This window comes from Vipera ursinii (genome assembly GCF_947247035.1).
Source record: "Vipera ursinii genome assembly, chromosome: 2".
Lineage (NCBI taxonomy): Eukaryota > Metazoa > Chordata > Lepidosauria > Squamata > Viperidae > Vipera > Vipera ursinii.
The window spans coordinates 173,557,762-173,689,382 of NC_139513.1; the positions used below are offsets into that span (position 1 = coordinate 173,557,762).

The window sequence follows — 131,621 nt, forward strand, 5'->3', positions numbered from 1 at the left end:
CATTTCCAGACTGGGCAAATAAAACACTTCCTGAAACACTAGAGAGCTGCTTTTAGTCATAATGAATTAGATAAATGAATGATCTACCATTGCAAGCTAGCTCCCTGTCTTCCTATAAATTGATCTGTCTTTCAGCAGTCAAAACATTTCTGAGACTTCACTCAGTTTATTGCTCATCATGGCAGATGGGTTTTACCTGTCCCTTGGTTGCCTTGAGGCTTGCATAAGTGAACGAAGGGGGAAGCTATCAGCCTGACCTTAGTGGCTCTTCTTCCCTGGGCAATTTCCCATTGGGTAATCTCCTGTGCCTTCTCCCAGTTCACAAGACCGAAGAAGAGATCCAAGAAGCCTTGGCCAGAAAAGAAGAAAAACTGAAGCTCAAGGCTCAACGGCGCCAAAAGCAAGAGGCAGATGTGGCCCACAAAAAAACACTGAAGCAAGCTCATCGGTAAGGGTTGGGAAGAAACGGGCACTCAAGCCAGGAAAGCTGCTCTTCCAGGCATTTGTTTCAGCACGGGGGGGGGGGTAAGTGGGAGTGGTGAACGTCCCTTTGGGTTGAGAAGATTGGCCCGGGGCACTCGTGGAAATTATCCTTGGCCACAGGAAGAAGAGTCTGGCAGGGATGAAGAGGAAGACGGAGCAAGCGGTAGGGGGAGACAGCGATGCTGAGGACCCTGGAATGCAGGAGCAGCAAAACGTAGACGAGCCCTCTGACGACGATGTGGAATATTACCGCCAGGAAGTTGGGGAGGAGCCAGATGAAGGTCAGTGCCTACTTAGTAGGCTTTTAAAGTAGAACAATTGGGTGGTGCAGGAGGGAGAATTTGGGGAGGAGCCAGATTTTCCAACAACCCCATAGGAGGGTTTCCTCTTTGTTCTCATAATGCTACAAGCTGTGTCTTTTCTGAAGCTGTTTTTCCTCTTTCTGGGTGGGCTGTGGCTTCCTACTTCCTACTTCTTTAAAAAAAAAAAGTGTTGAGAGTCTAAAAATGACACTTCTTCACTGCTGTGTCTACTGCGTTCCGCTCTTTCTAGATCTGTTCCCACAAAGCAGAAAGAGGAAACGGAGGCTCAGCCAATCCACCACACCCAAGAAAAAATGCAAATACGTGCATTCAGTGCAAGATCAGAGTCAAGAGCGTATGGGGGCCAAAGCAACAATGAAACACAAGAAGGCTTCCCGGCCTGGTCAGCAGAGGCAGCCACAGAGAGACACTCCTCAACACCGACAGGGGAAGAAGTTGAGCCAGCAGCAGAGGAATACAAGGCAGTACAGGAGGCCACGGAATGTAAAGCAGAAGCAGCCCCAGGCTGCAAGACAGCCAGGAGGCAAAAGACAGACAGGCATTAGGCCTCTGGGATCACGATGGCAGGGAAAATCTAGACTGGGGCAGAAGCAGGCCTTCAAAGGAAAAAGCACTTTCCGAAAAGCAGGGCATTCAAGGAAGCAAAAATCAGCATAACGTCCTGAGCCTCTTGCATGGTCTTTGTGATGTACTGGTGGTTTTATAAAATATATATATTGACTTCCCTAATCTGCCTCCTCTTCTTTTTTGGGTTGGACCTATATATGCTGTGGTGTGGGATGGGTTGGAAGTGTCTTTAACAGCTGGAAAGGGCAGTTGATCAAAGTTTTTTTTAAGAGGACTTGCGCTTCGGGAGGAGATGAAATAAGGAATAGATGGCCATTTCTTTTGAGGATTAAAATTTTTCTACTGCGATGCAGAAGGTTTCTGAAAAAAGTAAGTTTTTATTTGATAATGTAGAACAAAAATGGCAAAGAAGGATATACCTATGACTGCTGATTTTATCGGCAGGATTTTTTTTTCTTTAGCAATAATAATAACTCTCACCTTTTAAACTCTGGTTCTCCCGCAAAGGTTTCAAAAGATAGCAAATATATTTGGCTTCTTTGTGGGCAGCTGCAGCTCTTCAGAGGCTATAAAAAAAATAATTTGCTAAACTTACTCGTCCAAAATGTAGGGGCAGGTTTACGGAAATACATCCTAGTTGTATTCAAGGTTAAATCTGTGGAAGAAAATACAAGTAGTCCTTGACTTAACAGCCATTCGCCTGAAAAAAATGACTTGCAACCATTTTTCACACTTTTAACATGGTCACCTGATCAAAATTTGGATGCTTGGCAGCTGACTCACGAGCATTGCAGTGTCTTGGGGTCATGTGATCACATTTTGCAACCTGACAAAGTCTGGGGAAACTTGCAGCTGCTACTAACTTAATCACTGCGTGATTTATTTAACAACTCTGGCAAAGAAGGATTTAAAAGGGGGCAAATCTCAACAATGGTCTTGCAGCAGAAATTTTTGGCTCAATTGTCATAAATTGAACACTACCTATATAATGATATATTTATTTTTTGGTCAGTGTTTACTGATGATTGGACAATGTTCCTACAGTTTTCTTAGCAAGATTTGGAAGTGGTTTACTGTTTCCTCTTTCCTAGGCTGAGAGAGAGATTGGCTGGCTCAAAGCCATCCTGTTGGCTTTGTGCCTAACGTGGGACTAGAACTCACAATTGTCTAGTTTATAGCCTGGTGCTTGAAACCACTACACCAAATTTGCCCTCTAGCAATATAAAACTTTATGCAGTAGTTTAGATATGGCAATTTGACATCTTTTACATCACGGGTGTCAAACTCACCTTGTCACATGACGTTGCAATGTATCGTGACTTCACATTGCCGGAGCTGGGGTGGGCATGGCTTCTGCATAATGAAACCAACCCGCAGGCCCACAGTTTGACACCCCTGCTTTAAATTGTCAAATTGCCATAGATTGAATTTTAGTTTAACTTAGTAAATCAAGCCATGGTTAATAAAGATTGATAATAGCTATAGAATATACTTTTCTAGAACTAAACTCAAAAATCAAAGCTAATACATCAAATTGATGAAAAATAGGTGATGAATATTTTACTATTAGAAAAATTACAATTTCTGAGATGGAGGCAATTGTTCCATTGGTTTCAACATGTTTTAAAACAATGACATTTTAGTCATTGACCAATAAAAAATAGAATCAATAAAATGAACAACACAAAAGTATCCCCTACACATTTAGCAACTACTTGTGAGCAAAGCAATGTCATATAATTGTAAAAAAAAAATCCAGAGATTGCCGTGACTGAATTTTTAATCTTGGCATCCTTATCATAAACACAGATGTTTAAATCCCACTGGTTACAAATCTAGGCAGCACACGTACACATCAGGTTCTTTGAATTGATTATTTTATTTTATTGTGTGGACTCTAGCAAGACTAATCAACTTTAAAGTTGATTAGAATCCAGGGCCAAAACCAACTTTTTCCATTACTGTAATCGTTTTCACACTAAGTACCAAGTTCCTGATTTAACTGGTGATTGCTGTGGTCTATTCAAAAATGACATAGGATTGGTGGTGGAACTGGATCCAAATAATGCCTCCCTCTGCTTATCTCTGGTTCTTTGAGATGGGCTGCATTTGGGAGTTAGGTTAGCTAAAGCAGGGCTCTTCACATTTGGCCCTTTTATGACTCATGGACTTCAATTCCCAGAATTCCTCAGCCAGGCACGCTGTCTAAGGAATTCTGGGAGTTGAAGTCCATGAGTCATAAAAGGGCTGAGTTTGAAGACCCCTGAGCTAAAGCATTCTTTCAGAATTCTATCATTTCAAATAGCGTTTTAGTGGCCTTTTTTTTCCTAAGCCAAAAACTCCTCTCAGTCTCACTTGACTAAATGCAATAAACCTTTCTTTCTTCTCTAAATTATAAAAAAAACCCTGCTTTTTGTAGTTGTATTCAAAAGTGTGATATGGAATGACATTGAAGATCTTGGAGCTAAGATCTCAGCTGCTTCTTAATCACATTCATTTTTCTCAGTAGCATTATTCTATCTTATCTCACATTCTCCCAAGTTATCCTTGGAGTTTAAAATTATGTACAGGTAGGATTTCAGAAAAAGTCAAATCTTTTTTCAGCTCTGGGATTTATTCTTTGATGGACAGCCAGTCTTAGGATCCCTCCACCTCATGCTGTCTTGCATTCTTGCTCTATTTTCAGCATATTGTGATCACATGCAAAAGAGCTGTAAAAGTCCTTTTCATTGTGCAAGGGAGGTTCTTTTCAACTTTATTCAGTCATGATTCATCTACTTCCTCGTACAGTTTCAGAATTTACATAATAATTCACTACCTCATTTTGAATGTGCACTTCAAAACTTCTTTGCAGTAAGGGAAAATACGGCTGACTCACTTCTATATGGAATCGACTGGAAGCTGGATTAGGTATGTGTGCATTGGGATACTATTTAAATAGCTACTGCATTCTCTATCTTAGTGTTCTCCAGATGTATTTCTCTACATCCCCCACTATTTCCAACAATAGTGGTTGGAGATTATGAGAAGTGCAGTTTTATAGAACATGAGACATGTCGGAGAACACTGATGTAATGCTGCTTATTTCCTTTTCTCAGCTTTCATTTTGTCCCTTTCACTTTGTTTCACCTTGTTCCATATTTATGTCTGACTTTTAACTCTGCACCAAGTACCTGAGGTATGGAAGATGTATTTTATTAAACTCTATGAATGGATGAGTTGAGAGACCTGACAGCCAGAGTAGTGTAGGAAGTCTGTCTTCTACAGTTTAAGCTTTGTCCTAAGATAATATATCCTAGATACTATGACCAAATCAGAGTTTTCAGAGTTGGAAGGCACCCTGGAGGTCTCCTAGTCCAAACCCCTGCTTAAGCAGGAGACCATATACCATTTCAGACAGGTGTCTGTCCAGTCTCTTTTTGAAAGCCTTCAGTGATGGAGTGCCCACAACATCTAAAGGCAAGTTGCTCCACTGGTTGATTGTCAGGAAATTTCTCCTTAGTTCTAGGTGCTTCTCTCCTTGATTAGTTTCCATTCATTGCTTCTTGCCTTGCCTTCAGGTGCTTTGGAAAATTGGTTGATCCCCCTCTTCTTTGTGGCAGCCCTTCAAATATTGGAACACAGCTATCATATCTCCTTCTTTTTACTAGACTAGCCGTATCAAATTCCTGCAACTCTTCATCGTATGTTTTAGTCTCCTGAAACAGACCCCCTAATCATCTTTGTTGCTCTTCTCTGCACTTTTTCCAGAGTCTCAAAAAGCTTCTGAATTCTGTTAGTCAATGTGACATTTATCTCCTAATTTACCTTTCCTCCTTGCCAATGCTGCATGTGACTTGTTGAAGGTGGAATAGCTTAGGGTTTTTTTTGGGTGGGAAGAGGTGTCATTTGGGATATTTGTGAGTATGATGTGATGGAATGTGCAGTTGGAGAATAAGGGGGAGGGGAATCTTAGTTTTAGTTTAGTTTTAGTTTTATTTGATTTCTATACCGCCCTTCTCCCTAGGGACTCAGGGCGGTTCACAGGGCATATATAAATAACAATACAAAAGTTAAAAGGAAATTAAACCAGTGCCCAGTTAAAACAACAATAATAAATACTAAAAATCAATTTAAAAACCCATATTCCCCCATCAGGCCAGACCAGCTAATTCAAATAAGTGGGTCTTCAACCCGCAACGGAAGGATCGGAGGTCAGATGCCATCCGGAGCTCAACCAGCAGTTGGTTCCATAATGCTGGAGCGCCCACAGAGAAGGCCCTCCCCCTGGGGGCCACCAGTTGACATTCCCTGACCGGAGGCACCCTGAGGAGGCCCTCTCTGTGGGAACGCACAGGGCGGAGGGAAGTTGACGCCGGCAACTTGGCAATTGCAAGGTGGCTTCCCAGGGAGAAGACAACATATTTCCAAAAGAGGGCCCCACAATAAGAGATTGTGCAGTCCTGAACTAGATAAGGGGGGGAAGGGAGGAAAAGATTCAGGGTAGCATACCCTAGAACCGTGGTGGCGAACCTATGGCACGCATGCCACAGGTGGCACGCAGAGCCCTCTCTGTGGGCATGCGCGCCATCACTCCAGTCCTAGGCCTTCAGCTGAGTTTTATAAAACCTTTTCACTTTAGGCCTCCGCCACCATGTGCAAAAAAAGAAAGTTTCAATCAATCAATCAATTTCAACTTCTCACAGGAAAAAAAAAGATCTCGCAAAGTTGGAATTGATTGAACTTTTTAGTCCCACCCAGTCTGCCATTACCACCACAGCCATGCCCACCCAATGGGCCACGCCCACCCAATGGGCCACACCCACCCAGCAGCTGATGATACATAAGTGGATTTTGGGTTGCAGTTTGGGCACTTGGTCTCTAAAAGGTTCACCATCACTGCCCTAGAACTTTCCAGAGTATATTTAAAGTTAGAAGGTTGTAGCTTTAAGCTGGTAAGATTACGTCAGTTAGGTGTCAGAAAATAAAAAGAAACTGGACACAATTGGATTTCATTCACCTTCAAGCTTAGGCTCCACATATCCCATGTCATGAAGCTTATGGAACCAAACAACAATGGAAATTTTCCAGCTACAGTTTCAATAGAATACATTGTTTGCAAAAAGTTGCATCAGACAGAACTACTTGCATAAATTCAAGGGAAAGTAGAAAATAATTGAATACTTTGGTTCAATGGCAAAGACAAACTAAACGTAACATAATAAATCAAACTGAAGTGGTTTTAGTGAGCACAGGTCAAATTTAAACTAACTGCCACAGCACAAAAATTATAATGACTATATTAGATGCATTAATGTATTAAAACTATTAAATAAAAGGGCCTGATACACTTTTGGCTAAGCTACGATCCAGAACTTGCTCCTAACCAGGATAGAAATAAAAATTCTGTGCAATTAACAAAGAAAACAGCATAGTCTTTCATTATGCTAGAGTTCAAAAGGAATGCAGTAGATGGCTAAAACATCAGAATAGAAGATCAAATGTGAAAAAGATAAGCGAGGTAGTTTGATGAAACTAGTGTGTAGTGGGGTGCCCCAGGGCTCTGTTCTAGGCCCAGTGCTCTTCAACATCTTCATCAACGATTTGGACGAGGGGATAGCTGGGGAACTCATCAAATTTGCAGATGTCACTAAGCTGGCAGGAATAGCTAATAGCCAACACTCCAGAAGACAGGCTTAAGATGCAGGAGGATCAGGACAGACTTGAACACTGGGTGCTATCTAACAAAATGAAATTCAATGGTGAAAAAAGTAAGGTGCTACATTTAGGCAAGAAAAACCAAATGTACAGGTATGGTATAGGTGGTACCTTGCTCAATAATAGTAAATGTAAGAGTGATCTTGGAGTCCTAGTGGACAATCACTTAAATATGACCCAGCAGTGTGCTGCAGCTGCCAAAAAAGCCAACACAGTGCTAGGCTGCATTAACAGAGGAATATAATCAAGATCACGTGAAGTGTTAGTACTACTTTATAATGCCTTGGTAAGGCCACACTTGCATCCAGTTTTCATCACCACGATGTAAAAAAAGATGTTGAGAGTCTAGAAAGAGTACAGAGTAGAGCAACAAAGATAATTAAGGGAGTGGAGCCTAAATATATAAAGAACAGTTTCTGGAATTGGGTATGTCTAGTTTAATGAAGAGAAGGACTAGGGATGACATGATAGCAGTCTTCCAATATCTCAGGGGCTGCCACAAAGAAGAGGGAGTCAAGCTATTCTCCAAAGCACCTGAAAGCAGGACAAGAAGCAACGGATGGAAACTAGTCAAGGAGAGAAGCAACCTAGAACTAAGGAGAAATTTCCTGAGAGTTAGAACAGTTAACCAGTGGAACAGCCTGCCTCCAGAAGTGGTGAATGCTCCAACACTGGAGGTTTTTAAGAAGAGACTGGACAGCCATTTGTCTGAAAGGGGTGTCAAACTGCTGGCACACAAGCTGGACGTGTCATCCAGAAGCCGCACGCACCCCATTGCCGGCAATGGCAAAACCGTCCCGATAGGTTGCATGATGTCATGTGACATCGCAAGTTTGACATGTCTGGTATAGGGTTTCCTGCCTGAGCAGGGGGTTGGACTAGATGACCGCCAAGGTCTCTTCCAACTTTATTATTATTATTATTATTATTATTATTATTATTATTATTATTATTAGTAGTAGTAGTAGTAGTAGTAGTAGGCAGTATAATTGCTTGTGAATACGTACAGTATATGCAAGGGGAGAAGTTAAGACTTTATGAGCTATTATTAATAAATTGTTTGCAATCAGGGATGAATGACTGCAATTTTAAAACACACACCAGAAAATGTCTATATTGAACTATATTTAAATCATTGGAATAAGCCTTTAAACTTGAGCAAAGCAAGCATTAAGGAAAACAGTATTTTTCCTCTCAACAAGACAAATTTAAAAATGGAGTAATAACCTGTACGATAAGAAGGAGAGTGTCTTTTCAAAATTTCTAAATAGCTCTTTGTCAGGGATATTTGACAAAGCCCTTGTGGACCCCAAGTGGTGTATGAGTGCATATTTGAGATCTATTAACAATGAAATGTTGATTATTTTTTTTTGTTATTTGTAATAAATTGGTAGTAGTAGTAAAAGGCACCACGCTAGAAATGGGGAGATCATGACTTCTAATCCTGCCTTTGGCTCAAAGCGAGCTGGGCAACCTTGGGCCAGACACTCACTCACTGCCGTGGGAAGGAGGCAAGGGCAAACCGCTTCCTTTGTTCAGCATTTTTAGGCTAAAGGCCAAGAATCCAGTATGTGTTAGGATTTATTTATTTATTTATTTTTATTACATTTATATCCCACCCTTCTCCGAAGACTCAGGGCGGCTTACAAGCTTAGCAGTAGCCTTCATGCTACTACAACTAAAATATTTAGCATGTTCAGTGTGAAATAAAAAGCTATCATAATTATTTATAAATGATAAAATATACTAAATTATATTTTGAAAGTTTAGGGAGGCAACGAATAAGAATTGGAAGACTACTTTGGCTTGTATATATTTCCATAGATGCATACTGATTGCTTACGATTTACAATAAAAATATTATTTTGTGTCTCTTGGATAATGCATTTTTTTTCTGGAAGACACTGATCGGTTGATTGTTGGAAACACGGTGTCAGAGTGCAGAATTAGGCTTGACTTTTGTGTTATAACAGCTTACAGGTGGTCCTTGTTTAACGACCACTCATTCAGACTAGCAACAATACTGAACAGAATGGTACTTGTGACTGCTCCTCAAAGTTCCAGCTGGCGAAGCACCTCCATGGTCCTATGATCATGGTATCCGTGCTCAGCAAACCACTCAGATTTCCAATCTTTCAGCATCCATGGTCATGCAATTTTGATTTGCGATCTTCCCTGCATGGCTTCCCACAAAGTCAACAAAGAAGCCGGCAGGGAGCTGCAATCACGTGAAGTCCTCACTTGATATCCTGCATAGTCCTCCCTTAAGGCCAGTAACCAGGGACTTCCAGAACTGTCATTGCTAAGTGGCATGGTCATGTGACATCATAATTTACAATTGTGTCACTTAGTTACAGAAATTCTGGTCCAGATTATTGCTGTTAATTGAGATCTGTAACTGTACCTTGAGTCAAATGTTATTCCACTTGTTAAATAGTGGGTTCTTTGGCGCAGGAATGAAGACAAGGTAGCTGAGTACAGGGAAACTCATATTTTATTTCATGCAGAATCTGTACTGGGCAAATGGCTGCAACTAGCCGCAATATATAGTCTAGCCCCTAGGCGCAGCCAATAGGTTTGAAGCAACCATTGCCGCCTGTGGATAGCCAATTGTAGCGCTGGAGACTTGTAGTCTGGGTTGCTGGAGAGCCGTTAGCTGCTCCAGCAACCCACGTGGTATTACTATGAGCCCAGTACATAACACCCCTCCCCTCTTAGATCAAACAATATTAACACAAGTTAGTCTCAATGCAATTATCAAGACTCATTATCAAAACACACTAAAATAAAAGTAATAGAACAAAAAAACATATAGGTATCAACGTGATTAAACAAGGTCTGAATGAATAGGCTTCATGGATAGCACACTTAGACAGTTACAACATAGCACTAGTTTCTGTAGTATAGGGGCATGCAGCAATACAACAATATTATAGCTCTTTATTTTACAATGTAATCAGCAAGATATGAAGGGGGCTTGTGTGCCCTAGTGGAATGTCTTGGAGTCCCAACCACTTTGTGGTCTACCAGCTTACCCAGTGGGCTGGGTAGACTTGTGTCCCTTTGTGCTCCTGAGTCAGGGGGATTAGATGCTTTCTGGCTGGCCTCTCCAGGTTGGCCCAACCCAGAGTCAGACTGATCAGCAGAGTAGGCGCAGCAGTTGCTGAAGTTCGGATGGCTTGCTCCTTCAGGGGATCCACGTTGCATTCCAGGACTCCCCACTTCTTCCTCTGGTTCCACCTCAGTTATGAAGGAAAAGTCCTGAGAGTCCATATGAGGACTGGCTTGGCTGCAAGTTTGAGAACCTTGGGAGGGACTTATGATGCAGTCCTCACTTAGTGGCCATTCTGGAAACCATTTCCTGAGCTGATCAATGTGTTGTCTGACAACTTGCCCTCCCTCCAACCCCACTTCATAAGACAGGGGTCCGGATGCTTTGGTAATTTGAGCAGGAACCCACAGATTCCCATGACCATAGTTCCTGGCCCAAACCCAATCACCCATGTGCAGCCCCCTTGGGGGTTTTGGTCGAGAGGCTTCTGCTGCCACTCTATCTGGATGCAACCTGTCCAGTTTAGTGATCAAACGCCTCCCCCAACGTAGTTCTGCAGGACTTTTGCCTGTAGCAGTGCAGGGCGTGGAATGCTGGCAGAGTAGAAAATCTGCCAATCTGTGATACCAGTCACCTGTGACAATGCGCTTGAGTGATTCCTTCATTGTCCTCACCATGCATTCAGCTAGACCATTAGAAGACGGATGAAAAGGTGCAGATGTTGCATGTCTGATGAGATTAACTCTAAGGAAGGCCTGAAATTCAGCAGCAGTAAATTGGGCCCCATTGTCTGAAACTAAGACATCTGGCAACCCGTGTGTGGCAAAGAGTTTTCTCAGCACCTGGATGGTCCTAGCAGTAGTCATGTTAGGAACTGGAATTACTTCCAGCCATTTGGAGTGGCTATCCACTACTATAAGGAAGAGCTGTCCCTGAAAGGGCCCAGCGTAGTCTATGTGAATCCTAGACCAGGGAGTGTGCATTTCCTCCCACCTGTGAATTGGAGCCTGTGGCATTTCAGGCCTAGATTGCTGGCATGTATAACAACCATGGACTTGTGCCTCAATCTCCTTATCAAGGCCAGGCCACCAAAGGTAGCTTCTAGCTAAAGCTTTCATTCTGACAATGCCTGGATGGCCTTCATGTAATGACTGTAAAACCCTGTCTTTTAGGGAAGTGGGAATTATGACTCTGTTTCCCCATAAAATGCACCCCTTGTGGGCAAATAACTCATGCCTTCTGACAAAATAGTTCTGAAATTCAGAACCTGGGCTTTTATCCAACCAGCCCGTGTATACCCATGACAATACTCTACTAAGTATTTTATCTGTGGCAGTTTCAGCAGCAATGTCCCCCGCATGGAGGGGAAATTCAGGTATGTCCTGTATGGACAGTATTCTAGCAGCTGGAGCCAGATCTGGTTCCATTAGTGACAGTGGTAGTCTGCTGAGGCCATCAGCATGGCCCATTTCTTTGCCCGGTTTGTGAATCAATTTAAAAGTGTATGCAGATAGAAAAATAGACCATCTCAGCATTCTTGGAGAAAGTATGTGGTGGTTTTGTTTGTTGTGAAAAGTCCCAACAGAGGTTTGTGGTCTGTAAAGGCCATGAAGTCCCTGCCATATAAGTAGTCAGGGAATTTTTTAATTCCAGCAACGATGGCTAGGGCCTCTTTGTCAATCTGAGCATAGTTGCACTCAGCAGAGGACAATGTCCTAGAGTAAAATGCTATAGGAACCTGTGTTCCATTTTTTTTAATGTGGCTTAAAACTGCCCCCACCCCATAGGGAGATGCTGTTCTGAACCAGCCTGCTACCGGCCTTGCAATAAGGCAAACCCCTGTTCAAACAGTAGAGACTGGAGAGCGTCTGAGGCTGAAAAGCGTCTGCCAAGATTTATTACTCAAACAACAGAACAAGAAACAAAAACACTGGAACTTGAATCCTCAAACGGAAGGGTTGCTTTCAGCAACCAGCCCCTCCCCAAACACTCCTTTTATTTAGAGTTCAGGGCGTGGTCTCCCTGTGCCTCCACCCGAGGAGTCCCACAGCCTTTCTCTGCTTGGTCCTGCTCGACTGCCTCCTGCGTCGGGCGTCCTTGAACAGGGCCAGCTGTGGGTCATCATCCTCCGCACTATCGGGCTCACGCAGCTGAGAAGAGGGCCCCGGCTGGGGGCTCTGCGAAGCCTCCAAGCCATCATCAGCCAGTTCGTCTTCCACACCCTCCTCCTCCCCCTCATCTGAGTCATCCGAGACATCTGAGCCGGCTGCCGGACCCACAGGCTGGCCCTGAGTCACAACAGATGCATCACATGCAAGACATACTGGTTTAGACTCTTTGTAGTGAGTTACAGTGGACTTTTCTGACAATAGTGCTTTTAAGTCCTGGAAACCTTTTTCATGTAAGTTAGTCCATTTCCATGGAGCTTTCTTATCTAGAAGCCTGTGGAGGGGCTCTGCTAGTGCGGCCTTATGAGGTAGAAATGTGTGGTAGAAGTTTAGGAGGCCCAAAAATGCTTGTAGCTCTCCTTTGGATTTGGGCCTAGGAGCCATTTTAATGGCCTTCACTTTAGAATCAGCAGGGTGAATGCTGTTAGCATCAATTCGGAAACCCTGGAATTCTGTTGAAGGAACCCCAATACTATACTTGCTTTTTTTTAAATTTGAGGCCTGCTTCACAAAGCCTCTGCAAAACAACCCTGAGTCTACTAGCTAACACTTCTGGGGATTCCCCTGCAATGAGAACATCATCAAAATAAGGGCAGACGCCCTGAATACCCTTAATTGTATGCTCCATGATTCCCTGGAAAATGCCCGGTGCAACACTAACTCCAAACTGTAAGCGTTTAACTTTGAAAGCCCCCCCTGTGAGTCACGATCGTCTGAGCCGCCCCTGTGGCCTCATCAACCGGCAATTGCTGATAGGCCTGTGCTAAATCAAGTTTAGCAAAAATAGTACCCCCTTGCAAGGAGGCTAAAATGTGGTTGACTACTGGGACCGGGTAAGGGTGTTGCTTGAGGGCTTTATTTAGAGTGCATTTATAGTCAGCGCAAATGCGAATTTGTAAATGCATTTTTAAATTTACTCTGGAAACCAACTGAAAGGTACTAATAATGAATATTGCCTATCCCCCAAATGGATCCTATAAGGGATATCCACCATCCATTAATTCATTGTACAATGACTTACAAACTTGGTTTGTTGGGCCTAAAGAAAGATTCAACCTGTAGAAGTCCCAAATGGAGAACTATATCTATTTTTTATATGCTGAATTTCTCTTTTTTTTTCTAATGGTCAAAATACTGATTTACTGTATTTATTAATTTGCATAGCGGATCATGAATACATAGGTAAATCTAGTTCTGATTGTATATGAGAATTGTTTTGTGAGTTTTCTCTCTTTCCATTCTCCACATTTTTATATAGCCATCGTAATCATATTACACTTCCTGGAAATTCTGTTTATCAAATAAGCATCTATTCCAAGGGAGCCGGGGGAAAAAAGCTGAACAAAACAACTTTTTTTTAAGAGAGTTGCAGTTGAAGTGATAGGTGTCAGCATTTCTGATAATATGCTCCATGTTCTCTGTTTGTAGTCAACAGGTGGCCTTGGAAGCCTCTCACCTCATTCATCCTGCTTTGTCCAGTATGAAGACAGAGAACCTAAGCCCTGAAGAAGAACGTAACCGCTTCCAAGAAAAACTGTGGGTCATCATAGTTCTGCAGTTCTTTTTCGCTGTTTTGGGGAATGGCTTTACAATCTACCACTTTGTGGCTTGGGAACGCACCTGGCATTCCGGCATCATCTACTCCTTCAACCTGGCGCTCTCTGACCTGTTCTATGCCATCTCCTTGTTGCCCTTGGCTGTTTACTACTATCCCCCCAAGGACTGGAAGTACGGCTTCATTCTGTGCAAATTGGATCGTTTTGTCTTTTTTGTCAACATGTACGGCAGCACCTTTTTCATTGCTTGCATCAGCCTGAACCGCTACATCGCCATTGTCCATCCCTTCTTTGCCCGTGAGCGCATCGAACCCTTCCATGCCAAAGTTGCCAGCGGGATGGTGTGGTTTCTTGCGACAGCCATCTCAGCCCCTGTCCTTTATTTCTCCACAGTGGAAAGTAGAGGCAGCACAAAAATTTGCCTAGGAAGTGCTTCTTCATCAGAACTGCCTGCTTATCAGCGGTACAGCTGGTTCCTCCTGACTGCAGGCTGTGGACTGCCTTTTCTCCTGACTCTCTTTTCTTGTGTGGCCATTGTTTGCGCTGTTAGACGCAGTCACGGTATCACCAGGAAGGAAAAGCGCAAAGTGAAGATACTGATTTCTACAGTTGTGCTCCTTTATGCCCTCTTTTACTTGCCTTTTCACGTCTTTCGCAATTTGAATCTTTATTTTCGTATGGATAAATACAGCATGTCCATTTACATCGCCTATCAAATAACTAAAATCCTAGTTCACTTTCATGTTTGCATCCACCCATTCATCTATGCAGCTCTAGCTAAGAACATGCCCAAATGTTGTTGCAAAGGTTTACAGCGGCAGAAAGCGCTGCAAGCGAAAGAAAAGAATCTGGAATTGCAACCAGCACCTTCCTGTGACCACTGAAATCAGTGATAAAAATACAATTGGCTACTAGTTAGTTTTGCTATTCACTGACAAGCTGTCCACTGAGGTATATTTACTACTGAAGGTAAAGATTTCCCTGTCAGTCATGTCCAACTCTAGGACATTGTGTTCATCGCCATTTCTTGGCTAAGGGAGCCAGCGTTGTCTGAAGACCATTTCCATGGTCATGTGGCCAGCATGACTATACTTGCCCAGGCGTACGGAACACTGTTACTGTTCCACTGAAATGGTACCTATTTATCTACTAGTATTTGTGTTAAGTGGGCAGGAGCTGGGGCAAGTAATGGGAGCTCACCCCATTGAGCCGAGTTCAGGTTTCGAACTTGGGCTGTCAGCTCTCTAGCTGACAAGCTCAGCATATTTAACTGCTGAGCCATCATGCCTCACTGCTATTTTCTACTATTTTCTCATTATTTAATGGGACGTGCACTTTCACCCTTGCTTTTTGATATTTATGTGGAACCCCTGGCTTGTGCTGTTAGACTACATGGAGTAGTACATAGCTGAACATAAACCGGTTCTCTTTAAGATAATTGTTAGATGTTTTTGTGCCAGCCATGGCAGTTCCCCAAAAAGGTCATCAGATGGGAGCAAAGAGGCATCTGCAGCCCCATTGGAGAGAGTTAATGGCCCTCCAGCCCCCTCACTCTCATTGGTAAGGGAGGGGCTGGGGACCCCCATAAAAACCTCTGCTCAGGGGCTGCTCTCTCTCTTGTTGCTTTCTTCTTCAAGCTCCCTCTGGGAATGATCCATGAGCTCAATCCAGGCATGGATGCCTCCATGCCAGGGAACTCTTTCTCTTTACTCTATCTTTAAATAAAGCTTCATCTGATTGCATCCCTGCGTGCTGCCTTTTTTCTTGGAAGCACCTCAACGAACCATCGGTCTCGTGAGGCCTCTCACAATAATGTAGTCCCAATTTCAATCCTTTCAACCACACATTTTCCCACTCTTCCATTTGTGTAACCATATTTTTATTCCACTTTATCATACATTCACTTGTTATGTTTCAAATAATAAATGTTTATATATTTTAACAATCACATGTTCATTATTTGCATACAACTCCATTTCACAGTCTTACAATATTCGATCACATAATATTTTTGCCTATATTGAATTTTTTCTGATAACTGTAAATAGCAAAACTGTTTACAACCATGTCCCTATCTCATCAGTTATTCTCTTAATTTTATTTTGTCTTCCCCATGACAAAATTGCTAGCCATTTTTAAGAGACTTGCTTCATGATATTACTTCTCTCTCATCCCCAGCTTAAGGCAGTGCCTTTCTCAGTCTCTCCCTCATGGCTCCAAGATTGACCAAAATGCACCAAACTTTGGCAAACATGTCAAGGAGTGATACTGTCCTTACAGGTGGAAGATGGGCACATTTCATCACTAGCACAATTATGTCAACATATTTTTCTGCCAACTCGTTAAAATTACTGTGAGGACATGCCCACAGATTATAGAATATTTGCCTTTTTTGTACTATAATTGTAGTTATGAGCTCTCAAAGCCTTCAAATGCTGCTAGTCTTAGCAAGATTTTGCAACTGTATATGGAGACTTGAGTCAAAGGATCTATCTGGTCATACAAAAGGAAAGCAATGCACAGCACTTCCTGTTCTTCAAAGAGGGCCCCAGTGATGAGGACACTTGAAAAGGTAAGAAAATCTTTATTGCCATTTTTTACTGTGGACACAATGGCACACATCAAAAATGAAATTTAGTTACCCGTTCTCAAATTGAAACACATACATGACACACACCTAAAACATACTACATACAACATATGTATAGACCCACACCCCTGCATATACATAACAATAAAATATTAAATACTGTCCATTTTTAATATATAACTGAAGGAGGAAGCCTGAGAGTTCACGAGGTTAATGCTGTATGGAATGAAACTATGGCTGAATCTGGATGTTATGCCATGGATACCACGAAGCCTCCTCCCAGAAGGTAACAAGGAAAACAGGTCGTGAAGGGGATGAGTAGTGTCCCAGATAATCTTACGGACCCTGCTCAAGCAACGCTTCTGTGCTATGTCCTGGATGGGAGGGAGGGAACTGCCAATGATCTTTTCGGCCATCCTCACCACTCTCTGCACCTCCTTTCTGTCTGAAGCAGTGATGCTTCCAAACCAGACTGTGATGCTGTATGACAGGATGCTGTCAATTGTCCCCCTGTAGAAAGTGGTCAGAACAGGGGAAGGAAGATGAGCTTTTCTCATGTGACGCAGAAAGTGCAGGCGCTGCTGTGCCCGCTTCACCAGTTTCTCACTGTTGAGCAACCAAGCCAGCCTACTCATTAGCTGCATACCCAGAAATTTGATGCTGGTAACCATCTCCACAGGTGAATCATTAATGCACAGAGAAGTGTGGCTGTGCCTGCCTTTTCTGAAATCGACAAGGATCTCTTTGGTTTTTCCAGTGTTTAAAACTAGGCTGTTTTCCTTACACCAGTTCACCAACCCCTCAACTTCCTTGCGGTAAGCTTCCACTTTGCCACTGGTTGTTTGTTAGAAAGAAAAGCTAGCTTGTCAAGCATGGTTTTCCCAGGAAGAAAATGGTTTTCCATGCCAGAACTTTCCTTTGTCAACTTTTAGAGGTTTTAGGAAAAAAATCCTTCATAACTATTTAAAATTAACAGCAACTGTAGGACAAGATGAGACAAAAGAAATGGGAAATAACATGCGTGTGTCCTGTTTAAACCACAGAAAAATGACCATGGATTATAGTTTACTACTATTACCCACCATACTGCCTTGTATGTGGAACTAGACACACAAAAACACACACTTTTGTTGGGAGTGTAATCCAGCACATTTGTAAAGTATCTGGATGAGAAAGGGCTTATTTCACAAATTTGGAGTAATTTTGCAACTCACCTAGTATTAACCAGTTTGGTGTAGTGGTTAAGGCACCAGGCTAGAAACCCAGAAGACCTTGAATTCGAGTCCCACCTTAGGCTCAAAGCCAGCTGGGTGATTTTGGGCCAGTCACTCTCTCTCAGCCCTAGGAAGGAAGCAGGGATCTGACCAGCAGTCACTAGGAATCAACACTGACTCGAAGGGATAAAGAAAGGTATCCCCATTGGTTGTCCATAACCTCAGTCCCATTTCCAGTCTTTCAACTGCTGAAGAGTTTTTCCCTGAAGGGAAAAAGGAAGTGTTATTAAGTCAGGTTATCCCTATATGACTAAAAGGGCATCAAAAGATATTTAGGTGGTGATGCCAATTCTGAGTTTTGAAGATCTGTTCCAAGCCCACACTCTCCTCTCCATCTTGCCCTTTTTCTGCTATGTTCAACATCTTTTTGACTTTTGTGTCTGTAGTCCTGTGAGAATGAGTAGACCTATTACCCAAGACACGTTTAATTGGGGCTAAATAAATAGTCCTCAGTTCCAGAAGTAGGTTAATAATTTACTTTTTATAATTACCCTATGTTATGAGCGGGTAAGGAGTGCTCCTAAAGATTAGGGATAATACTTGTGGGTGAACCTTCCACCTGGCCATCTGTCTCTTTTGATTATAAACATATGTTGTTCTTCTCCAGTGGATGTAGTGGGGATGTTGAGTATCTTGTCCACCCTACATCCCAACAATATACAATAGTGGGCAAAATTGTGGAAACCTTTTAGGAAAAGTGTACAGTAAAAATTTAATTAATTTAATTTAATTTATTGAGATTTTTATACCGCCCTTCTCCCAAAGGGACTCAGGGCGGTTCACAGGGCATAAATATAAATAACAATACAAACATTAAAAGACAATTAAATCAATGCCCAAATTAAAACAAGAATAATAAAACAAGCCTATAAAAAACCCATGTACCCCCATCAGGCCAGACCCGCTAGTTCAAATAAATGGGTCTTCAACCCGCGACGGAAGGATCGGAGGTCTGATGCCATCCGGAGCTCAACCGGCAGTTGGTTCCATAACGCCGGAGCACCCACAGAGAAGGCCCTCCCCCTGGGGGCCACCAGTCGACATTCCTTGACAGGAGGCACCCTGAGGAGGCCCTCTCTGTGGGCGCGCACAGGGCGGAGGGGAGTCGACGCCGGCAGCAGGTGGTCCTCGATGCCACCTTTGGTTAAGATTCCACCAATTTTTCTTCTAATTTCTTTATAACTGTAGCCTTGTTCACTTAATAATACTATTTTACATCGCTTTCTGGACAACCAGTCAACTCTTTGCAGCATTACTTTAATTTTATTATGTTTTACAAGCTCACTAAATGAAAGGGAAAAAAAAACCAACCAACTTGATAGTGATCACATAACACACTGACAAATGTCCATCTCTCAGCTTCAATACATGACATCAATAACTGAATCCTACTGTGATCTGATTGACTCATTGCCAAAACAAGATGACATCATCAAAACAAGATGATCCTACTGTGATCTGATTGACTCTCTAAACACTCACGCTGATTGGCTACGATCAGATGAAGGAAAGCTACCTGATATCAACCTAAGCAAGTTGTGCTTCCTTTTTCTGGTTATTTGGCTACAACTTTACATAGAATACCGTACAGATAATTGAAAAAACTATGTTGCATTATATTTTTGATTAAATTATCTTTCCATTGTTATATAATTTTATGGTACTACTGAAAAAAAAGTGGTGTTATTAGCCATCAAACCTCAGAAATACACTTTTCCCAAAAGGTTTCCACAATTTTGGTTACTACTGTAATTGTGGTGGATGCTGAGGCAGGTTATTACTCTAATCTAAAGCTGAAGCAAGAATGTTCCTGGAGGGCAATGCCCACCAAGGAAGGGACATGCCTACAGTTAGTGGGAGCTAGGAAGATGCCAACCTCTGTATATCATCGCCAACATCAATGAGGCATCATAGATAGTACAGCGAGGCTTGTACTGGGAGAAGAGTGAGATACTATTTCAAAAATGGCATAGCCAAAGACTAATTGGGTTGTTGCTGTGAGGGCTACAGATGAGCAAGGGTGGCATTTTGAGAACATGAAACACAGCTAATGAGGCATATTTCTGCTGCAATTAGTGGAATGTGAAGGCAGGCCCCCTGAGCAGACTTGATAATGTTTAATACTACGCCAGGAAAGGATGAACAGATGTTTGACATGCCCGACAGATATAACATGGCATCTGACAAATAGGCATGAGCCAAGTATTGTTTGTCCTATATGGTGGTAAAAGTCACCCCCCTCCCAGATGGATATGTGAACTGCATTCACTACCAGACCTATGGGGTCATAGTATGGCTAGCATGATTATTTAATAGGAAGGGATAAATAAGTTCATCCAGATGGGTTTATCAAAACATACCAACGTCATGCTGTAATTTCCACTCTGTCTGCCTTTTTCCTTTGACTTGTCTTTGAAATGTAGTTGGCCAAAGGTATATAAGTTGTGGTTCTCCTTTTCAACAAGGCTCTCAATAAGCTGCCAATGCTTTGCTGGGAGTTTGATATATACTGTTTTACTGTTTACATCTAATATATCTGCATCTTTGAAGTGTTTTGGTTGTCTTAGCAGAGCCAGGTTTTGGCCACAAGAGGTTTGATGCTGACTCAGATTGTAGGGATGAGAGGAGAGGCAATCCCTCACTTGTAGCACAGTACTAGTTGTTTAAAGAACTGTGAAAGGTTCTGCAAAGGTGAGCTCTGGGCAGATGTGAAGTAGGTCAGGATACAATTGGTTTTTTTTTCAGGTGCTCCGGTTCTTCATTGTTATATGCTCTCAGCTACTTTCCTTCGCAATCAGTGGCAAATTTGCCTGACCAATAACCAGCCAAGACACAGTGAAGACCTTTTTGTTTTGTTTATTGTAATAAGCAGGAACAAGCTATCATAGCTTGGTTCTCTCCAAAATTCATTATCTCAAAACAACATCTTTATACATTCCCTACACAGGCAGCCCATTCTTCCTCATTCCCCATTGGCCTGAGTACTGAGGTTACATTCTCTTTTGACTGCCTCCTACATGTTTCCTGAGACCCTCCATGAGTCATATATTGCATGTGCATTATAATTAGCAGATTATATACATAAGATGTGTCAATTAATATGTAGTATTCTATTCTATGTGCTTTGCTTATTACTGTGACCCACTTCTTCTCAGAAAAACCACCTATTTTTCAGAATATCAGTTGCTTATCACAATTTATATGACCCTCGCCTGTGGCTAAGCTAGCAATTTCCTGTTGCAGCTACATATTTTGCAGCTTAAATCTTTCCATTCCCCACTCTGAAACCCCTTCTGGTACTTCTGAGGTCGAGCTAGCTATTTCCTCTTGCAGCCTGGTATGTTCTGAAGATCTTTCACCCCTATTCTCTATCATACATTGTCCTAGGTCACTTTCTTGTAGGCCTTCTGCATTTACAGGAACCTGGAAAATGTGTGCCAATATTGTGCACCAGCTTGCTTCAGGTAAATCAATAGTGGAAACTTTTCTGAGTGGTGGTGGTGACAGCTAAAATGATAATAACATGATTTCCCAGCACTGGCTTTACAGGCAGGATGATCTCCATGTCCCAGTTATTTTAGAAGAGTTGGCAAGAGCACTTTATCATAACAGTTCACTGGCGGAACGAGAGGCAGGGGTTTAACTGTTCCTTTAAGGGTTATGATTAATTATCTGAAACCCATACAAAGTGGTTCAACAATGGAACTCAGAGAGTAGTGGGGGGGGGGGGCTGAAAGGCCAGGCAATTGTCCAGGGCCGTTCATCCAACTCTGGGATCATATTCTGTTCCGTATGGTTTTCAACCCTTCTTCCCCGGACTTAATGCTTTGGATAAGAAAATGATCCTAAACTGTAATACAGTGCTTTGCAAGCTGAGGTAAGTTATCTGCCTATGCTTTGGAGCCAAAGGAAACAGCCATGTTAATGAATCACAGGGAAATGTTGCACTCACAGAAGTTCTGGATCACCTTTATCATTTTCTGAAGCCCTCTATGAAATATTTCCCATGCCACTGTCAATGTCAAAAGAAAGAAGGAGAGAGAGAGAGAGAGAGAGAGAGAGATTGAGGAGGAGGAAGGAAGGGAGGGAGGGAGGGGGAGAGGTGGCCTCAGTGAGGACCTCAACAAATGATTACACATGCCTGCTCTTAACGCACTACAAAGACAAGCAGCAAGTAAGTCATTCTTCCCGTGTACTGACAAGCCTGACTACTAGAAGTGCTTTTGGAATATTGGCCACAGAAAGGATCAAACGCAAGTTCAAGCACCTTGTAAGATAAGCACGAAGGTTCGTTCTCTGAGCTTGTGGGTTGGTTTCCAAACGTTTCATTACCAGGCTAGGTAACATCTTCAGTGGCTTTGGTCAGTGCTCTTCTATTTATAAGGGCTTCAGGTGTGGGAGTGGCTGAAAAGGCAGTGTAGAGAACATATGATAACACTGAAAGAATGAGATGATGACAGAACTTTATACAGAATAACAGAGTTGGAAGGGACCTTGGAGGTCTTCTAGTCCAATCCTCTGCTCAAATGTTTGTCCAATCTCTTCTTAAAAATCTCCACAACTTCTGAAGGCAAGCCATTCTATTGGTTTATTGTTCTCACTGTTAGGGAAATTTCTCCTTAGTTCTAAGTTGCTTCTCTCCTTGTTTAGTTTCCATCCAATGTCTCTTGTTTCGCCTTTTGGTGCTTTGAAAAATAGGTTGACTCCCTCTTCTTTGGGTCAGCCCCTCAAATATCGAAACATTGCTATTATGTCTCCTTTAGTCCCTCTTTTCACTAGACTACACAAATTCAATTCCTGCAACAATTCTTCATATGTACTCTACAGCCTCTCCCAATCATCTTTGTTCCTCTTTTCTGCACTATGCCAGAACCTCAACATCTTTTTACAAACCCAGTAAAAATGATAAGCAGACAAAGGATTATTCTTCAAAATTTACTGAACTTATTACTGAAATTCCCAGCTGGTTCTCAACCTTCCACTGTATTACATGTTATATTCCGGGCGAGATTTAAGGTGCTGGTACTTACCTTTAAAGCCCTGCATGGCTTAGGCCTGGGATACTTGCAGGACCGTCTGCTACCGGGGACGACTTCCCATCGCCCAGTGCGCTCACACAGAGAGGGCCTCCTCAGGGTGCCGTCGGCCAGACAATGTCGGCTGGCGACCCCCAGGGGGAGGGCCTTCTCTGTGGGAGCAGCAGCCCTTTGGAACCAACTTCCCCTTGAGCTTCGGATGGCCCCAGACCTCCGGTCCTTTCGCCGCGACCTCAAAACTTTTCTCTTCCATCAGGCTGACCTGGATTGATGATGGGTTTTTAAATATGTTTTAATTTTTAACTGTAGTTAATTTATTTTGGGGCTATTTAATTCTTTTTTAATTTTTGTATTGTTGTTTTTTATTGTTGTAAGCCACCCTGAGTCCTTCGGGAGATAGGGCGGCATATAAGTCCCAAAAATAAATAAATAAATAAATAAATAAATAAATAAATAAATATAATGACGAGAGTGACTAGACTGACAAGGTGAACTATCCCAAGACAGTCCTAAGTGAACTTCTTTTTAGGCCAGTACTGGAATTACGTATCTCCTTGTCTGCAACATATGGAGGAAGCTGTTCTAAGCAGGAGGAGGCTTAGCTCTATATGGATATATACCAAATCACTGCATTGGTCTCAGAAGGCAATTGGATGTCAATGCAGCTTGGGGGTAAGATGTGAGACACGCTCCTGTCACTGCACCCTTGAGAGGGCTTTTCCTGCCCACAAAACAGATTTTCTTAGTCACTCTATCTATCTGCTGGAACAACTTCTTTCCAGATGGCTCCTATTCGGAGCTCACTTAAAAAGTTGTTTTAAATATGGCACGCCTCCTTGGCTTTGGATTAGGGTGGGTGGGAAGATTCTTGTAAGATTATACAATGTGCATCATTTGTTTTCCTTTATGATTTAGATTCTGCATTGTTTTCATTGTTAACCCACCCCAAGTTGTTGTGCAATTCAGCAATCTTAATACATTTTATAAAAAACAAACAATATTTTTAATACCACAGGAATCAGAACTTCTGCGTTAGCTTTGCAAATCCTCATGTCAGTTAAGTATCCCCCCCTTGTATAAAAATCCATTATGAAGTCATCACCATTAAATTATCTGAATCCTGTGCTGTGAGCAAGGCCTCTCTAGTCCAGTCCAGTCCAGTCTTCTTGAGATGCTCACAAGCAACTTGAGACCAAAGCTTTACTGAAAAAGACATCCCATTATCTGAGCAATAACTTTGGGGGACCAAGCCTTTGCCCATTTGATCCACTACAGTCCATGGTTTTCTATACTTTCTAATACGTGCTGCATTTTTTGCAGTACCCTCATAAGCCATGGTTTACATGGGAATGCAACAAGGTTGAGAATTATAAATATTCTAACTGCCAGAGGCGAATTAAAAGTGGGTTGCTATTCATTATTATCAGTTAGATTTTGTTGCTGTACCTTGTCTGCCTAGCAAAGATTTTAGCCATATATATGCTAACCATTCATTTAGCAACTGCCTCATTTGGCAACACTTCAGTTAACAATGGTAACAAAATAGAAACTTTGCATCTAGTCCCTGCATTTATGACCTTCAACAGGTCTGCAAAGCAAAAGCTGAGGATCATAAGCACTTTTATTTAGTGACTATTTTGCTTGATGACCATTTGCCAGTCCCGCTTGTGTTGCTAAACAAGGTCTATCTGTGTAGTATTTGCTTAGAAACCCATGGGATTATCTGGAGATGTGAACACAGACTAGTGAAGCAGGGAAACACAACTGATTTGTCAGAAGGTTTTGTACTCCTTCCAGGAACAAATCTGGGTCATCCTGTTAATATAATTCCTTTCTGGCTACTGTTGGGAATGGCATCACAATCTACTGCATTCGGGCTTTTCAACACAAGTGGAATGTAGGCACCGTCTATTCCTTCAACCTTCCTATCAGTGACTTCCTCTATGCCTTCTCCTGGCTCTCCTTGACCATCTATTACTTCTCATCAAAAGATTGGACATACGGCTCCATATGCTTTTATCTGTTTCTTCTTCTACAAGTTGTACAAGTCATTTTTTCCCACTCCATTTTATCAGCCTGAATGTTTATGTTGTTCCTTTCTTCATTCATCACATGCCCAACTTCTAAGTGGAATACTGTAGTGTGGCTGATAGTGGAACGAATGACTTGCCTCCAGAAGTTGTGAGTACTCCAACACTGGAGGTTTTTAAAGAGATTGCAAAACCATTTGTCCAATGGTATAGGGCAGGGGTGTCAAATTCAATTTCATTGAGGGCCGCATCAGCATTGCAGTTGCCCTCAGGGGGCCAGGTGGGTGTGGCATACTGGGTGGGCATGGCTAAAGTGCGTATGGCTTACTGGGTGGGCATGGCCAGCTCTACATCGTTCGCATCAAGGGTGCCTATGGAAGCCTGGGCAGGAATGGGGCAGATCTGAGGGTCTCTGGGCCAGGGCCAAGGCAGTGGGGGCCGTTCCCTCACTGTTTCCAGGATGGCTTTGCGGGCCGCATGAAACCACTTCGCGGGCCGGATCCAGCCCCCGGGCCTTGTGTTTGACATGTCTGGTATAGGGTTTCCTGCTTGAGAAGGGGGCTGGACTAAGAGACCTCCAAGGTCCCTTCCAACTCTTGTCATTCTGATATATGGCCATCTCAACTCTGGTCCTCAGTTTCTCCACACTGAACTTAGTCTTAAAAGAGTGACAGCCAGTTTTATATCGTGGTTAAGGTACCAATTAGAAACCAGGAGACCCTTCTTAGGCTCAAAGCCTTAGGCCAGTCACACTCTCAGTCCTAGGAAGCAGAGCAATGAGAAACCACTTCTGAAATCTTTGCTAAAAAACCCTGCAAGGACGTGTCCAGGAAATCATTAGAAATCAACTCTTAAGGGCAAAACCTTTTAAACGAAAGAAAAATCCTTCCAACGCATAGCAAGCATCTCTGGTGAGCAACAGCCCCATCTATTGGCCTCATAGCTCATTCCTACTGGTTTTTGGTTTTGGATTGCCACGCAATCCAAACCCTAAACAGTGTTTCCAATGGGGCCATTATTTATGCCACCCATCTCAATAGCAACACTCTGATGCTGAAAATGTGCAAAGTGGAGACGCTCATTTCAGTGGGGGTGGTACTCTATGTAACTATTTTCCTTTCCGCATTCTGCAAAATCTGTACCTCTCCGTCATAGGCTGGTGTTACACTGATTGAATTGCAATTATTAATAATTTATTACTTGCCCAATCTTTACTCCAATGAAATAATTAGTTTTGTCCCCTGGAGTGTGTGGGGACATGTTCATCTATCATTTTAGGGGAACATCACACTGCCATGTTTGAGACGTTCTTTGCTAAATTCCCATGTAACTCTTATCTTGGGATATTTTTTTGCTCCACAAACTAATACAGTTGCAATCATACATTGTTAAGAAGTGTAGGAGCTTGTCATCCAAGGCAATATTTAATAACATATGCAGCAATAATAAAATAAACCAGACCCTATTTAACAAATAGGAAGTAAAAAGGGTTTTTTAGTGATTGGTAAGACTGGGGATTCAAGAATGATATTCTAACTTAACAGGGCTGACACAACACAGACAAGGCTGCAATGAATTTTTATTAGAGACTTGTATCTCCAGTTAACAATAGAACCTGGTCATTTCCAAAGCCAAAAACAAAGACAGGGCAGAAGACTTCAGTTGGTGGAAGGTCTGGAGGGAAAGAAAAGGTGTTTTAGTAATTTAACAAGCAAAGTTAAGCCGTTGTTTGACCTCTGATGAAAAAGATTCTGAAAATATAACACTCACTGAAATGAATAATTTTCAGCATATTAAAATAAGATTAATTTCTATCTTTGGCAAGGGCAGAAAAATGTCCAGAGAACAGAGGAGGCTGATCACAGAAGCATCAAATTAATTTTGCAGAAAAAATTCCATGCAATTAGAGGTCCCTCAAGAAAACTCTAAACTTGTAATCTCCATTTTAAGATCAACTTATGATCCGCAAGTGAGAGATGATAAGCATGTCATTCTCCTTTTAAAAGTAATTCACAAAATGTGGACATTCTCGCTTAAAATCTAATGAGATTTTGCTCTTTCCATGAAGTTGGAAATGTACAAGCTTTGCAATATTTTTAAACATTTATTCTTAATTCCAGAGTCCTGCAGATGCTACCTCCAGGGGAAGAGGAGGGGCACAGAGGCTTCTATGACTATCTGCAAAAGCTGGACAAGAGAAATTTCCCAATAAAAGAGTTGGGGGCTGTTTTGAGGTGTACTGGACCACTGGGCCAAGCATAACATAATACAAGCTAACTAGCTTTGAAAAACTAACAACTCATTTCCCTAGAGATTTTAAAAGTGGACATTAAGGGCAAAAGGTACTCATGGCATCAGACATTTACTTACTTGGCCCATTCCACATTTAGGATCAGGTGATCGTAACCAAAGCCAGACACTCCTGCAATAGCCCTGGCAGCATCCTCACGGCGGTGGAAGCTGATGAAGGCAAAGCCCTGCAGGAAAGCAATTGGAAGAGCCACAAGAAGAAGCAAGCAAGGGGGGAGAACGTTGCCAGCCTGCAGGGAGCTTCTCCTTTTCACCTATGCTAAGTGTGTGTTTTCTCCCATCCCACTTATCCCTCCCTTACCTTGGATTGACCAGTGGTTTTGTCCTTGGCCAGGTAAATGCGGGAGATGGATCCGAAAGGACGGAAGAGCTCCTGAAGGTCAGTCTCCCGGGTGTCCTCAGACAGATTGGTCACACGAATGGTGGCATTGTCATCAGCTATGGGCGGGAGTGAAAAGACGAAGAAGAAGCTGAGGGACTGGATGCTGGTGCCCACGCCAATACGTGCTGCTGCTAGGACACAGCAGAGCCAGCTTCCCTTTGCAGAAACTCACCTCTGCGATTTGGCTGCATGGACTCCCCTCTGCGACTGGCTCCATCTCTCAGGCTGGGTGGGACGTACTTCCCAGTCTTGTTCTGCTGAGCCTGAGCAGGCTCTGGTTCTGGAAACAAAATGAGGCTTAAGCAAAAGTTTGTGCACAGCTGCCCTCCACTGTCCCTGACCTTTGCAGCTCTCACCTCCAGGGAGTTTCTCCTTTTCGCCTGTGGAAAGACCCAGCTGCTCAGCTAGTTCCTTCTGCATGGGCCCCAGCGTGTCTTTATAAGGGCAGCGAGTGGTCCAGTGATCGCCCTTGCAGATACGGCATGATACAATCTTCTGCCCTTTTAGCTTGTTCATAGGGTCTTCCTCCTCCTGGCAATTCAAGTCCTGGAAAAGCAAAATGATAGATAAATGAGTAAAAGCTTATCTGACTCCCTTTCCCTCTCCTGAATCCATTCAAATATCTATCTTCTTCACATATGCCAAAATGTGAATAAGCATAGCTATTACAACCTCTGCAGAACAATGCAAAAGGAATGCACCCATTTCTCTAACCATCCCTCCACTAACTTTTGAGTGCAATCTGGCACTCTCGAGAGATACTGTGATGGCAACTGCCAGAATTCCAGGGAAAAATAATTACAGAATGACTGATGTTCTGCATGCCACCACTCACCTCCTTGCTGGTTATGAAAGTCATAAAGACATCATCGCTCACAGTCGTAGTAGCCACATTTGGGCCAGGAGCATCAAACTCAGAGTTGCCAAATTTCTTCCAGTTCTAAGGAGAACAACAAAAAGGTTGAATAATGTTTTCTTCCTCCTTGGTGATTTCCTGGGAGAAAATTGCAGCATGTAAGGACTTGAAGGGTCACCCATAGGCTGCATTCTTGATTCCTCAGCAAGCAGGTTCAATTTTCAGAGCATATGGAATGGAACTGAGTGGGAGCACTGAAATCCAATTTATATTTATAAAGAAAATAAAACAGACCAATATGAGAATATTGTGAATACATCCCATAACAAAAGGATGGCCAAATAACTTCATAATGCACATTTAATTGTTGTTTTATACTGTTTGTTTTATTATATTCCATCTAGAGTGATAGAGAGATAGGGAGCTATATAAATAAAATAAAATACAGGTAGTCCCTGACTTACAGTCATTTGTTTAGTGACTGTTCAAAGTTACAACAGCACTGGAAAAAAGTGACTCACCAAAGTGCCAGTTTAGTTATCGCTTCATGAAGTGCTTACACAGAACAGAGATAATTTTGGAATGTAAATGGATGACATATTGAGACATTTGAAAATGAGGGATTTAAGATAAAGACAAGAGAACTAGTAAGTGAAGGATTTGCTTGTGATTGGTTTAATTATTATATAACTTGAAAGATTTAAATTTGATAAAGAAGTTTTGTTTTCATTTGAATTGCATGTTAATTTATGTTCTGGCGATGACCACTTGATTTCTAAAGTATGTAAAATGTTACTTAAGATGAACTAGAAGATGAATACATTAAATATATGGTAAAATAGACAATTTTGGGGGGTATAATATAATGCTAGATAAATGGAAGAATGTATGGACGAATCACATTAAATTATAGTTTGAAAGAAGAATTCTACAAAATGATAGTACTTAACCCCAGATAGACTAACGAAAATGTGTAAATGTGTAAAGGGATTTCTAACAAGTGCTGGAAATGTAATCAAAATGAATCCAGGTTCATTTTATCATATGTGGTAGTCTTGCAAGTATATGAAAATATACTGGATAAACATAACAATGACAATGCAAAAAAAAATTAAGATACTAATATTAATGAAAGCTAAAGCTTTTTTTTTAGATATGATGGACAAGACAATTGAAAAACAATTTGGAATGCTATTCCTTCACATGGTGACGGCTGCAAGGACTGTACTTGCCAAACACTGGAAGAAAAAGAGATGCCAACTGTTGAAGAATGGATTTTGAAATTGACTGAACTAGCAAAGATGGCGAAATTAACTTGATTAGAGATAATGGACTAGACTTTATGAGAGAATGGAAACTGTCTGTAGACTTTCAACACGCTAAATATAATAACAAAGTGATTTGAAGGTTAGTGTAATGTGGAGCCTACATGTTAAATGTTAAATTTAATTTATCACTTTTTCTTCTTTTTTGTACACTATTTTTTTCCCTTTTTGTTGTTAGGGTTTTGTTTCATTTTGTTTGTTTTACTGTTTTGTATTTTATTTTCTATGATAAAACAATAAATATAAAAAAGTGACTTATAACCGTTTCTCACACTTAACAACCACTGCAGCATCTCCATGTGATCAACCTTTGGGAAATTGGCAACCATCTTGTATTTATGACGGCTGCAGCGTCCTGGGATCACCATTTGCAACCTTCCCAATAAACAAAGTCAATGGGAGATGCCAGATTCTTTTAACAACCACTTGATTCACTTAATTGCAGTGACTCATTTCACAATCATGGCAAAAAAAAAAACAACAACAACAACAGGTCACAAAATTGCATGTGACTCACTTAACAAACAAAATTCTGGTCTCAACTGTGGTTGTAATTTGAGGACTACCTATAAAGAACACATTGAACTAAAGCTCTTCCCCAGGGTCATGCCTTGTAAACCACAAAACGAGACTTGCTGAGCACTGCGGGTCACAACACAGAAATCTTATGTATTTCAGCAGTCCAGGAAGCAAGAGCCACGTTCATCTGTCAGAGGGCTCACCTTTCGCCTTGCCACAGCCTTGGAGGCCTTACGAGTCTCAATTCTAAAGGTGCGGATGATCTGTGAAAGAACAGCAACTGATCACAAAGTGCTCGAGTGGGAATTAGCAGGGGAAAAAAATCGGAGATAATCTGCAGGATCATCAATATTTTTGCATACGGCTTTCTTAAGTTTCACCATACAACTAAGCTTAAGGTATTAGTAGCCTGCACCCCAAAGCCTACTTCTCTGAGTTTGCAGAAAAGGGCCACGAGGAAAGGAAAGAGGAAAAAGGTGAAGCCGCATCAGCATCTTCAAACCAGGAGAGAACAAGCAGCAAGCAAGTATAGCCAATTCTGCCACAGGACAATAAAAATATATAACAAATGGGGAAGAATTACTCCTCTTCACTAAAGAAAGGCAATTAGCAATGAAAATGGGGATAGCTAAATAGCAAACAATGAGTCAAGAGATGACTGGGAGACCCGGAGTGAGGAAGATGAAGGAGACGCCCGCCCCTCAATCTTGCTCTCCACTCACCTTCACCTTACGGCCATCTTCCTCTTCTCTGTACTCAGTCACAGTCTTAATGTTTCCATTCACAACTTCTTTGGGAGGTGGGAGGGGCTCTGCAAAAGGTGTGTAGGAAGTTGCAAAGATTCACATTTGGGGAACTGGAGACACTTCATGTTTTGCTTCCCCCCGACATTCGGATAGATGCAAATGTAGTTCTTACCTCCTTTTATAAGTTCTGGCTCGATGACCACAGTTACACCTCCATTTCCGCTCAACACATCCGTCAGGGGAATATCTTTGAGCAGGTCACTGGTAATGCATTTATCTGTGATGGAAAAGTATAAGGAGTTCATAAACTTCTCTGTTACAGCAAATTAAGCAGCCAAGGATTTATCAATTTGGAAGCCAAGTAGATTCATTCAAAATAAATGAGTAATAATAATACTCTACGTACATAGAAGTATAAGTTCTGCAATATTTTAAAAGCCCCAAATATAGCCATTTAGGCATGTGTAATTCAGGACTGGACAGGAAGGCCTGGAGGAACGTAGTCCATAGGGTCACGATGGGTCGGACACGACTTCGCAGCTAACAACAACAACAACAATTCAGGACTAAATTTGTATTTGAGCCGATCTTTCCTACTGTTCAGCTTCACTGTTATCCAATGGAACATACTGCTTGTCGATTTAACTTATCCAGAAAGAAAGTATCAATATCAGCCTTACAATGTTGGTAGGGAATAAAATCAGAAGAACTGTCCATATAAATTTTCTGAAGAATGCAGATGCAAATAACAAAACAAAACCCCACCCACCATAGTAATGGAAACATGCAAGGAGACTGAAGTTATAAAGGGCTGAAAAACGTTGGGATTTACGTAACTTGACAAAGTCAGATAGCTTTTAAAGTAAATTAATAGTAGGGAGGTTTTGTTGACATTGCTTCTTACTGAAATCTCAGTATAAGATTCCAAAAGGGACAGATGGAGAGATTTTGTGAGATAAAACCCATCAGGGAAACAAAAAGTTACTCTTGGCTAAGCAAAGGGCCAATTAAATGCACGTTAAATCTCTCACCATCATCTCCTTCTTCTTCCACTTGATCTGCCCAACTGGGCTTGGAGCTAAAAGAGATAAAAATATCAAGTTAGGCACCTATCTCATAAATATATGTATCCTTCCTCAATTTCATAATTCTAGGACTGGTCTCTCATATGTAGTACTTATTCTGTTACTCAATATGCTCTGGATTCCATTCTAACTCATTTCCATCAAGTGCACACTTCCTTCTTTGGATAGCAAGAAATAAAAGTTATTTCTGAACATACTTTAGTTTGTAATAAAATAATAATTCCAGGTTTAAACATTTTTAGAGGTTTAATCAAAATATCTATTTTGGTGAACTGCTGTTATTTTCTCTTTCTTCTTTATTCCAAAGTCATGTGTTGTGTCTCCTAACCCTGTTTCCTTTGTCCTCAAACTTTACTTCTATCACAAAGAGCCAGTTTGTTTGGTGGTTTAAGAGTTAGCCTAGAAGTCAAGGGACTGTGAATTCTAGTTCTGCCTTAGGCATGAAAGACAGTTTGGTGACTTTGGGCCAGTCACCCTCTTCCAGCCCAACCCAATTCACAAGGTTTTCATTCTGGGGAAAAAATAGGATACCAGCATGTTAGGTATATTCACACCGAACTATATACAAAAAGGTGGGATAAAAATCTGGTAACAATAATATAAAGCATTGTCAGTGGATCTTCTGAAATGGCAGCTTTCACATCCTCCAACCCATTCACACAATTACCACTTACATTTTCTATCCACACTGTACTTGTTTTCTTACTTCTGAAAACTCATCTTATTCACATCAGATGCCAATACACTGCACAAAAACACTTTTCAGTGCGTAATTTGGGAGGGACTACTTATAACTTATAGGGACGCGGTGGCTCAGTGGGTTAGGACGCTGAGCTTGTCGATCAGAAGATCGGCAGTTTGGCGGGTCGAATCCCGAGTGCCGCATAGCAGAGTGAGCGCCTGTTACTCGTCCCAGCTTCTGCCAACCTAGCAGTTCAAAAGCACGTAAAAATGCAAGTGGAAAAATAGGGACCACTGCGGTGGGAAGGTAACAGCGTTCTGTGCGCCTTTGGCGTCTAGTCATGCCGGCCACATGACCACGGAGACGTCTTCAGACAAGCGCTGGCTCTTCGGCTTTGAAACGGAGATGAGCACCAGCCCCTAGAGTCGGAAACGACTAGCACGCATGTGCGGGGGAACCTTTACCTTTTTACTTATAACTTACACATGGAGATTATGCTACTGTGTAAAACAATATATAGGAAAAAACTAGTTGGGTTGGAAAGAGGCTTCCACTTTAGTTCCTACATTAAAACATGGAGGTTGCTGCTTTTTTTTTTTTACCATACCAGTTCATCATGGGAATCGCCATTCCACAAAAGAAGTGGAAGCACCTAAAGGTTTAGCTCCCCTCAATGAAAATGGGGTCACGCTCAGCACTTCGCCCCCTTTTCCAAGGAAGTGCACTTCCTATGCAGGGTGCATCGGTGGGAATTCGTGGCAGGCTTTTTTACATTGCTACTTTCTCCCTCCATTTTTTTTATTTTTTTAATTTTAATTCCATTTATATCCCGCCCTTCTCCGAAGACTCAGGGCGGCTTACAAGCTTAGCAGTAGCCTTCATTCTATGTATATGCCTGCTTATTAGGGCTTTCACACACACCCCAAGCGGCATTATTACAAAGTCAGCTTATTGCCCCCAACAATCTGGGTCCTCATTTTACCTACCTCGGAAGGATGGAAGGCTGAGTCAACCTTGAGCCTGGTGGGACGCAAACCTGCACTAATTGCAGGCAGCTGCAATTAATTTAATTTTTGTTTATATTACTGAACTAGCAACCACACAGGTCTTTAGAAAACGTTCAGCGTAGATGCTGCATTAATAAACACGAGGCGAGGGAAAGTCTTTCCCGAACTCCTCAGGTTGACTTTTTGTTCTCCGCTTGGCTCTCGTCTTGACTGGCGCGCAATGGCGCGCGCAGAGTGGAGGCCCGACTCAGTCGAGAGTTCGTATCCCAGCCTTTCACGCACGTAAAGCAGGAAATACGCTAGATGCACGGACCTGTGCACGTGTGAATTCACACAGAGATGTTGTTTCTAGGTTTGTCTACCTTTCGGATAACAGGCGGCGACACGTGTGCGCCTTCCCCAGTGCCTTCCCTCCCTTGCCATGCCCAGGCAACACCTGCCCCCCTACCAATCCCCCCAACCCCCTGCTGGCTGTTCTCACTCGTAATCGCCGGTTGGCATCGTCGCCGATGGAAGAACAGCAACCGGAGTCAAACAACCCAGGCCTGACTCGAGAGCAGGAAGTGGGTGCCGCAACGCATAAGCGTGACGCACAATAGAGCGCCGCAAGAGACACGAGGCATCCTGGGAGGTGTAGTTCTGCTGCTCGACACAGGCGGAATTGTGCTCAGTTTCGCCTGTGTGATAGTTCAGACACGTGACAGGAGAGAAGATTGTCCGTGAGAATCACTTAAGTCAGGGGTCTTCAAACTTGGCCCTTTTATGACTTGTGGACTTCAACTCCCAGAATTCCTCAGCCAGGCTTGCCTGGCTGAGGAATTCTGGGAGTTGAAGTCCACAAGTCATAAAAGGGCCAAGTTTGAAGACCCCTGACTTAAAGCATTAGTTCCCTGCATTGATACTTTTGCAATAATATATAGTTTAAACCAACACATATTATTTTGCCCCACCGTGATTGAAAGAACATACTAAATTCAGAGCGACTGGTTTGAATATATGAATAAACTACAAAATCCTCTATATGAGTGAATGTTTGCCCATGGCTCATTTTTTGGTTCCTGAGTAAGGATATGTGCGGTCTTACAGTAACTGGATTCACACCTAACCTAACCATAATGCAATTTAATTAGTTTTGGTTTAGTCAGGTGGGTGATTTTGGTATATTAACCATGGGTTAGGGTTTTTACTACGTTGTGCAGATCTAGCAGTTGTAGTTTACTGAGTATGCCAAGATTAAGCTGACTCAACACGATGCATAAACTATATTTTCTTAATCCCAATTCCACCCTCCAGCCCCCTATGCTTAACTCCAATGCCACGATGGTGATCTAGTGTGCATTACCAAGACTTGGTTGAGCACAGAGAGATGACTCTTCTTTCAGAAATGTGCCCTGGATTTTGAGGATGCAACCAAAAGGATGGTAGCTTTCAGAAATGCTGCTCCATAGATAGTTGGTTATGAGAATCTGCTGGTGAGATTAGGCTCTGGGAATGCATGGGACTATTGCCACTACATCAGCCTTCCTGCTTCATAGCAGCATTCCTACCTGAGCTCCTCCAGGACACTGGAGTTTTCCAAACTAGTAATAGTGGAGGACTTTAAAATGCCTTTCTAGGCATAGATTTAGACATGGCTCAGGAGTTCATGGCTGCCACAGAAACTTGAACCTGACCCAGAGAGTTTACAGGGCCATTTTTTTTTAATCCCATTTATATCCCGCCCTTCTCCGAAGACTCAGGGCGGCTTACAATTTTAAGCACAAACCAATGTGCTTAGCAATAGCCTTCATTCTATGTATATGCCTGCTTATTAGGGCTTTCGCCCCCCCCCCCCATCGGCATTATTACAAGTCAGCTTATTGCCCCCAACAATCTGGGTCCTCATTTTACCTACCTCAGAAGGATGGAAGGCTGAGTCAACCTTGAGCCTGGTGGGATGCGAACCTGCACTAATTGCAGGCAGCTGGTGTTACTTAAGGAGGCATTAGCCTACTGCTCCACCAAGGCTCTTATTTAGAGTAGTGGTCACACATTTTTTGTGTGTATGTGTGTGTGTGCGCCTTTGACTCAAGGTTGACTCCTGGCGCCTGCTTAGAAAAGTCTCTGCAGTTTTCTCGGCAACATTTCAGAAGTGGTTTGACATTACCTTATTCCTAGGGCTGACAGTGACTGACCCAAATTCACCCAGCTGGCTTTGTGCCTAAGTTTGGATGAGATGGAATTGAGAGTTATCACTATCTAGCTCTTGCTGTGCTTGAACACTGTTAATTCTGCAATCATTTCTGCTGCAGGGTAGAAATATCGATTAAATTGGTCTATCCCATATATCTGATGGACCCCGTTAGGTTTTAAAAGAACTTAAGGTAATTAAAACTCTGATGCATACTTTTTATGAAATTGTCCTTGCTGCTTGGAAAGAGGGGGCAACCATGGTCTTGATCATACTGTGCCTGTGCAAGCTCTCTCTGTCCATAGATTCCAGAGAATCCCTTAGAGCAGGGGTGTCAAACTCAATTTCATTGAGGGCCGCATCAGCATTGTGGTTGCCCTCAAGGGGCCGGGTGGGCGTGGCCTACTGGGTGGGCGTGGCCTACTGGGTGGGCGTGGCTAGAGTGCGTATGGCCTACTGGGTGGGCGTGGCCAGCTCTACATCGTTTGCATCAAGGGTGTCTATGGGGGCCTGGGCAGGAGTGGGAGAGATCTGAGGGTCTCTGGCAGAAGGAGGGTCTCTGGGCCAGGGCCAAGGCAGTGGGGGCCGTTCCCTCACTGTTTCCAGGATGGCTTCGCAGGCCACATGAAACCACTTTGCGGGCCGGATCCGGCCCCCGGGCCTTGTGTTTGACATGTCTGCCTTAGAGCTCTAGATGAATTGGAAGAAGAGACACTTAATTGCCATCGAAGGAAAACAATGATAAAAAAAATGGATAGGATCCTTTCTTAAAAATTACCAAAATAGCAGTAAGTGACAAAATATAATTATTTTTTTGCTCTTACAACACCCAGATAGCTGTGCAACAACCTTTAGAATGTCCTAATTTCTTCTGAGGGGCACCAAGGCTGAAACTCTAAGCCAGCGTTTCCCAACCTTAGGAACTTGAAGATGCGTGGACTTCAAGTTCCTAAGGTTGGGAAACGCTGCTCTAAACCTCTGTGGGATAAAGGTGTGTGGATTTCTTCAAGTTCCAATTGTGCAGTTTCCTTTGAGACTAAGATATGATCCAGGATGGTTGCCTGGCACTTGTTTGAACCCATTAAAGGTCATCCTCGACTTACAACCATTCATTTGAAATTTCAACAGCATAAAAAAAGTGACTTACGACTGGTCATCACACAACTGCCTTACCATCCCTGGGGTAACGTAGTTTCAATTTGGGCATTTAGCAACCAGCTCACATTTATAGTGGTTGGGAGTTTTCCAGGGTCACATGATCCCCGTTTGCAACCTTCCAACAAGCCTTATCAGTGGGGAAGTCGACAGGGAAAGTTGCAAGATGCAGCCCTTTATGTCTTACACAACTTGTTCAATGAGATCCATCTGCTTCAGGTCTCTTCCATAAGCCATGGCATCTGGTGGGATCCAGAAGATGTGCTTCCTCTGTTCGAGTCACTGCCCTAGGGAACATCATTCCCCCTGATGTCCAGACGGCCCAAACATTCTGGTTTTCCACATCTGGCTGTTCGTTAATATTGAACCAGACTGCTGGGAGAACAGCCCATAACAACATAAGCCATTCAATGAAATGGGCAATTTGGAATGCATAGTAACTATTAAGTACAGTTATTCACCAGATTCAAAACAAGAAAATTGCAAAGTTGGCAGGTATGGGACATCTTTTCAACCTGTACTCTGTAACAGCTGTTGAGGAAATGCTGGTTTCCAAACATTTCCTGTGGCCAGTTAAGAATCTTTAGAGTTTGGTTCTAGAATGCTTGAAAAGAAACTGCATTTGACTTTGTACCATCTAAAAGGCAGCTTGTTCCCTTTGGGATTGCTTGTGACCAGGAATGTCTAAACTTTTGCATGCAACTGTATGAGATAGCTTGGATGTCTGTATTGCACTAAGGATACGTACCCCCTTTTGTATCCGATTTATGCCCACATGTATATGTGATTTAAAAAAATAGCAGTAATAGAAGAACAGATTGTCTTATTTTAGCAGAATAATTTCCTGCAGGACTAATAGCGATTTCACTGTAACCTAGACAAGTGTTCAGGTTCAGATGTCAGGACAAACTATGACTCTGGTCAACTAACCAAAATGCTATGATTATATTTGTTGTTAGTTGCGAAGTCATGTCCGATCCATCGCAACCCCATGGACAACATTCCTCCAGACCTTCCTGTCCTTTACCATCATCTGGAGTCCTTTAGTGGCCAAAGTATTTGAGTTTCAGCTTCAGGATCTGGCCTTCTAAAGAACAGTCAGAGTTGATCTCCTCTAGGACTGACTGGTTTGATCGCCTTGCAGTCCAAGGGACTTGCAGGAGTCTTCTCCAGCACCATAGTTCAAAGGCCTCAATTCTTTGGTGCTCAGCCTTTCTTATGGTCCAACTTTCACTGCCATACATTGCAACTGGGAAGACCATAGCCTTGACTATACGCACTTTTGTTGACAGGGTGATGTCTCTGCTTTTTAGTGTGCTGTCTAGATTTGCCATGGCTTTCCTCCCAAGGAACAATTGTCTTTTAATTTCTAGGCTGCAGTCCCCATCTGTGGTGATCTTGGAGCCCAGGAAAATAAAATCTGTCACTACCTCCATTTTCCCCCCATCTCTTTACCAGGAATTGAGAGGGCCGGATGCCAAGATCTTAGTTTTCTTAATGTTTAGTTTCAACCCAACTTTTGCACTCTCCTTCTTCAATCCGCAACAAGAAGCTCTTTAGTTCCTCTTCACTTTCTGCCATTAGAGTGGTATCATCTGCATATCGACTTAGGTTGTTGATATTTCTTCCGGCAATCTTAATTCCAATTTTTGATTCATCTAGCCCTGCCTTTCTCATGATGTGCTCTACATATAAGTTAAATAGGCAGGGCGACAGTATACAGCCTTGCTGGACTCCTTTCCCAATTTTGGACCAATCAGTGATTCCGTGTCCAGTTTTCACTGTTGCTTCTTGATCCGCATATAGGTTTCTCAAGAGACAAATAAGATGGTCTGGTACTCCCATCTCTTTAAGAACTTGCCAGTTTGTTGTGATCCACACAATCAAAGGCTTTAGCATAGTCAATGAAGCAGAAGTAGATGTTTTTCTGGAACTCCCTAGCTTTCTCCATGATCCAGCGTATGTTGGCAATTTGATCTCTGGTTCCTCTGCCTCTTCGAAATCCTGCCTGTACTTCTGGTATGATTATAGCCTTGTACTTAAGATGCTGCTAGCCAGAGTCTAACCCATGGTGACAATGTTTACCACATTGTGCAGATCAGTAAGTATTGTCTTTCTAGCAGCAACCAAAAACTGCTCCAATGAGAAACATGGCCTGTCACAGTTAAGGTGATAGGCATGTAAGGATAAAGCTTGTCACAGTGAACAGACTAAATGAGTAAGTACTGGACAATCAAAAGATTGGTGTAACAATGGTAGATCCCAGAGGTAATATTAGCCAAATTAAATGCAACAGGGAACAATCATTTGAAAAAAGTCAACAATGGCCCCCTAATAATTTATAGGAGATTTATTTGAAGAAATATTACAACATATAAAAACTACATAAAGTATTATTTCCACTTGTATAAAGTGGCTGATTAGTTTTCAATACAATGCATAATAAAAACATTCTCCACTCCCCCAACTCACACACACGCACGCACGCACACACTTACACACACATGGATAGGCACTGCACAGTTGATCATTTGAGAATGGCAGCGGGAACATTGAAACAGTTTCAGAATGTCAACCAAGTAGACAACACTGTTCACAAATACAGGCTTAAAAGGAGAGAGACAAAACACATACACGCACAAAAAAACCCTAAAACCCTGAACAAACCAAAACCTCCAACAATTTTCAGCATGTCCAGAGGTAAGAAAATAAATCAGGAAAATAACAGAAGAACATTAAAAATTATCAGTGCATGTTTGGGTGTTCAGGTGCTGGAGCTGTGGTGCAGCAGATGGGCAATTTACAAATTACTTTGAAGTGTCCATCTTGTCCTGTTTGATGGCATCTGTAAAGAAACAAAACAGCTAGCCGGTCAGAAAGCAAGACCACATTAAAGCTCTCATGTACAGAGAATGTGGTCCTCTGGAAGCAATGGACCAGCTTATCACTTTCTTCTGGATTGGAAAGGAAATGGCTTCCTGCTTACCGACTTCACAAGTGCATCTTGGCACAGCAGCCATGCTGCGTCTTTGTATCTACACCACTTTCAAACTGTTAAAGCATTTCAGATGGGGGCCACCATGTTTTTGGTCTCCATGCCAACCCCCCCTAAGGTAATAAACAAGCTTTGGACAAAGTTCACTTAGTTGTTCTATCTGGAGGACTCCATAGGATGCACAACTCTAACTACAATCCTAATTTACAGAAGACCGGATTGAGTTGTGCAACCTGGTTCACAGCAAGTGCAAAACTGCTTGAGCTCCTGAAATACAGACATGAAATGTCCCTTTTCAAATAAGTTCAGTGACATTCCAGTAACATACCTGTGGCATCCTCTTTCATTTTTGCCAACACACACAGTTTGATTTCTAGCCCAATGGCTTTTGCCAGAGGCGGAGGGACTGCGTTTCCCACCTGAGCAAACAAAAGCACAAGCAAGGGTGAAGAGTTGGCACACATACCGTTTCTGTCTGAACAGTAGAAGACCTCATATGGCAAAGTCCTACTCTGGGTGCAGGGCCACTAAGTAGAAAGAGTCTGCACTGTGAACAAAGCTGGTCCTGAGGAAAGTAAGAAACCTCTCTCTTCCCTGATATATGTGCAAAGACCTATCACTAATTTATTTATTTATTTATTTTATTACATTTATATACCGCCCTTTCCCTGAGGACTCAGGGCGGTTTACAGGGAGTTAAAAACCAGCAATACAAAAGTTAAAAACCAAGTTTAAAAAAGATTTAATTTATCCCTGTATAAATAAAACCCCAATTAAAATAAATTAATCCTCAGCCTGGGCCAGAGAGCTCGAAGAGCCAGGTCTTCAGGCCCCGGCGGAATGAACGGAGGTCGGGGGCAGTCCTCAGCTCCACTGGCAGCTGGTTCCAGAGGGCAGGCGCCCCCACTGAGAAGGCCCTCCCCCTGGGTGTCACCCGCCGGCAATCTCTTACCGGCGGGACCCTGAGAAGACCCTCCCTGTGAGAGCGCACTGGGCGAAGGGCATTTCAACCCACAGAGAGATGCTTCTACAGCATTATATAACAATGTACTACATTTTATCAGATGTGTCTGAGCCTTGAGTATCAAGAGTACAAAAACATTGGAGAGCCTACATCTAATCTCAAATGTAATACTGTAATTTTTACATCTCCTCTGGCAAATACATTCATCCTTGAGGGATGCGCTGATAGTTGCTTCTTTCATATAAAGCCATTGTCAATTTATCCCAATACATTCCAGAAAGCCACTTTTGTCCTTTTTATTTTTTCTGCTCTGTATTTAGGTGTTTCCTAATGAAGAATTCTGAACTGTTGGTTGATCTTAACAAATTTATCATCCAGCTAAGGATCTTTTCCCATTTTTGAGGTATGTTCAGCCAACTGAAACAAGAAGAAAATCCTTTATTTCCCCCCCCCCAGGTTATTTTTTAATGCTAACTTACAAACGTTATTAAGAGACAAGAGCAACAAAACAAGAGCACGTTCAGATTCTAAAAAGCTCTAGTGAACATTTACATATGCAAATCTCCTCTAGGAAGGCTCTGCAGCCACTTACCTGCCTGTGCTTGTCCAGTACATTTCCAAAGAGCCTGTAAGTATCAGGGAATCCCTGGGACCGTGCACATTCTCGCACACTCACTACTCGGTGCTGTTCAGGGTGAAGCACGCGGCCCTGGAAAAAGGAGAGCAGAGTCACTGGCACAGCCTCTTCCAGCTTTGTGTTGGGATGTAGTTAACTACTACTACTCAGCTCTGGCTGAGTCACCCAACCAGATTGCTCCACAAGGAATACGGGCCACTTATTTCTCAAGCACAGAAATACCGTATCATCTTCTAGCTGCCCTCAGCCCACCAGGAAAGCAAGCTTTGTAGAAAACAACTGGAATCACAGCTCTCCCTGGAAGATCACATAGGAGCTGTGACCAAGGGGGCCTTCTCCCGGGTTCGACTGGTGCGCCAACTACGGCCTTATCTGAACCTGGATGCCTTACGTACAGTCACCCATGCCCTTGTGACCTCTCGCCTAGACTACTGTAACGCTCTCTACATGGGGCTGCCCTTGAGATCCACTCGGAAGCTTCAACTGGTGCAGCGGCACGGACACTTTTGGGAGCCTCCCGATACTCCCATATCACACCTCTCCTCCGTGTGCTGCACTGGCTTCCAGTTGCCTTCCGAGTGAAGTTCAAGGTGCTAACAATGACATACAAAGCCCTACATGGCATGGGTCCGGACTACCTACGGGAGCACCTTCTGCCAATGTCAACACCCCACCGCCCTGTGCGCTCCCACAGAGAGGGCCTCCTCAGGGTGCCACCGCTCAAGGAATGTCGGCTGGTGGCCCCCAGGGGGAGGGCATTCTCAGTGGGTGCACCAGCCCTCTGGAACTGCTTACCAACTGAAATCCGGATGGCCCCCGACCTCCGCACCTTCCGGCGCGACTTAAAGACTTACCTATTCCAGCAGTCCGGCCTGGCCTGATAGCTCTGATAGCTCTAATTGGGGTCCCAGTTTGGTTTTGTTTTGATTATTGTTTTTCAATACTGTTTCATTATGTTGCCTATCTTACTCTGTACACCGCCCCGAGTCCCTCGGGAGAAGGGCGGTTTATATAAATAAATAAATAAATAAATAAATAAATAAATAAATAAATAAATAAATAAATAAATAAATAAATATTAAAGGCATTAAAATAAGTAAAGGTAAAGGTTCCCCCGCACATGCGTGCTAGTCGTTTCCGACTCTAGGGGCCGGTGCTCATCTCCGTTTCATAGCCGAAGAGCCAGCGTTTGTCCGAGGACGTCTCCGTGGTCATGTGGCCGGCATGACTAGACGCCAAAGGCGCACGGAACGCTGTTACCTTCCCACCGTAGCGGTCCCTATTTTTTCTACTTGCATTTTTACGTGCTTTCGAACTGCTAGGTGGGCAGAAGCTGGGACGAGTAACAGGCGCTCACTGTGTTACGCGGCACTCTGGATTCGACCCTCCAAACTGCCGACCTGGCCCTCTCAGAAGGTCAGAAAAAGGTTCTTCTGGACCCTGCCAGCCAAAATTCCTTATCTGACAAGATCTGAAGCATGTCTCTTTTTCTGGGCCAAAGGAGGGTAGGTGGATTAGGGTGAGAGAGTTCCTAAGGTAGTTTGGACCCATGCCAAAAAAGAACTTGTTAACCGACACCTTGAATTGGACCTGGAACCCAATCGGCAACCAATGCAGTTCAGGCCACAGTGGTGTTACATGGATGAATCTAGGGTCCCCTAAAACAGTCCACCCCGCTGTGTTCTGTTCCAGCTGTAGCTTCTGAATACTCTTCAAGGGTAGCCCCATTTAGAGTGCATTGCAGTAGTCCAAAGGCAGGATCTCCATGGCCCGAGTGATTCAGCGAAGGGCCTCATGATCCATGAAAGGGCTCAACTGAGGCACAGCACTAATTTCTTAAGAGTTCTGCCAGTTTCCCCTCAATAGTCCCAATGACAGCTACAACCATTAAATGCTGGTGTTTTCTGTCTTTCTTAATAGCATTCAGTACAGCCTCCCTATAAAGCAAGAGAAGCTACAAGCAAGAAAGTACAAGCAAAAAGAACAGGAGGATAGGGAAATGAACTGGAACCTCAGTATGATGTTGAGCCACTGGGCTTCTGCCATGCGCCTTCCCTTCCCTCACTCACCTGTTTCCCCATGGGCTCAGGGTTGGTGACCGTCGTGCTGAAGAATCCGTCCCACTCTAGCCTTCCGTACAAGCCTGCCCAATGGTTGTGCCGGTTCCCCGTGTGAGGCAGACACCAAGGGATCAAGGTATTGAACTGCCGGTCGGCAGGGTCACATGCCTTGCCTGGAGGAGATGGAATAGGATTCAGATTACTTTTCACAGAAAGTGTGGCTAGGGATTTCCTTTGACATTTTGGTCTGCTTGGCTCCATCAGGAGTAGGAGTAGGACTACTAGCACTGGGGAACTCTTCCCCCACCGAAGCTGAAGGAAGGAACAGAGGGGCTTGCCGTTGCATCCCAGGTAAATCTAAAAAATCCCGGGTAAACCTAAGCCAAATACCAGCTGATACCAAATACCATTGCTTCAAAAAAACTCCCCTAGACTTGCTAGATCAGGTACAAAATGGAACCAAATTGGAATGTAGCAAGAGCTTGAAAGCATAAGTGTCTCCCTCTTTGTTCTCACTGACTGGTACTCATTTTGGCTATGCTATGCTTCTTAGCAACAAAAAGTATTAATAGCCTCTTTTCAAGCAGATTGCTGTATTGGATGTTCTACTGAGATCCAACTTCTAAATTTCTGTCGACGAGAACAGGGTCAGCAGAATCCACAGACCTAAATTTCACAAAGTTGCATGGGGGAACGCAGAGATCCAGTGAGATTTTGGACCATTTGGATTCTTTTAAGAGTGGCTTAAAGTATTATTCTATTTTGAAGCACTAATGGCCGTATTCTCTGGATGACCAGTCAAGCACATCCTCTGTACCCAGAAGAGCCAGATGTTGTACCTTCGGCACAGGAGCAGACCCCCCGCAGAGATCCTGTGCTGCTCCGCCCATTTTTCTTCTCATGGTGTGTGTAGCGTAGCTTGCGGGTGGTTATGCCATCAGAAAGGCGCACTTCAATGTTAGGCAGATCACGCCAATCGGAACCTGGGGCCAGTGGGATGTGCCTCATCCTTGCAGCTACCAATGCACTCATATCCTAGTCAGGCAAAGCACAGAGTTACCGTTAGTACTTGGGATGTCCCCTTCCTACCTTTGCTAAGTACAGACTGCCTATGTCTGGCTATATATTAAAAGAGCCTTGGTGGAGCAGTGGGCTAATGCCTCCTTAAGTAACCCCAGCTGCCTGCAATTAGTGCAGGTTCGCATCCCACCAGGCTCAAGGTTGACTCAGCCTTCCATCCTTCCCAGGTAGGTAAAATGAGGACCCAGATTGTTGGGGGCAATTAAGCTGACTTTGTAATAATGCCGCTTGGGGTGTGTGTGAAAGCCCTAATAAGCAGGCATATACATAGAATGAAGGCTACTGCTAAGCTGGTAAGCCGCCCTGAGTCTTCGGAGAAGGGCGGGATATAAATGGAATAATAATAATAATAATAATAATAATAATAATAATAATATTAATAATAAATGCACTACTCTAGTGCATCTCCCAAAAGGGCACAAATGCCACTAATTATCTAAGGAGAGGGGAAAAGGGAGGGATAACACAAGGTATCTGGTAGTAGTTTGGGGGAAGAGGAAAACTGCCTGTTGATTATTTTGTTCCCGTTTGTGTGATGAAACTCTGAAAATTTCCCTACAATTTTTCTTGTAGGTTAGGGTGGAGATCTTTCTACCATCCGGTAGGTGATGGGTTGCAGACCAATATGGGATTATTCAATAACACAAACCTATGCAGAGACAGGGTGTTCTTGTCACATTGCTCTATGTAATTTTCCAGCATCTGGAGCAGAATCACTTCATTAAGGCTAAAGATTGGAACTTTTTTCCTTGGGCTTCCCGGATGCAAATGGCTATTGCTTCAAACGGTCCTTGATTTTAGGAAATTCTGCCTTCAATGCAATATATTAAAGATGTCTCATTCCCACCCGCCTTGCCCCAGCAAACCAGATAAACACTGTAAGCGTAGATACCTTGCAGATGTGATCTCTGAGGATGGGCTGATATTGGGAACCCCGAATTTGCCTCTGGAACCAGGATTGTGGCTCTCCATTGTAGGAGATTTCAAGTGCTGATGCTCCATTCCTGATTTCAGGAAGGTCAGACATAGTGTCCCGGACTGTGATGGTTCGGAATGGGCCTGAATAAGTCCTGGAGTACATTGAAAGAGTATAACTTAAAAAGACTGATCATTATTGGACTCTCCCCTTTTTCTAAAATATGACGCAATTCCACACCATCACAAGAGCTTTCCAGATAGGTTGGGTAAAAGTAAAGTAAAGGTAAAGGTTCCCCCGCACATGTGTGCTAGTCGTTTCCGACTCTAGGGGCCAGTGCTCATCTCCGTTTCAAAGCCAAAGAGCCAGCGCTTGTCCGAGGACGTCTCCGTGGTCATGTGGCCGGCATGACTAGACGCCAAAGGCGCACGGAACGCTGTTACCTTCCCACCGTAGTGGTCCCTATTTTTCTACTTGCATTTTTTACCTGCTTTCGAACTGCTAGGTTGGCAGAAGCTGGGACGAGTAACAGGCGCTCACTCTGCTACGCGGTACTCGGGATTCGACCCGCCAAACTGCCGACCTTCTGATCGACAAGCTCAGCGTCCTAACCCACTGAGCCACCGACTCCCCCCCTATTCAGGATTATCTTTCATTTGTATGAAAAATAGGCCATAGCCATGCACTTCCTTTCCTTGTAAGGCGGTTGGCCCCACTCCCAGCCCTCAGTGAAAGCAACACTAGCTAGATCTGGGAGTTGGCAATTACCTTGTTATATTGCTAACAAACTTCTTATCATCTACCACCACGCTGAGCTGGCAGGCTCTGGGAGCAAAAACATGCAGGGGTTCAGGGAACAAAGGAAGTTTTTCTCCAGGAGCTGCAGCCAACACAATTGCTCTCCTGCGTGTCTGAGCTACTCCGTACTGCCCAGCCTAGATGAAGGAGGAAGAGAAGAATTGAGGGAGGGTATATTTTTCTTAACAAACAATCCTTTTCTAACTTTTTTTTTTGGTACTAAATTAGTATGCTAACCTCTATTCCTAGTTCCGTAAAATACTAGTAAAAAAAATAAAAACACTGACACGTTAAAATACCAGTCCACTCTGGGAAAATAGAAAGGTCGTCATCTGGCATCAAAAAGACTGTGATGTACACGCTAGATAGGCTACTTGGGGAACGACATTTCAGATAAAGAGCAGAGCAGACCAAATGCTGTCAACAGAGAACAGCCAGATGTCCCAGGGGACACATAAATCAGGCAATGGAATCAGCCTTCTTTAGCTGGTCTTTTGCAGCTTCTCATACTTGAGCACAGAGTCTGTAAATCAACCCCTAAGAAACTGCTTGAGAGCCAGTGGTTGAAGCTGCTCGATTAGAAGCAGGGAGACTTCAGTTTTAGTTCTCCCTTAGACATAAAAGCCAACTGGGTGGCTGGCCATCTCTCATAACTTTAGATTGGAAAGTTGAAAAAGGTCTTGGAGGAAGGTCCCGCCAAATTTTTGCCAAGAAAACTGCATGGACCCTGCAGTCATCAGGAGTCAAATTGACTTGAGAAACCATGATAGCAACCAGAAATTCCCTAGATCAGCTTTCTCCGCTTGGCACTGTCCAGATACAGGAAAACGATCTACCCAAGAATCCGCATGTTATAAAGAAAATACAGGTAGTGATTCTTTAGCTCCAAATCCACTGGAATCTTTCCCTCCATCTGAATCTGCAAAGCACACAAATATGGTCCAGCATAATCCTAGCCTCAGTGATGATCATAAGAAAAAGGCTGACTATCATACCTGCAGCACTCCAAAAGTGCACTGGTAACCCATCCGGACAAGGCACCGCAGGGTGAGCTTTAGCACCATAGAACGCTTGAATGAGACGAAGTTCCTGACATTCTCAAGTAGGAAGAATCTTGGCCTGTAGTAGTCACAGTAACTGCAGAAGAGAAAGACACTGAGGGTCAGCTGCACTCTCTCTATCCCAAGAGAACCCCAACACAGATCCAATCACATACATTCTCTCAAGTAGTCTTTTGCCATGCGGGTGTCTCTAGATTAGGGGTCCCCAACCCACAGTCCATGGACCGGAAACGGGTGGTGGCATGCCAGAAACTGGTCTGCGCAAACAAGCGAAGCGCCATCTACAGGATGCAGGCAGCATGTGAAACCACAGTCCCCTCCGGTCCGTGGAAACCTCTTTCCACGGAACTGGTCCCTGGTGCCCCAAAGGTTGGGCGCCACTCAGTGGTGGTATTCAGCCAGTTCGCACCACTTTGGCAGAACCGGTAGCTAATTTTTGGTTGCCCAGGCCCAGAATGGACTTCCGGAAGTGGCATCCACACAGAAAACTGGTTGTTCACATATACCAGACATGTCAAACACAAGGCCCGGGGGCCAGATCCGGCCCGCGAAGTGGTCTCATGTGGCCCACGAAGCCATCCTGGAAACAGTGAGGGAACAGCCCCCACTGCCTTGGCCCTGGCCCAGAGACCCTCCTTCTGCCAGAGACCCTCAGATCTGTCCCACTCCTGCCCAGGCCCCCATAGGCACCCTTGATGAGAACGATGTAGAGCTGGCCACGCCCACCCAGTAGGCCATACACACACTAGCCATGCCCTCAGTAGGCCACGCCCACCCAGGCCACACCCACCCGGCCGCCTGACAGCAACCGCAATGCTGATGTGGCCCTCAATGAAATTGAGTTTGACACCCCTGACATATATGAATCCCACCACTGCTCTAGATCTATAGGACAATACTTCCCAGTATCTCAACCCATTGTTGCCCACAGGATACAAAATTTCCGGAGGGAACATTACATGTTTTCTTTGCCGTAATATATGCATATTCAGCATGCACCATCACAGCCCGTGTTTCTGCTATCCCGTTAAACCGTAGCTCTGTTTTAGAGACCAACTTTGCCCAGCCTTATCCTCACGAGTTGAGGTCCCAACACAGCTGGAAGAACAGGCTGGGAGTTGGACATGCAATAGGATAAGGACTGGCTTAAGGAAAGTTGAGAAAATGCAAACATTTGACTTCAGTCACCTGAGGAAAGAAACCACCAGAGAGTTCTTGAACTTGGAGTAGGTGCGAGAATTGAAGCGGTTCATCCCACTGAAGCCTTGGCAAGGGGGGCCACCACAGAGCATCTCCACATCTCCCTTCTGTGGCAGCTTCTGGCCCAGGGAGTTAGTCTTCTCGCCCGACATTACAAGCTTCAGCAGGACATTGCAATCCTCAGTGAACACTGTGGTGCTTGGATTGTTCAGGCGGAAGGCCTGCGCAGCTGGCTCCCACATCTCAATGGCCCACAGAGTATCTGAGACTCCTGAAAACAACATGATGACGACGACAATGATGAAAACAGAATAAGAATTCATATTAGATGGTTTGTTTCCAAGCCTCAAAAGTGCACAAAAAGTTCTTTCCATCCCATAAACAGGGCCGGAAACCCTCATGGGCTCTACATTTTTGGCTATAAAAGTCATATGCTCGTGCCCTTTCCCATACACCCAACCAGGGGTAGGCAACCTTGGCTCTTTTATGACTCATGGACTTCAATTCCCAGAATTCCTGAGCCAGCTATGCTGGCTCAGGAATTCTGGGAGCTGAAGTCCATGAGTCATAAAAGAGCCAAGGTTGCCTACCCCTGCACCCACCCATCCTTCCAAATTGCCTTGCCTGCTTGGTGGAACCCTTCTGACAAGCCTCCACAACCAGAGAAGACATCCAGAGAACGAAGTTTGGGGGGCTTCAACACAGCAGCTTCAGACTCACTGTATTCAGATGCTCCTGAAGATTTCCCTTTGCTCTTACCTGCAGGAGGAGGAAAATGTTATGTCTACAGGTGTCTTTGCATATCTGCATTAAGAATTGCTGCCTTGATTCCAAAGTAAGCATACCAGGATTATATTTTTAAATCTCTTTCAGTGCTACTTAATAACATTAGATATGTAGTCTATGACAGCTTAATGGTAAATAAGAAAGTATTAGCAACATTAGCTATTTAGTCTATGATGGCTTATTTGCAAACAAGTCGATGCTATTGCTGAGTAGATTCTATCAGCAACAGCAAAGACTTGTTTACAATTAATGAACCAAACAGTACCTAATATGCCTGCAAGTAATCCTCTCAATATTTGTATGTCTTAAGCATAAAAGTGATTTTTCTAAGTAAGCTAAGTATATTAACTTGGAACTGTGGGAAGGAGAACAAACGAAGGAAATCTTTTCCATTCAATATTGCTACAATTAGTTCTTCTTCATAAAAGTCTATATGGATGGATATCTTTCTAAACTATGTCAAATAGAACAGAGTGGGATGCGGGCACATGTATAAAATGGAAGAAATCAGCAAGCTATCTTCAACACACTCACAATATGAATATATCCAGTTCTCAGTAATCAAGAGACACTGACCTTTGCTCTTTGCTCCTTTCACCACTGTGAAAACCATTAAAAAATATACTTGTATGTAAACACACACACACACACACACACTATAGAAACAAAATAAAATTAAATAAAAAAAGAGAAGAGTATGAGGTACTTCGCAGAAGAAAACTTTTGACCACTATATGAAAGCCTAAAGGGGGTTCATCAACCATCTTAACCCAATGTCTGGCCAAGCTACTTAGCTACTAAGCTTGTAAGCCGCCCTGAGTCTTTGGAGAAGGGCGGGATATAAATGGAATTAAAAATTAAAAAAAAATTTAAAAAAATTAAATTAAAAGCCAAGTTTTTGAAGACTTTTTGAAGACAGTCAGGGTGTAAGGACCTTGGAGGTTTTCCTTTGAGAGGGCAAGTCCCATAGCAGAGATTGCCACTTCCAGGCTCCCATCAGATGACCTGGTTTGATCAGTGGAGCCTAGACCAGAGACAGATGGTTCCTCAGACGGCCAAGCCCAAAGCCAAAGGGACTAGCACCTTGAACTGCACTCAAAAGCCTATCAAAGACCAAGTTCTTTGTTCTGAAGGATTTGCACTGACCTGCTTCGGCATCTTATTTTTCTCCACAGGAAAGTTATTGCCGGCCTTGGATAGTACGTCAAAGATTTAAATCATTTAGCAACTAATCACTTACCTTTCCCTTTCCCTTTCCCCTTCCCTTTATTTCCAGAACTACGGGCATGATAAGGTGGGTCTTCAAAGTTCTTTGTTTTGGCATTATACGCCTGGAAATTAAAAGGAGGGGAAAAAAAAATTCAGACCAAAGATACATGCAATTCTGATAATTTCTTAGATTTCAGAAAACAGGGATGGGGAGTTTAGGCATTTATAGAATGAGCTGTCAGGCTGGAGTGAATTTCTATTATTTATTTTTATTTATTTATTTTAATTGCATTTATATCCCGCCCTTCTCTGAAGACTCAGGGCGGCTTACAAGCGTCCGTCTTCCAAAGCGGGAGGAGATAATCTAAAGTTCAGATGTGTTTTCAGCCAGCCGCATCTATAGCAGCGCTTGCTGATGTGACACCTAGTTGCGAATAACAGAATTGGAAGGGACATTGGAGGTCTCTTAGTCCAACCCCCTGCTTAAGCAAGAAACACCATGCCATTTCAGATAATAATAATAATAATAATAAACCTTTATTGTCAAAGTACAACATGTGTACATTGAGATTAGCTAAGCCTCCCCCCCTGCTCTCTCCCCCCAACACACAGTGACAACAAACCCTCCATCCCACCACCCTATGTGAACCAACTACACCACACACCGGCCTCCCAAGTCAACTCTGCATAAGATTACATCCCATTTAAAAGCCTAACAGCCCACGGATAAAAGCTATTTTTCAGCCTGTTGGTATGGCTGGCTATATTCCTATATCTCCTACCGGATGGTAGGAGAGTAAAGAGATACCGTCCAGGGTGTGAGTCATCCCTGAGAATCTTCCTCACTCTTCCAAGGCAACGAGCCCTGGCGATGTCATCCAGTGGTGTCAGGGAACAGCCCACAATGTCTTGTGCTGTGCTCACTACCCTCTGTAAATGGCTGTCCAATCTCTTCTTAAAAACCTCCAGTCTCCGAGAATATATTGGTGAAAAATGGCACAGGACCAATGACAGTGGAAAAAGCTACCTCTAAGAAGTAGAAACGATCGGAGCCACTGGCCGAGTAATCCTGGATGTTTCCCGTCAAGTCCTCCCCATACACCACTGTGCAGCGGCCCTGCACGTCTTTAAACTCCACCACTGCTTCTTCATCACTCCAATAGAGCAAGTTGATATCTGCATGGTAGCTGGCTTTGACTGATTTGTGCGTGTTTTCTGGCCTAGAAAGACAACAGAGGCACTTGTGTTGTGGAAGGTAAGGCATGAAACCCAGGAACACCTACACAATGGGAAAAGAATGACCTTTTCTCGGTTAAACTATGGTGATGGAGGCAGGGCTCGGGGACCCTTAAAGCCTCTTTAAGAAAATGTGATTACTGAAGAATATATTGCATTTCAGATTATTTCCCTCCTACCTGCATATAAGAAGATTGAGACTCATTTAACAGTTTGCGCGTCCTGAAGAGCTATATCAATTAAGGGTGATGATGCAAAGTAATGAAGTCAGGATTTTAAAGCATTTTTAACTAGTTTAACGTGGCTGTTGTTTCAAAAATACTATATTAAGTGAATTTTCAGGCAAAATAGGCTCTAGGACAGGGCTTTTCAACCTTTTCACCCATTGTACCACTTTTAGGATATGGTAGTATCTGAGTACAATGGCACTGAAGAAAGTGTCCCCCAAGCCACAGCCGAGCAAGACATACCTGTTCGAACAAGCCGGCCTGGCCTGAGGGTGGGATTGCAGGGGTTTTTATTATCATTTTATTGGGGGTTTTATTAATGTATTTATTGTTTTTATGGGCATGTATTTAATAACTTTTTAATTTTTGTAACTTTATGTTTTATTCTTGCCCTGTATACCGCCCTGAGTCCTTCGGGAGAAGGGCGGTATAGAAATATTAATAAACTAAAAGACACCTGCCTGCCCGCCTGGTGGCGCTCTTCCTCCTGTCCGAGGTTTTCATTGTTGTGAGGATTTCTGTTGAGGATTGGCAGTGGGGGTGGAGTGGGGTGTTTGGTTTTTATTCTCCCCCCTCTGCTGGGTGGTCTGGTCACTTCACATGACCCTGGGACACTGTGACTGTTGTAAATATGAATCAGTTGCCAAGCCTCTGAATGTAAATCACAAGACCCTGAGATGCTGCAACATTCCAGCTGATGGGCGCTTCTTCTGGGCTCAGCAGACGTGCCAGGATCAGCGCCGAGCTCCAGCTGGAGCCTGGCGCTTCCGCTGAGCCCTGACAGCCCTGCAGCTCCAGCCATCTCTCGCTCAGGCTTGTGCGGTGCTGCCACCTGTTCAGCTCATTCCCCTCCCCTGCTACCGCTTTTCTAGGATGGTCGTGTACCACCTGCCAGGTGCCAATGTACCACAGGTGGTACCCGTACCACTGGTTGAAAAGCCCTGCTTTAGGACGTATCTATGCATTGACCCAAATGGCAGGAAACTACAAGCCCCCTTTTTTGGTAAGTGCTTAGCTCTGGAGGCTTCAGAAAAATGTGAAGTTGTCTGAAGTCCTAGGACCTCAGATTTCACACCCATTCTATAAGTCTCCTCTTTACTTAGAATCAAAGGGCATGTGGAGCTAAAATCTCCCCCGGTCCAACTCAAATTTCTTAAATGAGACAGATTGAGAAAGAGGGGGAAAATTGAGAAAGAGGGGGTAATATTTTTCTGCTATAAGATATCCTATTATTACATTTGTTTAGATACTAGCCAATGCGTTGCCTAATTTTTTGAAACCAGAGAAGCTGTTAGCTAAAAAAAAAACAAAAAAAAACCCCCACCCAAATTCTCAGAACGTGAAGCAAAGCAATTTCATGAGCACAAACATCCCCCTTCAGCAGGGAGAGGACTTCTGAATTTAAGGTAGGTGATAAGGCTTACCTTAGAAAAATTGCTACAAATACACCTGGCTGCATTTGTGTGAACTTTTTTTTTTGCCCTTAGACTTATAGAACCCATCAATTTTAAGCACATCTTAATAAATCCCAAGCTAGCTTATTCTGTTTTTAGTCTCCCCTGCTCATCAAACCATTGTAGCAGCAAAACCTGTATGTTGCTTTGTGACCCATTTTGTTTATTCAACAAAGTTCAGCTCCACAGAGAGAGCCCAGCCTGCTAGGTCTTTGCCTTAAGTTACTGACGCATAGTTCCATCTAGCGATATAGATTTAGATTTAGATTTATATTAGATTTATATACCGCCCTTTCCCGAAGGACTCAGGGCGGTTTACAGGGCATTTTAAAATCACATCAATATAAAATACAAAGTTAAAAGAGAATTAAAATATTAAATTATCCCTGAAAATAAAACCCCAGTTAAAATTCTCAGCCTGGGTCAGAGAGCTCAAAGAGCCAAGTCTTCAGGTCCCGGCGGAAAGAGTGTAGGTCAGGGGCAGTCTGATAGAATTGATGATTTAGGAGATTTGGGCAATTTCTCAGCATAGAAAGACTGGGACGCATACAGAAACTCAGTTCTGTGTGGATCGTGCATCTGCTTATCGTTTTGTTTTCTGGTATTATGCTTGGTACAAGAAGGTTCAACTGGAAATTCTTTTCCAGTCGGGTACCAACAAGATGCTACTGGCCGCTTACCTATAAAGTTTGTACACTTGCAGTTTAATCTCAGCTTCGTTGGGCCTGCCACTGCTGCGGATGTTGCAGTAGATTGCCTTGATTCGGCCAATGCGGTATGGTTGAGGTGCATCTTGGTTGCTCCCTTTGATATATTCGGAATATTTTCGGTAATGTTCAGGATAAAGCTCTTCATTCACTGCTTCCTTCTTTTGGCGTTTGGTCGGACTGGTCAGCCTCAGGCTGGCGAGAGGGAAAAATGAGAAAGGAAAAGATTCTGTGAACTGGAGGTTCCTCCTACTTCCTTTCAGGCCATGGAAATTCAATCAAATGTTTATGTTTATGTTTATTGGACTTATATACCGCCCTTCTCCCGTAGGACTCAGGGCGGTTCACAAGGTATTTAAAATAACAATACAAATTACAAAAGTTAAGAATGTATTTGGAGGCAGACAACTGTTGATTAATGAATCAATTCTTCTATCACAGCCATGTCAAACTGCCGGCCCACGGGCCAGATGTGTCACGCCAAAACAGCGCCCACCCCATTGCCGGAAATGGGGAAAAAGTTGCGATACATCGCACAACGTCACGAGTTTGACGTGCCTGTTCTATCACCTCCTTTTTTAAACCAAACTAATTGCATTCTTGAACTAGTTTATATATGGAAACGCTACCAAGTTAAAACCTTCCTAACCTCATCCCCCACCAGTTTGCTACTCAACTGACTAAACTTTTATCCACCCCACTTACTTGAAGATCCTCTAACACCTTTCTGATAAATATATCCTGCTACGACAGTGGATCCTTAAGTGAATATCAATTTAACTCTCTTCATTACATAAATTTCTCTCTCCTTATGACATAAAACGTGAACTATTAATCCCGAAATCATACACTATTTTAAAATGTGTTTGCCTCTTTGGGCACCACTGATCCTTTTCTTGAGTTGGTGTCCCAGCCCTCCCAAAAAGAAGCCCCCTCTTGTTCCAGCTGAAATCAATTGACTAACCAACCTGAACTGGAAGGCATCTGGTAGAAGGAAAACTCCGTCTCCCAATCGGTACTGCACCCCATTTTTTGTTGCCATGCTATAGAACATTTTTCCTTCTGATTCCTCCTGAGGCTCAAAGACTTTGGGGATCTCCTTCTGCCTTGCCTCATCCAGATGGGCGCAACTCATGCAAAACCTGGGAGAGAAGAAGAAGCGGAGGCCTGTTCTGGATTGGGGAAACATGCAATATCACCCAATCATCTCACTACCTTTCAGCCCTCTCCCTTCCCCGATTTGAGTCTGTGCAAGCAATTCAAAGCATCTGAAGGACCAACAACTGATCTCATGCAGTACATAAGCATTTTTAAGGCCGTATGTCTTTACCTCTTGATAATGCTACTTGATTTACTACCAAATGCTCTTTTTGCTTTCTAATGCTTCAAATAATCTCATAGAAAACCGCCTGTTTTACTTAAGAATGGAATCGTGTGCATATTTTCAAAAATATAAATGCTCATTTCTTCATCCTTGCTATCTTTGGGAGAAAGTTGAATGTGATCTGATTAACAGTTCTTGAGACTGAATGTCTGTATGCTATTTTGCAACTCTTGAGTCGAGCCTAATGCAGACACTGTCCCAAGTAGATTTAGGATTAGGTAGAAATCTGCACATTTATTGATTTTCTACTTTATCTTCAGGTTCCCACGCCACTTAGTCATGTGCACTAACTTGTGTTTGTTGTCTTCTGTCGGCTGGATCTTTGGCGGAGTCTCAAACCTAGCATACTCTTGGTCATACCACATTTGGTAAAAATAAGTCCTGCCGTCATCTTCCACCATTTTGATCTCCACATCAAGCCCTCCCTATGAGAATAGTTAAGGAAGAAAGAGGAGGCGAAAGAAGAAGAAAAAACAACATACTGATTATTCAGTTATTACAAAGACAGTTAAGAGAAAAGTTGCAGAAGCGAGGTAGAGGTCTTGGGAGTTTTCTGTGATTCACCCAGTTTTACAATATATATTTTTTTGCAGCGGTTGTTAAGTGAATCACCACGTTTATTAAATGAATCCGATGTTTTCAAACGAATGCCATGGTCATTAAGTATACTCTGTGTTTGGTATGGGGCATTATTGCAGAAAACCAAACATGAATGCTGTTTGTCAAGCAAAAACATTAATCTCTGTGACCAGCGATGTTGTTGCAAACAGCTATGAATGTGAGTCAGCTGCCAAGCATGCAGAATGTGACTGCTGGGGATGTTGCCGGTGGGAGGAGGTACTATCAGAGCCAGGTCATAAATACTTTTTGGGTTGTAACTTTGAACGTTCACTAAGCAAAGTTGTAAGTCAAAGACTACCTGTATTAGAATTAATCGACTACTGCATTGAATCAGAACGAGCAAGTCAAGAGTCAATGCAAAGCTCACCAAGTCTACTTCCTTATCTGATTCCTCTGCCAGGACTTGTGAGTATTTTGCTCTTACTGACTGTAGCTGTCAGCCTCTCATTTGCATCCACTTTGAACTTATCTTGGCAGCAATTCCAAAGAAGAGTGCCACAGGATAAGGCCAATTTGTGGGCTACAAAAATGACAGGCAGTAACTGCTGTCCGTAGCCATACTCATGCGTAAGAAGGGCGGGAGTCCAAATTGCAATGACTATGGTATCAGGGGTTGCAAGCAAAGGAAGCCTGCCAAGCCCCGTCTTAAAATGCTGGAACCAGGCAAAGGAAAAAGAGTTGTATGGAAGAGGTCAGTCGTTCCTCGAGCTGTGAACTGTTACCAAGTCAGACCAGGAAAGATACAGTCTCCAAAACATCATCACTACCCTGCACCGAAGCTTATCAGTACAACTCCTGAATCATATTATCAGAATTAAGCACCCAGGTACCAAACATAGTGCAATCTTCAGGGATGAAGGGGGAAATAATAGAACACAGCAAAACTTCCAGAAAGGCTTCATATGCTTCCTTTGCTCTGCCCATCATCCCCACAATGTGATTTTATAAAAAGGAAAAGTGAAATCTGTTTCAAAACACTTCCACTGCTGTCATAGCATTATCACCATCCATCATGCAGCTGACAAAAACAAAAAAAAAAACACACAAAGAAAAACCATGAACTCAGAAAGTCAGTCCTTCTCTGGTTTTACTGGGGGGGAAAAGGGGGGAAGAAGGGTGCACTCTGTATGCTTTGAGCTGGTGTATGAAAGGTGGGATATAACCCTAACAAATACATACTGTAAGTAAATAGGTGTCAAAGTAGTGAGATGCTTCAACATACCTCCAAAGACCAGTTCTCTGGAGGAGCCTTATAAAGAACATTGACTTTGCCATGGATGTAAGACAGCTGCATATCTTCGCATTCATCCACCAAGAAAAGTTCCAGCGGGTCAGATGTTGCTCCCAATACAGTGTCGGTACCACGGCAAAACCAGTGAACGTGGAACATTGGTCCAGCACTGGGGTCTTCCCACATGGCGGTGATTCTAAGGGAAGGAGATGGGGCAGGTTAAAGAGAAAGAGAGAACATTATTTCAACAAGAATACAAATGTCAAATTTACCTGAAAGGTTTCCCATTGTTTGGGAATCAGATCTCAATCCTTTCCAGAAGAATGTTTGGCGGGCAATACTTGGAAGAGCACTTAAGACCTTGGAATACAAGGCTTTCCGAATCTTTCCACCCAAGCCTGTGCGTGGGAGGCATACCATACTGCCTATCATTCCTTCTGGATAGTTGCATAAGAACAGGGCTGTCTTTTCATACTGTGGCCCATAATGGGATTGTCATGTGCTCAGGCTCAGACAGAAGGGTACACATTAAGGGACCTTAGCACTGAGGCATGAAATGGAGGGCTTTCTAGGTTACTGTTTAGTTTCACAGCCACTTCTTTGCAAGTATTTCAGACAGGAAACCTGGTCTGCCCATTGTACTAAACTGCAATAAGATTGCTTTGGTTTTGAAATCCAGGTCACAGTGTCTTCTGCAAAGTCTCTATCCACGTTTAAAGAAGCCATGACTTAGCATGATGGATGCAATCAGTTACACAATGAAGCAGATATTATTTTTGACTATCAAAAAGCAAAATCCAATGATCAATACAGGTAACATCTTTGAAAGACATATGAAGAAATGTAGTATAATACAAAGCATAAAAGCAATCTGTTCCACAGTATTTTTATCTATGTAATACACTTTACTTGGGCATGCAGTACTTACTCAGAAATAAGTGTGCCCAATAAGCCTTCATTCCAAGTAGACAGGATTACAGCCTCCCCGCTGCCCCAATTATAGAAAAGCACCAAAATCTTTGGAAATCTTTTATAAAAAACCCTAGTCTGAAATCAGTCCAGATCCAACTCCTTTGCCTATAGGTCCATCTTGGTTCAGAATTGCATCCATTTATCTCCACACAGACATACCTTGCAAGATAGAGAGGCTTTGTAAGGTCATCAGGGCTCACAGAAACACAATCACCAATTTGCAGAGTCTCTGAATCAATGCACACCTTCTGGTAATAATCTTTTTTGCCATCACTCTGCAGATAACAACAAACCAAAAATGACACAAGGAAAAAAAAAGCGCAGTAAATCTTTGCTTATACCTACTCTCTTGGTATCACTATATATCAGCAGAAAAGGAATTATGAGTTTGCCTTGGTATTACTGTATTACAAATGAAAAAAAAAATCTGACCAGGAGTAAAGGCCTTCATTTTCCTGAACCGCTCAGATTAAAATTCTGTGACAGAAGCAGGCCTCTGACCTCTATGGAAATATTACTCCTCCTCCAGCTGCTCCTACTACTTTTAAGAGGGCAAAAATGGAATCTCAGCTGCAAACTATCTAGGACTATCAGCCCCTTACACATGTTGCCTACTTCTCTATCCACTTACACAAAACCTGGATAACAGCTGTGAAACTGAAGAGGATCCTTTCCCAGATGTGCGGCTCAAAGTTGAACTAAATCCTAATTGCTATTTCTCCTACCTTGATTGGGTCTCCCACCCAGGAAATTCGATTCTTGTTTTGCTTTTTTTTCCTTCCCTGCAACATCTTCTTGGGGGACGGCATTTCAGGAATGTTATCATCCACTTCTTCGTCTTCATCGGCTTCTTTCACAGCTAGGTTGGGACACCTGAAGTTAAGACAAAAATGTATATGAAGTTGGCAACTAAAGAGTCCAGCAATTTAGCCTCTACTCTCCCAAAAGAAGAGCCACCAAGTTCTATTAGTGGCTAGGAGTTAAAGTCCACATGTTTTGAAGTTGCTACGGTCGAGGAACACTGCTGTGGATGAGAAAGGAATGCTCCCATTCTGAGTCTTGTAGTCATAAATGTCTGGAAGATGGGAAAATATTCATAAGCCATCTGTTGCCAAGAGCCTGGTGAAACAGAATATATTTTCTGCCTCCCTTCCAGCCCCAATGATTCAGTATAAACAGGATTCCCTGGGTTGGGGTTGTCAGGAACCTGTCTTCTTCAAAGTAGTTATAGTTATGAAGTCCAGAAACAATTTTATTCATAAGCCAATTAATGGAAGGCTCCTCAGACTGCCTTTCCCTTGTTTAACACCTCATCTGATAAGCTGGCAGCTCCTCTGCCTTCAATACTGGCTCATGAAAATCAAACTAATAATTACCTCCGATGCAGGCAGGCTTGTTTTGACTTTCCACTCCCTCCAAACTTAATCATATCTTGGCAAGCTTTGCATTTACCACACTCTGGCTGTTGGCAAACCTGGAAAAAGAGAGAGAAAAAAGCACATCGATCAAGGAGAAAATGTTTTTCAGAGGGTGGCCTAATTTCCTTCACATGGAAACTGTTGTTGAATGAGTACTACTGCATGCTTTTAAGGACTGGATAAAATCTTACCATCCAAATCAACCATCATGCTTCAAATTCACACAACATATAAGGAAAATTCCACGAAAGGTGGCCTTAATTTGTGGACTATACTGTGAACGTGACCACTGAATGCTTGCAGAATTTGGGATGTTCTGGCTAGAAGCAACGCAGCAGTAAAATATAAAATAAACTAACTTGTACCAGAGTGTGAATGTGCTTAATGGGCCAAAAGTAAGGGATCAGAAAGGAGTGGAAGACACAAGGACTTTTTAATCTGAATACCAGCCTCCTCTACCTAACCACCTACCTCGCAGACCCCACAACGCCTCCGCTTTGCAATATTCTCCTTGTCTTCTTCTTTTTCATTCTTCTCAATTTGTTCAGAGAAGAAAGTGTCAAAGATCAAATAGACCAATTTGGTTGTGGTGGCCTTGGTAGGCCCTTTATCTTTGTCAATTTTGGTGGGATGCCTGATAGCCTGTCTCCTTGCAGCTCGTCTGGAGAGAGGGAACAAGAGGGAAGAATTAGGTCCTGGCTGGACTTATCTGGGCAGAGTATACTGGGCAGCAGTGGGACAAAATGAAACACCCAAAACACTGTTTCAAAATGGCTGGAAGACTTTAGTCCTCATCGGACCAACAACATTTCTAGAAATCTTGAAGCAAGGGGGAAAAGGAGTTATTGCTTAAAAATAAGTAAATTTAGAATAATATTAAAATCTACGATAAACAATATTTAAATTTTAGCAATTTTTTTATTACTACATTGTTACTTTATAATACTGTTTATCGTTTAAATTGCTTGTTGAAGTATTTCGGAGTATTCGGTAAAACATACTATTTGCACAGAATTGTAAACTCACTGACTGAAAACGATTTCAAATTTTGCACTAAAAGGAGTTATAGCTGGCCCTTCATTTTTAATCTACTTAGGCGAAGCAGACAGGAAAGAGGTTTATGCTGAAAACAGAGGAAACCATCAATACAGAGAAAAGGAAAGGAAACGACATATTCTGGATTTTATCCTTTACAGCAGGGGCCTTCAAACTTGGCCCTTTTATGACTTGTGGACTTCAACTCCCAGAATTCCTCAGCCAGGCACGCTGGCTGAGGAATTCTGGGAGTTGAAGTCCACAAGTCATAAAAGGGTCAAGTTTGAAGACCCCTGCTTTACAGTATGAAATAGGTACAAATAGCCGTAACTTTCTGTATTTGGGGGGAAAAAAGGGAATGGAGGAAACAAAACGCTGCTCAAACTGCGTTCTCTTCTGAATCCAAAGTACTATATTACTACTCTTCTTTCCATACTTTTTCCACTTTTATCCTCTTTGCAGACTTCTGAAAACTGAAGGTTTTTTCTGAGATGAGCTTTTCTTTTCGTAAGTTAGTTCACTTCGTGACAAGATTTTCAAATGTTGACCAATATACGTGCTAGCCCATTTCATGTATTATTTCAAACATTTTTTAACAAGTATTGCACAATTCCATTTTGTTCCCCATTTTGAGGATAGGAAGGCAAAAATGCTTGGGGGGGTGGGGGAGGATTTTCCTGAAATTGTACAACCATTCTACCAAGTATTTTCTCAGCTACCACAAAGCTGATGGGTGGGAAGTTGGATCTTCACCTGGGCAACGGCGCCATAAAGAATTCTTGCTCTTTCCAAACAAGAGTTAGTTTCGAATAAATTATATAAATTGCTTCAATGTAGTACAGGTAGACCTCAACTTATGACCACAATTTAGCCCCAAATTCCATTGCCAAGCAAGACATTTGTTGAATATTGCCCCATTTTACAACCTTTCTCACCACATTGTTAAGTGAGTCACTGTAACTGTTAAGTTAGTAACACGGCTGTTAAGTGAACCTGACTTCCCCACTGACTTTGCTTGTCAGAAAGATTGCAAAAGGTGATTGCATGACCCCGGGACACCTGCATCCGTCATAAATACGACCCAGTTGCCAAGCATCTGAATTATGGTCACATGACCATGGGAGATGCTGCAATAGTCATAAGTGTGAAAAATGGTCATCAGTCACTTTTCCCAGTGCCACTGGAACTTCGAATGGTCACTAGTGGTTGTAAGTTGAAAGGCCACCGGTAACACCTGGCAATTTGTGGTACAGAATTTGCCATCCCTTAAAGCCAGACCAATGCAGAGAATGTGATTTGGTTGCAAGACAGTTTTTTTTTCCTGGAGCCAGAGAACCCCCACACACTGCCCAACTGCCCTCCTACCTTTTCCCCAAAGTGACTCCTGCCAGCTTAATCAGGTCCCTCATGCAAGGTGTGATAAGAACCGGAGGCTCGTCACTATCCCCAGCCTCATCGTAGCTCTCCACCTGTTCCACCACAAACTGGGCATGTCGCAGAAGGGAATCTTCCGTGAAACGGTTGAAGTTCAGTCCAGCAGGAGGAACTGTGGTCTGGAGAAAATCGGAAGCAGAAGGCTAGCTATGGTTTTCAGATAAGACTATGCAGGAGAAATGCCATACATGAGCTGCTGCCCGTCAAACCCCCGTCAGAGGTTCCATCTATTTTCTAAGGTTCCTGATCTTCAAAGGCCTTGGGAAGGCAGCTTGGAGGAGGGGACGCATGACTGAACCAGGACTGAGAAAACGCAGGTTCAAATTTCCATTTTCCCAGGTGGTTTTTCCCCCCCCTCAGCTGTATCCAACACACAGGAATGTTGTAAGATATAAAGAGAGAAACTGCCTTATATGCTGCCTTCAACTCCTTAAGAGAAAAAGCAGGACATTTACATTCACTAACTTTGTGTCCCCAAATACTTATGCTTTTAAACTACAGTATCAGGAAAAAAAGCAGCTCTTGATACCACTTTGCAACTGCCCAATTTAATTAGCAATATAGTGGAATCTTCAACTATTTCATGAAAGTAAACTTTTAGAAATAGAATAATATTATAGCCAAAAACATTTTTTAAAAAAACCCTAGCTTCATTATGATGTATATTTTTTTTATTTCTTTGAGACAATATTTACTACTTTTGACTGACTGGACAAGACCATGTAGTTTTATTGGTAACATTTCAAGAAATGGTTTGCTCTTTCATTTTTCCTAGGTCTGAGAGAGAATGACTGGCCCAAGGTCACCCATCTGGTTTTGTGCCTAAACAGGACTAGAATGTATGGTCTCTTGGCTTAGGTTGGTTCCTTAACAAGTGCGCCAGTTTTTGTAAACGTATATTAGGGAACAGAGGCCCATCAAATACTACTGAGGTTATATTCCAAGCACTCCTTGTTAATCACGTGGGCTGAGGTTGCAGGAAGCTGTAGTTCAGCAAAATCTGAAGGGAAACAACTTCCCTACTCCAGATTTAGGGGATATCAAAAGAGTTTTGAAACAAGGAGCACATTCTATTCATTTGCTTTTTTTTTAATTGGTGACAGCATTTCATGATCTGGGGCTGAAACGTTCTTTAACTCATGGGAATCTAAATATTTGGAAGTGGTTCAGGGAAATGTTTACCTGATTCACTGGTGTACAATTAGGAGAAACCTAAAACGGACCTGCAGGATTCTGCTAATATAGGTTACTGTAATAAATTATAGTCTTCCTATATTTTATTTTCTAGATAGGTTTACCTAGTGATGCTGACATCAATCTCTAGTCCTCTTTGCCCAGGTAGCAGCTCTTGCATATTTCTGTCAAGGTCTCTTTCTACATTTGGGAAGCAACAATCTGATAAGCCAAATGTTGTACAGTATCTATAACAGGGGTGTCAAACTCAATTTCACTGAGGGCCGCATCAGCATTGCGGTTGCCCTCAAGGGGACGGGTGGGTATGTCCAGGGTGGGCGTGGCCTACTGGGTGGGCGTGGCTAGAGTGCGTATGGCCTACTGGGTGGGCATGGCCAGCTCTACATCGTCCGCATCAAGGGTGCCTATGGGGGCCTGGGCAGGAGTGGGACAGATCTGAGGGTCTCTGGCAAAAGGAGGGTCTCTGGGCCAGGGCCAAGGCAGTGGGGGCCATTCCCTCACTGTTTCCAGGATGGCTTCACGGGCCACATGAAACCACTTCGTGGGCCGGATCCGGCCCCCGGGCCTTGTGTTTGACATGTCTGATCTATAACATCACAGCCTGGTGTATGCCTTCTGAGAAGAAGCACTATATATTGGCATTTTCTTTTACACTGCATAAATAATGGGGCTTCCCTGCTTGGTTGGACTAACCTCTATCTTATTCAACAAGTCCTCATAGCTGACATCAGGATTGTTCTGTAAGAATTCAACAACAATCTTGCTCATGTAAATCTTCTCTTGCATCAGTGCAAAGATGGGGGCATATTCTTCACTAGGTTCCATCAGGATGTAATCTGCAAAGGCTAGAACACAGTGCAAATGCATGTCCGGTTAATGGGACTTGGGTGGGAACATACACATAACCAGGAATGTAGCCTATTATTTTCAAAATTCTAAACACATAGCCATGGCTTGCAATCAGTTGCTTTGTATCTTTCTCAAAGAACATACATATCAAGCCTGGAAGCCTGTACCTTCATCAGGTAAAACAAGTGCGGTGTGGCAAAATCACTGTGAATTTAGGACACTTGCAGTTTCTAATATATAGCATTTAAACAGATCACAATGTGGAATGTGTGTTGGGGAAAGGCGACAGAATGTAGAAGAATGTTTTGGTTCAGCCGCTCAATTTTGTCTGCCTGGTTGCAGTGCGTAAGAGAAACACAACTGACACTTCTGAGAATTAATCTCTGCCAACTTGAGCTTACCTGTGGTGAAGCCAATTAAAGCTTTCTCCCCTCCATCAAAACCAGTGATCCACCAAGCATTGATGGGGCCCATTTTTCTGGCTCGGACACCCCCTACAACAGTAGCAGAAATAAAAAAAGAGATTGCCATGGTTTTCCAGACTATTATTGTTGTTCTAATGTTTATTCCACGTTTCTTGAACATTAGTAGCATTTCTGAATTTTTATAACTTCAAATCAGATATATCACGTGACATGTTGTGACGCATTGCGACGCTTTCCCCCTTGCTGGAGCTGGGGCGGGCATGGCTTCCACGTAACGCATCTGGCCTGTGGGCTGGCAGTTTGACACCCCGGTGTAATGCAAATAACCTTATTTTCTCAAGCTTTTTTTTTAGGACAAAAAGTGCACAATCTAACTATGCCGCATGGTTCCTGAAACTGTTGTAAAATTGCCAGCATGCTGTAATTTTTAATGTGGTACAAATCATGAGACACACAGGAAATGATGTTAACTCATTAATTCACCCACTCCTTGGGTAGGGAACTAGGACAGGGCTTTTCAACTTTTTCATCCATTGTACCACTTTTAGGACATGGCAACATCTGAGTACCACCAGTCACCTAGCAAGGTGTCAAAAACTTGATGACCAAAAAAAAAAAAAAAAAAAAAAAGAAGTGATGAAGTACAGGTAGTCCTCGATTTACAACAGTTCGCTTAGTGACTGTTAGAAGTTACAATGGCTCTGAAAAAAGTGCCCAAGCCACAGACGAGAAGGAAACCTGCCTGCCCGCCCGGCGGCGCTCTTCCTCCTGTCCGAGGTTTTCATTGTTGTGAGCATTTCTGTTGAGGATTGGCAGTGGGGGTGGGGTGGGGTGTTTGGTTTTGATTCCGCCCCCCCCTCTGCTGGGTGGTTGCAGCAGGTTTTGGTCACTTCACATGACCCTGGGACACTGTGACCATTATAAATATGAATCAGTTGCCAAGCCTCTGAGTGTAAATCACAAGACCTTGGAGATGCTGCAACATTCCAGCTGATCGGTGCTTCTTCTGGGCTCAGCAGAAGCGCCAGGATCAGCGCCGAGCTCCAGATGGAGCCTGGCGCTGATCCTGGTGCTTCCGCTGAGCCCTGACAGCCCTGCAGCTCCAGCCATCTCTCACTCAGGCTTGTGCGGTGCTGCCACTGGTTCAGCTCATCCCCCTCTCCCGCTACCACTTTTCTAGGATGGTCGCGTACCACCTGCTAGGTTCCAATGTACCACAGGTGGTACCCGTACCACTGGTTGAAAAGCCCTAAACTAGGAGACTACTCAAAGTGCAACTATACTCTTAGTCCAAAAGAGGTTGCATATGCCTGCTTTTGAAATCTGAAAATACTTGTCTGCCTGGGAGTTCAATTTAGTCTCCAACTATATATTTGACTTTAGTGTGAACTTTGTCTCTGGCTGGCTCTTGAAAATTCTGAATTTCTGTCCCAAATAACACAAGCAATGCATATTGTCACTCCGGCTTTTTGTGGCATAAAATGGCAATAGTTCCTAACTTCCTTTCCATGTATGCATTTATGAAACTGAAAGGCCCAATTCTTTAATGTCTTATAAAATTTGGAAATCTTCACATCTTGTTAGCATGAAGGGTTTTTTTCTGTGCGTGCCTTCAAGTCAGTGTTGCCTCCTGATGAATGCCTAGACTACTCCCTGCAGTTTTCTTGGCAAGGTTTTTCAGAAGTGGTTTGCTCTTGCCCACTTTCAAGGGCTGAGTGTGTGTGACTGGCCCAAAGGCACCCATCTAGCTTTGTGCCTAAGGGACTAGAACTCACTGTCTCCCAATTTCTAGGCTGATGCCCTAGCCACTACACCATACCGGTTCTCAGAAGTAGATGTGTGAAGTAAACACAAAGAAATAACTTCATAATAGCATTATTCAGCATCACTTTTTTAATAATGCAAACTATGTGAGACAGTTTCTGATATATCTGGATAGGATGACTTAAATGACTCCAACTGTTAGCAACAGCCAGCAGGAAGTTCTGGAAGCCCAGGAACCTAAAGCCAGGAGGAAACTCTTTGTCTAATCACCATTCTAAATATTATAGACAGATTTTACACAAACCACAGGTTGCAGAATGGTCACTGATAAAAGATCCGTATTTCCTTAGCCTTGCACTAAGGAAGCCCCTGTTTCTCTTACCATCCAGGCAAGGGTTATCATCATATATTGGCTTCACAGCACCACTGAAGTAGAGTTCAATATTCCTTTCTATGAGACCGGTATCAAAAGGACAAAGATGACCTTTTCGATCATATACACTGTAAAGAGAATGTGATGGTTGTAGATGTTTTGATCAATTATACACTTGCTATTTTATTACAGCAAAATACAAAACTACAGCCCAGGATTAATATACCCAGAACAGTTCCCATATAACAAGGCAATACACATAAAGACTTGTGCTTTTGCAATGAAAAAAATATATCAAAGGAAGTGGTGATAGTAAGGCCACGGTGAGGTAAGTTAGGGAAAGTGAATGATGGCCAAGAGGACAGCATAGTATGGGTGCTTGCTTATTTTCAAGGTCTTTTGCCACTTTCACCGAAAGAAATCTTAAGCGAGAAGAACCTGGTCTTACACCACCCAGAAAAAAAACATCATTTGACACTGCTAGCCCAAGTGGAATTTCAGGCTGCAAACATTTCCTGTGTTATTTTAAGTTTGTACTATTTTTATGGGGCAGGTACAGATCTCAAATGTTTAAAAAGAAATGGTTTTTTGGGACATGATTTTAAAGAATAAAACTGCAGTCAATTTTCAGCATTCATGCTTAAAACGGCTGCTGAAAGGAACCCTGAGGATTAGAATTACCCATCCATAGTAACAGGGAGAACAAATGGCAAATTCAACTTAACCTAAGCAAATTTAAATTAATGCATCCTAGGTTAAATCCAACCATCCATCCAAATTCATGTTGAGGTTTGCTCAAGAAAAATACAACGATTAAATCCGATGTCCAAGACCAAGAGGACAGGGAAAAGGAATCTGATTTTTTTTTAGTTCGTATTAGTTTTTGTTGTTGTAAATTGTAATTTTTAATAAAATTACTACTAAAAAATCCAAACTTTTGGGGGGTACGGTAGAAGAAGCCTACTTCATAAGAAAAAGAAAACTCCACAGGGTTTTTAATCTCCCCAAAGCAGCTCACCTTCCAACTGACACTTTACAGCAAATCGGAACAAAGTTTTACCTAAAAAATGTTACTTTGTGCTGGGGCAGGTCATCATAGCTTTCAAATCCATCTTCATTGGCATCGAAAATGGACAAGCGTTCATCTGTCAACATCTCTGGTTCATCCAGCTAGGAGTGAAAAAGATTTTGTCTCCATTCTGACAACATTCAAATGAGGACATTTTTCTGCTGCAAAAGTGGACCGACTTACTGCACTATCCGGATCCCCCTGGAAGAACTTCAGATCAGGATCATCCAAGTACTGCCTGCACTCCATGCACTTGGGAGGGGTCGTCTGAAAGAAAAAAGATGTGACAGGAAAACTTCACTCGGACCAGAATCAAGACAATCAGAAATGCATATGCCAAATCCTGGCTGAAAACCCCAACAAAGCAAAACGCTGGAGACATGGTGATCTCTAACGCAAACTTTAATCAGGCATAACATACCGGCAGATAGAAGGAAAGCTAGATCTGGCAACATGGAGGGAAACAGATAATTAAAAGAGTAAAAAGCTTTCCCTCCCTCTCTGACAGTTCAGGTCACATTGTCCAATTAATCCTCCAGCAGTTGTTACGAGATGAAACCTTCGGCTCGCCAAAACATTTCTTCACCAGCTTCGGCTCTCACGCTGATAGGAAACACCTGTGGATCCCAAGGTCCCCTCCCTCGCAACTGTTGAAAAGCTAGAAGCAACATAATAGCAGTCCTAAAAAAACCTGATCTTCGGAGCTTGACAGTGTAATCAATTCAGGAATCTCTGCTGAATCTAATTTTGAGAACAACATATTGGAACATGGAATAAACATGTTGCAATTTACATGAATGCACAAACTCGTGTTTTTTTCCCCAGTTCTTAATTCAGGGATGGGTCTTTTGCATTCTGTGGAATTTTAATGGCAAATACTGGGCATTCCATTTGTTATAGGCTGGCTCTTGAGGGGCTACATATGATGTTTCCCAATCTTGCTTTAATGAATAAGTCTAAGATGATTTTAACTCTAGCCACTATATTTATGCATTTAGTTGCCAGATTTGTTCTGTTTTTGCTCATCTCCAAAATAAAGTGGAGCCTAAGTACTTATTAGAGAAAAGGCAGTAAAATCAAACAGCTTTTCAAATTCCTATGCTACTCTGTGAGCTTGTTTTATAAATAAAGAGGTTTACCATTTTACAAAAACTTATAATGTTGAATTGAAAAGCTCTTATGAGGAGGTGAATCAGAGATGCAGTACTACCGTAGCATTCTGAAAGAAGCCTTGCTGTATGTAAAATGTCCCAGAAAAAGTACACAGCTAGAATACTGAATTCGGGCAATCAGGAACCTAGGTATTTTATAAGGTAATGCTATTTTCAAATAGTATGTTAATTATTACTTCATGGAAACAAACGACAATAGATTCTTTCATAAATTCAAAAATTTTACAGAGCCCATAAAATTATTGCTGCTCAGAAAGGTAAAATTCCAGGAAGTATGTATTTTGCTATATGACAGTAGATTTATATATTACGTGAAACCATAGCTTTTTTAAGCCATGGATGGTTAGCAAGCCATAATCTATAGTATACAAGCAACACAGCTGAATTTATGCATTGGCTTTCACTTAATGTACACAAATCACATTATAATTTAAGTGATTGTTTAGCTTCAATTAACTGCGGATTATTTCTGGCTTCTCTGAGTTGGTGCTTTTCAGATATATTGCACTACAGCGTTCATGTTGGCTGAAGAATTGTAGGTGTTAAAAGGCATCAAGTTGGAATGTGCTCAATGTTTACACGCCAAGGCAGGAGGTAATGCCAAACATTTCCAGAGCAATTTACCAAGAAACATTGCTAACCACACGGTAAAACTATTAGCAAATAGCAGCATGATTATCTACAGCCACTCACCATGCAGTTAAGATGATTATTACCATTCTTTTCTTATTCAAATATTGAGGAGATTGTGAATTATGAGAAGCTAGAGATGATCATATCTCACAAAGTTTATATGATATGTATATGGAGCACTTTAGAACATTTGGCCATTGTAAATATTTACTAGCTTTCACCACAACAGTGGCAGACACAGCTAATTAAAACATGTTTCTCAGCCAAATATATACACAATATGATTTACCACCCAAGAGGGAAAGGCTCATTTGCACCAAACTACTTTCAACATTCAGCTCCATTTAACAACTATGGTGCACACAGTGTTTTTTATTCATTAAAACAAACAAAACCACAAAAATAAAATATCTACTTACTTTAACAGGAGTCACAGTTTTAACCTGATTTACTTCTTCTTTTATCTCAGACCTGGGGAGTAGGGACACACATAATGACAGAAGTAGGGAAATTACAGGCTATTATAACACAATTTAAGACACTTGATAATTTTGCAGTGTTTGGATCCCAATAACCAACTATAGCACATTTATGGTATTATTAAATGTGGTGCCTTTTATCTTATTGCAAATGGCTTACTAGAATCCTATAATCAAAAGTTAGAATGTAAATCTAAACACACATGCACAGAACTTCTTTGTACAAACAAGCTCATAAAAAGCTAAGTCCGCCAAGGAGGCAAATAATTGGCTATACTATAGTAAATTCCCACTATTATGAAAACAGGTGTCTGCTCCAGTTTTATAATGATTACTTCCAATCTCTGCAGTAGCATGATAAAACACTGGACAGATGCTGAATTTTCAATAAACTTGAAGATGCCTTTTCTGTCTGATCGGAATATAATATTCCCATTTTTTAAATCCTTGTAATAAATTCCATGCTTTCTACCACCCACATAATAATTCCCCCTGCATTTCCATTTCCGAGCTAACTTCCCAGAGTGTCACATCAACATAATAAATGAAACCTAAGTATAATTAAAGGACTACTTTTACTCAATCAGGATTACCGAAGTTTTTTTTTAATGTAAGAACTGCTTTTATTACTCTTTTCCCTCTCTCTATTCAAACGGAGAAGGCTCTGCTACAAAAGTACAGCAGAAGTCTCCCGACACTTCAGTAAGTTACGCAAAATTAGAATTGGTCCTTCTGATGTTGCTAAGATACAACAGCCAGCACTCCACACCAATCTGACCAAGTCTGCTTAGAACTGTAGCTCTGTAACAACAGTATAGTACAGGTTCTCCACCCCGTAGTACATTGTTATAGATCTGACAGGGAACAGATGACTGCAGGATGATCACAAACAAAACGGATATATCCCTTGTGTTTTGATATGAAAAAGAGAAAATGCAGCAACCTTTGTAGTCAAGAATATCAGTGAGATTGGGCCTAAAACTCCAATAATTCTAACAGCACTAACAATTCTAGGAAATGTGGGTTTATAAATCAACAGACCACCAGGTTAGTGAAATCCAAGATGCAGAATGCACAACAAGCAATATTTGAAGTGCTGCCTGCGTTAAAAAAATCAGAAGTCTTTGCCCACATTTGCATCTGCCCCTTTCTCCATGGATGCTGCATGTAATTAACACTGAGTTCTGGCTGATTATTCACTCTCAACAAAAAAAAGCAACTCACTTTTAAGTATATTCATCTTTGGGATCACTGTTTTAGGTAATTGCTAATAAGCCATGGAGATGAAAGTACTTTAGATGTCAAGGATCCAGCCAACAGTACTTACCCTTCCTTGGCTTCAGTTCTGATTCTTTTCTCATCTTGTTCCTTGAGAGGGAAATGGAAAACAAAAAATGCTAAAAAGTTTATATACTTTTTAAATTATAGGTAGTCCTCACTTAGTGACCACTTGAAGTTATGACAGACTCCCCAAAAGTTACTTATGAAGTAACTTTGAAGTTATGGCAACTACATCTCCCCTCCTCTCGTGCCATTGCATATTGGGCATTTGGCTACAAGTTCACCTATATGGCCATTTGCAGTGTCACGTGATCATAATCATGTTTCTTGCTGGTTTCTGACATTTACTTTCTGTTTCCAGAAAAAACTGGCCATTGGATAAAAGGTTTCACTTAACGACCACCACTTTAGCTTAATGACTGCCATGTTCACTACAAAAATTGGGCATGGTGACATGATCACCTACTGAACAACTGCAACAACTTATGACCATAATTCTTGGCTCAATTATGGTTGTAACTTGAGACAACCTACACTGCAGAGATGCCGCTCAAATTGTGAAGCTAGATCTAGCTAGCATCAGTAAAAAATCTCCCTCACAAAAGGACAAACTCTGTTAATATTCAACCCAAAATCAATTTGTCCCAGATGATATAAATTGCAGTGAGGTATTCGGGTGCCTTTTGGCAGAGGGGCACAGGAAAACTAAACTTTCAAAGATTTTCATAAGCCTCCTCAACTGTCAGATGGGGTTAAGCTGAAAGTTCCAGCCAGCCCATGCCAAACAGGGGAAAACTAAGTTGCAAGCATACCTTTTCTCCAGACAGTTCCTCCTCCTCCTCCTCCTCCTCTTCCTCCTCCTCATTTTCTGCATTGCTTTCTTGTTTTAGCTCTCCGTTCACCTCATCTGATTTGCGTTTATTGGAGCTATTGTGGATCCGTAAAATATAAATTAATCAAAGGAGCTGTTCATAGTACATATTAATAAAAGAGAAAAACAAAGCTAAGGGAAATGAGATCTGTTCCATCTTTCTCCCAACTTCTTTGTTGCATTCTCTCCATATTAATCCTTTTTTCTAAAAATTCAGGCTCAGTCACTTTATGGCTGTGTGTAATGTGTAGCTAAATGCATGCCTGTACTTTTACTTCTAATATGTTACATGTGGTAATATTATGTTCTTGATACCATAAGAAGAAGTCTGGCTTTCAATCAGAGTTGTACCATACTTGGAACAGATTATCTACAGAAAGACTTCACTTACTGCCTTATGCAGTGACCAAAGTTACAATAGTGCTGAAAAAATAACTTTGTAACCAAGAAACGCATTTACATCCTTTGCAGCATCTTTTTCTCAGTCACCTGTTCACCGTTACAACCAGTGCACTTTATCTGGTGCCTGAACTAGTTTTTCATTCCCCCCACTTCACAAAAATGGAGACTGGGGAAGAAGTGATTACAAGTAAGCAGGCAGACAATGGGGAATGCATTGAAAGGAATGTGCTAGTGCCAGCTGTTTGCCTAGCGTGCTCAAGGCCAGGAGTGCACTAGGCAAACAGCCAGCATATGCATCCTTTCAATGTATATTCCCCATTATGTGTCTGCTTACTCTCTTGTAGTCCCTTCCTCTCCAATGAATTTAAATACAAATGTTAATTCCCTTCTTGCTAATTATCCCAGTGCTGGGGTGACCATTCCAAAGAGAAGGGGAATGTGGAAAAAGAAAAGCTGAAGTAAAACTGTTAAACACAGTCAGAGTCCCATGATTGTTCATTAGCAATGGAGTTGCCAGTCCCAATTGTGATTGTTAAATGAGGACTGTATTGTTACTGAAATCTCTGATTAGGAACCAGCAATTTCATTGCAAGCTGACTCCCAACTCTTTGCCCCAGGACAGTCTACTGTTCTATTCCCCATTGGAAACATATATCTCAGTATTTATCTCTGCCTGCTCCTTGACATTATTTCAATGCAAGTAGTCATGTCACAATTGGGGTAAAGGGGAAAAAAAGAAAAAAAAGGAAAAGAGCTTACAGGTGTCAACAAAGAGTCAGAAGAGGCACAAACAAATGAAAGTAGAAAAATACCAGGATTTCACATAACTTACTCACCCTTTGGAAAATAGAGCCATTATGGTTGGCTGCTTGCCAGAACTACGAGTGATCCTGGAGCTGGTTGAGGTTCCTGCAAATCCATTTTTAAAAATGTTGCCAGGCAGAAATTATGGTTGCCATTTTAAAAGTGCTTAATGTGGCTATACACCCCTGATTTAAAGGAACACATCTAATCTCCATGTATTATGCTCTAGTAAGAAGGTTGTCTATTGCAATATTGCAGGGATTTTTTAGGCTGTGATAGGAGACAAGAGTTTATGAGCTCTGTATATGTGAGGGAATGCAAAGATCTAGACATCACTGGTACGCATAAGGAGGTCGCCTGCAATTTTGTTGCTATGGGAGACATTTGCCTACCTCCCCTCTTAGATTATTTATTGCATTTTCTTTTAAAATGTTTATCCCCTTTCAAAACAAAGTTTTCTTAGGGAGACCTACTTCTGAAAATTGCAATAAAAATGTGCTAAAATTAAAGGGAGAATCCCACTGTAAGGTTGCTTACAACATTACGTTGGCCAGTTGAGACTAGTGATGGGGGAAAATAACCAATTTTTTATAAATGTTAAGCTATTCTTGTTTAGAGACAATTTAGGATGGTATCCCTTTAAGGCCCAAATTTACAACTAACCTCCCCTCCCCCAGGCAAATGTCTGTTAAGTAGATAATACACATCTTACTTCTATTCTCACTGTTGGACTTGCTCTTCCTGCCTCTTCGAGCTTTTGGAACAAATGGTGAAGATAATGGGGTTGAGGAGGAAGATGAGGCAGCCTCTTCAACTTCCATGCCGCTTTCCTCCTTCCCCTTGTTCTCCGCTCTCTCAGAGTCTTCATCACTGCCATAGCCACCATTTTCTGAGCATCCATTGAGCTTCTGGCCAAATGCCAAGTTGTCTCCATTTTCTAAAGACAGTTCTCTATGGAGCAGGGCTTTGACTTTGGCCAGGTAGAGTTCCTGTAGTAGAAGGGAAAGACTCGGTTGAACATATTTATAGATGAAGGGGATTTATTTATTTATTTATTTATTTATTTATTTATTTAATTTATATACCGCCCTTCTCTCAAGAGACTCAGGGCGGTTAACAGGGCAATACATAAAAGACAAATACAAAAGTTAAAATTATTAAAACATGATTAAACAATGCCCATAGTACAAATAGTACAAATTTAAAATTAAAGTCATAATAACAAACCCACCCCATCCCATCAGGCCAGGCCCGCTTCCTTAAAGAGATGGGTTTTAAGGTCGCGCCGGAAGGAGCGGAGGTCGGGCGCCATCCGGAGCTCTACCGGAAGATGGTTCCATAAGTCCGGTGCACCCACAGAGAACGCTCTCCCCCTGGGGGCCACCAGTCGGCATTCTTTGACCGGCGGCACCCTGAGGAGGCCCTCTCTGTGGGAGCGTACTGGGCGGAGGGAAGTTGACGCCGGCTGCAGGTGCTCCCCAAGGTATTCTGGACCCATGCCATGGAGGGCTTTGTAGGTCATTACCAACACCTTGAACCTCACCCGGAAGACAACTGGCAACCAATGCAGCTCGCGGAGCAAAGGTGTAACACGGGAGTATCGGGAGACCCCCAACACAACTCTCGCGGCTGCATTCTGTGCCAGCTGGAGCCTCCGAGTGGTCTTCAAGGGTAGCCCCATGTAGAGAGCGTTGCAGTAATCAAGACGAGAGGTCACGAGCGCATGAGTGACCGTGCGCAAGGCATCCCGGTCTAGATAGGGCCGCAACTGGCGCACCAGGCGAACCTGGGCGAACGCCCCCCTAGTTACAGCTACAATATGGTCTTCTAAAGAGAGCTGTGAATCTAGGAGGACTCCCAAGTTGCGAGCCCTATCTACAGGAGGTAATGACTCACCCCCCATAATGAGGGGTGGGATATCCTGAATATCCCGGGATGCCGGTACGCACAGCCACTCCGTCTTGTCGGGGTTGAGACGAAGCCTGTTCCTCCCCATCCAGACCCGGACCGCCTCCAGGCACCGGGACATCACGTCGAGGGCATCACTGGGGTGGTTTGGGGTCGAAATGAAAAGTTGGGTATCATCAGCATACTGATGATACCCAACTCCAAAACCACGAATGATCTCACCCAGCGGCTTCATGTAGATGTTGAACAGAAGGGGCGAGAGGACCGACCCCTGAGGGACTCCACAAGCGAGAGGCCTCGCGGTCGACCTCTGCCCCCCGTCAACACCGACTGCGAACGTCCCAGGAGATAGGAGGAGAACCACTGAAGAACCGTGCCTCCCACTCCCAATCCCCTGAGACGCCGCAGCAAGATACCATGGTCGATGGTATCGAAAGCCGCTGAGAGGTCTAATAGGACTAGAACAGAGGAGTATCCTCTGTCCCGAGCCCTCCAGAGATCATTCACCAGCGCGACCAATGCCGTCTCCGTGCTGTACCCAGGCCTGAAGCCCGATTGGTACGGGTCTAGATAATCCGCTTCATCCAGGACCAGAGGGAGCTGATGTGCCACCACACTCTCAACAACCTTCGCAAGGAAGCGAAGGTTGGAGACCGGACGAAAGTTATTCAAAACAGCCGGATCCAAGGTAGGCTTCTTGAGGAGAGGTCTCACCACCGCCTCCTTCAAGGCGGTGGGAAAACTGCCCTCACTCAAAGAAGCAGCTATAACCGCCTGGAACCAGCTTCGTGTCCCCTCCCGGGCTGCATAAACCAGCCAGGAAGGGCACGGGTCCAATAAACATGTGGTGGAGCTCAGCCTCCCCATGATCCTGTCCACTTCCTCCGGAGTCACAGGATCGAACTCCTCCCAGATGACATCGACAAGATCACTCGTGTCCTGATCATCCGATACTGCCCAGTCGGAGTCCAAACCGGTCCGAATCCGAGCGCTTTTGTCCGACAGATGTTGACTAAATTCCTCGGCACGCCCCTGCAAGGGATCCTCACTGACCTCCTGGTTGAGGAGGGAGCGGGTCACCCTAAACAGGGCGGCCGGGCGATTATCTGCGGACGCGATGAGGGCAGCGAAATAATTAGATCTCGCTACCCTCATCGCAGCGAGATAAGACCTAATATGGGTTCTTAGTCGCAATCGGTCGGATTCAGATCGGGTGGACCTCCAAACGCTCTCTAGGCCCCGTCTCCGACGCTTCATCTCCCGGAGCTCCGCGGAAAACCATGGAGCCCATTGGGATCTGCGCCGGGTCAGGGGCCGCAAGGGTACAACTCGGTCAAGTGCCTCCGTGGCCGTCCTTTCCCAGGCCTCCACTAAGGCATCCGCCGAGCTGTGAGCTGGGGAGGCAGGTGGGGCCCCCAGCGCTGCCTGAAACCTCTCAGGGTCCATTAAGCGCCTGGGGCGGAACCATCTAGTTGGCTCAACAACCCCACGGTGGGGGGTGGCAAAACGGAAGACCAGAAGAATCATTTGTGATTCCATGAGACGCTGCCTCCTAACTAACCAGGATCATCTCTTTAGCATAATTCATTTTAATTCTATAGGTTTCACTTCTTAAATTATGAATGTCCATATTTCCGTTTAAAAAAAGAAATAGGGACAGCCATTTCCATGCTCATGGAAGTAGCTAGTTTGCCAATAATCAACAAAAGTATTGGTTTAGGAAATTTATGAGCAGGTTCTCACTATGCTGATAACATGCATGTTTGCACACTCCATCACACGGAGAAAGAACATTGTGTGTGTGAAGACTGTAAAAGGCATATCTTACTTTGTTATTCTACTTAAGTAGGTTAACTAAGATAATTACAATTTTTATTAGTAAATCCCTAGTTATGTTTTTACAGATTATTTAAGTAGCATAATCTTAAATTGTTATGAAAATAATTTAATATTAATGCCTAAAATATGAATGGAATCCTCACTAATGATGTATTGATCCTATTATAAAACAATCTAAATGACTCATTAAAAAGACAGATTTCAATTTCCCCAGCATAAATCTGGAATTTTAAAATTTAGCTTTAGTGAGAAATTGTATACAGGTAGTAACAGTTCACTTAGCGACCGTTCAAAGTTACAACGGCAGGGAAAAAAGTGGTTTATGATCACTTTTCACACTTATAACCTTTGGCAGCATCCCCATGATCATGTGATCAAAATTCAGACGCTTGGCAACTGGTTCACACTTATGACTGCTGCAGTAATGTCATGTGATCTCTTTTGCAACCTTTTGACACGGAAAATCAATGGGGAAGCCAGATTCACTTAACAGCCGTGTTACTAACTTATCAGCTGCATTGATTCACTTAACAACTGTCGCAAGAAATATCGTAAAGTGGGCCAAAACTCACTTAACAACAAAAATGTTTTGCTCAAATGTGGTCATAACTTGAGGGACGACCTGTTTTGACATTTTATTTTATATTTTACTTAAAAAAAAGTGATCTCGCAATATTGTTCTTTGCACAGTGGAAGGATGTAAAAAGTTTCAAATTCCAGGAGCAAAACTGAATATTGTTTGAAATAATACAATTCTACAAGCAAGAGACAATTTTCTTGTAATGACATCCTTAGCAAAGTAAATACTTTACTGAATTTAAATATCAGCAAATTAAGATGCTCAAAAATAATCTCTTTTAAAACTGAGGCTGTTCTGAATGATCAGGTCTTCTTATAACAGGGCCAATTATACATGTATTAGTAGCATAGGTTTGTATTTTGATTTCAAGACTTACTTTGAAAAGCTACATAAATTGATAGCAATTCTCAGGTCATGTCTTTCTTCCTATAGATTAATGGTATATATGAGAAATTTTCATATATGCTTAAATCACAAAGCAAAAGAATTTGTTTCCTCTAGCACTGTGCCTTGATCAGATGTTCAAGTTAAGATACGCAATGAAAACTTGCAGGAACAAAATTTGACTTGCAGCAACCATGCATCGTCTCATTCTGAAATCACTGTTAGCATTCTGAACATTAATTGTAAGGCAGGCAAAGCAAACAAGAGTTGAACAAAATGGGATGAATCTATTTATCTTGATTACCCACCTCAGAAAGTTCCTCTTTGCGCAACTTGGTCTCCAGATCTTTCAACTGATTTTGAACATCTACTTGTAAGAAGCCATGTATCAAACTCAGCTTTTCTTTAACACATTCCTAAAGCCAGAAAGGAGAAAAGACTAGGTGAGTACCACAGCTAGTGACCCAGGTCTGCAGAAGCTTCCCAAGCAACAGAAGCAGAAGGATATTTCATGACTCTTCATGGGAAGGGTGTAGTAAGAAGTTTGTTACTTACTCTTTCACCAAGACCATCTTCATCCCTCTCTAGATCTTTCAGCCTGTTTTTAAAGCAAAACGCAAAGACATCACAAATTAGTTTTCTATTTTGCCCTCTTGACTTTTGGAGGAAATTTCTCCTCTGAAATGAAGGCCAAGTTAGAGGATCAACAACCGATTTAGATATACACAACCCCTTTGATCTGTGACTTTTATCACAGTAGGATATAGTTCCTAGTGGAACAAATTCAGAAATGACTCACTGACACTGTCATATTGTGCCAAGCCAAAGTTTAGGTATGGTTTGTTGAACAGGTTACTGTTGGCTTGATAGACATAAAAACACAAATCCATGAACAGCCAAACCACAGTTTGGCTTAGCACAATATTTGTGAACAAGACTGTTGTGGGCAATCAAAGGAGATTCTTCACTGAGTGAAGATCTCAGCATTCCATGAGTGCAATTCTTTTACATAGAAAGAGGGAGTATGTAAACTTGAGACTTCCTCTGGATTTCTATTAGAATCCCAAGAAATAAAGGATCACATTAAAAATACCCTTTGGGACTGCAACAATATTTGTCATGTTGTGCTTAGATGGAGGGCAGCTTCTAAAGTAAATGAAGCTCAAGGTCATTAGCACTAAAGATCGGTGGAAATATCTGACAGTCAGGAACAGTATTTGTGTTACACTTTAATCCCTGCATGTATAATTTAAATATATTTTGATTGTGCATCTTGCTAAAAGCAATTCAGACGGTGCTTGGGTTGAGGAAAAAATTCACACGCTTTTAGAAGATAAACTACCTCAAGTACTTGCACTGAACATAATTAAAACTGGTGATTGAGAATTGAATCCTCCAGCCTTGGTGGAGCAGTGGGCTAATGCCTCCTTAAGTGACACCAGCTGCCTGCAATTAGTGCAGGTTCGCATCCCACCAGGCTCAAGGTTGACTCAGCCTTCCATCCTCCCGAGGTAGGTAAAATGAGGACCCAGATTGTTGGGGGCAATTAAGCTGACTTTGTAATAATGCCGCTTGGGGTGTGTGTGAAAGCCCTAATAAGCAGGCATATACATAGAATGAAGGCTACTGCTAAGCTTGTAAGCCGCCCTGAGTCTTCGGAGAAGGGCGGGATATAAATGGAATTAAAATAAACATAAAATAAAAATATATCAATAGGTCTAGTGCAGGCATGTCAAACTGCTGGCCCATAGGCCAGATGCGTCACGCAGAAACCGCACCCACCCCATTGCTGGCAATGGGGAAAAAGTCATGATACGTTGCATGACGTCACGTGACGTCGTGAGTTTGACATGCCTGGTCTAGTGTCATGTGAAGTATGGTTTGGCAGCTACCTGTCAGGTATAGGTTAAGGATAAAATGGTCTAATTTAAGATAAGTGACCCACTCTTCATTCTAGGGAAACAAGGAATCCATATATTCCTCTTCCTCATTGAAATAGTTGAACTTAAAAAAGCAGTAAACTCCATTTGTTTTAAAATCAGGCAAAATCACTTCTTGCACTGAGAATAGGCTGGCTGATCAACATGACATCCAAGAAACCCCCAAACCAATAGGATTTGTTAACATTATTCCTCTCATATTGCATCTACCAGGTTCTCATGGGACCACCTTACATACATATGCACAGCTTCCTTTATCCAGAGCACCTGCAAATCCCTTAGGTTGCGCCAAAGGAAAATACCTGTACCAGGAAGTAATAGGCCTTTTCTGACCTTCTTTAGCTGACTGGAAAAACCACTTAGCTCCCATTGTCTTAGTATGAGTAAAGCAGTTCAGCTGGCAATAAACACTAATGTAATAAAAGTAACTAGGTTCACCCACGGCCAAAAAAGAAGAAGAGAAAACTAGCTTGATTTAAACCATCTTTCCTAAACTTGATGAGAACTTTTGGGCTACAAATCCAACCATGCCCGGCTATCTCAAGCAATCAAAGGCCTTGAAGGAGGCTGCAATCCAAATTATCTTGAAGCTCCCAAATTGGGGGGAAATTCTAATTAACATTCTAATAGGAGTATATCAAAATTAAAGGTGGAAAAAAATCTACATCGATTAATATACAGTATATCTCAAAAAAAATGAGATGGTGTTAAAGTTCAATTCATAGAGCAAATACCCAATTCATCCCTTTGTTAATAATCCAGTTTTGCTCACATTACAAAAAAGATGTTGAGACTTTGGAAAAAGTGCAAAGAGCAGCAACTAAGACAGGGGTGCCAAACTGCCGGCCCGTGGCCTGGATGCATCATAGTGAAACCGCGCCCACCCCATTGCTGGCAATGGCAAAAAAGTCACGATACGTTGCAACACGTCATGTGACATTGCGAGTTTGACATCCCTGAACTAAGATAATTAAAGGCCTGGTGATTGATATGAAGAATGGTTGTAGGATTTGGGTTTGGCTACTCTAGAGAAAAGAAGAACTATGGGAGACATGATAGCAATGTTGCAATATGTGAGAGGTTGCCACAGAGAGGAGGGGGGTCAACTTATTCTCCAAAGCACCGGAGGGCAGGACAAGAAACAATGGTTGGAAACTGACTAAAGAGAGAAGCAACCTTGAATTAAGGAGAAACTTCCTAACAGTGAGGACAATTAACCAGTGGAACAGCTTGCCATCAGAAGTTGTGGGTGCTTCATCACGGGAGGTTTTTAAGAAAAGACTGGATAATCACTTGTCTGAAATGGCATAAGGTCTCCTGCTTGAGCAGGAGGCTGGACTAGAAGACCTCCAAGGCCCCTTCTAGTTCTATTCTGATTGAATGTCATCTTAGAGGATGCTTCTAATTGGCAAGAGTAATTCCACAACTAAGAATAGTTCTCTTAATTTCTATGCAGCAGAGGTACAGAGAGCCCAAAGCCTCATCTCATACTTCAGATTGAAATCTATAGCTGCCAACACAAAGGAAGAGGAAGCGATTATAAGCACAGGTGATGATTTCCACACACAAATAAAAACAAATCTATTCATAGAGACACTGAAAAACATGCCTTAGGTTAGGGCTTCAACCTTTTTTTTACAGGAAACACTGTTTTTGTGTTATTTGACTTCTTCTGATCCCTTCTTTATTGTAGTACCAGCTAAAATAACCATTTCACTAGATTACTAATGTAGTAAAACAAGACAAACTGAATGCCCAGTTTTCTATCTGCTTTCACCTAAAACTATATCATAAATTAGAAATGTGAGAAACAGAACACAAGATGTGGATATCGTGGGAAAAGAGTTTTCTTCTGGCTCAAAGGACTCTTTGTACTACTGACTTCATAGTTCAGAGTGAGCACACTGCCCCAGACAGAATGATATGCAAACAGGTAAAAAGAAATTACAGGTAGATTCTGGGCCACAGATTCCCTATCTTCTTTCAAAACAAAACAGTAGACGGTTATTGAAGAAGATATTAATATATTCTTCTGGATCTTATCATTCAACTGTGTCTATACCCATGCAAGAGACTGGTCCCTATGAGACAACAGTGTTAAGACCCTCTTTGGATTACATTTCATTTACTCTCATGTGTAAAGATAGTCAGAAACATGATCAAAATGTCAACAGCAATATCAGAGACCAAAGTATTTCTACTACTCCAGTGAAGTCAAATGCTTTCCTGTGGAGGCACATCAGGGAACTGTCCTCTCCATATATATTTTGTCAGTACTATTCTGGTTATATAATTTAGCAAGCTATACGGCTATACTGTTGAAACTCAAATACTTTGGCCACCTAATGAGAAGGAAGGACTCACTGGAGAAGAGCCTAATGCTGGGAAAAGTTGAGGGCAAGAGAAGAAGGGGACGACAGAGAATGAGCTGGCTGGATGGAGTCACTGAAGCAGTAGGCGTGAGCTTAAATGGACTCCAGAAGATGGTAGAGGACAGGAAGGCCTGGAGGAATGTTGTCCATGGGGTCACGATGGGTCGGACACGACTTCGCAACTAACAACAACAACGGCCATACTGCTTTTTTTTACAAAGACCTCTTCATTCAAAAATTGGCTTTTTTTTTCTTTGCCTACTGCCCTGATTGGGGAAAAAAAACCTCTCTGGAGACTCCAGATACATTTCAGGTTGGAATTTCCAAATTTATATCCTAGAACTAATACAGACCAGGTTAAATCAAAGAAGGATGTCAGCTGTTATTATTATAGCACTTTAAGTACACTATTCATCACCATTTAAAGTGGGCTATACTTACTCCGATTAAAGTGTTTACCTTTTGACTTTTTATTCATATTCTTCATAATGCTGCTTGGCCTTACTCTGTAAAAACATCCCCACCTTCAGCTGGTATGTAATTAAAATATTTAAGCTTCATGCATTTGACAGCTGGGCCATACTTATAAAAGTTTTTACTAGTACTACAACTACTACTACAAAAAAACCCTAGCTTTTAAAATTGTAACAAATATCTTTTTTTCTGCAACTGGCAAAAAAATTATCCCTCTGTGCACCCACTTCCTCTCATCTTTAGCCACTATGGTTAAACTTGCCACAAAGCTAGTTGGTTTATGTTCTTAATCACCTGCACAATCACTCCAATATAAGCTCTCTTTTACTGTTTTAGCTTGAGTATAAGATTTGTTTAGGGTCAGGCAGCAGAACTTTTAAAAAAAATCATGGGGACAAACCTTGAACCATCCCTTGCTCCACAGTTAAAATAAATTCTTTAAATAATTCTCAACTGAGAATCAGTTTCATTCTACAAAATCAATATGCCGCATGGCTAACAATTACTGTAGCAATTATATAAAAAAGAATAAATTTTAGTTTCTGTCTTTTCTGTTTCCCCATTTTTTTAAAAAATATATATTTTTAAATGAAAGCAACCTCCTGGACCAGTGACTTGTCACAGTAACCAAAAAACATTCAGCTTCACGTTGCTTCTTGATTAATCAATGCAATTTGTAAATTTCCTGCCAAAGCAAACTAACTGAGGTTTCATTTTAAAACATTCAACCAAAGCTGTTCAAAATTTTACTCTGTGACTGTATTTCTCTACAGCGGACTCATTGCTCCCCACTGGCAATACAAGGAAAGGGCAAGGGAGCACTCCAAGGTGCAAGAAAAATTTAAAGGACTTTGCTGATACAAGGTTTTATGACTCTTCTGTTATGACCATAAACCACGTCAAAACCAAGGGTGACAGTTCTATAATAGAAATTAGAAGAAGCCAAAGAGATTTTATTCAGATAGAACGGTTGACTTGGATGGAATTTCATTACAAATCCTGCCAAGACTGGCAATTATGTATTACAACTGTCACGAAAATGGGAACAAGAGAATAGAGTTGAGAAAAAATTCAAGTGTTGATGTTCTGTCTGAAGGGCAGGTGAGCAAGTTCCTGCCCATTGTGACTCCAAACAAAAGCAACACAGTCTCTCTCAGAAGGAAGGAGATACGCAAATAGATGTCCCATGTGGTACATCTAGTGTGCTTGCTCACAACGGTCATAGTAGTATGGTATCCTTAAAGGTAGTACCTTAGCTTGCAGGCAATTTAATGAGAAGCTGAAAAAGAAAGAAAAGGAACACTTTCCTTCTCCCAAGCTCTCCATGTCTGCACAAAAGTCAACTCATTCCCAATAAGCACTCATTTTTGGCTCCATTTTGCAGGCAGGTCTGAAAAACCACCTAAAGTAGACTTGAGAGCTGGAACACAGAGGTTTAGCAGATACTAAACTAAAGAAGCAGGAGAGAGCAACATTTGTTTTGCCTCAAAATTTATTTTTCAGGAAGAAAAGAAATAGTTGTATATGTAATCTCTTTTCTAACAACCTTAATAGGGCTTATAGAACTTAAAGCCTAAAGCTGATGAATGGTAAAGATCAAATATTTTCCCATAGTACAAAGAAACTGACCTATGTCCGTAGCAACACTATTGGAGTGAAGAGGCTGGGTTGGGGAAAAGAGACGAAGAGCGCTTTATATGTTTCTCTGGTGGAGGATAATAGCTATCCATCATTCCAGGGAAAGCGAGGAAGCAAAAGGACTTAAAAAAAGACAACTTGTTTTGAACCAACATGATAATGTGCACAGCACTGATTATTTGGAGCAATTGTCAGATAATTCTGCCCAGCGAAAGAGGCCCACAAAAACCCACCTCCATTAGAAAGAGCCAGGTTCCATTGAAATGCAGCGCGCTGCTGGAAGTGCCAGAGCAGAAAGCCACCACCCCATCCTGCAAGCTCATGATTGCCAACAACCCAACCCATGTCATTTCCCCCCCCCCTTATTTTTATGCAGAAGTCAGGGCATGTTAACCAATGCTTCCTGAACCGCGCGTGTGCGCCTGCGTTAATCCTTGCCCTAAACACAAACAAATGTTCCCGCCAAGATGCGCTTTCAACTGGAAAAGAAATTCGTTTTCACTTCCTGTCCCAGATGGCAAGGGGTGGCATAAGGAGAAAAAAAGGAAGGGCAGAGGAAAGATGAGGCCCATATGCTTGTGAGATATACAGTGGCTAATTTCTGCCGCTCTACGCATTCGTATTCCTACATTCCCACCTCCACTCAAAAAGCAGCTGGCACTTTTGAATGTTTTTAGTAAATCCCCACTTCCGATTCCTCCTTTTTTTCCCCCCAATAGTTGCCTTGGAGAGAGACAATTCGATCCCAGGACCCGAAGGCCCTAAAACTTGATAACATACTTATTTTAACTGATTTTAGGAACAAATTAAAACTAAGTTTTGCCACTTGACAGGTATGGGGGGGGGGGGAAAGCACTAAAGGAGAAGAAAACAGCGCAGAGGTCAAACAATCCTAGGAACAAGAAACAGAATAGATCCCCATTCCTTTATCCAAGTAAATATCTTCTCCCTCCAACGGGGGAAAAAAAAACATTAGGTAAAGAATTTGAAGGGCCTTGCACTTCTGGTCCCTATCACTATCTGGGAGAAATATCCTTTTTTTTCAAACTAAAAAAACACAAACTAAAAAAAAAAACGGGGGATTATGGGTTTTAATTGTTGTTTTAGATTTGTATTACTGTTTTTAACTGGGCATGGGTTTAATCTTTTTTAATTTTTGTATTGTCTTTTTTATATATGCCCTGTGAACCGCCCTGAGTCCCTACCAAGGAGAAGGGCGGTATACAAATTAAATAAAACTATAAACTATAACTAAACTAAAAATGCTTTCTCCTAGTTACACCCCCCCCCCCAAAAGAGACTCAGAAATCCACTGCAGGCTATTAAAAGTGGCGGGGGGGGAGGGAGGGAGAGAAGAGAACTAGCACCTTCCTTTACTATCTCTCCATACAGTTCCGGGCTCCCTCGTCGCACTTCCCCCAACCCCTTCGGGAACTTTTTCGCACCCTGCGTAACCCAACGGCCGCGCGGCACGTCCGGGGAGGCGGAAGATCGAAACCCGGGAGTCCGGGAATTGTCAGTTTGGAGGACGGAGAGAGAGGAGATTCACCATCAAGCAGGAAGAGGGTAGAGGAAGCACGAGGGGTCTCGCTCCCCTTGCCCCGAAATGCAAGTCGGGGACGCGACTACGGGGACGATGAAAGGGGGAAAAAACCCCCTCCTCCTCCCCGCCCAGATTAGAAGGGTGCCGAAGACCAGCCCCAGCCTCCGCAGGAGCGGTGCCCACGGGCGTGGGGGTGGGGAGGTCAACGTGCCCTCGGGACAGGACAGGGGAGCGAAATAACCTCCGGCCGGGGCATCCGCCGGCCGAGTCCTCCCCGGCGCCGAGTACTCACCGCCTGCGCAGCTCCTCCGGGGTCAGCGGAGCGGCCTGGGCGGGCATCGGGACCGGCAGGACAGCAGGCAAGGATCCGACGGGAGCCGATTTGGCGCGCACCGGGGAGGGAGGGGGCGGAGCGGCTTCGGGATAGACCATCCTGCGCGGGGGGCGGGGGAGGAAAGGGGAGGGAGGAAAGGGCGGAACTTACCCAGTCGCCATTCAGGGAGAGGGAGAAACCAAACGGCGGGTGGAGGGGGGGGGGGAGGAGGGAGAGAGCAGCGGACGGGTGAGCGGGCAGCGCGCGCAGAAGCTGCCCTGTGCGAAGCCGGGGCTCGTGATTTTTCGGCTTTCCGGTTTCCAAAAGCAGCTTGGCTCGGTGCCGCCGGGAGAGGCAAGCTGCAGGGCGCGGGAGACCCAGTATTTCGGCTTTTTCTCCCTGGTTTTAGCTCGAGCAGCCTTTGCCCGTAGAAACTCGTTACAGATAATAGCGTAGGAATTTTGCTGGTTCGGTTCAGTCCGGCACTTTTCCTGCTTCCCCTGACCCTCTGGAAAATTCAAATAAAGAAGGCAGTAATCTTCCCGTACAGCTTGTTCCCGCAGTATCTGAATATTCCAAACGTGTGGCCTTTCAAATCGTGGGCTGAAGCTCTTTTTTTAAAAATCACTGGGCTTTCCTGATGCGCAGTTAATTTTGGGCTCAGCGATCCATATTCTGCTAATATTCATCATAGATTCCTTAATATATTTGGACTATATTTGACTAATAGAAAAGAATATCTGTACTTCAGAACTGAACTGTAGAGTTTTGGGTGCTTTCTGAGCTTGGTTACTTGCAGATATTTCATTACTAGTTCAAAATACCTTGAATTATGGATCTCATCAATCTTCCTTACTACCTATTTTCAGTGTGATGGACAAATATACCAACAAATGAGAGGAACACTCGGCATCACCACTCATCAGAGACCGTAATGCAATCTCTAGATATTATAGCATTCCGATGCATAGAACTAAAAGATTGGATCTGACACCCTTATCACAATAAAAAAAAAGAACAGCTAGAGAAGACACATGGAAAAATCAAAATTTTTAAAGGAATAAAGTTCACAAGAAGAAAATAACACTCTTCCTGGATATCTTCATCAGCAGAGGAAATGGCAGCAGATCAGAAATACTATTGAAAAATGACCCCTACTAACCAAATGCTCCATTACCAAAGTAACAATCTACCATAGCACACAAACCATCTAAAGGCCTCCAGAACATCTTAAGAAAACCAAAAGACCCAGCAGCTCAAGAAGAAAAAACATGAGCCATTTACAACATATAGTTGAAGAACTGTAATAGCCGCCATGTAGGACAGACAGGCAGAGGACTAGCTGAGTGCATCCATGAACATCAACTAGCAGTCAGAAGACAGGACAAAAACTTAATTTCACAACACATCGACAGACTTAATTATAGTTTCAGCTAGGAAACTATCAGCATCCAAGACAAAGCTAAATACTAAGGAATTCCTGAAAATTTGGCACTCTGACAAATCAGCCATTAAGAGGCACATAAAGATTAACCATATTTATGCAACATTCAAAAGAGACAATAAAAAGCTAAGAAGGAAACAAAAGACCAGAACACATCCTCTCCAGCAGCCAACATCCAGATAAGAAGGGATTAATACTAGACCAACCATCAGGCAGAAAACAATACCTTAATCAAGAAACTATGAAGCAGACAAACAGTCAAGCAGACAATCAGAACAATACCCTAATCAAGGAACTACCAAGGCAACAACCACATCCCACCCACACTGGCAGGCCAAGCTTCTATATATAAATGGAGAAAACCGCACACTTACTAGCATTGATGATGTTACCTAATCAGGTAATTAAATGCCTGCAAACTAAGATCAGAGCACCAAGAATTTGATATTGCCTTGGATGAATAGTGAGACAAGAATTCACCATTCTGTATGCATCAGATTTGTTCTTTGCCAAGGCATGAGCTCCCAGTTAATTTCTCATATAATCCAAACAGCAATTTTGACTTTTACAGCTCATCCCAAAAAAGGAGGGGGGAAGGCCCTCCTGGGCCTGTCAGCATTTGTTTTTTTCTTTAGGCCTCTCTTTGTGTCTCTCCCACCCTCCCATTTATGTGGCAACTGGTGAAGGAAAGGTCAGGGTCACCATAGGCAAAATTGAAGTCTAATTGCAGTACTGTACTGTATAGGCAAGGGGACGCAGTGGCTCAGTGGGTTAGGACGCTGAGCTTGTCGATCAGAAGGTCGGCAGCTTGGCGGGTCGAATCCCGAGTGCCGCGTAACAGAGTGAGCGCCTGTTACTAGTCCCAGCTTCTGCCAACCTAGCAGTTTGAAAGCACGTAAAAATGCAAGTAGAAAAATAGCGACCACTACGGTGGGAAGGTAACAGCGTTCTGTGCGCCTTTGGCGTCTAGTCATGCTGGCCACGTGACCACGGAGAGGTCCTCGGACAAACGCTGGCTCTTCGGCTTTGAAACGGAGATGAGCACTGGCCCCTAGAGTTGGAAACGACTAGTACGCATGTGCAGGGGAACCTTTACCTTTACCTTTTAGGTAGTATTTATGTTACAATCTGATACAACTAATGATCTAAATTCATCTGAGTGATCCAGAAACTCCTAGTGTTGAGCCCCGTGGGCCCGACACACAACGGAGTGGGGGGAAACCCAGTGCCGGCCCGCCGCCTCCCTTCCAATCTCCGCACAGGCTTGGGCCACCAGCAGGAGGCCAGTGGAACACAGAGCTCTCTGCGGCGGCCAGGGCCGGTTTCGGGCTTGCCGCCTCCCCCCCCCCGTTTTTTTCACTGGCTGGGCCGCCGCCAGGAAGGCAGCAGAACACTGAGAGCTCTCTGTGGAGGCCAGGCCTGACTTTTGGCTTGCCGCCTCCCCGCCGTTTCCCTCACTAGCTGGGCCGCCACTGGGAAGCCAGCCGAATGCTGGGAGCTCCCCGTGGAGGTCGGGGCTGCTTCCGGGAGACTGCCAGCCAATGGGTTGCTGCCGGGAAGCCAGCACAATGCTGGGAGCTCTCTGTGAAGGTCGGGGCCACTTCCGGGAGACCACACAGTTGAAGGACCGTGGCACAGGATGACTCAGCATTGTACTGTGGGGAGAGGAATCCCCGTGGCGTCCTTATGGCTGAGGGCATGGACCTCCCTGCAGTGGCTGTGGGCAGGGGAACCCCTGAAACTCAGGCCACGGAGCACAGAATGGTGGGACGTTGCTGCTGGACCTGCACGCCTGTTCCAGAGGAAAATGGAGGGCCTGAACGGCCACTTATGTGGTCTTCCCACCGGATGCTGGCCTGTGGACCAGGGGTGGGGCTACGAATCCGAACGGCTAGGTAAAGAGCTGGGAGCAGTTCACTCCCAGCGCTGACTTTTTCTTTCCATGGAATAAAGCATCTGTTACTCGTTCCTGTTTGCTGGTAGTTGTTTTCAACCCAAGGAGGACGTTGTGACAGTAAGTCAGCGCTCACCTTTCTTGTTCACCTTTCCAGTCCCATCGTGCTGTTCAGGCATGGCAGAGGGAACACAAGGGGCTGCCCCAGTGGCTGAGGAAAGAGAGCCAGCTGGAGCTGCAGCACCAACACCTGCTGCAGAGCCAGGGGATGCCCAGCCATTGGTGAGACCCAAGGTGCGGGACCCATGGCCTGCAGCCACGGTGAGTGACTCCCAAGAGGCAGGGGTCCCAGTGCCTGGGGGGGAATGGTGGTTTAGCCCTGCACTTAGCCGCCTGGACCCTGGTCGGGCACATACACCGGGTGCCAGAGGGCCTCTGATGGAGTGGAGGGAGAGGCATCTCATGGAGGAGGACGAGGAGGAGGGGAGCAGACCATGGACATCCTGAGGGACCGGTTCGGTGAGGTGGGGTACCAGGATCCCCCCTCATGGCCTAGGCTGGAGGCTGGTCCTGAAATGGCGCCATTGTCTCGGGCCGAGATGCAGCCGGTTCAGTCAGAGCCATCTCGGTTCCATATGGCCAGCCCAAGGTTCTGGGTTTCTCCTGGTCTTGGTATTCCCCAGGTGGGAGGTCCCGACTTGGGCGTCCTGACAACTCAGTCCTGACCTGGATGGGAGGGAAGGTTGTTGGCAGACGGAGTACCCACCATGCAGACAGCGAGGTCATCTGGAACTCTGGACTGGCGGATGGCAGGCCCCAGTGACCGGCGTTTCTCCCCTACAGACAACTCCATATGAGGAGCAGGGCTGCCTTTGGGGATGTGGGGCCCGGGGTTGCCTTGGGGTCTGCCACCAATACTGGTATCATTTGATGGGAAGCCGGACCGTCTAGCAATGTTCCTTACCCACGTCATCAGCCATCTGGACCAGTATGCCTGTTTCTACCTGTCCCAGTGGGCGATGGTGGTGGCAGTAACAGCTAGCCTACAGGGTGAGGCAGCGGCTTGGGTGGCAGACCTCTATAGCGACCATGCAAGGTAGCTGGCTGATGCTGGCTTGTTCCTGGAAATGCTGCAGTCCAGATTTGAGATGTTTCCCGGGTCCAATGGGCCGAGGCAGAGGTACTGGCGCTGAAACAGCGGGGTCGGTCCGTCATGGAGTACGTCCGTGACTTTCAACGAGTGGCCGGCAGGGTATATTCGTGTCTGGAACATCTCCTGATTCATCACTTCCGGGCAGGCCTGGATGGGGACTTGCGCCAGGCATGCGTCTTCAGGGGTGTTCCAAACTGGCTCCAGGAGTGGTTCCAGGTGGTGGTCGAACTGGACATGGGACTGCAGGACTGGAGGAGAATGGAGGACCCACCCATGCTTCGGAGGGCAGCAGAGAGACCAAGGGACGGAGGACCCAGGCTTCAATACCAGGGTCCTCTGGCCCACCTCCTCGTCCACCACTCCAGTGTTTTCAATAAAATCAACCAGGGCATCAGGCGGCAGAGTGTCTGGTTCCTGTCCCATGAGGTGTCCCATTGATCTCTGGGAAAGTTGGCTCCATACCCAAGAAGGTTGCGGAACGGTTGCGGGCAATGCAACAACCAGAAGGGGAGGCTCCCCAACGGCCGCCTCAGACAGGGGAAGAAGCAACATTGCTCACCAGATACCAGCTGGTGGCCTATGATAGTGCAAACGACAGCTGAGGATCCCATGGTGAGTGAGCCGATATGCCCTTTTTCTGTTCCTATCGCCCTAACGAGCCCACAGACGGGTCACAGGGGGACGTACAGGGCCCTGATCGACTCCAGTTGTACCAGCTGTCTCATTAGTAAGGATGTGGTAGCCGAAGTCGGGTTCAGGGTGAGGCAGTTAGCTAACCCGATCAGATTTGAACAGGTGGATGGGTCCCTCTTGGGGCGGGGGAAGCTCCGGTCACTCTCGTAACAGAACCTGGGGCCGAAGTTCCTAGGGCCCTTCCAGGTCGTACAGGTCATTAATCCGGTGACCGTGCGGCTACAGCTACCCAGGTTTCTGGGAAAAATGCACCTGGTTTTTCACAGCAGCTTGCTGAAACCAGTTGAGGAGTCGTCCCATAGACCAGTGGAAGGGGAACCAGGGCCTTTGTCAGACGACCTATATGGGATCCAGTAGGTCCTGGACTCCCGGGTCTGACGGGGAAGACTGCAATACCTGGTACGGTGGAAGGGGAAAAGGATTTTTTTTTATTTATGAGCCATAAATGGCAGTATAAAACACTTCTGAACTAATTTCATAGTAGCCACATTGTAATCATGTATTGGGGTTTTCTTGCTTGCAAAGTTCATGTGTCTGTGTTTGCTGCTAACGGATGCCCTTGTAACAGCTTGGGGGTTTTAGCCAGACTTAGAGTCTCCTGCTTGGCCATTGCCTAATTTAGGCGGGAGCTGTATTACTTTAAATCTATTGGCTGCCACCTAGTGGCCAACCGGTTAAATAGAGGTGCAAACGCATGCACACTTCACTTCTGTTCCAGCAGCTCAATAAAGCATGTTCCTGTTTTCACCTGCTCGTCTCGCCTCGTGCTTTGAACCAATGCAATACATAACACACATCACAAGCAGATTTACATTTGACATATAATATTTTAGTATAGCTTCTTTTCAAAGCTACTTATGGGAGAATATCAAATCTTGCTAATACTGTAATGTAGTTCTCCTTTGTGGAGGCATTAACAGAGTTGTAAAATAACCCCTTTGTTTTTCTCACTCTGAGAGTGAGATGAGCTATACCTAATTTGATTTATCATAAGTAATAAAGAATGCTCAGAAATTTGAGGTAATTATTTCTACCTATCAATATCAATCTATTGTTTGGAGTGCCCCCATAAGGCCCAAGAAGGAACCTGAATAAATAGTTGGGGAAGACCTTGGAGTTTGAAAGTTTAAAAGTTGCTGGGGCAAAATGGCTAACATGAGCTAAATAAAATGTATGAAAGACAAACTCTTTTGACAGTGGCTTGATGAGTTTACTTTTTTACCAAATGTAAATAATATTGCCCCCAGTTAGCTGAAATTGGAAATGCTTACAGAAGCTATGCAAATATACTTTTTTCCCTTGTAATACTATATAGGGAAAATATATATTCTACATATAGTTTTGCATTTTTTCCCCAGCAAGATAGCGCCAAAAGTAAATGCCTTGTGCATTTAGGGCAAAACCTATGGGCTCAAATCCCATTAAAGGGATGAATATAGAAGATATATTATGGAAGCTTCCTATGCCTGAATAGTCCCTATAAGGAGGAAGCCAATCATGTAGTGCCTGCTACTGGTCAGGATTTAATATAACACTTTTTTTTACAATCTTTTTTGTTCCTTCAAGTTACTGTTGACTCTTGGCAGCTTCCTGAACAAATCCCTGAAGTTTTCTTGGCAATATTTTTGGAAGTGACTTGCCCTTGCCTCCTTCTTAGGGCTGGAAGAGTGTGACTGGTCGAAGGTCACCCACATGGCTTTGTGCCTAAGGCATATCTGGAACTCCTGATCTCCTGATGCCTTAATTACTACACCAGGTTGGCTCTCAAAAATGCTTATTTAAAAATGCTTATTTTATCTCAGGCTCACCTGTTACACTTACTTCTCCGGAGTTTCCTTATACGATCTGTTATTTATTTGAATGGCCTCCTCAGTGCTGTAACCAGTAAGTATCTGTAAGGCTCTTCACTAAGCAAGGAGACGCTTGGGACAACATGACCCCATGGACAATGTTCCTCCATGCCTTCCTGTTCTCTATCATCTTCTGGAGTCCATTTAGGCTCATGCCTACTGCTTCAGTGACTCCATCCAGCCACCTCATTCTCTGTCATCCCCTTCTTCTCTTGCCCTCAACCTTTCCCAGCATGAGGCTCTTCTCCAGTGAGTCCTTCCTTCTCATTAGTGGCCAAAGTATTTGAGTTTCAACTTCAAGATCTGGCCTTCTAAAGAGCAGTCAGGGTTGATCTCCTCTAGGACTGACCGGTTTGAATGCCTTGCAGTCCAAGGGACTCGCAGGAGTCTTCTCCAGCATCATAGTTCAAAGGCCTCAATTCTTTGGCGCTCAGCCTTTGTTATGGTCCAACTTTCACAGCCATACATTGCAACTGGGAAAACCATGGCCTTGACTATATGCACTTTTGTTGGCAGGGTGATGTCTCTGCTTTTTAGTATGCTGTCTAGATTTGCTATAGCTTTCCTCCCCAGGAGCAAGCGTCTTTTAATTTCTTGGGTGCAGTGCCCATCTGCGGTGATCTTGGAGCCCAGGAAAATAAAATCTGTCACTACCTCCATTTCTTCCCCATCTATTTGCCAGGAATTGAGAGGGTTGGATGCCATGAACTTGGTTTTCTTAATGTTGAGTTTCAAGCCCACTTTTGCACTCTCCTTCACCCATACCAATAGGCTCTTTAGTTCCTCTTCACTTTCTGCCATTAGAGTGGTATCATCTGCATATCTTAGATTGTTGATATTTCTCCTGGCAATCTTAATTCCAACTTTTGATTCAGCTAGCTCTGCCTTTCTCATGTTGTGCTCTGCATATAAGTTAAATAGGCAGGGTGACAGTATACAGCCTTGCCGGACTCCTTTCCCAATTTTGAACCAATCAGTGGTTCTGTGTCCAGTTCTCACTGTGGCTTCTTGACCCGCATATAGGTTTCTCAAGAGACAAATAAGATGGTCTGGTACTCCCACCTCTTTAAGAACTTGCCACAATTTGTTGCGATCCATACAATCAAAGGCTTTAGCATAGTCAATGAAGCAGAAGTAGATGTTTTTCTGGAACTCCCTAGCTTTCTCTATGATCTAGCGTATGTTGGCAATTTGATCTCTAGTTCCTCTGCCACTTTGAAATCCTGCCTGTACTTCTGGTAGTTCTCGATCCACATACTGCTGGAGTCTAGCTTGTAGGATTTTAAGCATAACTTTACTGGCATGTGAAATGAGTGCAATGGTGTTTGAACATTCTTTGGCATTGCCTTTCTTTGGAATTGGAATGTAAACTGACCTTTTCCAATCCTGTGGCCACTGTTGAGTTTTCCAAATTTGCTGGCAAATTGAGTGTAGCACTTTTACTGAATTGTCTTTTAAGATTTTGAATAGCTCAGCTGGAATACTGTCACCTCCATTAGCTTTGTTTTTGCTCAGATTTCCTAAGGCCCATTTCACTTCACATTCTAGGATGTCTGGCTTGGGGTCAGTGACCACCAATCATGGTTATCCGGGACGTAAAGCTTGTTCTTGTATAGTTCTTCTATGTAGTTTTGCCACCTCTTTTTAATCTCTTCTGCCTCTGTTAGGTCCCTGCCATTTTGGTCCTTTATCATGCCCATCTTTGCATGAAACGTCACTTCATATTTCCAATTTTCTTGAAGAGATCTCTGGTTCTCCCTATTCTATTGTTTTCTTCTATTTCTTTGCATTGTTCATTTAAGAAGGCATTCTTATCTCTTGTAGCTGTTCTCTGGAATTCTGCATTCAATTGGGTGTATCTTTCTCTTTCTCCCTTGCCTTTCGCTTCCTTTCTTTCCTCAGCTATTTGCAAAGCTTCCTCAGACAGCCATTTTGCTTTCTTGCATTTTTTCCCCTTTGGGATGGTTTTAGTTGCTACCTCTTGTACAATGTTGCGAACCTCCATCCATAATTCTTCAGGCACTCTGTCTATCAGATCAAATTCCTTAAATCTATTTGTCACCTCCACTGTGTATTCCTCAGGGATATGATTTAGTTCATATCTGAGTGGCCTAGTCCTTTTCCCTACTTTCTTCAAAGAATGTCTTTAGGATCATATATTGGCAGATGCAGCCAAAGTCTTGAGAAGGGGATTAAGCCCTATACAATGGATGAAGGGACCATGGGAAGAAGGGCTCCATAACTGAAATTATTAGATGGGGAAAAGCTGTTAATTCAAGCAATAAATATTAGCGTACAAAATATATTTCAGTATTTGGGGTTTTCCCCACAAACTTTCATTTGTTAATCATTCATACTAGCAGAGCAGAAAAAGATAGATTGATAGATGATGTAATGAGAAGAAAATAGGTGGAAGAAACTCAGATGAACATTTTGGCATAATCCTCACATCATGCTTAATCCATAATGTGGTTTCTTTGGTTTTGAGTTTAGCATGTTGGGTAAGCCCATCCAATTGTGGTTTATTCATGAACAGTCATTAAATAACTATGAGTTGAATATATTATGTGAATTTATTTATTTATTTTATTTATTTATTATTGGGACTTATATGCCGCCCTATCTCCCAAAGGACTCAGGGCGGCTAACAACAATAACATACAATAAATACAGAAGTTAAGATAAAATTAAAATTAAAGGCCTCTGTACAATAAATTACAATTAAAATTAAAATAAATTAAAAATTAGAGTTAAAAAATTAAAAACATAATTAAAATCCCTGTCAGCCCAGCTCAGCCAGGTGGAAAAGGAGTGTTTTGAGGCCGCGGTGAAAGGACTGGAGATCTTGGGCCATCCGAAGCTCAGGGGGGAGTTGGTTCCACAGGGCTGGCGCTCCCACAGAGAAGGCCCTGCCCCTGGGGGTCGCCAGCCGACATTGTCTAGCCGACGGTACCCTGAGGAGGCCTTCTCTGTGTGAGTGTACTGGGCGATGGGAATTCGTTCCCAGCAGCAGATGGTCCTGCAAGTATCCTGGGCCTAAGCCATGTAGGGCTTTAAAGGTAAGTACCAGCACCTTAAATCTCACCCGGAGGGCAACCGGTAACCAATGCAGCTCACGCAGGAGGGGTGTAATATGGGGGTATCGGGGTGCTCCCATTGCTACCCGTGCAGCCGCCCTCTGCACAAGCTGAAGCCTCCAGGTGGTCTTTAAGGGCAGCCCCATGTAGAGAGCATTGCAGTAATCTATATGGGAGGTAACGAGTGCGTGGGTGACTGTGCGTAGGGCAACTTGGTCCAGAAAGGGGCGCAACTGGCGTACCAGGCGAATCTGGGCAAATGCCCCGCTAGGCACGACTCCAATATGATCTTCAAAACTGAGTCGTGAATCCAGGAGGACGCCCAGATTGCGTGCTCTATCAACGGGAGGTAACATCTCTCCTCCTATAACCAAAGATGGAACCTCTTGGACTAAACGAGATGCCGGTACGTAAAGCCACTCAGTCTTGGCTGGGTTGAGCCGGAGCCTGTTCTTTCCCATCCAAATCTGTACCGCTTCCAGGCAACAGGACATCGCATCGAGGGCATCACTGGGTTGGTTCGGGGTGGAGATGAAAAGCTGGGTATCATCAGCATATTGATGATACCTCACCCCGAAGCCACGGATGATCTCTCCCAGAATTTAACTGGTATCTTGTAAAAGCTCTGGCAAAGCTTACTGCCGTGTTCTGAAGCTTATCTAACCACTCAGGAAAAAATATCATAATATCTAGATGACACTAGGGATAACCAAAGATACTGGAAAATGTATTCAAGAGGCAGTGCCATGGTCTGTCTTTGCAGTTTGTGTTTTGCTGCTTTGGTTTTTTTCATATGTTTTGACTGTATATCTGGCATACACTTTTCTTTTCTTTTGCCCTTTTTCTGTTATGCTGGTTTTCTCTAGATTCTATATGTGGCAAATAAGATATACCTGCGTTTGTAAGTGGTGGTGGTGTCCCTGCTTTTATTTGCCTTTGTAGAGATATGTAGTACAGATGGATCTTTTACATGTGTATATCCAGGGCTTTTTTTGTCATAGAATGCACGGAACGGCGTTCCGGCACCTTTTTTTGAACGGAAGAACCAGTTCCTTCTAAGCTGCCAGCGCAAGTACAGATATGGCTGCAGAACAATTTTGCGGACCCCCAGCAGCCCAATTCGTACTCCAGAGGCCTAGAAAAGGCCTCTGCCGCCTGGATCTATGGCTGCAGAGCGATTTTGCCGCCCCTCCCCCGTGGCCCAATCCAGGTTCCGGAGGCCTTTTCCAAGCCTCCAGAGCCTGGATCCATGGCCGCGGAGCAATTTGCAGCCCCCAACAGCCCAATCTGGGCTCCGGAGGCCTGGAAAAGACCTCCGGAGCCCAGATCTATGGCTGCGGAGGAATTTTACGGCCCCTGGGTGCCCCGATCCGGGCTCTGGAGGCCTGGAAAAGACCTCCGGAGCCCAGATCCATGGCCGCAGAGCGATTTTGAGGCCCCCCAGCGACAATGTGAAAAGAATACTATTGCCATTTCTACACTGTTGGTGTAATGCACCACTCTCTCTCCACTTTCTATGTGGTCAAAATCAGGCTGTTATAAAAGGAATGTGTGCATCAGAAGCCAATGCTATGGCTATTGACATATCCTGCTTTGCAAATGTGCTATTCATTTCTGGCCTGATGATTGGTTCCTACCGTGGTTCTGGGTTTAGTTCCCACGTCTCCTGTGGCACCAAACCAGCCAGCATGGAAAAACCTATTTAACAGGGAGATGTAATGAGAAAGGGGTGGATTAGATATCGTTGAACAAGAACAAGACAATGTGTCTCACCTCCTGATGACTCTGAATCCTAAGTATGGTGTTTAAAATAAGGTTTTAAAGTAACTAAATTGAGCCAAACAACCTGTAATTTGGGCATATATATTTTGATGGATTACTTCATGGATTACTGCCTTGTCGTGGCGAAGGGGCTTGCGTAATTCAATGAAGCTATGAGCTATGCCGTGCAGGGCCACCCAAGATGGACAGGTCATAGCAGAGAGTTCTGACAAAACGTGATCCACTGGAGAAGGAAATGGCAACCCACTCCAGTATCTTTGCCATGAAAACCCTATGGACAGTACCAAAAGGCAAAACGATATGACGCTGGAAGATGAGCCCCTCAGGTCGGAAGGCGTCCAATATGCTACTGGGGAAGAGCAGAGGGCTAGTACTAGTAGCGCCAGAAAGAATGAAGCGACTGGGCCAAAGCCGAAAGGACGCTCAGCTGTGGATGTGTCTGGTGGTGAAAGGAAAGTCCGATGCTGTAAAGATTTTTTCTCCATAGGAACCTGGAATGTAAGATCCATGAATCAAGGAAAACTGGACGTGGTCAAACAAGAGATGACAAGACTGAACATTGACATCTTAGGTATCAGCGAACTAAAATGGACAGGAATGGGTGAATTTAATTCAGATGACCATCAGGTATACTACTGTGGGCAAGAATCCTTCAGAAGAAATGGAGTAGCCTTCATAGTCAATAAAAGAGTAGGAAAAGCAATACTGGGATACAATCCTCAAAATGACAGAATGATCTCAGTTCGAATCCAAGGGAAACCATTCAATATCACAGTAGTCCAAGTCTATGCCCCAACCACCAGTGCTGAAGAGGATGAAATTGACCAGTTCTATGAAACACTACAGCACCTTATAGAACTAACACCAAAAAATGATGTTCTTATCATCATGGGGGATTGGAATGCTAAAGTAGGAAGCCAAAAGATAACTGGAATAACAGGCAAGTTTGGCCTTGGAGTGCAAAATGAAGCAGGGCACAGGCTGATAGAATTCTGTCAAGAGAATACGATGGTCATAGCAAACACTCTTTTCCAACAACCCAAGAGACGGCTCTACACATGGACATCACCAGATGGTCAACACAGAAATCAGATTGACTATATGCTCTGCAGCCAAAGATGGAGAAGCTCTATACAGTCAGTAAAAACAAGACCAGGAGCTGACTGTGGCTCAGACCATGAGCTTCTCCTTGCAAAGTTTAGGCTTAAACTGAAGAAAGTAGGGAAAAGCACTAGGCCAGTCAGGTATGAATTAAATCATATCCCTGTTGAATATACAGTAGAGGTGACAAATAGATTTAAGGAATTAGATCTGATAGACAGAGTGCCTGAAGAACTATGGACAGAGGTTCGTGACATTGTACAAGAGGTAGCAACCAAAACCATCCCAAAGAAAAAGAAATGCAAGAAAGCAAAATGGCTGTCTGAGGAAGCTTTGCAAATAGCTGAGGAAAGGAGGGAAGCAAAAGGCAAGGGAGAAAAAGAAAGATACACCCAATTGAATGCAGAATTCCAGAGAATAGCTAGAAGAGATAAGAATGCCTTCTTAAATGAACAGTGCAAAGAAATAGAAGAAAACAATAGAATAGGGAGGACCAGAGATCTTTTCAAGAAAATTGGAGAAATGAAGGGAACGTTTAATGCAAAAATGGGCATGATAAAGGACCAAAATGGCAGGGACCTAACAGAGGCAGAAGAGATTAAGAAGAGGTGGCAAAATTACACAGAAGAACTATACAAGAATGAGCTTAACGTCCCTGATAATCACAATGAGGTGGTCACTGACCTCGAGCCAGACATCCTAGAATGTGAAGTGAAGTGGGCCTTAGAAAAGCTGAGCAACAACAAAGCTAGTGGAGGTGACAGTATTCCAGCTGAGCTATTCAAAATCTTAAAAGACAATGCAGTAAAAGTGCTACACTCAATTTGCCAGCAAATTTGGAAAACTCAACAGTGGCCACAGGATTGGAAAAGATCAGTTTACATTCCAATTCCTAAGAAAGGCAGTGCCAAAGAATGTTCAAACTATCGCACCATTGCACTCATTTCTCATGCTAGTAAAGTCATGCTTAAAATCCTACAAGCTAGACTTCAGCAGTATGTGGATCGAGAACTACCAGAAGTGCAGGCAGGATTTCGAAGAGGCAGAGGAACTAGAGATCAAATTGCCAACATACGCTGGATCATGGAGAAAGCTAGGGAGTTCCAGAAAAACATCTACTTCTGCTTCATTGACTATGCTAAAGCCTTTGATTGTGTGGATCATAACAAACTGTGGCAAGTTCTTAAAGAGATGGGAGTACCAGACCATCTTATTGGTCTCTTGAGAAACCTATATGCGGGTCAAGAAGCAACAGTGAGAACTGGACACGGAACCACTGATTGGTTCAAAATTGGGAAAGGAGTCCGGCAAGGCTGTATACTGTCGCCCTGCCTATTTAACTTATATGCAGAGCACATCATGAGAAAGGCAGGGCTAGATGAATCAAAAGTTGGAATTAAGATTGCCGGAAGAAATATCAACAACCTAAGATACGCAGATGATACCACTCTAATGGCAGAAAGTGAAGAAGAACTAAAGAGCCTCTTGTTGCGGGTGAAGAAGGAGAGTGCAAAACTTGGGTTGAAACTTAACATTAAGAAAACCAAGATCATGGCATCTGGCCCTCTCAATTCCTGGCAAATAGATGGGGAAGAAATGGAGGTAGTGACAGATTTTATTTTCCTGGGCTCCAAGATCACTGCAGATGGGGACTGTAGCCAAGAAATTAAAAGACGCTTGCTCCTGGGGAGGAAAGCCATGGCAAATCTAGACAGCACACTAAAAAGCAGAGACATCACCCTGTCAACAAAAGTGCGTATAGTCAAGGCTATGGTCTTTCCAGTTGCAATGTATGGTAGTGAAAGTTGGACCATAAGAAAGGCTGAGCGCCAAAGAATTGAGGCCTTTGAACTGTGGTGCTGGAGAAGACTCCTGCGAGTCCCTTGGACTGCAAGGCGATCAAACCGGTCAGTCCTAGAGGAGATCAATCCTGACTGCTCTTTAGAAGGCCAGATCCTGAAGCTAAAACTCAAGTACTTTGGCCACCTAATGAGAAGGAAGGACTCCCTGGAGAAGAGCCTAATGCTGGGGAAGATCGAGGGCAATAGAAGAAGGGGACGACAGAGAATGAGGTGGCTGGATGGAGTCACTGAAGCAGTAGGCGTGAGCTTAAATGGACTCCAGAAGATGGTAGAGGACAGGAAGGCCTGGAGGAATGTTGTCCATAGGGTCGCGATGGGTCAGACACGACTTCGCAGCTAACAACAACATTTTGATACATGTGGAAATGCCTACTAGGGGGCAAAAATATCAGAGGCCTCTCCTGTGAGATGCTGCTGTCTCTAAAAGCTAACTAAATGAAACAGGATGACCACTGGGCAAAATATGAATGCAACTCCCAACGGGGGAGCTGGTGCATAATCCAGAAAAGTACTTGGTGGAAGCAGATGAAATTCAAGGCTCTTCTAATCCCTCCATTCTTTGAGTAAATACCTGTTCTTATTTTCAGAATGCTGCAAGAAGGAGGATTAAGGCTGGTGCCATTATTTTTAGGGCTGCATATATCTGCTACCCTCTTCCACCCAATATAATATGGCACAGAATCCATGTCGATAGTTGTTTTTTTTTAAAAATAGTGATGTCCAGAAGAGCTTGGGATCCAGCTAAAAAAGAATTGGCTGGGAGAGAAATCACTGAGGCTAGTTGATGAGCAGAAAGACGGAGAGTTTGCGCCTCCTGACCTGCTAAAGGCATGTTTTTGTCACACCTGCAACGGATTTCCTGATCTCAAATTTTGTAAAAATGGCTGAAATTGCAAGCAGAGAAAGGCTCACATTTTGAACATGTGAAGATAGATGGGAACAGATTTATTTATTTTGTGCATTGCTGATGGAACTATGAATTGTTGTGGGGAAAACTAAGAGGGGGAAGGAATTTTAGATATGTCTGCGGCCTTGACTTATTTATAAAGTAATAAAGGCAGGATAAATAAATTAATACAATTGTCAAAACATTATTTAGATAAACAGAGATAAGTGGAATAAATGAAACAGCAGAAGAATTCTTTCTAAACTTTGGAGTTTATACTTTGCTTCAGGCTGCCACTTTTAATGATTAGCACCAAGATTTTGGCATTTTTCACAAGATACTTTTTTAAAGTATTCCCCATTCAGAAGTGGGAATGCAAATTTGGATCTAGTCAATTGCAGAAATTGTGTAAGTTGGTGCTTTCTTTTTTAAATGCATGTTTTGTTTTATTTTTACAGTAACAATCTTTAGTATTTAGTAAGCAACACATTGTCTGGGATTATATGTTTGACATTAATAGTAGTACAATTTCCATTCATACCCTTTATTCTGTTTTTCTAATCATTTATAACAATTTTCCCATGTTTGAAAGTATTCTGAATCTTGCTTCAATATGAACCTATCCATTTTTGCACAGTCCAAAATTTTCTTAATTATGTCTTCTTCACATGGCATTTCTTCATTTTTCCAGTATTAAGCAAATGTAATTCTTGCTGCTGTTAATATATGTAATATTAAGTATACACATTTTTATCATAATTTTCTGAGATCATTTGTGGTTTTGGGGTGGGGTATCATCAGTACGCTGATGATACCCAACTTTTTTTCTCCACCCCAAACCAACCCAGCGATGCCCTCGCCGTGATGTCCCGTTGCCTGGAAGCGGTCCGGGTCTGGATGAGGAGAAACAGGCTTTGTCTCAATCCTGCCAAGACTGAGTGGCTGTGCATACCGGCATCTCGGGTCAACCAGACTATTCCATCTCTAACGATGGGGGGTGAGGTGTTAACCCCCGTTGATAGGGCTCGCAACTTGGGAGTCCTCCTGGATTCGCAGCTCACTTTTGAAGACAATATAGGAGCTGTGACCAGGGGGGCTTTTGCCCAGGTTTGCCTGGTGCACCAGTTGCGACCCTATCTGGACCGAGATGCCCTATGCACAGTCACTCATGCGCTCGTGACCTCCCGTTTAGACTACTGCAACGCTCTCTACATGGGGCTGCCCTTGAGGACCACCCGGAGGCTTCAACTGGTGCAGAATGCGGCCGCGCGAGTCGTGATGGGGGTCTCCCGATACTCCCATATAACACCTCTACTCCGCGAGCTGCATTGGCTTCCGGTTGCCCTTCGGGTGAGATTCAAGGTGCTGGTGATGACCTATAAAGCCCTAAATGGCGAGGGTCCGGGATATTTGAGGGAACACCTGCTGCTAGCATCAAGTTCCCTTTGTCCAGTGCGCTCCCACAGGGCGGGTCTCCTCAGGGTGCCGCCGGTTAAAGACTGCCGGCGGGTAACACCCAGGGGTAGGGCCTTCTCAGTGGGTGCCCCTGCCCTGTGGAACCAGCTGCCTGCGGAGCTTAGGACTGCCCCCAACCTCCGTTCATTCCGCCAGGACCTGAAGACCTGGCTCTTCGAGCTCTCTGGCCCAGGCTGAGAATATTTTTAATTTTAATTTTAACTGGGTTTTATTTTTTTCAGGGTTCTATTTAATCTCTTTTAATTTATTTTAACGTTTGTATTGACTGTTTTTTAAATGCCCTGTAAACTGCCCTGAGTCCTTCGGGAAAGGGCGGTATATAAATCTAAATAAAATAAATAAATAAATAAATAAATAAATTATACCTAAAAGAAATAATGCTGGTTTATAGTCTGCATCATCTTTTCTAGCCACCTATGTATTTTTGACCAATAGTGCTTTGCTTTAGGGCATATCCACCAAAGATGATAATACATGCCTGGATTTTGTTTGCATTTCCAACAATTGCTAGACATATTTTTAAACATTTTTGCTAGTCTTGCAGGTGGTAGATGCCAGAACATTTTATATAAATTTTCTTTATAAGTACTTCCCTTGTTATTTTGTAGTTTTGCCATTTTTCTAACTACATTGTGCCCAAAGTTTTCTACCCAAGTTATCATTATTTCTTTAACTTGTTCATCTTCCATCTTTAAGTTTATCAGAAAGCTGTACAGTTTCTTAATCAATTTGTCATCTGATGACAATAATATGACCAATAATCTGGTCTAACGCTGTCTGGTCTTTGTAAAAACCATATATTTTTGCATCTTTTTCATATCTCATTTGCATTTTTTTATATGTTTTGACTGTATATCTGGCATACACTTCCTTTTCTTTTGCCCTTTTTCTGTTATGCTGGTTTTCTCTAGATTTCTATATGTGGTAAATAAGATATATCTGCGTTTGTAAGTGGTGGTGGTGTCCCTGCTTTTATTTGTCTTTGTAGAGATATGTAGTACAGATGGATCTTTTACATATGTATATCCAGGGCTTTTTTGTCATAGAATGCACGGAACGGCTTGATAGTATAAGACCCAGTCTGGCAGTCCAAAACCTCCATTTCCTTTTGCTTCTTGTAACATTTTCAGTCTGATTCTAGCTTTTTACCCTTGCCAGATAAATTTCAATATTGATGTATTTAATTCATTTAAATTTTTTTTTGTCAATTTTTATTGTATGAAATAGAAACAGTAGTTTTGGTAAAATGTTCATTTTCACAGTCACTATTCTTCCCAAGGTTGATAGTTGCAGATTTTTCCATTTTTCCAAGTCTAGTTTTATTTGTTTTAATAATCTTATATAATTATCTTCTTTTATTGTTGCACACCTTGCTGTTAGATATATCCCCAAGTGTTTAACCTTCTTAGCTACTTGAAGATCTGTTTTTTCTGATAATTGGATTTTTTTTGTTTATCTGTGAGGTTTTAAACTATAACTTTAGTCTTTTCTCTATTGATTTTCAGTCCTGCTACTTCTCCAAATTCTTCAATTTTTGCTAATAATTTAGGACTTGTCTCTAACGAATCTTCCGATATAAATACCAAGTCATCTGCAAATGCTTATAGTTTGTACTTTTCATTTTTTATCTCCATTCCTTTTGATTACTGGATCCTGTTCAACACTTCCAGAGTTAAGATAAATAATAGTGGGGAAGCTGGTGCTTTCTATAGCAAGCTGGATCAAGATCCCTTTCAGCATTCAGTAAAAAAGCATTTACTGATATAAGCATGCTGCAGTTATACTTTATTATACTGGCAGAATTTTCCTGACAAGATAGACTATAGTTCTTATCAGCCTTTGTTCAGCATCATCTTGTCAGATAATACAGTACATGTGGGCTCCAGAATTGAAAAAGCTGCAATATTGTTTTGCCATCAGAAGATGGGGCTATTAACTTGATCTTAAAACATTGAATTGCTAAACATTCAAATAGCATATATTTCTAGAAGAGTTATGAATTAATATGCTTTTGAGAAACTCTTTGCTTGTGGGGAGAAAAGGAGGAACATCTTAGAGTTTACTATTACGGGTTTTATTCCCTTGTATAATTTGTCTGAAATAGTATAGGGTTTCCTGCCTGAGCAGGGGGTTGGACTAGATGACCTCCAAGGTCCCTTCCAACTTATTATTATTATTAATTCCATCCAAGCTGGACACTTACTAGAGCTAAGAAATGGCATAGGAAATCAAAGAGAAGCCTGAGGTTTGCTACTGCTGAAACCAACCATTAAATCTGAGTTACAGAAAATAGCATATTAATGTCTTTCATTGATTAGGATTTGTTTTTTTCTTTTCTTTTGTAAACCCACTTGGACTTGGCTGACTGCATGGACAAATTTTAGGAATGGAGGGTTTGCATATGTTCATTTGCTGTATGTAAATGTTCAGATTATCATTTGTAAAATAAGAGCTTTCACACAATTGATTGTTTCCTGAGAGATATGGCAATGGCCAAGGTTTCCCCAAGGGTACTGGGTTAGATAAGTTGACAACAACAACAACAACAACAACAACAACAACAACAACAACAACAACAACAGGACTAGGGATGATTCTACAGTACTGCCAGCAAGCCTGGATTCCCAGGAATTGGCATTGGCTCTGCGAAATTATCATATGGCTGTTAAGAGGAATTCTCAAGCTGTAGTTTTTCCCATTAAAACATTTATGGGCAACAAAAAGCCCCAGCCACATGCAACCTCTTTTTTTGTATTTGTCCCCCAGCTAGAAACCCTTTTCAATGGATTGCTGAACATCCATATCCTCTATTTTGAGACAGGAAATACATTAAACTGTTTTGTAAACTCTAGGCTTAGCACACTTTAAAAAAGATAAAGGCGACCCCACCCCCAGACAGAAAAATACAGCTAATCCTAGCTCCAGTCACATGCATGACCTGGCCCTGTCTGACCACCCCCTCTGTGCTGCTGCCCTATTTATCACGTATGTCTGAAAATTACCAAGCGTGCTAGAATAACAGATCAATTCAAGGAGTTGCTGGTGAACATCTGTCAAAGGTCCTCTAGTGTATCATCAGCAACTATGCCCTGGGCATCTATTAACAATTGGGAAAGGTTCACACAAAAGTGTATTAATCTTTAATGCCTTTAACAATTTTATCAGTGTTAAACTAGATATAGAATAGATAAATTTATTACTGTTCAAGACCAGTACAAAGGTAACGTAACCAAGCAGGGTCCAAAAGAACAATTAACAGTTTAGTACCCTAATTCATGGAGGATTTTTTTTGTTAACAAGGCTGGATATGACATACCTTTACGGCTAAGGCATGCAATTTATCTCTTAATGCACATATGGCATTATGCCAAGGTTGCATTTTTGTAAGGTTATGCAGATACAGTCATAACTGACAAAGAAAAAGAGAAATGCAAATTAATGGCAAGGAAATAGAATCCATAAGAAGCAACTTGTTAAATCAGGTTGCGATTGGTTAAACTGATCTAGTATTTGGTGTTCATAGAGTGGCCAAACAAATGCATTCTAGAAACTTAGATGTATGGCCAGGAAAATGTCAACCTTTTTCATTGTCACTTCCTAACAGCTGATATATAAAGCATATTGCCTCTGATTCCCTGCAAACTCTGTTTTTTTCAACCCTAGAATTTTTGAAATTCTCTTGCTTCAACTGAGAATAAGGATGTTTAGTAATTTAAAGGTCCATGGGCTTCTAAGCAGGATAAATCTATGAGACAATGAGGAGAACCTCATTCAGAAACGCTATCAGTAGCGTTCTGGTTCAGGTCTAATTTGGTCCTATCATTATGATGTGGAAAAGATCATGTTAAACTTTACTGGTGTATAATCTTCTAGAAGTCCCAGATAAAAGTAAGCATGATAGGCTAGACCACAGGTCTGCAACCCGCGGCTACGGAGCTGCATGCGGCTCTTTCAGTCGTCTCCTGCGGCTCCTAGTCCTCTGCCATGTGTAGTCCCCCCCCCCCAAAAAAAAGAGTTCAACCAATCAATTCAAATATGCAGGGTAAGTGCATATCTCGCCTTGGCTCCACTCTTCAGTCAAACCCTGTTCTGCGCATGCGCACATGTACGCGCATGTGCACACATTTTTTTGCGGCTCTCAGTTTTTCCTTTTGTGAGGGAACCGGTTCCGAGTGGCTCTTTCACTGTTTCAGGTTGCTGACCCGTGGGCTAGACAACTAAAAATCCTGACATGACCTAAATATTGTCAATGGGGAAGTTCTTTTCTATTCCAATTTCTTCATCCAGGAAGTTTTATGCAAAATTCAAAGGTTGAGGTTTTTAAACTTTGTGTCAAAAGTCCAGAAGTATCTACCTTAAATCATAATGGATATGGCCTACCTCAGAAGAAACAAGTATACGATCAGATATTTTTATATATGGGAATAAACCAGTGAAATCAGAGGAAATGGGGAATACAAGAAAGAAACAAAATCAGTGTTAAACTAGCCTTCCCTAACCTGACATCATCAGATGTATTGGAAATTCCAGGCAGGTTGGCCTCTGGTTGAGAAGAATGGAAGCTACATTATATATCTGAAGATACTAGCTTTGGGAATTAGATACTAGGTTGTGTTTTCCATCCTAGTGTTTATTAGTTGTATTTGCCATCTTCAATCTTTGCTTTATTTATGTTTATTTTCCCCCGTGTTGCTTTACAATTTATTTCATTCTGAAGGTTTCTTTGTCCAGTGTGGTGGTTTAGAATGTTATGTCCAGTTCAGGCCACCATCCCTCATGGCCACATGAGCTCAGCATGGTCCTGGCTTGACGGAGGTTGAAATGAATGAAGCTGTGTAAATTGCCAATGACAAAAGGGATGGGTTTTTTTTTCAGAAATAAAAAAGTACCTGGCAACTCCTATGTCTTTGTCTGTACTACACAAGTCCTCTTTTTAATCTCCGATCAGTCGTTTCACTTGGTGAAGCTTCATTTAGTAAACTACTCTAAAAAGCATTCTGCCTGGTTTGATTTGTGAGTCAGAGAACATGCCCAGGAATGAAAGGGAAATTCCAGCAAAAGTCCTGATTCTTATTCAGAGTCAGAACTGAAATTAAATCTTGATACGGCCATAACGACAAATAACTCTTGCTCCTTTATCAAATATAAATGAGCAATAGTTTGGTGAAAATTAATTTAGTGTTATGATTTTTGTTTCTTTTTTCTATTTACACATTTTCTTTTGTTGTGAATTAAAGCTGTAAAATCATCTCTTTTTTTAGAGTCTTTCTGGCCAAATGCTTCAATTTTCTTGCTGCTTCCACTTAGTTCATCTAAATTTTCTGAACTCATTTGTAGACAGCCAATCTGGCATTTTCCATAAGTGTTAGCTCCCACTCATCTTCGTAAAAGCATGGGAGTGATGAGAGTTGTAGACCAACACAGCTGGAGGATGCCAAGGACTTTAAAAAAAATATTAAACAAGTGGCTGGCATGGTGTCCTGATGCAGTACAAAGAATGAGACTTGTGCACCTGCATCAGATGTCATTACATAATTGTGACACTGGTGTGATGATATCATGGCACGTGTGTCATCATTTCGATCGCTATAGATGCCTATAGCATACAGCATCCATAGAGCAATGGAGATCAACTACAACTGCAACCAGCTGCATTTTACCAAAGCATTATTTTCTCCTGTAAGAAAAAAATTGCATGACTTACTAGGATGGGGTCCAGCTCTTGAGTACCCCACAAACAGCCTTGGGGTGAGGAATGATAGTCCTGACCCATACCTCCCAGCAGCCTTAGCATGGCTAATAGTGGAAGATGATCGGAGTTGATGTTCAGAGTCTGGAAGACCTTCCAGGGAGATTGATTTGATGGAATTGCTGTGGCATATTGCTGTAGGTTTCTCCCTCAGCCAACTAGCTGTATTTCTCAGTAAGTGGCCAGAAAGTCTTGCCCTGTCTCCTCCCACCCCCATTAACCTCAGTAGCTACCAGTGTCACAGCTCTGGCACCTTATCTGCTGCTGTCATCTGGGTCCCAGCTGCTCCCAGTTTGGTAAACTAGCAATTGCCTTTCCCTTAGTTGTCTGATGAATCACTTATGATAGCACCAGCCTCAACCATTCATGACTTTATTGGCTTCAAGAAGAGATGATGTAGGGCCAACCCTAGACAGGTTGGGACCTGAGAGAAACCCAACTGGCACATTGCTCCTGGCTAGTTAACACAAGGCACGTGACCATGCTCTCCAGTGGCTCTTGAACATAGGCTTGCAGCAAAGAAGGTGTTTGTGGACTGAGCTCATCCATGGGTGCAGTCAAATGGTAGAACTCAAAACCTGGGTATTCTCCTGGCTGGAACCCTTCTTAGCATAATGTGCCCAATTTTTTGATATAGTTCCTGTGTTTTGAAATGAGCTGGCAGAGCATAAGCTTTGATTCAAAGCCAGAATGTTCAACAATTGAAAACCCTGGCTCAGTAGAAACACTGGATGTTTGAGGGCTTTGCCAGCAAAGAAGTCAAACTGTTTGACTTGGAGGCACAGTATTTTTCTTCTAGGCAAAGACATTTCCTGATCATTTGCATCAGGTGCTGCAACACTAACCTTGGCAGCTCTCCATTCATGAGTCATTCATTCCCAATCCCCATTTTTCACCCCACTCAGCAATGGAGCAGCCACCAAGCAGGGTTAAAATAGGAAGCAGTCCAGTCATATTATGAAATGAAGCAATTAGTGAAACTGAAAGGGGATGACCTCTTTGGCGGCTTGCTGTTCTTTGACCTCTTGCAACACGTAGCTAATGGGACTGAACGTCAGCATGCCTGGTAAGGTCTCTGAAGTGAAAACATTTGCCTTTGACCTGCATAACTCCTTTTCCTCCCTGCCCACAACGTTTAGCATTGCTTTAAGGTGATTCAACCGAACTGCAAGATCTACTTTATTGTGGTTGCTTGAAAGAGCAAGGAAATACTACACAGAACTGAGGTCCCCAAATGGCTAGATTTGGCTGTGTTAGTAAAACTGGCCTATTTATTGAATGCACTCATTTGGACGCTTGAAATTGTTTTAGTGATACATCATTAAAAATCTAATGACAAAATGTCCACTAAGAATTAAAATTGAGTAGAGAGGATGATGAAAGCTATATGCAAACTAGCGAGTTCACCCATATCCCAACTCTCTTCAATAAGCAGAGTGCAAAATCTTGGCCCCAATGGAACTCTGTTGACCCTTCTCCCTGCTAAATGTTATGTCTAACATGAGTGCAATTTTTTTTAACCATTGCAATGCCTTATTTCTTGAGCTTGTTGTTGTTAGTTGCGAAGTCGTGTCCGACCCATCGCGACCCCATGGACAACGTTCCTCCAGGCCTTCCTGTCCTCTACCATCATGTGGAGTCCATTTAAGCTCACACCTACTGCTTCAGTGACTCCGTCCAGCCACCTCATTCTCTGTCATCCCCTTCTATTGCCCATTTCTTGAGCTAGACCTGGTTAATTTGGTATATTATTGCTTTTAAGTTGGAAATAGATGGATTTGTGAGTTTTATTTTGATCTATTTTATGTCACCCAAGATCTTTTCCTCCCCTACATGTTGATGTAGAATGTGTTGTGAACATATAAGAAGGGGGAGGAATACAGTATGATCAGACTGGTGATAATATTACTATTTATTTGGATTTCTTATAGCCACCCACACCAGATCTGGACAGTTTATAAAATTCAAAACAGTAAAAAACAATTAAAATATAAAGTAATAGAGACAGCCCAAACTAAAACAGCCATAACAGTAACAGGAAACCAGAATAGGGCCATCACAAATGCATTAATCCACATCTGGGACCAGAGTCAGATCTTAAGGGGTTTCTAGAACCCAAGGAGAGAAGGGTACCATCCATATCTCTGGGGGGGATGTTATTCCAGAGGGCAGGAGCCATGAGAAGAAGGCAGCCCTCCTTAGTCCTACACAATGATGAAAAATTAATAATAGAAGGGGCCTGGAGGGCACCCACTCTGCAAGAATGTTCTAGGCAGGCTGACACAATCGGAGATAGGCAGTCCTTAGATTCTGTTATTACACCCAATCTTAATAAAACTAGTTTTAGCCTTCCTGTAGCATTGATATCCTAGTCTGGTCAACCTTAGAGGGCTAACACCGGGAAAGAACAGAATTTTTCCTTCCTTCCTTCCTTCCTTCCTTCCTTCCTTCCTTCCTTCCTTCCTTCCTTCCTTCCTCCCTCCCTCCCTCCCTCCCTCCCTCCCTCCCTCTTTTTGTTTGGGAATATTGAGCTTGGGTTTCATACGAGAAAACAACATTCCTTTTAGATGGCTTTAAAAGGTAAAGGTAAGGGTTCCCCCGCACACGCGTGCTAGTTGTTTCCAACTCTAGGGGCCGGTGCTCATCTCAGTTTCAAAGCCGAAGAGCCAGCGCTTGTCCGAGGACGTCTCCATGGTCATGTGGCCAGCATGACTAGATAGATGCCAAAGGTGCATGGAGCGCTGTTACCTTCCCACCGTAGTGGTCCCTATTTTTCTACTTGCATTTTTACATGCTTTCGAACTACTAGGTTGGCAGAAGCTGGGACGAGTAACAGGCGCTCACTCTGCTACGCGGCACTCGGGATTCGACCCGCCAAACTGCCGACCTTCTGATCGACAAGCTCAGCATCCTAACCCACTGAGCCACCGCGTTTGCTGGAGTTTAAATTTTTCCATGTAAGATGCTGGTCAGCCTTCTCCTCCACCCAGCCCCTGGTTTTCTCCCTGTGTGAAAAAGCACTAGGCAGGCAGGAAGAGGAGAGGATGAAATTAAAAACATAGGCAATACCTCCCTCTGTTGCAGAAAAGATCCCAGAGAGAATAAGTTAAAACTGATCAAGGTAGAAAATGGAGGAAATCACTGCTGGGCCCAGACAACATTGGTTGGTGTTTTTGCCAAGAAATGGTAAGGATAGGCAACCAACATTTGCATATCTTAAAATTTATTTATTTTCCCATCTTTGGTAAACATTCTACCATAGTGCACAAATACATTGTTCCCTTTTTTATAGTTCATATATAACATACAATTGTTTACTCCACTTTCCTTGTCAAACAGAACTACTTTTTAAAATTATCACTGCATGATACAATCTGTTCAGCATGTATTGCAAATCATGTTGTTCTCAGCCAAAACCAGGGGATCATTTGTATACAAAAGTGGATGTCTCCAACCAGTACACCTGTAATGTCACCACAAGCTCCTTATTCATTTCTCTATAAATACATTAACCAAGTAACAGGACTTTACCCATCCTTGTCAAAATGCTCAGTGCTGAGCCATTCATTAAACAGTAAAAATCTGACATGTATACTGCCTTTATTGTAGTCTGCAACCAACTTTCATATTCATGCAAAACATTCCATTAATCAATCCTATCCACTTTTTTCACACGTTTTTCTAAATTAGCAGGCATTCAGACCTTTTCTCGCATGCATACATCTCTCAATGATCTGCTAAAAAACAAAAAATGGGTCTGCACACCCATTGCCTGGCATAAAGCCACCCTGCCCTTTCCAAATTTTATTCATTGCCATCTTATATTTTATTCAGAATTCTGCCAAATACTTCTCAAACAAACTGGTCCTGCTGTAATTGCTGCATTTACTTTTGTTACCTTTCCCTTTGTTTAGAACAATAACAACATTCGCCCAATTGTGTAGCATAGGTGCAGTCTTCATAAACTCGTCAAACAAGTCCCACAGCTACTCTCTAAAGAAGCCATGCTATAATTTAATATTTCACTAATTAAACCACCCACTATTTAAACCGCCTTACTATTTTTCAACACTCTCACAGCATTTATGAATTTCTTTGCATTATTTTTTTCTAGGACATGTCTAGCATTTACTTCAATGTCAACTTCAACATGTCACTGTCATTACCTGCCTATTACTGCAATAGCATTTTGTCACTCCAATTTCATCCCAAATAATTCCCTTACTTCAAGTGGTGGGATTCAAATATGTGAACCGGTTCTCTGTGTGGATGCCGCTTCCGGAAGTCCATTCTGGGCCTGGGCCACAAAAAATTAGCTACCGGTTCTGCCAAACTGGTGCAAACCGGCTGAATCCCACCACTGCCTTACTTTTATTTTTCATTCTGTTGAAGCTCTAGTTCCAAAACAGTTTTTTAAAAATATTCATTAAAGCTTGCATTTTCTCTTCCTCTTTACATTATAATCATTTCTTTCTTTGACAACTTTCTTTGCAATTACTTTTTTCTCCATATAAATATTTTACAAGATCTCTCACTCATCTTCATTTTTTTTCACTCTCAGCTTTTTTCATTTCAGCATTCCTCAAATATCTTTTTCCATACTTCCATTAACCTAACTCTGTATGATGCTGTGGCATTCTGCAACTTATTATTTTTACTCTGTCCCTTGAACCTTCTATGTCCTCTTTCCTTGTGTTCAGTTCTCATTCGTTATTTTGGAAGAGTCATCTTCTTTTTTTTTTATTTAAGATTCATATTTTGTTTTTCTGCCTCCTTCCCCTTTCTTTCCCTTCCCTCTTTTCCAAAAATGTATTAATACGAAATCAATCTTCAAAGAAAATCTAGGTACAAAGGAAATTTTTCATGAATGAAATGATAAAATGCCTAATAGTATCATAAGGTGGAAGGAAAATACAAAAATAATTCTTCATTCTCCATTTTTCTGTACTTGCACTGAAATGAAATTTAGCAGAGCATCATTTGCTTCAGAGACTTGCTATTTGAGACTTGCTATATGATTTGCTATACTTGTTTTTGTATTCCTTAAAAAGCCCTTGTATTGAAAAGGTAGATAGTTAAGGAACAATTGAATAGAATACTATACACACATACCACACAACCACACACATATACATTAAATATACATATAGGTCATCAGGTGGGAGCCAAGTGGCCCATATAAGATGTCAGATTTTTTTTTGTAACATTAAGGACTAGCAGACTAAAATACATCAAAGAAACCTTGTCCTTTTTCTTTAACCTACGAAACTTTGGGTGCTAGATGCCTTGGCTGTGGTCCTAGAGTTCTGGAACCTGGGGATGGCTAAAAGCAGGGAGAATGATCAGTGCAAGCATCCTGAATAGGACTGAATCTTGGGTTGCTACAAGGACATACCATCGGTGGTTTAAAAAGTGACATGTTTATCATATGAACAGTTACATGTTGAAAAGTGAGATGAAATGTTTTTATAAAGTGTTATCGGTGATTGGTGCATGTGTTTGGGGATGGGGGAATGAACAGTTAAACATCCCTTCCCTGCCCAGATAAAACAAATAAACAAAAACATAATGTTGCTCAGAGAAAGAAAAACAAGTTTTCTCGCTGGTCTAAGCCATCTGTTGCCTGTGCAGTCAGGAAGAAGACAGCGACCCTTATAGCTTTCCTGGCAATGTTTGTCTTTGGGGCTTGATTTTCAGCATAGCTTTCCTGCACTGAAGAGTGAAGACCTCTTGTTCAACAATCACAATCAGGCAGAGGAGATGGGAGAGGGCTGGAAAGGGGCAGCCTGCAAAAGCTGGGCTGTCATTTACAAAATGTGTCCCATTTGACCAATGTTCTCTCCACAAATATTGCTCCATTATTGCTGCCCCAAATGCGCAGGCCTTCTGCAGCAAGGAAAGGGGAAGCGCATAAAAATTTCTTGCATGAGAAATATCAGTCAAGAATTTTTCCTCATCTCAAGCAAAGCAATAGATGAAACTTCACAAAATCCAGGAGCACATGCTGGTTTTTAACAGTAAAGATGTTTGGAGGATGATTATTTGGGAAGTCTGAACATGAACAAAAATGGAAAAGTCTGTGGGCAGTCAAATGCCACCCTTCAAATATAAACTTGGGGAGGAGACTTGCAAATACCTGTTGTGAAGAAACAGGAATACTTTTGGATTTAATGGGACATGTGACAGCACCCTACAAGCTTACTTCACTTGCCTGCCTCCTCCCAACCTACTTCTTGATAGGAGCATTCCTTTTCAAAACTAAGTAATCATAAACTTCTTTCTGCAGAAATCAGAGCATCAGGCATTGTGACTTTTGCACAGAGCAGCTCCATGCTGAGCTAGCTAGCTTACTTGGCCTTAAATGAAACAGAAGCTTCTGGTTGACTAACCCAGGGGTCCCCAACCCCTGGTCTGTGGACCGGGACCGGGCCATGGCATGCCAGCAACCGGGCCATGCACACAAGCAAAGCCCATTTCCAGGATTCAGGCAACACACGAAACCACGTCCCTCCAGTCCACGGAAAAACCTCTCTCCATGGAACCAGTCCCTGGTGTCCAAAAGATTAGACTAAACTCTTCCTTGTCAGAGGCCATAGAACTGTTCTGAACAGAAGACAGAACACAGGGCACTCAGTAGAGGACTCTGTGTTTGATATACTTTGTGGTGTCATATGCTGCCTGCTTTCTTAAAAAACAGGCTACAAGATTGGTCTTAAGCAGGGGTGGTTCTAGGCTAAGACCAAAAATAGGCGATGTCCTATGGGAGCCAAATTTTAGAGGGTACCAAAATTGAAAAGACTTCTGAAAAGCACAATTAAAAAGCGAAAAGCAATAACGATGCACTTCATGATCCAGCACACCTTGCTTAGGGGTAAAATATAATTTTGCAGAATTGTTGCCATATGCAAACAATGGTTGCTGATTTAATTAAAACTACTTACTGTGTAAATTGCTTGAAAATGTCCCCTGAAAGAAAAAAAAATGACTTGGGTTGAACATCATATGTGTAAAATTCAAAAACTGAAAGAAAGAAGAAAAAAAAGAAAGTGGAAGGCACCTTTTAAAAATTGCTAACAATATTAGAAGATCAACCAAGTCATAAGGAGGCCCCAGAATAGGGCTTTGTTTCTCTCTCTTTCTCTCTATATGCTTATGACTGTATTTAAAGAACATGAAAGATCCAATGACTTCAGAAAGGATGCTCTATGACTCATAAGGCACTTCTGGCCCTTGTAAAACTTTGTTCCCCTCTCTCTCCCCCCCTTCATTATGATCTGGGTGCTGTTTTCATTTACAATTTGCTTAGCATCCTGCAATCATGTGATTGCCATTTGCAATCTTCTCTGCTGGCTTTTCCAGAAAAAGTTGCTAGCTGCTGCCCCCTGCTGAAAGGACTCCCTCTCATTTCTGGGGGCTGGCAATATGGAGGTCTGAACTTTCTTCAATGGGGTAGAAAAACAAAGCTCAGATCCTGAAGGTCTGAGCTCAGTTTTCGCAGCCTGCTGGAGCAGTTCTCTTCTGCACATGGAGGGCAGCTGAACTCACCTGGTGGGGTGCAGGAACAGAGCTCAGATCCTGAAAATCCGAGCTCTGCTGCTACAGCCATCGGAGCAGGTCCCTTCCACCCACAGAAGGGAACTGTACTCAGCAGGCAGCTCTTGCGCTCCATCCACTTAACCACCCAAGAGGTCACTTAACAATTGCAACTGGGTGTACTGAGATTGTGGCAGTTGAGTAAAGCAGACACATGGGCATCTCACTTTACTAACTTAATTGCTCAACAATTGAGACTTTGGTCCCAACTGTAATAAGTTGAGAACCACCTGTATGTTTTCTGCTGCCTATTAGGGTGTGTACATATAATATAGGTAGTCCTCGTGTTACGACCACAATTGAGCCCAAAATTTCTGTTGCTAAGTGAGACTTTTGTTAAGTGAATTTTGCCCCATTTTACGACCCTTCTTGTCATAGTTGTTAAATGAATCATTCCAGTTGTTAAGTTAGTAACATGATTGTTCAGCGAATCTGGCTTCACTCATTGACTTTGCTTGTCAGAAGGTGAGCACATGATCACACTGCAACTGTCATAAATATGAATCGGCTGCCAAACGTCTGAAGTTTGATCACCTAAGTGTGAAAAACGGTCATAAGTCACTTTTTTCAGTGCTATTGTAACTTTAAATGGTCAGTAAACAAGTTAAGTCAAGGAGTACCTGTATGTGAAATCTCCAACCCATTACACAGCTTGCACTGAAAATGTAGAGCTCAGATAGCTACCTAATCATATCCAAAAACTGCATCTGTAATTAGAGGTGGTCTTGCTTGATTTTGGCTGATGCTGTAGTTATTGCTGAAAAATATGGATGTGGTCACTGAAGTTATATAGAGCACATTATTCTAATGTCACATGATCTTATGAGTGCCAACAAGACCTTGAGCAGCCAGACTTGCTTGGTTCAGAGTACTTAAAGGGCCACTTGTTCTTGCAGAGATGTCCAGAGGGAGACTGTTTTACTTCCCATCTGCACTTTTTGAAACTAAGTTGGTGCCTATGTGGATGGCTATGATGGCCTTTTTCATAGTGTTGCCTGAGAACTTTAGTTGGTTCCTTAACAATAAAAATATAAAGTAAAGGTAAAGGTTCCCCCGCACATGCGTGCTAGTCATTTCCAACTCTAGGGGCCGGTGCTCATCTCCGTTTCAAAGCCAAAGAGCCAGCATTTGTCCAAGGACATCTCCGTGGTCATGTGGCCGGCATAACTAGATGCCAAAGGCACACAGAATGCTGTTACCTTCCCACCGTGGTGGTCCCTATTTTTCCACTTGCATTTTTACGTGCTTTCGAACTGCTAGGTTGGCAGAAGCTGGGACGAGTAACAGGCGCTCACTCTGTTACGTGGCACTCGGGATTCAACCCGCCAAACTGCCGACATTCTGATTGACAAGCTCAGTGTCCTAACCCACTGAGCCACCGCGTCCCTATAATAAAAATATATAACTGTATAAATATGTTAACATAACTTTAGTGTTTAGCTTTACCTTTTAAACATTGTTTTTAATGCTTCTTTGAGGAATCTATTGTGGTGCCTTATGCTACAGAAACAGAGAAATGTCTATGGAGATTCTCAGTCATCCAGGTCATCGTTGTCCCAAAGATGCTTTTTCATGAGGCAACTGGACTTTCTTGTTTTTCTTTGAAGGTGTTTTGCTTCTCATCCCAGAAGCTTCTTCAGCTTCAACTTCAAGAACTTCAGGTTCAAGAGCTGAAGAAGCGAAACGTTTTCAAAAATTGCCTTCCTTGATTGCCTATTCCTCGCTCAGTGTAACGGAAGGGAGGAAATAGCCTTCCTTATAAGTGCTCTTAGCAAATGGAATGCTGCATTTTCCCCCTCACAAACCCTGTCTGGCTCAGGTTGTGGGAGCTTAACACAATTATATCCAGGGGGACAAAATGATTGCAAAAGACTCTCTTTCTATTTAAAAACATCCCACCGCCCCCGTCTCCCTAGAGAGATCTAAGTAAAAATCCTGCTGAGAACCGTGCTTTCCTTTCCTTGGGAAGGCTTACTTAAGAAGTTCAGTTTAAAGTGTGGGATCAGGAGGGAGTGGTGGAAAGTGACAGTTCTGTTGATGGAAACCAGGTTGGGGCTATCCAGAATCCTTGTGATGCAGTCCTTCAAAGGTGTCTACAATCCTCTCGGTGTAATAGTTGGGTTGACTGATAATTTGATTCTCCATTGAGGACTTTACAGTCATGCATAAATGAAGTCAGAAAATAGCAAAGGTTGCAACGTTGGTTAGTGAAAGTAGGGAGGCAGGCAAATAAGAAAGGGACATTTCTTTTTCCTCAATCTTTGCTCCATTAAAGTTCTTGGGTTTATGTGTGGGTTTATGCATGCAAGTATCTTAGGCGTGCAAACATATTTTGGGGCTGGAAGTTTTCCATCCCAATATAAATCAGTTTCCCATTTCAGTTGTAAAGATGTAGATAATGTATGGTCTTCCAGAGTGGCATGATGGCCTAGTGGTGAAAATGGTCACTTCCCATTCAGAGAGTTGAGAGTTCAATTCTAGGTAGTGGCAGATGATTCTCTCTCAGAGCACAAAAAACAAAAAACAAAATTGGCCTGGTGGCCTAGTGGTGAAGATGGTCTGTTATGTATTGGGCTCAATTATAACACCACATGGTAAGCTGGAGCAGCTAACGGCTCTCCAGTAAACCAGACTCCAGGTCTCCAGTGCTTCTATTGGCTGCCCCTAGGCGGCAATGGGTTACTTTAAATCTATTGGCTGCCGCCTAGGGGGCAGGTTATAAGTTGCTGCAAGCTGCAGCCCAATTCTCAGTTCAGATCCTGCAAGCAATAAACCATGAGCTTTGTTGAACTCACTTGCCTCGTCTCCTTTCCTGCATGAAGAACTCACCACACAACACTGGCGACAAGGATGGGATCCTGCTTCTCCAAAAGAGCTGAGGTTCACTAGGGGAGAGGCAGCTCATGCCTGGAGGGAAAAGGCATTTCCCCCCACCTTTGGTCGGCTAGCCAGCCACGCTAGCGACCATGTGCTCAGTGGATTCAGTCCCTGGGCCTTGGAGAAGCAGGATCGGAAACTGCAGGAACCAGCCGAAGACAGAATGCCGAAGGTTGGAAGACTTCGCGAATTCGATGTCAAGCATCTAGAGGGATGGCCTTCCTACTTGTCTCAGGTAGAAAACTACCTCCGGGCAAACCAAATCACAGAAGACGGGCTGAAGGCCACCACACTACTCTGCGTGTGTGGCCCAGCCACATTCGACCTGGCCAAAAACCTCTTTGCCCCGACGCTGCTGGAGTCAGTTTCTTATGCTGACCTGAAGAAAAAGCTGGGAGAGCATTTCCAGCCAAAGATGTCAGTGATTGCTTGGCATTTCACGTTTGAACAGCGAATGAAGCAGCCCGGCGAAACAGCGTCAGAATACATCGCGGCCTTGAGGCAGGCCGCACGCCTCTGCAAATTTTCCGACGTGGAGGAGCGGCTCCAGCAAAGACTTTTTGCCAGACCGAATTTAACCTTCATCGAAGCCCAAGATGAAGTAATGGCAGACAAAGCCACTGGGGGTGCAGTCCAAACAGTCCAGCCCACCAAAATGACGAAACACGAAGAAACAGTCCACCACGAGGATGCCAAACGCTCAGAGGAATCTTCGGAGGAAGAAGATCCTGAAGTCAACAAGCTTCACAAGCAACCTGAAGCACAGCACCACAGCAGCAAACAGCAAGGGAACACTTACAAGGCAGTTCTCTTACCTAGATGTAAAGGTTGCAGCGGCAACCACCAATGCGCTGATTGCAGATTCCAGTCAGCCACATGCAGGGCCTGTGGCAAAACAGGCCACATCGCAGCGGTTTGCAGAGCTCACCAGAGGGACCGGCCACCCAAACACCAGTTGGAATATCCAACCAGGAGAGGTACTGGGGCCCAGGGTCCGTTTAGTGTGGGGTTTTGTAAAAGCTGTATGCCACACTGGGGCCGAACGCCCCCTCAAAGCTAAACTCAAACTGCAGGTAGAGCTACAAGGAGCTACAAGGAGTTCCGTGTAAAATGGAGTTGGACTCTGGCTCTGCTGTCTCCATTATTTCCCTGGATACCTTCAATTTGTGTGCAGTCGCAGTAGAAAATGGGCCAAGCTAAGGCCGTCCGACATAATTTTAAGTGACTTTCAAAACGCTCAAGTCAAAGTTAAGGGGGAAGCCACCTTGGCCGTAAAATTTAAGGGGTTTTATGGGCACCTGGATGTCATAGTAGTAGGGGGCCAGAGAACATGTCTAATTGGACTCGATTGGTTTGATGCTTTAGGCATTCAAATAACTGGTATCAACCGGACACAAGCTGCAAACCTTTCATCAGTTTGCGAGGACTTTGCAGACGTTTTTGATTCAGCCCTAGGAACATACACAGGCCCACATATCTCATTCAAGCTAGATCCCAACGTAGTTCCCATTAGGGTTAAGCCTCGAAGGGTCCCTTTTGCCCTCAAACATAAAATTGACTCAGACTTAGATAAGCTTGTAGAACATGGCGTTTTACAACCAGTTGATGGTGGGGAGTGGGAAACTCCTATAGTCACTCCACTTAAGACCAACGGAGAAATTAGAATATGTGCAGACTATATATGTACAATTAACAAAGCTCTTAAACAACACGCTTACCCTGTCCCAGTGGTGAACCACATTTTAGCTTCTTTGCAAGGGGGCAGCATTTTCGCTAAACTATATTTAGCACAGGCCCATCAGCAACTGCTGGTTGATGAGGCCACAGCCATGGCTCAGACGATCGTGACTCACAGGGGGGGCTTTCAAAGTAAAGCGTTTACAATTTGGAGTTAGCGTTGCTCCAGGCATTTTCCAGGGAATCATGGAACGTACACTTAAAGGCATCCAGGGTGTTTGCCCTTATTTTGATGATGTACTTATTGCTGGGGAATCTACAGAAGTGTTAGCTAGCAGGCTCAGGGCTGTCTTACAGAAGCTTAGAGAAGCAGGCCTCAAATTAAAAAAGAGTAAATGTAGTATTGGGGTCCTTTCAATGGAATTTCTGGGATTTTGAATTGATGCTAATGGTATTCACCCTGCTGAATCCAAAGTGAAGGCCATTAAATTGGCTCCTAGTCCCAAATCCAAAGGAGAGCTTCAAGCATTCTTGGGCCTCCTCAACTTCTACCATGCGTTTCTGCCTAACAAGGCCGCATTGGCAGAGCCTCTTGACAGGCTCTTAGATAAGAAAGCTCCATGGAAATGGACCAACATTCATGAAAAAAGCTTCCAGGACTTAAAGTCACTTTTGTCAGTTAAATCCACTGTAACTCATTTTAGGGAGTCTAAACCAGTCTGTTTAGCATGTGCTATATCTCCTTATGGGGTGGGGGCAGTCTTCAGTCATTTAGAAAAGAATGGAACACAAGTCCCTATTGCATTTTATTCAAGGACACTGTCCTCTGCTGAGCGTAACTACGCTCAAATTGACAAAGAGGCCCTAGCCATTGTAGCTGGAATAAAAAAATTCCATGACTATATGGCAGGGACTTCACGGTCTTTACAGACCACAAACCACTGTTGGGACTCTTCACAGACAAACAACCCTGCACATACTTTCCCCAAGAATGTTGAGATGGTCTATTTTCTTATCTGCATACACATTTAAATTGTTTCACAAACCTGGTAAAGAAATGGTTTCTGGCCGATACCCAAGTTTCTGGCCGATACCCAATCGCCCATTTGTAGCCCCCTTGGGGGTTTTTGTCGAGAGGCTTCTGCTGCCACTCTATCTGGATGCAACTGGTCCAATTTAGTGATCAGTCGCCTCCCTCAACACAGTTCTGCAGGACTTTTGCCTGTAGCAGTGCAGCGCGTAGAATGCTGGCAGAGTAAAAAAATCTGCCAGTCTGTGATCCCAGTCACCTGTTACTATGTATTTAAGTTATTCCTTCGTGGTCCTCACCATGCATTCAGTTTGACCATTAGAGGATGGGTGAAAGGGGGCAGACGTTACATGTCTAATAAGATTTGCTCTTAGGAAGGCCTGAAATTCAGCAGCAGTGAATTGGGCCTCATGTAATGACTGTAAGTCCCTATCTCTCAGTGATGAGGGAATTATGACTCTGTTTCCCCAGAGTCTGGCCTCAGCAGACTCCCACTGCCACTAACGGACCCAGACCCGGCCCCTGCAGCCAGAATTCTGTCCATTCAGGACCTGCCAGAATTCCCCCCCCCCATGCTGGGGACATAGCTGCAGAAACAGCTACAGATAGAACACTGAGTAGAGTGCTCTCATGGGTACACACGGGGTGGTTAGATGAAAGCCCAGGCTCTGAGTTTCAGAGTTACTTTGTCAGAAGACATGAGCTATCAGCCCACAAGGGGTGCATCCTTTGGGGAAACAGAGTCATAATTCCCTCATCACTGAGAGATAGGGACTTACAGTCATTACATGAGGCCCAATTCACTGCTGCTGAATTTCAGGCCTTCCTAAGAGCAAATCTTATTAGACATGTAACGTCTGCCCCCTTTCACCCATCCTCTAATGGTCAAACTGAATGCATGGTGAGGACCACGAAGGAATAACTTAAATACATAATAACAGGTGACTGGGATCACAGACTGACAGATTTTTTTACTCTGCCAGCATTCTACGCGCTGCACTGCTACAGGCAAAAGTCCTGCAGAACTGTGTTGAGGGAGGCGACTGATCACTAAATTGGACCAGTTGCATCCAGATAGAGTGGCAGCAGAAGCCTCTCGACAAAAACCCCCAAGGGGGCTACAAATGGGCGATTGGGTATCGGCCAGAAACTATGGACATGGGAATCTGTGGGTTCCTGGTAAAATTACCAAATCATCTGGTCCCCTTTCTTATGAAGTGGGGCTGGAGGGAGGGTGAGTTGTTAGACGCCACATTGATCAACTCAGGAAACGGTTTCCAGAACGGCCACTAAGCGAGGACTGCGTCATAAGTCCCTCCCAAAGTCCCCAAACTTGCAGCTAAGCCAGCCCATACATGGACTCTCAAGACGCTTCCTTCATAAGCAATGAGGAACTGGGCATAGCGGAGGGGAGTCCAGAAGTGCAACATGGATCCCCTGATGGAGCAAGCCAACCAGATTTTAACAATCACTGTGCTAACTCTGCTCAGCAACCTGACTCTGGGGTGGGCCAACCTGGAGAGGCCAGCCAGGGAGCTTCTAATTCCTTTGACTCAGGTGCATCAAAGGACAATGGTCTACCTGGCCCGATGGGTAAGCTGGTAGACCACAAAGTGACTGGAACTCTGTGGCGTTCCACAAGGGCAGGCAAGCCTCCTTCTTATCTTGCTGTTTACGTTGTAAAATAAAGAAACTATAATGTTGTCTGCACTGTTGACTTGTCACTGAACTGAACAATAATGGGAGCTATGATGTTAACTGTCTGGTGTGCTATAATGGAAGTCTATTCATTCTGGCTAACTGATGCTATAATGTTAACTTGTATTGTTTCACAAATAATTGCTATGATGTTAAGTCTTGTAACTTGTATTGTTTGCCAATTATTGCTATGATGTTGTCTGATCTAAGAGGGGTGGGGTGTTATGTATTGGGCTCAATTGTAACACCACTAAGCTGGAGCAGCTAATGGCTCTCCAGCAACCCAGACTCCAGGTCTCCAGTGCTGCTATTGGCTGCCCCTAGGCGGCAATGGGTTACTTTAAATCTATTGACTGCTGCCTAGGGGCCAGGCTATAAATTGCTGCAAGCTGCAGCCCAATTCTCAGTTCAGATCCTGCAAGCCATAAACCATGAGCTTTGTTGAACTCACTTGCCTCATCTCCTTTCCTGCACGAAAAATTCACTACACAACAGTCATCTCCCATTCAGAAGGTTGAGTTCAATTCTAGGTAGTGGCAGATGTTTCTCTCTCAGAGCACAAAGAGAAAAATATCTGCTGTGAACTCCATGTGAGAGTCAGGAAGGGTATCTGGCCAATAAATGCTCAGCTCCATTTACTTGCCTCAACTCTATCAAGGAATTATTGTACAAGGTCATAAAAAGGAACGAAATATATGGTGTTCCAAATACTAATTAGTCCTAGCCAGTAAAGTCAACAATAAGGAATACATAATGGGAATAATAATCCAAAATCACTTCCGTACAGTCCCTAATGAAAATAGTGTTTTAAAGCACAATGGGTACAGCTTTATTAACATGGGGCACTGCTCATATTGTGTCATGGAATCTTACAATATAATCTCTTATATTGTGAGAGATGCACTTTCTAGTGTTGTATAGAAAGGAATCCCTTGGGGAGGGGGCAGAAGGAACAAGGAGTAGTGGGTAGGTCCTTGAATATTTTACACTCCTAGAAGGTTGGCTACATTTTCCTATCCTCAGAAAGCAGGAAAACATGGTCTTCTGGATGTTGCTGGTGTAAAATTCTTAGTAATCTTAACTGGTGCAGCCAATGATGGAGAATGCTTATATTCATATTATAAACACTATGTTTATTAAATATTCATACTGTCTGCAACAATTATTTATTATATTTGGTTCTCACTGTTCAGTGCTGTGAGTCCATGTGGAATGTGATGGTCTAAAAATAAAGTAAGCAAATAAAAAAGCAGCATCTCTAGACCATTAATTCCTCCCTTCTTTTCCAAATGAGTGTATCATCTGCAATGTGCACAAGGAGAAAAATGCACAAGGGCCCAATTTAGAAGCAAACATTTTAATACACATGTTATCTCCATTAATAGTTGTGTGTCTCTGTGTGTGTTTGTCTGTGCATGTGTGTATTAAAAAAGTGTTTTCGCAGGGAAGATTCTGTTGGGACAAAGGCTGTACCATTTTGTGTATGTGCCAGAGACTGAAACATGGTGATATGAATGATGGATGCTCTTTGCTGCATTTGCTAGGGTTAAGTTTGCTCCACAGACTGGCCCAGGGATTTCCAACTCTATGGATAGAATTTATAGCAGAATCAGAATAATAAGAGTTGGAAGGGATCTTGTAGGTCATCTAGTCCAACCCCCACCACCACCACACCCAAGCAGGATACCCTACACCATTTCTGACAGATGGCCGTCCAGTCTCTTCTTGAAAGTTTCCAGTGATGAAACTCCCACAACATCTGAAGGCAAACTGTTCCACTGGTTGATTGTTCTCACTGTCAGAAAATTTATCCGTATCTCTAGGTTGAATCTCTCCTTGATCAGCTTCCATCCATTATTCCTTGTTGGGCCTTCAGGTTCTCTGGAAAATAGGTTGACCCCTTCCTCTCTGTGACAGCCCCTCAAATATTGGAACATTGCTATAGTGTTTCTCCCCTGGCCCTTCTTTTCACTAGACTAGCCATGCCCAGTTCCTGTAACCGTTCTTCATATGTGAAGCATAAATTATGTAATGTCTTCCAACTATTTGAAATTATGAGTTGATTGCACAAAAGCTTGGAAATCTATTACGATTAGGTGAGTTGGTATACCACAAGATCTTTCCATATAACCCTCCCCATCCCTACATTTTGCTACACTGCCACCTCTCACTACAGGTTTGCTACACTCAAGAGCTGGGCGTGCTATTCCTGTTAAAGGGATTTCCACAAAGCAGCCCCCTGCAGGCTCAAGTGTTCTAGCTTTGTTTCCAGCTGTAGCCTTTCTCTCTTTATTTAATTTATATTTTGCTTTATATAGTACAATTCAAAACAACATATGTGATGCTCCCTCCTCCTGTTTTTCCAACAAAAACAACCAAGTGAAGAAGGCTGGGCTGTCACCCAATGGTTCCCATCCTTAAGAGGGGACTTAGAACATGAGGTCCAGATGCAACCACTACAGTATACCAGGGGTAGGCAACCTCGGCTCTTTTATGGCTCGTGGACTTCAACTCCCAGAATTCCTGAGTCAGCTATGTTGACTCAGGAATTCTGGGAGTTGAAGTCCACGAGTCATAAAAGAGCCGAGGTTGCCTACCCCTGCACTGTACAGTACCAGAGTGGCTATCAGTAAGTCAGCATATGAAGGAACTGCTACAGTTCATTTTATGTGGGTGAAATGGGAAAGCAATAAGCCACAGAGCATGGAATGAATGTATAGGTATATTTCAATTTGGGCATAGATTATAACAGATAGGGAGATATTTCATTTTCTCTCAGACTTGCTTTTTATAAATTTTATAATTTTTTATATAAATTTTATAAATTTGTCAGGGTCTCTGATTCTTGGTTTTTGCAGATTTATCAAACTTGAGAGTTTTTTCCCCAAATTTCCATCAAAAACTGAGTGTAGTTTAGTATCCAATTTTGGTTGCATTTGCTTGATAATTTTACCTAATGTTACATAGCTTCTACAAAAAACTTCATATGATAAATTTGCGTACACCATTTTCATGAATATATGCATAAATGAATATGTACAAACTTGTGGCACCAGAACATTTTTAAAAAGTGCATTTTTAAAACAATTCAGAAATGTACAAATTCAAATGAAAGGAAATCTTGGTATATTGGTTCAAAACATAAAAAAATCACAAATTGTTAAATTTGTACTGTATAGAAACTCAACTAATCAAGGATTGAGGATGGAGATAATAGCAAAGGATGGGTAATTTAAGATAACCAATATTATATATGAGGTTGTGTACAAACACACACAAACACACACACACACACAAAACCATTTTGCTCTATTAAAACAAGTTTTTATAGATTTTTGGAGGTCTACAAGACCTTGAAAAATCTACCAGCAGAAACAGTGAATTAAATGGTTACAGTCTGAGCAACACTTGTTCTTTGTCACCTTAAAACTCTCAATAATATCAATAAGCAATTTTGCTTATATTTTCCCTTTCAAGATCACCTGCAATCAATGGGAACGTGATTGTTACTGGTAAAAAATAAAGGGAATCAGTTGCTTGGGAGGCGTCTCCCCCCCAATAAAGGGGGAACATCCAATGATCAGTCTCTGATGGAAAGCAGCCAAAGGTCTTACCCCAGATTCGAACCCACAGGAGTGAAAGCAAGAAGGCAAGTATAAACTCTAGCCAAAGGAAGAGAGAGTCAGACATCTGGTGCATAGCATCCCTTCATGTATACAGAAATGTAACAGCAGAGGTCATTCTTGCCAAAGGTGGGCGTTATGCCATTCCCCTTCACATAAAGACAAATAGGCCTAGAGACCAGCCTAAGTGTAGGTATGGGCGGCATTTATGTACATCATCGTATATTGATGTCAATGCAGGCATCAGGAATACCCCACAGAGAGGCTATGTCACATATTCACATCAACTGGCACTCCCATATTAACAATTACACACGCACACATACATACACAGGACAAACATGGTGATACTTCATGGCTACGACAAGCAGCATAAACATACATGGTTTCATAGTTTAAGATTGCAATAGGACTCCAATACTCTGGAGTCCTATTGAACTTAATGGGACTTACTTTAGAGCAGGCATGCCAAAAATCTGCGTACGCAGGCATGCGTGTGTGTGCACACACAGACTTATTGTTATCCCACTTTATTTAAATCATTTCTCATATAATTTGCTTAACTGCTAAAGGTATATAAAGTTACAGGAAGGTAACTCATAATTCCTTGTTACTCTACCCCTGCACATTTTTCCTTGCCTTTCCTAACACCCCTATACGGTATCCGTTGTTTGTAACATCATCTTGTTTAGCAATCATTCGCAGCTACAATGGTGATTAGGACTAATTCTTGCATTTATGACCTTTGCAGGTCTGTAAAGCAAAGGAAAGCTGCAGTTAAGATCATGAGCACACTTGCAGTTCCACTTAGCAAATGACCCAATGCTGGCCCCAGTTGTGGTTACTAAATGAGTTGTTTGCAGGAACTCACTCCTCCAGAAGACTACTGTAGTGTGGGTGGCGGGTTCTTTAAATTGCCTCCTCCAGAACTTTGGACTGCACTGCCTGTGCCTGAGGAGGGAAGTGATTCCCACGCCTGCACCTCATTCTGATTCATAAAAACATCCTCCTCTCACCCTCCTATGGCATGTTCCTACACATCACGCTGGGTGAATCACGGTTCCAGGCTACAGCCAGCCATGCAAGCAGGAAACACCCACTTCTGGCTTTCTCCTTAAAGGCATTGCCTCCTTTCCTGCTTTTCATCACTTCTCTCTTAGAGATGCCCCAACCTCAGAAATCCATTCCCTGCAAGGCCCCCAGCACTCCTTTGTTCCCACATTACAGCTTGTTGTTGTTGTTGTCAATGGGACAGAAGTTAGAAAGCTTCTGTTGCAGACTGGAATTTCAGGTTGGGACAAGGATACTTAAGATAGACTGCACTGGTGTACAAACCTAGTCTCTTCACACAGATGCATAGGGCTGGTGATTATTCTGATGCAAAATCTTCTCTCAGAATTAGTGTCCTGGGAGGGGGGAGCATGGGAACCAGGGTATGGCTAGAAGTTGCTGCCAAATGCAGCTGTAGAACAGTCTTTCACATCACCATTTCTTTCAAAAGGGACAAACCGTGGGCTGGTCATACACTTTCAACATGAATTGTCAGCAAGTCCGGTTGCCACCATCAGATTACCTCTATTGCCAGTGGGCTGGAACCTGGGGACATGACCCTGCTGACAGAGCCATATTTGTTTCTAAAGATCCTAATTGCTGACCTTCAACTGCAGATCTACTGCATAATCTGAGAAGAGATGTCCAGAATGTTAAGCTGTGGCCTCTCTGAACTCCTTGCTCCAAAGGCACACCAGGAACTGACAAGGACTTTGGATAGCATGTAATGTCTGAGCAGTGATTTTGTTCCCTGAGGTACCATCCTAATATGAGCTTTGGTTTACTCAGTTCATTGAGGCAGCCATATGCCAAAATGGGAGTATGTTAAACTAAACACAATGGGGCTTATTTTTGTGCAGGCATACATACAATTGCAAAGTTTAAGAAGCGTTGGGAGATTTTATGAATCTTTGTCCTGTCAATGCCTCTTAACAAAACAGGTAGTCCTCGACTTATGACCTCAATTGAACCCAAAATTTCTGTTGTTAAGTGAGGCATTTGTTAAGTGCATTTTGCCCCATTTTATGATCTTTCTTGCCACAGCTGTTGAGCAAATCACGGCAATTAAGTTAGTATCATGGTTGTTGAGTGAATCTGGCTTTCCCCATTGATTTTGCTAGTCAGAAGGCTGCAAAAAGTGATCACACGACCTTGGGACACTGCAATCGTCATAAATATGAGTCAGTTGTCAGGTGTCTGAAGTTTGATCACGTGACCATGAGGATGCTGCAATGGTTGTAAGCGTGAAAAATAGTCATAAGTCACTTTTTTCAGTGCTGTTGTAACTTCAGTCACTGAACAAACTGTTGATAAGTCAAGGACTACCTGTATGTGGGCACAAAGGTATTGATCCTGGAAAGGAAACAGAGAGGATGGGAAAATTGCTTCAAGGAAGTTTTCCTCTAGTTCTATAGAGCTGCAAGACAAAGTCAAAACCTATGAAAATGGTGGTCCCGAAGTTGCTGGTCTGATTTTTTTTTTGGTATTTCATTTGGTTATAATATATTTAATGTTCCTGAATGGTAATGCATTATAGAAAGAGAGAAGCTGGTCTTTCTCACATTTTTTTTAAAAACAAAGCTTAAGAGTCAGTAAGTGCTCGTGTTTGAATGGTATAAATTCCATTCATTTCAATCATGCTTCTGCAGGCAAACGTCCTCTGGACTGCATCTTAATAAATTAACTGAGGTTGGCACTTGGTTGTAGGATCTCGGGCCAAAGCTGCCTATCTGCAAAATGGATTAAAATTTGTCCACATTAAAACTTTTTTGCTTGACTCCTGAAGGAAGATCAAAAGGATTAATGACTAATAATGACATCCGTGCTGAAAACATAAAATGACAGCAAACGTACATTGATGGGTTTTTTTCACCAAGAGTTCTAGCAAATGCCAGCCTTATTTCAGCGACCTCTAAGTGAAAGAATAAAATTAAAACAGAAATGTTCCCTCCCTCATTTAAAACATTGTGGTTTTTTTAAGTCCACCCTTTCTTAATATGCATTAAGTCTATTCATACTTACTACAAGGGAGCAGTATGGGTGAACACAAGCCTGCAGATTCAGATTGCTTGTGCAGGTGATGTTTTCAGAAAAATATCCCCTTAATTGCTCATATATCTCAGTGTAGCTTCAAAAAGACAAGCTAAGGAAGGAAATCAGAAACCTACTTCAGGATAGGAAGGGCAAGGGGTGGCTACTGAAAGGTGAAGAAATGCTTTGTTATTGCCAGGGCTTTTTTTCTCATAGAACGCTCAGAACGGAGTTCCGGCACCTTTTTCGGATGGAACCTTGTAGGGTAGGCAAGACAGGTTGTATGACATGTGTGAGTTCCGGCACCTTTTTCTTTTACAAAAAAAGCAC

General features: G+C 42.9%; 4 protein-coding genes across 6 annotated transcripts in view; 2 read left to right on the forward strand and 2 right to left on the reverse strand.

The window, feature by feature from the left end:
• LOC310633882 (suppressor of SWI4 1 homolog) overlaps positions 1 to 1,535 on the forward strand; it is a 12,137-nt gene extending 10,602 nt beyond the window's left edge. Inside the window, exons 10-12 of the mRNA XM_083351824.1 lie at positions 319 to 448; positions 604 to 764; positions 1,036 to 1,535. Of these exons, the coding sequence (XP_083207950.1) occupies positions 319 to 448; positions 604 to 764; positions 1,036 to 1,463 (719 nt within the window). The 3' untranslated portion in view covers positions 1,464 to 1,535. The remainder of the gene's footprint in view (positions 1 to 318; positions 449 to 603; positions 765 to 1,035) is intronic.
• Positions 1,536 to 4,218: 2,683 nt separating this feature from the next.
• P2RY11 (purinergic receptor P2Y11) lies at positions 4,219 to 15,362 on the forward strand. Its single transcript, XM_083351826.1, has 2 exons — positions 4,219 to 4,283; positions 13,719 to 15,362. Exons 1-2 carry the CDS (start codon positions 4,258 to 4,260, stop codon positions 14,728 to 14,730), a joined length of 1,038 nt encoding a protein of 345 aa, XP_083207952.1. The 5' UTR covers positions 4,219 to 4,257; the 3' UTR covers positions 14,731 to 15,362.
• Positions 15,363 to 26,339: 10,977 nt separating this feature from the next.
• Positions 26,340 to 34,308, reverse strand: EIF3G (eukaryotic translation initiation factor 3 subunit G; the record flags this gene model as incomplete). 2 transcript variants are annotated; one of them, XM_083351827.1, is made up of 11 exons in its annotated part: positions 34,170 to 34,306; positions 31,946 to 31,992; positions 31,087 to 31,191; positions 30,891 to 30,979; positions 30,372 to 30,431; positions 28,304 to 28,408; positions 27,825 to 28,014; positions 27,641 to 27,748; positions 27,388 to 27,524; positions 27,147 to 27,253; positions 26,340 to 26,450 (listed from the first exon to the last, which is right to left on the reverse strand). In XM_083351827.1, exons 1-11 carry the CDS (start codon positions 34,187 to 34,189, stop codon positions 26,435 to 26,437), a joined length of 984 nt encoding a protein of 327 aa, XP_083207953.1. In that variant the 5' UTR covers positions 34,190 to 34,306. The 2 variants fall into 2 exon arrangements, with proteins under 2 accessions (XP_083207953.1, XP_083207954.1); XM_083351828.1 differs by lacking the exon at positions 26,340 to 26,450 and having other exon boundaries at positions 27,143 to 27,253; positions 34,170 to 34,308.
• Positions 34,309 to 39,354: 5,046 nt separating this feature from the next.
• On the reverse strand, positions 39,355 to 86,813 carry DNMT1 (DNA methyltransferase 1). 2 transcript variants are annotated; one of them, XM_083351823.1, is made up of 34 exons: positions 86,725 to 86,813; positions 79,021 to 79,063; positions 78,774 to 78,881; positions 74,467 to 74,743; positions 73,787 to 73,859; positions 72,490 to 72,604; positions 71,724 to 71,764; positions 70,337 to 70,388; positions 68,296 to 68,379; positions 68,104 to 68,213; positions 67,053 to 67,171; positions 64,883 to 64,975; positions 64,326 to 64,477; positions 62,370 to 62,557; positions 60,441 to 60,630; positions 59,928 to 60,025; positions 59,277 to 59,424; positions 58,711 to 58,826; positions 57,571 to 57,775; positions 56,019 to 56,152; positions 55,312 to 55,485; positions 54,317 to 54,538; positions 51,747 to 51,939; positions 50,756 to 50,841; positions 49,349 to 49,482; positions 48,713 to 48,995; positions 47,459 to 47,600; positions 46,434 to 46,600; positions 45,642 to 45,819; positions 44,509 to 44,704; positions 43,679 to 43,842; positions 41,565 to 41,681; positions 40,337 to 40,427; positions 39,355 to 39,858 (listed from the first exon to the last, which is right to left on the reverse strand). In XM_083351823.1, exons 1-34 carry the CDS (start codon positions 86,769 to 86,771, stop codon positions 39,821 to 39,823), a joined length of 4,578 nt encoding a protein of 1,525 aa, XP_083207949.1. In that variant the 5' UTR covers positions 86,772 to 86,813; the 3' UTR covers positions 39,355 to 39,820. The 2 variants fall into 2 exon arrangements, with proteins under 2 accessions (XP_083207949.1, XP_083207948.1); XM_083351822.1 differs by having other exon boundaries at positions 49,349 to 49,483; positions 50,751 to 50,841.
• Positions 86,814 to 131,621: the final 44,808 nt, after the last annotated feature.

Bases quoted from the DNA above. Each gene is read 5' to 3' on its own strand.
- P2RY11 (XM_083351826.1), top strand. From the start codon at position 4,258: ATGGAATCGACTGGAAGCTGGATTAG. The intron at 4,284-13,718 runs GTATGTGTGCAT...CTCTGTTTGTAG, and splicing joins TCGACTGGAAGCTGGATTAG to TCAACAGGTGGCCTTGGAAG.
- DNMT1 (XM_083351822.1), bottom strand. From the start codon at position 86,771: ATGCCCGCCCAGGCCGCTCCGCTGACCCCGGAGGAGCTGCGCAGGCG. The intron at 60,026-60,440 runs GTAGGTGGTTAG...CTCTTTTTCCAG, and splicing joins GGCGTTGTGGGGTCTGCGAG to GTTTGCCAACAGCCAGAGTG. The intron at 39,859-40,336 runs GTATGTTACTGG...GTTTCTTTACAG, and splicing joins AATGAAAGAGGATGCCACAG to ATGCCATCAAACAGGACAAG.